General features: G+C 62.1%; 4 protein-coding genes across 7 annotated transcripts; 2 read left to right on the plus strand and 2 right to left on the minus strand.

Moving 5' to 3' along the window:
• The first annotated feature begins 9227 nt into the window (after window positions 1-9227).
• POGK (pogo transposable element derived with KRAB domain) lies at window positions 9228-19832 on the plus strand. Its single transcript, XM_045838687.1, has 6 exons — window positions 9228-9360; window positions 10743-10876; window positions 14773-14899; window positions 15550-15648; window positions 16647-18129; window positions 19694-19832. The coding sequence occupies exons 2-5, from the start codon at window positions 10745-10747 to the stop codon at window positions 18110-18112; spliced, it is 1824 nt and encodes a 607-aa protein (XP_045694643.1). The 5' UTR covers window positions 9228-9360; window positions 10743-10744; the 3' UTR covers window positions 18113-18129; window positions 19694-19832.
• Window positions 19833-22953: 3121 nt separating this feature from the next.
• Window positions 22954-33723, minus strand: TADA1 (transcriptional adaptor 1). 2 transcript variants are annotated; one of them, XM_045838814.1, is made up of 8 exons: window positions 33535-33723; window positions 32838-32929; window positions 32525-32590; window positions 28916-29013; window positions 27375-27584; window positions 26034-26185; window positions 24431-24593; window positions 22954-24081 (listed from the first exon to the last, which is right to left on the minus strand). In XM_045838814.1, the coding sequence occupies exons 1-8, from the start codon at window positions 33606-33608 to the stop codon at window positions 23929-23931; spliced, it is 1008 nt and encodes a 335-aa protein (XP_045694770.1). In that variant the 5' UTR covers window positions 33609-33723; the 3' UTR covers window positions 22954-23928. The 2 variants fall into 2 exon arrangements, with proteins under 2 accessions (XP_045694770.1, XP_045694771.1); XM_045838815.1 differs by having other exon boundaries at window positions 27375-27579; window positions 33535-33584.
• Window positions 33724-50385: 16662 nt separating this feature from the next.
• On the minus strand, window positions 50386-98599 carry ILDR2 (immunoglobulin like domain containing receptor 2). Of its 3 annotated transcripts, XM_045838835.1 has the most exons (10): window positions 98258-98599; window positions 85700-86032; window positions 84708-84827; window positions 68778-68834; window positions 66226-66372; window positions 64684-64860; window positions 56852-56965; window positions 53321-53537; window positions 51761-52352; window positions 50386-50520 (listed from the first exon to the last, which is right to left on the minus strand). In XM_045838835.1, the coding sequence occupies exons 1-10, from the start codon at window positions 98301-98303 to the stop codon at window positions 50485-50487; spliced, it is 1839 nt and encodes a 612-aa protein (XP_045694791.1). In that variant the 5' UTR covers window positions 98304-98599; the 3' UTR covers window positions 50386-50484. The 3 variants fall into 3 exon arrangements, with proteins under 3 accessions (XP_045694791.1, XP_045694792.1, XP_045694793.1); XM_045838836.1 differs by lacking the exon at window positions 68778-68834; XM_045838837.1 differs by lacking the exon at window positions 64684-64860.
• Window positions 98600-111996: 13397 nt separating this feature from the next.
• On the plus strand, window positions 111997-124971 carry MAEL (maelstrom spermatogenic transposon silencer). The gene is made up of 12 exons (XM_045838363.1): window positions 111997-112128; window positions 112356-112448; window positions 113620-113719; window positions 114679-114834; window positions 115964-116005; window positions 119305-119429; window positions 120163-120217; window positions 120315-120456; window positions 122718-122780; window positions 123473-123605; window positions 124191-124266; window positions 124799-124971. The coding sequence occupies exons 1-12, from the start codon at window positions 111997-111999 to the stop codon at window positions 124969-124971; spliced, it is 1290 nt and encodes a 429-aa protein (XP_045694319.1).
• Window positions 124972-134048: the final 9077 nt, after the last annotated feature.

The following is a 134048-nucleotide window of genomic DNA, read 5'->3' on the forward strand; positions in this document are numbered from 1 at the left end:
CTGCTCCGGTCACCACCCATCTGCCCCTCACCCCTCGCTCCGGCCGCTCAGCTGCCGTCAGAACTCGCGGGGCCGGTTCTGCGAGCTGGCTCCCTCCTCCCTGGAGCTCTGTGAAGTAGAAAATTAAAGTTTGGGGGGCAATTCACTGACCCCGGCTCAAGGTCTTGCTCTTTCTCATCGCAGAACCCAGGCTCCTCCCCTGTGGTGAGTCGGCGATGGGAAAAGGACCCCCCACCATGAGAAGCATGGGGGGGGGGCCCCCCGGCCCCTCAGGCACGGAGACCTGCCAGGGCGTCCCCTCCACGGCCGCCGGCCTTGAAGAGCCCCGAGCACCTCGGAGGGCGGAGGATGGTGGTGGTGGGAGTGGGAAACCCCGCCGTGACACCGCGGGGGAGCCCAGCCACAGCGCGGAGCAGATGTGCCTGCTAGGAACCCCCACTTCCCCTGGTGGGAGCCTCGGCCGCGGGGGGCCGTCCAGGCCGCGGGAGGGGCCGGGAAAGGAAGCAAAGCCCGGGTCCCGGGCCTCGACGCGCTTGAACTCCAGGGAGCAGAGAAGTGGGGACGAAGCGCCTCTCGCTCGCCCTGGCAAACACGTGCGAGCGAACCGCACCTCACCGAGCTCACGAGCTAAACCCGAGCCACACCGCAGGTGAGCGAGTCAGTCTGACCTCCCTGCTGCCGCCGTAGCCCCTGGATCCCGAAACAACTTCAAACGGCGACACAGACCAGGAGTCGGGGCCCACCTGGGGCCGGCAGGTTGTCGGGGCAGAAGTAAAGAACGGGAAAAAGGGGAGACTCGTGGTAAAGACCATAAATAACAGGATCCTGTTTCATTGGGAAGGATGCTGAGATGCGCCCACAGCGATGGAGGGAGGTGGGACACCTTCCGCTGCGGGCCCATTCCGGGGCTCACGGGAGCAGGTTCTCCAAGAAGCGCTCCGGCTGAACTCGCCCGCGCAGCCGGCTGAAACACGGCCCTGCACGACCGCCAAAGAAGTGCTACTGCTTGAACACGGTGTTGCAGGACTCCCATTCGGGCGATGTCCCTCACTCATTCATTCATTCATTCATTCATCGGGGCAACAAATGTCTCCTGAGCGGCAGGCCCCGCCCCGGGCAGCGGGGACCAGCAGGGAGCGAGCCAGCCACTCCCCGCCCCCGCGGAGCCACATCTCTGAGGGCAGGCGGATACTGAACAGATGGAAACACAATGCTGAGAAAGAAAGGGAGTAGAAAGTGGTGTTTATGGATATAAATACCCAAGAATTTTTTTCCTGCAAAAAAACGGGAACATCCCATGTCCATTCGGTTGTGAATTCCATCCTTTGTTTCGCTAATCCACCAGCTCGGTTTGCTTCCACGGACCGGGACTTACAAACATAACGGACCCAGAGTGGGTGACAGATAAGGCAGTAACGAAGGGAGCCTTAGGTGGCTGCAAAGCCCAAGGGGCCGGACGTGTCCACGGTTCCTCCCGCCAGTCACGCTGGCCGGATTTCTCCGAGACAATCACTGGGCTGCGCTCAGAACCCTCCCTCTCAGCGACAGGCGGTCCCCCACGACCTCCCCCCGCCCCTCCCGCACCTGCAGGCCCCGCCCTCACCTCCGCGATCTGTCCTGAGTGGGGGGAGGCCGCGAGCCAGTCCCACACGCAGGAACTCCTTCAAAGCTGTTCTCGGCCTCCGGAGCGCGAAAGGCCATCTGAGCAGGAAAACGACCGGCCTCCCTCCTTAAACAGGCAGACCCCTCGCTGACCACAACCCCCTCCTAACCCGGGCACTCCGCCGCCACGGGGGTCTACGCCGCGCGCCCCCGCACTCGCCGCGCTCCAGCCTTGCCGGCGAGAGACGGCGACCCAGACACGCGGCACGAGGGTAGGAATTCCCACGGGGAACGCAGCCCGCGGATCACTGAGACCGATGGGGGAGAATGAGCTGCAGAAAGACCCCCGGGGCCCGGCCGCGGCATCGCCCGCCAGGGGTTCCAGGCTCCTCAGAGCAGCGGGGCCCGCGGAGCCCGCCTCTGCACGCGCTCCCGGCCCCCGCGGCTCGGCCCCTGCCACACCGGTCCTGCGCCCTCACGCACAGCCCCGAGCCCAGCTGCGGCTCCCTCGGGTGCCCTCCGCTTCGAGCGACCTTCCCAACGCCCTCCGCGCCGGCCCCCAGAGCGGCCCGCGGGGCCGACCAGGCGCGGCCGCGGGACTGGGGCAGCACGCCAGGCCACGCGCACCTCCGCGAGGCCGTGTCCGCTACCATCCTCACTCCAGACAGATGGCTGCACCGACTTTAGACAAACACTAAATAAGTTATATACTGTCCGAAAAGAGCCTAATTTTTTCCAGCTATTTTTAGAATGAACAAACAGTAACTAATAATAAACCAGAACTGTAACCAGGGACTGTAGCAAGCGTGATGCGACCAGGTCTCTCTACCACCACCGGCAGGCCATGCTCCGAGATGACGCAAGGCGCAGGTGACGTCATGAAAGGAGGTGAGTGGCGTAAGCCTGGTGACGTCAGGCTTCTCTTGGACACACGCGGACCGCCAGCATCACCGCTCCAACGCTCTGGGGCCCCTGTGACGTGAGGCCGCGGTGACTGGAGCCTTAGTCCTGCGATGCTGCCACCGTCCAGCTGATGCCAGAGGCTCCTTAGTGACCACGCAGCGGGGCGTCGGGAGCCGCAGACGGACAGGGGAGGGTCACGTCCCGGCGGGAGCAGGACTCGCAAGATTCCGCCCCCCGCTCAGCACACGGGAACTCGGGTCAGTGGTTTATCGCTGGGACTCTGTGCGTTGTTTTCGGACTCTGACTGGCCAGCGTACCGGAAACCGCGGGGAGCACAGCCGCAGAAACGTCACCCAGAAAGGCCCCACGCAGGCCCCGCGCAGCAGGTGCTCTACAAACACTGTCCCGGTGGATGAAAAGTAATTCCAGGCCCAAAGGGCCGGTGTAATAGGAAGCGGGGCCGCCGTCCCTGGAGGAAGAAAACGCGAATCCCGCCGCGCGAGGGCCCCTGCGGGACCCGTGTTTTGGAGCGCTCTCTGAGCCACGCGTCGTCACCCGCTCCGGCGGCGCAATCGCTGAGACATAAAGCGGTGAACTGGGTGTTTCTGCAACGTGACGGGAAAACTTCCTTCCGCCGCTGGCGACCGTTTACAGTTTTCCTCCGTGAGATTAACCTGATCGCGCACTTTGTCATGGCCTCTCGCCTGCAGCGGGGAAACCCCGCCGACAGACGTCTGCACCCCGAGCCCCGGGAGCTTCCCAAAGACGGCCGGACGCTCGCTCGTGCAGAGAGCTCAGGGGGCAGCTGACAAGGAAGGAATTACAGGAAAGCAGATCGTGCGCGGGCCGAGAGAAGGCCTGCCCACCCCACCGGGGGCCGGCCACCGTGGCAGGGCTTAACTCTAACGAACGGGAGAGCGCGTTCGCTCCGGGGCCGGTCCCAGAAGGAGCTCCGCCCCCGTGCACCCGAGCTCCAGCGCGCCGAGCGGAACTAACGCCGGCGAAATCTCCGCAGCCCAGCTTCTGGGTGTTTGTCACTTTGGAGGCGCTGGCAGGAAAAGGTAATCAGAAAATGTTGCAGTGTGTTCGAAGTATTTAATTCTTTCTCTGCTGACGCCGGCGGGCCTGTCCCAGGCACAGTCCTCGGCCCCGCGGTGGAAGCGAGGCCGGGGCTGTGCTCTCGGAAGCTTACAACTTAGGGCAGACGCGCTTGTGACTCTATTTTTAGAATAACTACCCCAAGTTGTTACACATAAGAACGTCATAGACCTTGTCTGGAGGTTCGGCAGGGTTTGAAGAAGTGTGACCTGACCTTGACCCCCTGCTGTCCTGCGGCGCCCCCCGCCCCCCCCCCCCCCCCGCCAGATTCTACTTCAGCGGACAGTTCAGCGCTTCCCTGGGCCTTCTTTTCCAGCTTCCCGACCAGGGCCGGGGCCGTGTGGGCCCTAGTCTTTCTCCGCCCAGCCTCGTGGGGCTTCAGGGCCTCCCGCCAGTTGTTTTTTAAAGATTTTATTTATTTACTTTTAGAGAGGGAAGGGAGGGAGAAAGAGAGAGAGAGAGAGAGAAACATCAATGTGCGGTTGCTGGGGGCCGTGGCCTGCAACCCAGGCATGTGACCTGACTGGGAATCAAACCTGCGACACTTTGGTTCCCAGCCCGTGCTCAATCCACTGAGCTATGCCAGCCAGGTCCTGCCAGTTTTTTAATTTTCTTTCCAGAGCTGCCATTAAAGCTGCTTTCTATTCTATCGGGACCCTCCCCTGACTTCTTATGGGGAACGTTTACAAAAGCATTTTTGGAAAATGAGATTAACTACGCCCACCGATTCACGGGGAATCTGTGTCGCTGCCCGCAGAAACCCGAGAACGAGGAGGCTGTGGCGCCCGTCTGGGTGTGGGCTGCCCGACGTCTGCCTCACACGCACGCCGGTGTTTACGGCGTCGCGGGGCCGGGGAGGGAGCGAGACTCCCGACACCCAGAGTTACTACTCAGCAGCCAGCAAGGACGACAACCAAGGCGTGGGGACCGCGGGGACCGAGGCCTTTCCGGCGCCGGTTCGAGCCGCTGCGTTGACAAATCTGCAGCTTGAGCTCCTGAGTTTCGCACTTGGAACGGGAGCAGCCTGACCGGTCCGAGCCGGAGGCCACACCCTCCAGGACGCGCAGGGGCCGCCAGAGGTTGTTGAACTCCTTCTCAACGTCCTGCAGGGCCACAGTCGTGATCTGTGATTGCCCCTTGTGCACGCTCCCAGAACCCCGCCGGACGAGGATAGGGCCTTGTTTTGATACAAAAGGCATTCCTTCTTAGAATTTCCTCCTCGATAACCCTCGAAGGCCCAGTTTCTGCTCTTGGCCAATTCAGTAATGGATGTTCTGTGCCACTATGGCTCCCCCTCCCCTTTTTAAAAAAAATTTGGGAGCGTACTCTGTCTCCTTTCTGGTCTTGGTTTGTTTTGTTCTGTAGTTATTCGCTATAAATATTTAAACATACTCTTAACAGGCTATCGCTGATGAGTGATACCGTTTATGAACCACGTTACTCCCTAGCTGTTTACTGTGTACAGAAAGTGTGCATTGCGTGAATTATTCTGAACGATGTGGAAAATCGGAGCCTCAGCCCCCGTTCTGCCCTTCAAGATCACTGGAGACTCCAAAATTATTCTTCCTGTGAGTCACCCCCACTGATATCCACCCTGTGAGAAATGGGAACTGAGACACTTAAACATTTACTTGTTTGTTTATGAAGAACAGCAATAAACCCAGTGCCTGTTAATGGAACACGCTTTATGAAAAATAATGATCTTTTCCAGAACAAAGACATTTTGGTGAAGAGAGTGTCATTGTGTTTTGTTTTGTTTTGTTTTTCGTTTTGCCAATCTCTTCGGGGTCTGGCTTGACAGGAGGCAGCTGGGCTCGGGCACCGCCTTGAGGGGTCCCTCTGCTCCGATGGGCTGCTCTCTAGCCCGTGGGGACAGCGCCTACGCGGGGGAGAGGTAGGCTCGGGGAGGGGGCAGAGGGCAAAACAAGGTGGCACGTGTCACGTGTAGGTGCTTCCGAAAGCACGCAAGCAAGGACATCAGGTCTAAGGGCTATGGTAGCAGGAGTCACACCCCCCCACACCAGCTGGAGTCACACCCCCAACACCAGCTGGAGTCACCCCCCCCACACACACACCAGCTGGAGTCACACCCCCCCACACCAGCTGGCATGGGTGAGGCCAGGAAAAAGCCTCATTCCTGGGTGGGTCTTGTCCTGAGACTCACAGTGGCTGCCTTGGCAGATGCAAAGCTTTGAGGAGCGCCAGCAGGGTCTCCCCCCCACCCCCGCGCCCGTGCTTGTTTCGTGCATTAACCCAGTCACTCCAGTGGCCATGACAATGGGCCATGGCTGTGTGATGTCATCACTGAGCTATTTGCATTAGCTAACAATAGCGTCTCTAAGCTTTCACCAGGTTGTAACTGTCCTGATGTTTCCACGAATTACAAATGCAACTGTCCCACCAGGCGGCCTCTTTCTCCAGGCAGCTCCTGGCACATCCTTTTGGCTCCCCCTCCCTTGGGGTCCGGCAGCCTCGGATGCCCTCTGCAGATGGCCAGGCCCCCGACGGACGGGGGAGGTCGATTCACTGCCTTCCTCCAAGTTCCTGCCCAGCGCAGACACCGGCAGGACGCAGGGACTCAGGGGTTAAAGAACGGCTTGTGGCCTTTGATTGATTGTGTTGATTCACGTCCCAGGAATGGAAGCTGTTCCTCTTCGGCAGGAGGGCACCTGTTCTGCCCGCGGCTGTGGAACTGAGTAGGCCACTACTTTTAAGGGCAAGTTCACGCACGTTCGGTAGTTGATACATGTCTAAAAAGTAGCAAGAGTCCGGAACAGACCTACAGAGTAGGTAACAAAGTAACAATATTTTAAGTGGAATGTAGCTTTCCAGGGAGGTGGCCTACTGTTAGGTTTTTCCAGGCTCACTGGGCCTCTGCGTCCTCCCCACCCGCCTTTTTCACTTCTCCCAACGCCCGCTGGGGGGCGTCCTTGGCCCACCGCTCCCTCTCCGAGGAAGGAGAAAGTGAGGCTTGGAGAAGGGAGGGGTGGTGTCCCCAAGGTCGAAGGCCCGATGAGTGACTGGGTTGGGACTAGACTCGGGATGTGTCTCATCTCAAGGCCCAGGATCTCTGCGATGTGAATAACACATGTTTTTACAGATAGGATTCTGATGACCACATTTTTAGGGCTATAAGATGCACCTAGGTTTTAGAGGAGGAAAATAGGGGAAAAAATTTGAAGCAAAAAAAGTGGTAAAATATTTAATAACATAAATAACATAGGCCGCTCCCCCCCCCCCCACACACACACAGCGAGCCGGGTACGCTACATTCGGACTATAAGACGCACCCCCCTTTCCTCCCAAATTTGGGGGGGAAGTGTGTCTTACAGTCCAAAAAATATAGTACTTCTAATAGTCCCACCTGAACTTCCAAAATCGCCACAGTATTTCATTTTTTTCTGGTGCTGCTCCAAATCACAAGCACGGAGAAGGAGTTCTGCCAGAGCTTGCTTCCCAGTGGGTCGCTGGGATTTTTTCTCGGTATCCGTTTGCGGGGAGCAGTTCTGGGACGGAGACCCTTCCCTGGACGCCCTGCCTTTGTTCAGAGCCCCGGCCCTACCTGGAGTGGCCAGCAGAGGGCGCCCTCAGCCCGTCCTCCCTCCCTCCCTCCCTCCCTCCCTCCCTCCCTCCCTCTGCAAGGCTGGAGAGGCTAAGCACCTGGGCCTGTTTCTGTCAGCGCAGAGGACACAAGCTCCCAGGGGTGCAAGTGGGAAAGAGGTGAGACCTTTTATGACCTGTGCTGAGGGTTTACACGTGGTCACTTCTACTCATGTTCCACTGGCCAAAGCCCGTGTCACAGCGCCAGGCCAAGCGAGGGGTCGCGGAAGCGCACACACCCTGCACACCGAGACCCCAGCAGAGGGCGCTGCTCCGGGGCGCAGCGTTCTGCCCCCGGGGCGCAAAGGGCCGGGGCCAGCGAGTCAGTCCGCCACGGGCCCCGCGGAGCGCAGCGCTGGTGGCCAGGAGGAGCCCTGCCCAAGGTCAGAAACGTGCGCCCGCGGCGGGTCCCTGGGAGAATTTTGCGTGATGTGGCTTCTTCCCACCCCCGTGGCTGCGTTCGAGGAGGGAAGGAGGAGTCAGGCCGTCAGCTCCAACGAAGAACTAAGAGGTCGATTCCCCGCGTGTTCTCCTGTTTATGTACTAACCGCCCACCCGCCCACAGAAACGCGTCCCACCAGACGACCTCAAGGGCGGGCGCCAGTCACTCCCCTGTTCGGACAAAGATGAAGTCCGATCTTTCCGAGCTTGGAGTCTCCAAGGGACAGGGCAGAGGCCCAGCGTGGACATCGGACATCTGGCCCACTCGGCGGGTCAGGACGAGGAGGCCCAGGCGGAGACCAGGGACCCGACTTCGCGAAGCCACTTACACGGGGACATGCTCAGTGTCTAGTCCCCGCTCCAGCCCGCGGGCCCTGCTTGCTGGCAGTTACAGACTTGTACAAAGGGGGGGGGGGGTGCCCCGTGACCATGACTGAGCCCTTGGGGAGGAGGGTCCCCGCTGGTCGGGTCCCCGCTGGAGAGTTAGACCAATCTCTCTCCTTCACCACATTGCAGTCAGGCGCCTTCGGGCTCTTCTCCACCGGCCTCTACCTTGAGGTCCCCGGGCCCCGCCTCCCTCCCGTCCTTGACCGACCCAGCCCCGGATTTAGCAAGAGTCTCGCTGAGTCATCTCAGACACGCTCCCACGCGTGCTTATCAGTCTGATCGATCTAGACCGCCCTCCGCAAGAATCCTGGAGTTAAATCGGCTCAGCGGGAATCCCGCAACCCTCGCGCCTCCTGGCAAACTCGCAGCCGCTGACCCGTCGCTCCGTTGGGCTGTGACTCCTGGACGGACGTGTCTTCGCGGGGTTCTCCACTGAGCGGGTGGCTCTCCCCCGCTTGCGAGAGTCGGGCACCTGTCTCCACAATCCCCGGGAAGTCTTCCTTTCCGCTTTAACAAGTGTCAGAATCATTTTTTCCCCCCAAGGTGTCCCCAACAAAACCCAAGTCCAGAAGCTCGTTCTGGAAGGAGAAGGGCGTCCGGCTTCTCCGCTCACTCTAGTTGTGCGCTCCACGGGAGAAAAAAAAATTTTTTTTTAACTTCTCGGGAAGGATCCCTTTAGACACTTCCTCCGTCCACGAGATTCCACGTCTGGGGTTTAGCAGGCAACCACTGCACAAACCAGGAAGTCCCTCCCCCGTCTATTAACAAGTTCTTCGCACGTGCCTGCTCGGACACAGCGGGAGCGCCCCCAAACACCGCGCACAGGCGCCCCACGCGCCCCTGCGGCCCCCCGCCGGGTTGCTCTGCGCCGCGCATTTCTTGAGGCAGAAGAGGGTGCCCGGGTGCAGATCACGGGTGAGTGCCCAGGAGCACAGGGGCGTGTGCACGCGGTCACACTCGTTAAAACGCAGCCTCGGTCGGTTCCCGCCGCCTCCACCGGAGGTCGCGCGCAGCCCACAGGAGGCCGAGTGCACCCGGGCGCGCGGGGCCGGAGGGGCGCGCGGGGCGGCCGGAAGCCGCGGGACGAGGGTGGGAGCGGGCGCGTCCCCGGGCGCAGCGCCTGGTGACATCACGCGCTCCGCCCCTCGCCTCCCAACACCCTCAGCTCGCGGCCGGACCCTCCCTCTCCCACCACGTGTCCTCGCGCTCCCTCCCGAGGGGCCGCGCGCTCGGGCCGCCGGAGAGACGGCCGGGATGGCGCTGTGACAGCGGGCCGGAGCTTTCGGCGCCCCCCGCGTCCCGGCCCGCGCCCCGGAGGTCGGTCCGGAGGTGAGTGCGCGCGGCGGCGCCGAGCGCGCGCATGGGGCGGGGGCGGGGGCGGGGAGGCGGGGACGCTCCCCGGGCCGGGCGGCGGGGCGGGGGCCGGGGCTGCAGCTGCACGGCCACCGCCTTTGTTGCGGGCCGGCGGGAGGCGGGCGGCGCCGGCGCTCGGCAGGTGCGCGGGGCCGGACCCGGCCGGCGGCGCGGGGGCCGCGGAGAAGGGAACTGGGACAAGATGGCTGGAGGGACCCCAGCGGTCCCGGGCGCGGGAGGCGGCCGGCGGCCAGGCCGCGGGCACCCCGCCTCCCACCCCCGACCCGCTGCCCGGGAGCCGGCGGGGAGGCCGCAGTCAAGTTGGGGCCGCGGCTCTCGGGTCTGAAGCCTGTTCCGCGCGCCCCAGACCCCTCCCTGCCGCATTCGCGCGTCCTTTCCGGAAACACGGGAGAAGCCGACTTTGAACTCGGGAGCGCTGTTTTCTCCGGCCGCCGGGGAGGACGCCGCCCCCAAGACGCGCCCTCGCGGCGCACCTAGTGACTGCCGGCCCCCGGAGGGCGGGAGCGCGGCCTCCCAGCGCCGCAGAAGAGGGCGTTTGTTGTGCCCAGCGGCAGCGAGGCAGCCCCCCGGGGCCGGGCGCCCGCAGACGGGCGCACCCTGCCGGGTATCCCGGTGTCACCCCGCGCTGTGTGTCGCTGGCTCCAGAACGATCGTTTTCTGAGTGGCGGCCCTTCTGAGCCAAACCGCCCCCTGGTGCGGGAGCGGCCTGTAGGAGCGACCCGGCCCGGCAGGCGGCCTGTCTGCGCCCCGACACCTTCAGTGATCCGGAGCCAGCCTCCCTCTGGACCGCGGCCAGCTTGGGTGGCGCTGGCTCCGAGCATCCTGCCGTTCCCTGCGCTCTTCCGGGATGTTTACTCCTGCCGGTTGCGCCGGCCGATCTCTGCAGAACCAGCCCGGTCTCTCCCACAGAGTGCTTTTTAAATATTTCACGTATTGATTTTAGAGAGGGAGAGGAAGGGTGAGAGACAGAGTGAAACATCGGTTTGTGGTTCCAGCCATTTGCGCTCCATTGGCCGAGTCTCGACTGTGCCCGGACTGGGGATGGAACCTGCCACCTGGGTGTGCGGGGAGGACACTCGGACCAGCCGAGCTGCCTGGCCAGAGCCCCCGGAGAGCTTTTTAAATATTTGAAGGCTGCTACGTATGTTCTCTGCCTGCAGCCTTTCCTTGCACCGCGATTAAAGGTGCCCCCTCCAGCCTCCTGGCGCCTGCCGGCCTCCTCCCCGGCCCCACGGCTCCCCGCCTCGTCCCAGCCCCGCGGAGCCGGAGCCGAGAGGCTGTGTGGGCAGACCCCCGGTCCCAGGCTGATTTCCCCGAACGCACCCTGCCGCTTGCAGACATGGAATCCGCAGCCTTCCCTCTGCACCTGGCACTGAAGGTGGAGGAAGGGGAGGAAGAGGCTCAGAGCCCGGAGCTGGAGGATGGCCCCACGGACACGCAGAAGGTCCGCATCTGCTCCGAGAGCGCGTGGGTAAGTCCAGGTGTGGGGCGCCGAGCAGCAGGGCCCCGGGCGTGGTGGGAAGCCCCCCCCGCACCCACAGCCCAGGACGGACCCGGGGAGTAAAAATGGCCCAGCCCCGCGTGAGTGTCTGCGTGCCTGAGAAAACCGTGGTGCTGGGGCTTTAAGGGGCTCTGTGGAAACCGAGCCAGCCCGCCCGCCCGCCCAGGAGGCCAGGCCCAGCCCCTCCTGGACCCTGCGCTCCCTGCGCCCCACTCACGGCCAGCCACGTGGTCGACGCCATGGAGCGTGTGCTGACTTACGCTGAAGAAAAGGGTCTCTGACTGTTAGGTGGTGAGGCAGCTCTCTGCCCAGGACGGCGGAGAAAGGCGTCAGGGTGTCACAGCAGGGGACAGGGGTCCAGCTGCACCCGGAGCACAGTGGAGACCGGGGGGGGTCTTAGAGCCAGGAGGCAGCGTGGGGATCAGTGTAGGAAGAAGTGCCTGGGGTGGGGGCTTCTTGCTGAAGGCAGCCCAGGGCGCTCGGGTGTCCAGGGTTGGGTGGGCACCCCCTCGGCAGGATTCCCGCTGAAGCTGAGCGGGGCAGGTTGAGCACACACAGGAGGGGACCTCGCCGGGAAGAGGGCGGAGGCTGCACCTGTGCCTGCCTCTTCCGTGTCCGCTGCCCACCTGTGTGCGCTCCTCCTGGCCCTGGTCCCCTGCGGCTGGGGGCACCCGGGAGGACCCGCGGGGCTCGGAGCAAGACCTGGAGGCCGCGGGAGCCCTGGGCTCTGAGGCCAGATCAGCCTGCCCGGCACGTCTGGGCTTCGGAACGGCAGGCCTTGGAGACAGGAGCAGGAAAGGGGGCGCCCGAGGCTGTCAGGACAGCGAGAAGGGCACAGGGCGAAGGCTGCTCCCCGGGGAGAGGAGGGGGGAATGGCGCAGTGCTGGGTGCTGTTGACCCTACGGGACCTCGCGGGGGGGGGGGGGGCGGAGTCGCAGGTCTGGTGAGGGAGACAGGGACGCCAGCAGAGGGCGGCCTTCGGGGTGTCGCGCTCGCAGCCGGCTCCGGGGGCAGGGGTCGCACTCCGGCCGGGCAGCTCCGGGAGGCTTCCCGGAGGAGGCGAGCCTGGGCCTGGTCCAGATTCACTGGCAGCCCTGCCCCCAGCTGCCTCCGCTCCTGGGGACGTCTGGGGTGGTCATGCCTGGGGGAGGGGTGGTTGAGGAGTGGAAGAGCCCCTTGGCAGCATCTCCAGGGTAGAGGCCCGGGTGGTTGGGGGGCATCTTCAGTGCCCAGCACAGCCCCCAACAGGGAACCGTCTGGACAGGGGTGCCAGCTGTACCCAAGTGCAAAAGCCCTTGCTCCAGGGCATGAAAATAGGGGGCTCGAGGGCAGTGCTGGGGGCGGGCAGGCCTGCGAGCCAGAACCGGACTGGAACCTGAGGTCCAGGCGGGAAGAGGAGTGAGAAGTGGGCGGGGCCGTGCCGTGCCTCCCTCCTCTCTGCAGCGCCACCCCTGTGCGGCAGGCGGGCGGGCCAGTGTGCCTGGGCGCTGGAGGCGCTGGCCCTGCGGGTGAGCCCTGGGGTGCCGGCTGCTGGGCGGCGGGGCTACAGGAAGAGCGTCTGGCCGGCCTGCGCCCGAGCGGAGGGAGGGGCCCAGGCCGGGAAGGGCAGCCAAGGTGGACCGCGGGCTGGGCTGCCCGGCGTCTGAGTCCTGCCCGGGGCTGCCCTGTCTGCCTGCGTTGCGCTCAGCCAGATAAAAGGCCTCTGTGGAGGGAGGGGCCGGCGCAGCAGGGCCTGGCGGGAGCCGGGCTCGGTGACTGTCACCGAGGGCAGCTGTGCGGGGACTGTCAGAGCCGCGCTCTATGGGCCCCTGGGGCATAATGTGGGCCTGTGCGAAGCTGCTCTGCCGCTCGGCCGCCTCCTCACTGCGCAGGCGCCCGACGGACGGCTGTCCCCCGGCCCAGAGCGCCCTGCGCCCCCGAATGGACCACCCCTCTGAAACGGCAGGACAGCCAGCTCTGCGTCCCGTGTTATCAGCGAAGGGAAGGGACTATACATAGGTATGGTCCAGATCTGGAATTTTCTTGGGAGAGCGCAGGCCAGGGGGAGTGCTGGGAAAGGCTGGAAGGGGTGGGGACGTTGGGGGCGGGGCTTCGGGAAACTGCGGGCCGAGGTCCAGACGGATGAAGTCTCGGGACAGCCCCCGACCCAGCCGCGTGGCCCTCCGGGAACCTCACACGTAGGGGGTTTTGCCCACTCTTCTCCGAAGTCTAGGCGCGCCTCTGTGTCACATAAAGCGTCACCGTCATCTGAGACTAGTGCAGGCGGGGCCAGAGGAGGGAGATTGGGAGTATTTCCTAACAGCGTGTGGAGGTGAGGAGCCCAGGCCCCGCCCCCGGGGAGCTGGTGTCCTGGTGGGAGAGGTGGACACCAGGTGGCGTTCTCCCGGGCGGGTGAGAGGACGCTCAGTGTGCTAAGTGCCACCCGGAGGTGAGCCAGGGCGTGGCGGGGAACGGGACATCTGGGCCGAGTCCCGGACTCAGGGTGGGTGTTTGCTGGGCCCGGAACAGGGGAACCTCCCAGAATGGGAGACGTGGGGGCGGGCACCCAGGTCACAGGCCAGGTTGCTGGGGTGCAGCTGGGCTCGGAGGCAGGGGACAGCGGAGGCCTGGCCACCGAGGCGGCCGCTGGGCTCTGCAGGACTGGGGTCTGGGGGTCCGACAGTGCCCGGCCGGCCCCATGCCTGGGCTGTGTGTCCTTGGACGGAGAGAAGCCCTCTCTGAGCCTGTCTCCTCCCTGACCAATTAATGTGGTCAGAGGGACAGTGAGGGAGCTCCAGGGCACTCCTGGGGTGCTGCCCGTGTGGCGGGGCTGGGGGGGGTGGGGAGGGGATCCATGGACTTGGGGAGTGCGGAGGAAAGGCCCGTGCGTCTGAGGGACTGGTGACCGGGCGCCCGGGGCAGCCATTGGCTGTACACACAGCTGGTGAGACCGTCGTCACTGTCAGCACCTGGGCCCCAGATGCAGCCTGGGGCCAGTGTTGGAAGCAGCAATCAAGGGAGCCAGCCTGAAGGAAGGGGCCCAGTGGTTCCTCACCACTGAATGTGGTGACCTTTGGGGGATTTTTAGTGATCACAGGGAAAAAACGTCGTCACAAGAAAAGCAAATAGTTGAATAAACAAGAGGAGGTCGGTGTGGGTGGTGTGGCCGCCTTTAGCTGCCAAGTGTTCCTCCCCGCTGGGGGACCAGAGGGACAGTCCTCTGTCCTCAGGGCTTCTGTGCCCGGGTCCCATCTGATGAGTGTGCTCTGGAATGTTCTTACACACACAACTCTTTGTCCTCCTGCCCGTGCGCCTGGGACGGGCCAGTCGCCCCACGGTGGCTGGCTCCTCGCCGGCTGCTGTGGGTTCAGGGTCTAACACGAGGGCCGGTGGGAAATGCAGGCGAGTGCCCGGGAACCTCTGCAGCCCAGGCGGGGCAGGGACTTACTGAACTTGCACCAAACCCAGCCCCGGCCGAGGGCCAAGGGCCGAGGGTTGTGACCGAGGGGGCGAGTGGGGTCGGGATGTGGGGGTGTGGGGCCCGCTCTGGGGCAGGGGCGGGGCTGGGTGTGTCTGTGTCTGGCTCTGGAGGGAGGCAGGGTTACCAGTCTCTGGCATGTGTGTGTGTGTGGGGGCAGGGGGCCATCCCCGGCCTGGAGCTCGGTGACTGGGGGCTCCTCCTCCAGGTGCTACCGCCCCTGCCTGTGGCCAGTGGGGGCAGCGGGCCCACAGGGCACGGGGACCTGGGCTGGGCCCTCCTCTGCCTCCTGCGGCCTCACAGATGATCCCCCTCCCACGGAGGGGGCAGGGCCCCTCCCGCGGAGACCAAGGTGTGGGCCGCCCCACGCGTCCCTGGGAGCCCCTGAGCAAGGCCCGCTCCGTCCCAGGTGCCGGCCCTCTTCGACGAGGTGGCCATCTACTTCTCCGACGAGGAGTGGGAGGTGCTGACCGAGCCGCAGAAGGCGCTGTACCGGGAGGTCATGAGGATGAACTACGAGACCGTGCTGTCCCTGGGTGAGGCTTCCTGTCCCCTGTGTCCTGGAGGTTCTGGGCCCGGAGAACGGCCGCCGTGCCCCCGGAGCGGCGGAACCCACCTCCCTGCCTCCTGACCTTGGCCTCTATGCCCACGTAACTGCCCGTGTCGCACTCAGGCAGGGGTGGGACTCAGGCAGGGGTGGGAGTATTGTGTCCCTCTCCTCGGTGACCTGTGCTGCTGTCAGGACGGACAGTCCTCATGCAACCCCGGTGTCCCCATCAAAAAAAACCCAGACGTCACCTCAGAGATGTCGGCACCAGTCTGGGCCTCGTCGTCACTCCTGCCGCCAACCTCAGGAGCTTGGGGATACACCCCAGGGAGCCTTGCCCGCTCCCAGCCTGGATGGCCAGGATGTCACTGCAGGGGTCTCCCCGTGGGAAGGTTGGCTAGATCGCCGGCTGCTAAAGGCCACTATTTTTGTGGCCGCCAGGTCTGGCCCTCGTTAGTGGAGAGCCGTGAACTCCTTGGGGAGGCCTGTTTCCCATCAGACTTTTCCCCTAAGGGTCCCGAGCCCCTTTCCCCGTCTTCCGCAAATCTCCACAGTGAGAGGACCGGGGTGGTGGGGTGGGGGGGACCCTAAAGCACCGGCGTTGGCGGCGCCCGGAACCTGTGTCACTTCTCTGGACAGAATTCCCGTTCCCGAAGCCGGACATGATCTCCCGGCTGGACGGGGAGGCGGAGTCTCAGAGTCCGGACGCGTGGCAGCTCCAGGGAGGAAGCTTCGCAGGTACGGCCACGAAGCCGGTCCAGCGCCCGTCACGCGCGGGGCGGGGGGCTTCACGAGGCGGGGGTTTAAGTTTCCACGTTTGTTCTGGGGGGGCGTGTGAGAGGGAGGCAGGGCGGCAAGGCAGGAAGAAGCTGGGCTTTGGAATCTAAAAACCTCCTCGCCAGTGCTGTGTGGCCTCAGGCAACTGCCTTGACCTCTCGGAGCCTCCCTGTCTTCCTCAGTCCACTGCGGGTAAGACGTGTCAGTGTGAGCTCGAGGAAGCCGACGGAAGCTGGTGAGGCATCGGGCCCAGCCCACGCCCCCCTGGCTCCGCTCGCCTTCCCTCTGGGGGAAGGGCTGCAGGTGCCACGCGGCACTGATTCTCAGACACCCGTCCCCGCCACGTCCCTGGAGCTGAGAACGCCTCTTAAACTCAGGGCGCATCTCGCAGCTGGTGACGTCTTAGTTTGGGTGAGATGTGGTCGTTTCCCCGAGTTGTTGCCAGTCTCTGTGACCCCTCCCCACTGTAAACGCACAGCGAACCCCGGTTCTCGTGTGCACTGGTGTGCGAGAACCGCTCCTCTGCCTGGGGAGCTGCACCTGCCGGGCCAGGTCTCTGCTATGCCCTGGCTCCGAGGGACGTGGCCCAGCCCACGACACTACAGCCGCGTTCTGTACTCGGACGGCGGCGTGGGTTGTATTTCGCTGCTCGTCCACGTAAGAGTTCCTGTGACCCAGACGTGGCCCCCCGATTTCAACGTGACCTGAGCTCGTACCTGGGCTGGGTCCCCAGCTCTGCCTCCTTTTGGCTCAGCTCCCATGATGCCCTTCACTTCCATCGCCTCCTCCGCAGAGCGGGGGTGGTGACCCGCTAGGCGGTGGCATCCGTCAGGAAAGGGACGGCCCGGGGGACCTCCGATGAGGGCGTTCTTGGCAGTCCCACCGACAGAGTCCAGGAGCGGGCCGGACGTCACTGTGCTCACCGGCGCCGTCCCCGCCCCTCCCCGTCTGTCTCCCAGAACACGAGGAAGCGGACGTCAAGCCCCCGGACTGGGCCAGCCCCGTGCACACCGCGGCCCCGTTCCCGCCGCCGCCGCCGCAGCCCCTGGACGGCTTCGGCCTCCGCCTGCCCCGGGACATCGCCGACCTGCCCGAGTGGGGCGAGGGGTACCCCTTCTACATGGCCGTGGGCTTCCCGGGGTACGACCTCTCGGCCGACGACCTGGCCGCCAAGTTCCAGTTCGGCCGGGGCGTGCGCCGCAGCTACGACGCGGGCTTCAAGCTGATGGTGGTGGAGTTCGCCGAGAGCACCAACAACTGCCAGGCGGCCAAGCAGTTCGGCGTGCTGGAGAAGAACGTGCGCGACTGGCGCAAGGTGAAGCCGCAGCTGCAGAACGCGCACGCCATGCGGCGGGCCTTCCGGGGCCCCAAGAACGGCCGCTTCGCCCTGGTGGACCAGCGCGTGGCCGAGTACGTGCGCTACATGCAGGCCAAGGGGGACCCCATCACCAGGGAGGCCATGCAGCTGAAGGCCCTGGAGATCGCCCAGGAGATGAACATCCCGGAGAAGGGCTTCAAGGCCAGCCTGGGCTGGTGCCGCCGGATGATGCGGCGGTACGACCTGTCGCTGCGGCACAAGGTGCCGGTGCCCCAGCAGCTGCCCGAGGACCTGACCGAGAAGCTGGTCACCTACCAGCGCAGTGTGCTGGCGCTGCGCCGGGCGCACGACTACCAGGTGGCCCAGATGGGGAACGCGGACGAGACGCCCATCTGCCTGGAGGTGCCGTCCAGGGTCACCGTGGACAACCAGGGGGAGAAGCCCGTGCTGGTGAAGACGCCGGGCCGCGAGAAGCTGAAGATCACCGCCATGCTGGGCGTCCTGGCCGACGGCCGGAAGCTGCCGCCCTACATCATCCTGAGGGGCACGTACATCCCGCCGGGGAAGTTCCCCAGCGGCATGGAGATCCGCTGCCACCGCTACGGCTGGATGACGGAGGACCTCATGCAGGACTGGCTGGAGGTGGTGTGGCGGCGGCGGACGGGCGCCGTGCCCAAGCAGCGCGGCATGCTGATCCTGAACGGCTTCCGGGGCCACGCCACCGACTCGGTGAAGAGCTCCATGGAGAGCATGGACACCGACATGGTCATCATCCCCGGGGGCCTGACCTCGCAGCTGCAGGTGCTGGACGTGGTGGTGTACAAGCCGCTCAACGACAGCGTGCGCGCCCAGTACTCCAACTGGCTGCTGGCGGGCAACCTGGCGCTCAGCCCCACCGGCAACGCCAAGAAGCCGCCCCTCGGCCTCTTCCTGGAGTGGGTCATGGTGGCGTGGAACAGCATCTCCAGCGAGGCCATCGTCCAGGGCTTCCGGAAGTGCCACATCTCCAGCAAGCTGGAGGAGGAGGACGACGTCCTGTGGGAGATCGAGGGCGAGCTGCCGGGCGGCGGGGAGGTGCCGGCGGAGGGCAGAGCCGAGAGCCGCTGAGCGCCCGCGCGGCCGAGGTAAGCGTCGGGGGCGGGCGCCCTGTTGTGTTCCGCAGGTGCCTTTGGCCTTGTCGGCACTCCCCCGTCTGTGCCAGACCTCGGGAGCCCACGCGCTGTGCTGCAGGCGGCGGTGACAGGCGGTCGGCGACGGCTCCGCGGCCCGGCCCCGGGGCACCGGTGCACGTTCACGGGACGCCAGCAAGGGGTCCACGGCCAGAAGGCGCGTGGTCTGCCTGCTGGGCCGACGAGGCGTTGTCGGAAACGCCCACGTTTGTTCCCGTTGCGAGTCGGGGTGTCCTCCTGGAGCAGACGTGCTGCCAGACCCTGAGCTCAGGGCTCGCTCCTCCTGGGGGGCTCACTCCTCCTGGGGGGCTCACTTCTCCTGAGGGCGTCTCGCTGACGCTGGCTTTCCCCAGTGTGTAAACGTTTCGTGGTGCTCTCCATCATGACCTTCGTGGGGACTCAGCGGTGAGCATGATTGCTTGCAGCCCATGGCTGTCTGAAGGAAGGCATTTTTAAATTGCATCTTTGCGCCGGAGTAACAACAACAACAGAGGGTGCGCGTCTAGGGCTGGCGGGCAGAGGGCGGGGGTGGGGGCTGGCCTGCGGGGCCGGAGTCGAGTCAGGAAGGGAGACGGCTGACACGGAAGGGGGTTGGGGTTCTCCCGGGGAGGATAGCAAGCCCCCCCGTACCTTGAGTAAGAACGGCCCAGACAGCGGGAGACACAGCCAGAAAGAACAGGAGACTCATGTCCCCCTCTGGTCCTCGTCCCTCCAAAACGGCGTGTGTTTGGCAGGGAGGGGCCACTCCTCCGAGGACGGGGGGCCGAGGGCTGCCTTGAGTCGCCCTCCTGTTAAAGTGTGAGCAGGTGTCCCGTCTCCTGGCTTCTCCCTCCTAAGGACATGCTGAGCGAAGTCTTGCCTCCCCCCACACGCTGTCCAGGGGGGCTCCAGTCTCCTGATCTGCCCCCAAGTCATGTCGAGCTCATGTCGCTGGGCCCTGTGCCACTGGGGGTCCCTAGATGGGCAGAGGGCCAAGGTCTTCACCAGGACAGTAGAAATCAGCAAACTGCTTGTTTTTTGCTCCCTGCCCTTTGCTCCCTGGATTTGGCCTCCCCTCTCTCAGCATGCACTGCCGCCGTCGGGGGACAGACTGTGACTTCCAGTGACTGTGTTCCCTTTCTCACTTTAGCTTTTGTCTCCCCTTGTTAGATACCATTTTTGTGCATTTTTAATTTCCAAGCTCACTGCTGCCTGTCAAAGGACTGGGTCAGACACTGCTTAGTGGCGGGGCGGGGGGGGCAGAGAGATGTATAGCTGCCCCGGTGCACGGAGGCCCCGACGGATGTCGCCCGCCCACCTGCTCGTCAGGGCGCCCGGCGCTCTGGGCAGCTGACCCTCTCCGAGCCAAGGAGTCAGAGCCGTAGACAGGGCCTCCTGGCGACCCAGGAGACCGGTGGGCGTCGGACGGCCCCTTCTCATCACTGGAAATCGGACGGATGGGAAGACGACGCCTGTGGAAGGTCAGACACGGTCCGCAATCCCCGGGTTCATTCACACCTGGGTTCTCTCTGTCTTCCAGCACAAGCTGCTGTGTTTGCGACGGCGGGGGAGGAAAGCCCACGAGAAGACTGCACACGTGTGGGGGCACCGGCGGCAGCCGGTCTGGACGGCACCTCGCCCCCGCCCCGGGCGCCCCACCCCACCCCCTTGGGCTGCCGAGCGTCCGGGACCCTTCACTCCGTCAGAGACGTGCTTAGGGAAAGACACTGCTCCTGCCCCATTCCTCGTAGCGGCGACGCAAGCGTCCGCCGGGAGACACCTGTACATACGGTGAACGGAGGATATTTCCTGGAGAAGAGGCCGTTCGTTCCACAGCAACAAAGAGCTCGTCGTGTGGGCTCCACACCACGCCATGCCACGCCAGTGGCACGCTTTCCGGGGAGAAAACCCGAGGCCTCACCTCGTGGTTTTCTTCTGCCTTTAAAACCGCTTCCAGGGCCAGAGCCGGCCTGTCCCCAGTGGGGCAGGACTGCAGAGACGGCCACGCCGGGACGCGTCCTGTGTGCACGTCCCCCGCTCCCTTTTAGAGAAAGGAGGTGCCAGGGACCCCGGAATCCAGACGTCCCGGCCGGGCACCAGCCGGGGGCTTTTCTGCAGACGAGCTAGGTTCGTGGGGAAGACACAGGCGAATGGACACGGTGCCGTTGTATTTATCTTCCCGATCAGGTTGGCAGCTAGACTTTTTCCGGGCCTCGTTGAACGGCCCCGTTTTTTGTTACGATTCTGTTTGACGACCGGGCAGCCCCTGGCACGCGGGTGCCGCTGTTTCTCAGAGGTCAAGTGTGAGTGGTCCGCCGTCCACATGGCACCAGCCTCCTCGCCGCCTACGGTTTGTTTTCTTCGCTCCTTTACTGTTTTTATCACGAGGGCGGGGAGGGGGTTTGGGTCTTCAGCCACAGCTGTTTCGAGCCCCGAACCTGCCACCCTCAGGACGGGCGGGAGGCCTCTGAGCTTTCACACTGTAGCGGTCCGCCTTCCCCGTGGATCGGGGACCGAGCGTCATGAAAACATTCCTTCGAAGCTATCAGCGCTGCAGAAGGCAGGCCAGGACCCCCCGGACAAAGCCATCGCTAGGAACGCCACCCCAGTGCCAGCTCTGGGGACCGGCCTGCGTCGTCCTGCCCGCGCACCCTGCCGTGCGTGTGCCGCGCGGTTCTCAGCGTCTTGACACACCTATCTCTACTCAGGTACTCGTTTTCCTATCGGCAAAACACCTCTCCTTTTCTAACACCGGTTTCCTCCACACGGGGGAGTGTCACTCAGTGTCTGGGATCGGGGTGACTTCCAGTATTTGGACTGTTTCCCCAACTGGACTGCGTGCTTCATCGTCTCGAGCGGCATCGAAACCCAGCTGCTTGGCATTCCAGAAGTTTCCATTCCCTCCAGTTCCACTTAAGTTATCCTCCGTGTTCCTGGCTGCTGCCCCCTACTGCTGTCCTGTTTGACTTGCTTTGGGAGCGTGAAGGACTCTGGGAGACCGGATGCCGGGCGCCCGCCCTGGAGCCGCCGGGGTCTGGCAGAGACGAGCAGATGGTGGGTTCGGCTCCTGACACATTCCGCCAACACCTCGAGTCCCGGCGCCCGCCGGCAGGGGGCGCTGTGCGCGCTGCCCGGCGCCCGCTGCCACCGACTCCGTTCCGACCTCTTCCTGGCGGCTCCGCCCCGGCCGGCCGCTCTCCTCTGCGGGGCGGCGGTGACCCCAGACCGACACTAGCACATGTGGAGACGTAGCCGCACTCCCCAGTAGGTAGGCGTTGACCCCGACAATAAACTTGGATAAACGAGAGCGTGGGCTGTGGCACTTTTCTTAACACTTACCTGCTCGTATGGGGAAAAGTCACATGTCCAACCACCCTGGTCCCCTCACTGTCCGTGGTACCAGCAGGTGATGCCCTGGGGGCAGAAAGCATCTGCTGCGGGGGTGGGGGGGGGGTGGGGGACTGTGGGGGTGGGGGGAGAAAGGCTTGTCCCTCCCTCGGTCGTGGCTGGGCGGCCCGGATCGAAGGGCACCCGCAAAGGCGTGGTAGCACGCCGACAGACGGGAGACTTGGAAATCCACTCTGCACGTTTCTTCGGGAAGGAAAGCGTGACGTGCCGCCCTCTGTGTGCCCTCCCACGGCGCGTGTGCAGTGACACGGGCCCCTGACAGGCCGCCGTGCCCATAAGCAGTGGCCTGCGTTCAGAGCGGCCTCGACAAGATGTCCCCCTTCACGAGCCATCGGGACGACGTTCCAGTCCGACATGTGGGTCGCAGCACCTGCTCACCTCCCGGAGGCTGTCCGGTCAGGGGTCCCAACCGCGACGGGACAGGCCTTGGCCCCAGAGGACAGGGACCCCCACCGCAGGTCACCGTGAAGTCCCACCCCGGCCGCTGAGGCGGCGGGGAGCAGGTCAGGAGGACGGGGCCTGGTTGGCCGCAGCTGTGGGTGTCGGGGTGTCAGGAAGGTGCTGAGCCAGCACTTGGGGCGCCTGCGACACAGCAGATGGGCCTCTGCACACCTGGTTTTGCACAGCAAACCCGCAGCTCCGACGGTGCGGGCGGTTCCTGCCGGAAAAAATCAGCCTGATTCTGGCTGGGGCTACCTGGGGCCTCGCGGCATTGCTGCCGGTCGGAGTGTGTGCTACTCGGTGCTCGGTGCAGAGCCCTCGGCTGGCCCGGGGCCAGCGGTGGCGCCAGCACCAGCGCCAGCGCGGGCTGGAGTGGGTGCCTGAGCCTCTCAGGGGCTCTCCAGAAGCCGTCCCACGTGTCACACTCCCTACCTCCCTGCCCTCGGAGTGTGGCCCCAAAAGGGAGAAGAGAGTCTGCTGGGGTCCTGTGGACCCTCAGATGCAGGTCGGGTCCTGGAGAGGAACCTCCGTTAGCATGGGGGTGGGGCCCGCCCCGGTGACCCCCACAGCCTCTGCACCTGGGGCGTGAACTGTCCCACACACTTAGCCGCGAGGCCCGGGTGTGAGTCGTCCAAACAGAACCCCCGCGTCTGGTGCGATGCGGATTCAGCCCCCCCAAACCCTCACTGCCCGGGCATCACCACCTCGAGGTCTAAAGGGCCTTTCAGACTCGGGCCAGCCGCCAGCGGAAACGCGGCGGTCTGCTTTCGCTTCGCAGCCTGCCGTAGTTCACAGAGCGCAGGGGAGGTGGCCCGCCTCGGCTGGAGCCTACTTTTTCATCGTGCTTGTCTAGAACGTTCTTTTGAAGCGTCCTGCTGAAGCCCTGGTTGCACAGGGCTTTCCCCGTTTCTGTAGACGGCAGCACCCCTTATCTGCTTAGCAAACAAACAGTTTTCTCCCAAAAGGTTTATTTGTCACATTTAAGGTACAGAATCAAACACGCAGATCCAGACACGGACCCGTTTCGACCTATGTACACGTACACCCATAACCCACTCAGAGTCCCATTCTGACGCGGCTGACCCCTGACCAGCGCGGTGGGAACGGCGGCCGCGCGCGCGCGCGCGCTCCCGCGAGATGCCGCGGAGGCATGTGCACTCGGAACTGCGGACGACCGCAGCTGGGAGTCCAGATGCTTCCACGCTGTGTCACCTCGGGGGCTGGGGCACCCGCGGATGTGGGATCAGTGGGGGGTCCCGGACAGCTCAGTGCCGGGGAGTCACAAATTACAGGTGAATTTGTGGCTGCGTCGGGGGTCGCGCCCCTCACGCCTGCATTGTCCAGGGCCGACCCCACGTCCGGCAGCCCTCTTGAGTAAAAGGCCACGCATGCGTGGAAAACAGACTGGGTCCTCAGCGACACGGCCAAATGCGAGTTGTTTCCCTTTACCGTCTGAACGGGTAGAGACACATTTCATAGGAACGGGGGGACGACCGCGTGGGAATCAACACGTCCACGTGGGGCACGGGAAGCATTCTGCGGGAACAATGAACAGGCGGACCCGTCCATCACAGTCTTCGGGCACGTCGACCCCGGGAAGGAAACGCGAGTTAGGGGAAGACAGTTCACGGGGTCGTCCCGGGGCGTCGCCTGCCTGGCACCTCGGGCCCAGCGAGCGCCCCCTGCAGGCTCTGCCGGGGACTCGTGCGCGCAGATGTGGTCCCCGCGCAGGCAGACTCGTGGCGTCCGCTTCACGGCTGCAACGCAACGCGTACTTCACGCCGCGTCTCTGTACAAAAAGTCCTGTTCGCACGTCCCCGTCAGTCTCGGAGTGCGGACGGGCCCCGAGACCGCCCACTCTCGGTCACCAGTGCAGGTGGGGGCGCGCCTGCCGGTGGGCGGGGCACGCCCGTGGGTGGGCGGGGCTCAGCAGAGCAGCAGCCCCTCCTTGGCCGCCAGGCGCTGCCTGTGCACCCGGTCCTGCTGCAGCTCCTCGTGGTTCGGATGCCAGAGCTTCGTGATGACCCTCTCGATGTTGAGGGCGTACACGGTGTGCGTGGGGATGACCTCCCGGTGCACCTGGGGCAGACACGAGCACCCTCAGTCACACTTGAGAGCCACAGACCACGCCCACAGAAAACACACTAACCCCGTGACCTTGGAGCCAGCACCCAGCGAATCCCAACCCAGCTACTGAGAACCCAGGAAACACCCAGGTTCGGAAACGGGAATGAGGGGGCGAGGGTGCTTTTTTCCTTTTCCTTTTCTCCCTGGGAGGTGGGGGGCGCGGGGGGGGTGGTGGGGATTAGAAGGGACCCCTGGGCCCAGGGTTTGAGCGAGTCAGGACGAGCGGCTTGCATGGGACCAGTCCAAACCGGAAAACAAAAGGCCAGGAAGCGGGCCGGCTCCGGGAGGGGCCGAGAGTTACCTGCAAAGCTTCGAAAAGGTCGTACATGTTCACCGGAGGCAGGGACGCGGGGAGGGTGTCCCCCGAGCAGGCCAGCAGCAGCGCGGCCTGCTGCTCCGCGTCGTCGGGGTGCGGGTGGGAGGCTGGGTTCTGGCCGGCACAAGGAGCGGAGAAGGCTGGGGGGCTGAGCACAGAGCGTTTCAGAGACAGTCCCGCGAGCTCGGAGGAGACACCCCGGTAAAAGGACGGGGAGACGGGGACTCGCTCATAGACACGCCCTTCCCGGGAAGCAGGGACCGAGTCACTCTTTGGCTGGCGCGGAAAGGGAGGGCCTGGGGTTTTCATCTTTAAAGGCAGCCCGTCCGTCAGGCGTTAGAGGAAACGTAGAGGACTGCTGACCCCCCTCCCTCCGCCACGTGAAAGCATTTGCCACGCTCAGCACGTGGAGCCTGACCCGCCCCTGAACTGCTTCTGCCTGGAAAAACGCAACGGGCCTTAATTCAAGGCAACTGCAGACGGCGGCGAGGCGGAAGGTGGCGGGTCTGGCCAGCTCCCCAGACAAGCCCCGGACACACTGGGCAGGGAGGCGGCCCGGTTCCCGCGCCTTCACACGGGACAGACAGAACCTGCAGGACCGAGAGGGTCACGGCGCAGGTGCAACCACTCTGAGGAGGGGCGCACCTGGGTGCCCAGACTCGGCAGGTGGGGGACACTGCCCCCGGATTTCACCCCCACAGGGGGCCCCCTTTCTTGGTTCACTGTTCTCTGCAAGAACGACGTGCAAACGAGAACAAATGCTCCAGAGACAGGCCCGCAGGTGACGGAGAACGCAAGTCGTCACCTGTGTAACCTGCTCCGGGAGGCCAGGTCGGGGAGGGCCAATGGGCGTGGGCCCCGCCCCGCCTGCCCCGGGGCGTCAACACGTCCCTCCACCCACTGCTCAGCCTCCCAGGCCCCTGCCTGTCACTCCTCACCAGCAGCCCTCCCGCGCTGTCTCCGTGGACCCTGTCTCCCTGTCCCCGTAACCAGACGCACCAAGTCCGGCGCGTGGGGAAATGCAGTCACTTCGGCTACCGCGAGCAAACTCCCGTCACTTTTCTTTCCCAAAGGCTAAACTTTGGGCAAAGTATTCTGGGGAGCGGCAGGGTGGACGCAGGGATGCAGGTGTCCCGGGTCCTCTCAGACATCGGTGGTTCGGGGCGCCAGGGAGACCCGGGGGCCGGGACCTGCACTGCAGCTGCCAGGCGCCAGGTGGCGCCGCCCAGCTCAGGCCACTCCTCTGAGCTCCCGCCCACCGAGAAACCCCGCCCCCACTTCCCAGGGAGAGCAGGCCCCCTCCACCACCAGACGGGGGCTGCCCTGCCCCGCAGGAGCCTCAGAAAGTGGGGGGCCTTCGCTTAAACCCCACGCAGCAGCCAAACTCTGCAGCTTTACTTCCGACAGGAAGGGCGTCACAACCCACCAGCGACCACCCCAAGCAGCGGCGCAGGACAGCACAGCGCCCCTGGGGCCCGGGTCCCCCAAGCTCCCCGAATCCAAAGCCCGACCCTTCCCAGCGGCCCGTCACCCGGGGCAGTGCGGCCGCCCGGGGGGGGGGGCGGGCGCTGACCACAGCCCCTCGCACCTTTCTATCAGGCTGTTGTACACCACGACGCTGTTCTTCAGGTAGGGCTGCGGGCTCACGTTGCTGCCGAAGGCGTACTTGAAGTGGCCGTCCCGCAGCCGGTAGGCCTTCCTCCTCGACACAACGGAGGCCAGTATGTCTTTTAGGTGGTTCTGCAGAAACAGAAAGGAAACATGGCACGAAGTCCCGCTGAAAAGCAAACCCTAACCCTTCCACTAACCCACTCATGGCCCCCGGCATCTGGTGGCCGGAGATGGGGACGGGCTGGCGTCGCTGGGACCACGGGAAGGTCCCCGGGGAGCCCGAGCCAGACCCAGGAGCCGCTGCTGAGGGGGGCGAGGCCGCTGCTCCCATCTGCTCTGTTTAAGATGAGCCTGTTCTGCAGGACGTTTATTTTAAACCGTTTCACGTCTCTGAATTGGCTCCTCTCTCTCAAAAATGATGTTCAGATAGCTTGGAATGAAAGCATAAAAATAGGCGAGTAACTTTCTAAACAAGGGGCAGCCCACCTTGGAACTCGCTGTAACACGGGACAGAAAATGCAGGATCGGGGGTTCCCTGGCTGTGGTGCCCGACCCGCTGAGCCCTCCTGGGGGGGGTGGGGGGCGCTCTCAGAAGCCCGCGAACTGCGGACTTGCAGGACAGAAACCACACACCGGGCAGTCAGCAGCTGTCCTGCGTGGAGGCAGCCAAGCACGTCAAGGCGGGCTGGCGACGGGACGGCAGACTCAGGCCCAGCCGCTGTCGGCCCGGGACCCGGGAGGGCGCCCCCCACCCCAGGACGTCAGGGCACACTGCAGTGCGCGGCTTCCACACGCAGAAGCCACGTGAAGCTTATAACTTAGGATCGCTGAGGTGCAGCCGAGAGGAGGGGACCCCCACGGGCGTTCTGTCCAACGACTAAGTGGGAACGCCGAGCGGCGACCACGAGGGTGCCGGGCCGAGGGCCCACCACGCAGACGCCCAGTCTGCGGCTCTCCACGTGCCGGGTCTCGGCTGCACCCCGAGATGGTCATCATCCTTAGGGGCCTCGATCTCGGTTTCTGCCCTGGGTGACAAGGCCCACGTCGGACCGAACCTAGGTGACCCCCTAGGTGACGCCTAGGTGACGTCCTGCAGCCGGTAGGCCTTCCTCCTCCTAGAGGAAGCAGAAGGCGTCCTCTGCTTAAGCACTGGTTCGGAATGGGCTGCGTCTCCCCCTCCGAAGAACCGAGGGGAGGGATGTCCATTCGGAGGCCAGAAGGACTTCCGGGGTCTTTTCTCCCAGCAGCCACGTCCGGCCCCACCCACGCAAGCTCGCCACGCCCAACCCGCGCCAGCGCCCCGCCCCCGCGCCCTGACCTCCACGGCGTAGACCACGGCCGACACGGCCTCCTCGGTGACGTTGTCCAGGCCGTGCTCGTAGGCCGTGACGATCATCCGGCCCTCCAGCTGGCCCCGCGTGGGCAGCATCATGGTGTGGGAGCAGAGCTTCAGGTCGTCGTCATCTTGGGGGTCCTTCGCCACAAACTGCTGGGCCCCCGACAGGGGGTTCTGAGGCTGGAACCTGTGCTGAGAGAGGCGGGGTTTCAGGGTCACCCATCGCGGTGGGGGGGAGCGGGGCGCGCCGGGCTCGGTCGGCCCCGGGCTCGTGCTGCCGAGGCCATGCGGCGGGGGTTTGAAAAACAAGAAAGCGGTGACGTGCGCAGGGTCACCGAGTCACACGTGTCCCTGGGGCACAGTGGAGACCTGTTTCGGGCGGTGCTGGCCGTGTTCTGACATCCTAACCTTTGGCATCTCTGTGATCACAGAAGAGATGGTTCTGTGCTGAAAGTGACCACGAGAGCGGAGGAGAAGGTCGAAAACTGTTTCCAAACACGCCGGAGCATGTTGCACACCCTTCAGGGAGGCGGGTGGTTCTGAGCGTGTCATTAGCCCTTCCGTGCAGCCCCGAGACGGCCTGGCGCACCCGACGGCCCACGCGCCCGGCCCACGCCCGGCGGTGGCGGCTGAGCTGCCATTACCTTCTACCTGCAGCTCTCAGCAAAGGTCTCCTTCCGAGGCATCCGAGCACTGATTTATAAAACCCTTTTTCGCTATCTTTTCGTGCTCATGAAACCTCTGCCTCCCCCTGGGAGCCTCAGAGGGCCTGGTTCTGTCTCCCGCCGTCAGGGGGAGCCCCTCTCGCTGAGGCCCAGTCCTCCGCACTCTGCAGCGGGTATGTTTGAGGTCTGCGTTATTATAAAAGCAGCACCTGTGTGTTTTTCCGTTTTCCAGGTAAAAAACTGCATTTTTACAAAAAAACATGTCTGCTTGGACCAAGGAGGCCTCTCTGGGGGACCAGTGGCCACCAGATTGAATATTAATCATATAAAACACAGCAAAGGCAGAGATAAATGTTCGTTGCTGCTAATCCAGAAAGCGAGCCATGCCCAGTCAAAAGCTATAAAAGGGTATTTTGGGGAAACTTTGTTCCCTAGGTAGAAACTTTTACCTAGAAAAGTAAGCACGCCTGAAACGTGCACAGATTTTACAGCCACGTGCCCCTGAGGGTTCTCCGCTGAGCCCGAAGGCTCGGCCCACCGGGTGCGCAGGGGACGGCAGGCCCCCCGGCCCCGAGGACAGAAGTCACTCCAGAAAAATATTTCCGGGGAGAAAGAACAGAGGCACAGCCGTTGAATCATTGCAAAATCATTAGGTACTGATGATAACATTAATGTTTATGCAACAACAAAAAAAACAACAGCATCATAACAATTCAGGCACCTCGCCGGCTTCCCAGACAGTAACACCTTCCCCCCAGCAGGGCGCCCCCTTTTCTCCCCGACTCTATGACCAGTAACTTCACAGCCATTTAAACATGCAAAGCAGCCTTTACCGAGGTCTGCCGAAGGGCAACCTACATCAAATTTCTGGCGAACAGACGACAGCTTCTTCCTCCCCTTCGGCTTCCCGGGCTTGGCTGTGGGGGTGCCCGGCCAGGGCAGAGAGCCGGCCCCCTCTGGGGGACAGAAAACAGTAGGTGTGAGAGAACACACACAGGCCACCGGGCACCGTGTCGGCTGTTTGCCTTTGGGGCTATAAAGAGTATGGCACGCTCGAGTAGCGTAAATAAATACTAGACACTTAAATTCCGACCTCCCCTGCTTCTCCCGACCATGTCTATTCCCTCCCTCCACGGTGTCCCCCAGCTGTAAGCAAAGCGGCGCACTCGGGAACACAGGTCTGTGGCCCGTGCATCCCAGTTCGGGTCGGTGCGCCGGGCGCACTGCCCTCCCGTGCTCAGGGCCCTGCTGGAGATGACAGTGGGGAAAGTTGAGGGCTGCGCCCGGCAGCAGTGACGGGGACAGGGAGGGGTGGACTAGACGGCCCCACTGCGTATTTCCAGGATGGGCTGGACAGGGGCCGGCAGAGCAGACACGGGCCGGCCCCGACCCGGGCTGGAGAACCGAGAAATGGGTCTAGTGGTGGGCTGGCCCGGGAGGCGGAGGAGCCCACCCGCCCAGGGGAGACCCAGGGGAGACCCAGGGGGACATGGGTTCGGAGACGGTGAGAGTCGTGGGCACAGGGAGGGCTCTGTAAACACGCCCTTTCTCCCCCCAACCCCCCACCCAGGACGGGCTCAGCACAAAGCAGACGGGCAGGGCGGCCTGTTCAGCGGCCACCGACCCAGCGGGCCGCCGTCTGCGACCTCGGGCACCCCGCTGGCCCTGAGGCCAGGCCTGCTCGCTGCTGCCTGCGCGCGCGTGTGTGGACTGTGGCTCAAGGGACCACGAGCTGGGTCTCACTGAGGCGGCCGGGCTGCGGGCTGGCATCCGAGGAGCCCCAGTTTAACGGCCGTCCTCTCGCCACCCCCCAAGGAGAAGGTCACTCTTCATGGTGAACCCCCAGACTCCTGACAGGAACCCATAGCACCTTAAGAAAGACCAAGCTAAGCAAGCGAAGACAGAAAGACAGAGGTCCCAGAGATACAGAATCGGGGTACCGAGGGGACCCGAACTGTTCCTAGCTGCCGGCCTCGGCCGGCGGAGGAGGGGACCCTGTGGGAGCCACGGAAGCAGAGGGCGCCGGCTCAGGAAGGCGGGGCGGGGGAGCCGAGGAAGCCCCACGGAACACAGAGCGGCGCAACAGGGAAACCCGCCTAAAACCGCCGCACCGGGACGGTTACGCACGCAGGGCGGCAAACGCAGGCGGGCAGCTGCGAGTACGCAGCACCCACGAGCGCACCCTTGTATTATTATTGGCCGACGGCGTCAATTTCCCCGGGGACAATCGTCACCCGGTGTGGGAGGAGCCGGAGAGGACCCCAGAAGAACAGAACCACGGCAGGAGGTGTCTTTGAGAACAGGTGCAGGGTGGGGAGCTTTTCTCTGTAAGACCTTCTATGCTGTTCTTGTTAACCCTGAACACACAGTTTAGTGTTAACGGAGAAAAAGTCAAAGTAATACAAGCTCATTATAGTTCACCGGAAAAAAATACCCCCCAAAATATTTTTCAGAGAAAAAAACCCCACCCATCATCCTAGCAAAATATTGTTTCCATTTTGATGTTTTCAGAACAATGAGATTTTTTAAAAAACACTCCAAGTTCCCCAGCTTTCTCCGTGGGAAGTCAGGTCCTCCCGCCCACCACTGCAGGGGTCTCCGGCACCCAGGCCCCGGGGGGGAGGTCTGCCAGCCTTAGAGGGTTTCCCACAGAGACCTCCGCGGGAGGAATGGAGCTGGCCCTCAGGGGACGCTGCGGTCCTGTGGCCAGCCACGTGGGTGAGGACTAGGGGTGACGGCAGGTGGCCGAGGCTGGGCTCCGGCTGGGAGCCCGCCCTGGGGCCTGCTGGACAGACCGGCCTGGGGTGTTTATGTTCTTCCGCTTTTTCTTCTCTGCCGCCTGTTCCCTACTCCACAAAAGGAGGCCTGTCCCTCCCTGGAAAGGCGGGGTGAGGACCAGTGTGACATGCGTGAGGTGTCCAGTCGCTCAGTAAATATTATTATTAAAATCACCTTTCCTGCCCGGCTCAGAGAAAGAGAAGAAAAGCCACCCGCCACGGTTTGGAGTACAAAGGCCGGCATGTAGCCAGGCAACATTCAGGAATTCCATTTTGAGAAAATATACTCTGGGTGTTGATGGAGAAACAATGTCAGGTATCCAATGTTTCTTCATGTATTTAAAAATAACCCATAATGACATTCACCACTATCAAAGGCTTTATTTAAATAAAATCGGCCAGTTTAAAAAAAAAATAGCCCTGTAGGGTCGATAGTACTGTCTCTCTTTTATAAATCACAGCTAAGACCACCAATAATTCACTCCTTTCTCTAAGCTCCACCTGAACCCAGGTCTCTTGACGCCCGTCAACCGGGGCTTTTAGTTCCGGTCACACGCCTTTGGGCGTGTGGCGCTTCAGAGCACGCCTCCAGAGTCACATCTGCCCCTGACATGAGGCGCTGTGGCCTCTCTGACCCCTTCCAGGGGAACAGAACTCAAGGAACCTGACACCGGAGCCTGTGCCGTGAGGGTAGGTGCGGGTAGGTGCGGGCAGGTGCGGGCAAAGGGCCCACCCACAAGGACTTCTGGGAGTGGAGGAACTGGCCTGGGAGACCTTTTCTCAACGCTTTATTTCGCAACAGGGGACGGCAGAGGGGGAGGGCCCCAAATACCAGCCATTTCTAGATAAACGTGGGCTTTCAACAAATGATCATCGGAATCACCATAAACCCTTTTTTAAAAAAAAAATTCAACTTCATCTACAGCAGGAGGTACTGTGAATCCACTTTTTAACAAGAGCCCAGAATAAGTTTTATCATGGGGCAAGTTTTTAGTTTGTTTTTGACAAATGGTTGAAAGAGGTGGCTTGCACCATTTAAGCCCCCCAAAATCAGGGACCCTTGGGTGGGGGTCTGTCTGTCCACACCTATTTAGGTGGAAGACTGAACTTGGAACTCCCCCCCTTCTCCTACCAGGCTGCCTGCCACCCACAACCTTCTGCTGTCCCTCAATAATCTGCCAAACACACACACAGAAGTTCTCACCTCCCTCCCAAGTGCTAACATGCTAGCGTCTCACCGGAGAGCACACCTGGAAGCCCAGGATTCCATTCCCTCCACATACACCCCCCCACCCCCCCCCAATCCCACCGTTGCCCACCCTGCACTGGCCTCCGCGTCTTCCTCCCGGCACCCAGCCCCTCCCCGCCTCTCAGGGCTGCAGTGTCTAAAACCCAGCCGGGCGGGGAGTCCAGACCCAAAGTCAGTGTGGGTTTGGGGAGACGGCCCGCTTTAACCAGGTTCTACACAAGCACGTGCACGTACATTTTCTCCGAGCCCTTCAAAGAATGTTGCGTTTGCAAACACAAGTATGTTACTTCTATAAAAGAATGTGTATCCACGTAATACCATTTTCCCGGAGCCCTTCCAAGAACCCCGTGCTCACAACACCGGCGTGTCACAGGAAGCTGAAGCCCAGTGCCCGGGGCTCTGCCGCCCGAGGTCCGGCCCGCCTTGCCGCTGCCCCCTTACCTGGAGTGGACACCAGGATCTGACACCGAGTGAGGATCGCCAGGAGGAACTCGTTGTGAGAATGGACTGAAACACAAGAGCGCCTCGGGTCATACGCCACATATTACGTCCCAAGGGAAGCACCTATGCCAGCCCTGCTTTTCACATGTGGGATGTCCCGTTCGGCCATTTTTACACGTAATTTTAAATACCCACATTATCTACACTAGTAAAGCCAAACTCTTACTTATTTTTTAAGGGAAAAGGCTTTACTTTACTGCAAACCTGGGGAAACCCCAGAACAGCCCAATAGTTCCCCGGGCGCTCAGTTTACCATTGTCCTGCGTGAGGAGCCTGTGAGCCTCAAGGTCAAACTCTTCTTTGCTGATCTTCTGCTTGAACCACAGCTTTAAGTTGGCCCAGTATCTGCGGAGGCAGAGACAGTACTGGGAACCACAGGCTTTGCTTCCGTCCCCAGTTCACCTCACGTGCTCCAACTCCCAGGGAAGGACGTTTTACTCTCCCTGGTGCCCGTCCTCTCACCTATCAAAGGGGAACGACTGCACCTTGCGCGCATCTCCGCGGCGAGGAGTGATGAAACAGTGCATTGAGAGCGCTTAAAAGCTGTTCCGTAAGTGTCCTGCTGTTAGTCAACCGGAGGGTCTGCGTGCCTTCCGAAATTGCCGCCCATGCCCTCTCACCCACTGCACCTGTGCCCACCTGGGCTTTGCAAAGCCTCCTCCTCCAGGAAGCCCTCCCGGGGCGCCGCGCGCCTCGCACCGGGCCTGCTCCCGCTCAGTGGGGCCCAGGGATGAAACGCACTCTTCCTACCCCACCCAGGGAGGAGCCCCGGTCCCCAGGGAGGCAGGGAGGCCTCATCATCAGCACGACAGGCCCGGGGGCCCGCCTGGCACAGAGGCCCTGCCACCCGCGACGCCGGGCTGCCCAGGTCCAGGCGGCGGAGGCATCCTCGGACGGCCCAAGGCCGGAGCACCCCGCGCGGAGGCTCGGGCTGCGCCGCCGGCTCTTACTGTTTCACGTTGTCCCCCAGAGCCTCGCTCAGGTTCTTCTTGGCCGCCTCCAGCTCGCTCACAAAGGTCGCCATTGCTCCCAACTCTCGGCCCGACCGCAGACCGCTCCGCCAAGCGCCCGACAACCGAAAAACCAACGCGGCGGCAGCGGCCTGGCGCGGGAGGCCGCGCCCGAGGCCCTGCCCCCTCTTCCCCGCCCCGCTCCGCTCCGCCCCGTCCCGCCCCACGACGCTGGGAAGACGTCCGTTTGGTTGTCGGCTCCGCCCGCCTGTCTGAGGGGAAAGGGCGGAGCCAATTCCGCTGTCTGTTCGGCCCCGCCCCTGGATTGGGTCACGTGACTCCTCAGTGCCGCGGGGCTGCAGCGCCGCCTGCTGGGCCGGCGCGTCCCGCCCTTTCAGTTTGTCACCTGCTTGCAACTCCCTGTGCGGCCGGGGGTCCGCATCTCACCAGCTCACCCCCGGGGCCAAAAGCGCGGGCAGCATCGATTCTAGTCTCTTTCTCCGCTGTAGGTTTCGCGGAGCAGTAATCATTCGATAAGCCATTTACTGGCGTTATCTTGTTAATGTTGTGCCCCCTCCAACTATAAGTAAGTTCCGTGAGGCCAGGACCTGCTGCCAGGCCTGGCGCGGAACACCGCAGGCTGAGCGAGTGAAGTAATGATGAGAACTGGGGGGAAATGCACAGAGGATAAAAGGAGAGGAAAGAAAAAGTGTTTTACCACCTCCCAAACTCCTAACTGAGCTTTCTCCGCTACGCCCCATAATTTAGAATCATACCCTATCTTCAGTTGTGAATCTCGGTGGGTTTTTAAACTTAATGTAATAAAACGACTATTTTCCTTTGGTATTACATTGTCCTTTTAATCTTTTTTTTAATCCTCACCCGAGGACATTTTTTTTTCTTGCTTTGGGGGGAGGGGGGACCCAGCGCTGTGAGGGAAACATTATCAGGAATCAAACCTGCGACCTTCCGGCTTCCAGGTCAGGACGCCACCCAACCGAGACGCACCAGCCAGGACTTTGTCCCGATTTCAATGACAGCACAATTGAGATCACTTCTCTGTTGGGAGTGATACAGTCGCGAACTTGATGCAGAAAGCCTGTGTACACATAGTATGCAAAGGAAAGCCATCCCAAACATTTATTTTCATACAGCTATTTTACTTATATACCTTAAAATCTTGGCCCCGGCTTGATTAACTCTTCCCAGTTCTGCATTTAATGAGGTCCTGGTGCTTTGGGTGTTTGGGGCAGTGGGACTGGATGTTGGTGGAGTTGTGAGATGTCCCCCTGTGGAGATTGTTTTTACTATTAATCCTGTTATTTAGAAGTTTTATCGAAACACAGTTCTGTTCGTGGGCCCGGCTTAAACCCGCTGAAGCTGTGTAAGTGCTGCCGGCCCTTGAACAGCGTGGGTTTGCACCGCCGTCCACTCAGGCGCGGATTCTTGTCAGTAAACAGACACAGCTGGCCCGTCGTGCCCACGGGCTCGCGTCCGCACATGCGGCCCAGCACGGGCGGAAATCAGTATTGTCACGTTGCCAACCGCCGACTCCCCACCAGGGGTCAAAAGTGCTGTTCTCCGTCTGCAGCCGGCGGAATCCGGGTGTTCGGAGGATCGAGGGTAGACTCAGAGCTTAAACACGGATTTCGGAGGGCACGGGGGCGAGGGGCCCTGACCCCGTCTTGCTCCAGAGACAGCTGTGCCTGGTTTACTCGGGGTGCCACAGCGAAGCACCACAGGGCGCGGCTTGAACAACGGACACCTACTCGCCCGCGGTTCCGGGGGCTGGAAGTGCGAGATTCCGGGGGCAGCACGCGTGGTTTCTGGTGAGGCCTCCCCGTCTGGCGGGTGGATGCCGCGTCTCTCTGTCCTCACGAGGCCTTCCCTCCGGGCGGGCCGCTAATTAGCTCCTGAGGACGAGCAGAGGCAGCCACCTGGGGGCAGTGCCTGGTAGGCCCCCCCCACCCCGCCCCGGGTGTTTTGGTGCCCGGGGGGAACCCCAGCAGCTGCTCCTCACATTCTGCTGCGTCTTCTTCCTCCGGGGGCCTGCGGCGAGGCGCCCCTGGCTTCTGTGGCCGCAGTATGGACGCTGCAGTGTGTAAGCAGATGGCTCGCCGAGTTCCCGCGCAGGATGAAGTGGGCCCTGGGCATGAAAGTATCAGGGGGACGTATGGGGCCGTCCTGTACACTTTCCAAAACGCGAGCTGTTAAACTGCAGGCCTTGGAGAGGCCCCCTCCTGACCCCTGGAAGCAGGTGGCCAGGCAGCAAGTCGGAAAGCGGGGCAGAGGCCTTTGGCCCCTGCTCAGATGTGGGTGGGACTTCTCCACGGCGCCGGGAACCACTTCGTAGAGAGGTGGGGGTCAGGCACAGGAGGGATCTTGGGCACTTGGGATGGCAGCTGGCGATTCAAGACAGACACACCGTCACTGTGTTGCTGAGACTGTGCTGGATACAGACTCGGCTGCACGTTGCCCTCTGGAAGGAGGGACAGCCACAGGGGAAGTCCAGCCGTTACGCTGCAGTCACACCGACCCGTGCACCCGGCCTCTGCTGGAGCCCGCGGCCACCGTCCACCCTGGTCAGGTAGCGCGGCTGGGCTGGCAGCCAGGGCTTCCTCCAAGGTAAGGAGCCGTCGTGCATGTCTTCTGATTGCTTCAGGCCTCGTGTCTTCTTAAAGCGGTATTGCTGCCGTAAAGACGTCTTTCCCATGCGTTCCTTGTGCCCCTCTTCTGTCCTGTCATGGGCGGTGGTGTGGGTGCGCCGGAAGGACACGCAGACAGAAGAGCGTAGTGTGAACGGCAAGCACCTGCCCGTCGGCCTGGGGTCGGCATCCTGGCCTTTCCCGTCCTGGCTCTGGGACTCTGGGCAGGTGACGTGGTCACCCTGCCGAGTGCCCACGTCCGCAGGGTGGGGAGGGTGCAGTTCTTAGCTGCTGTCGTGAGAGTTACACTGTAACACGCCAGCGTGCACAGAGCCCTCGGCACCGTGCAGGCCCCTAGTAACCGTTTGTGACGGTTGTGATTGTTCTGATCGTGTGCACGGCGACGTTGCCGGTCCCCGTCTCCATGCAGATCTTCTTCGATGTTCTCTGCGGACAAGATGGTTTTTGTCCGGGGAAACATACTTTCTTTCCCATTCTTAGGCCTCATTTCATTTTCCGGGGTTTTCTCTATCGGCCAGACTAGCAGTGTCCGATCGAACAGTTCTGTGGCTGAGTGGTCGGGTCCGGTAGCCACAGGGGGCTGCTCAGCCCTCCAAATTCAGCTTCTGAGCCCCAGGAACTGAGTCCTGATGACACTTAAACTTGAACACCCGCCCGCAGCTAGTGGCAGCCGGGCTGAAGAGCTCAAGGCCAGGCCCTCTGTTCCAGGTGCATGGCCCTGGCCCAGACGCTTTCACCCCTACGTCTGGCTTTGGCCGTGAACTTGGGAAAATGCCCTTTACTCCTCGGGGGCTGAGCGCTTCCCGGGGAATCATCACGTGTGTCGGCGTGTTTCTGCATCTGTTCCAAGGGCCGCCTCATTTTTCTCGTTGACTTCTTCCATGTGTTGAATGACACAGATATTCTTCTGATGTTAGATCACTCCTGTATTTCTGGGATGATCCTCCTTGGTTGGGATGTGTTTTTTTTTAAGATTTTTAAATTTATTTTTAGAGAGGGAAGGGAGGGGGAGAGAGAGAGATAGAGAGAGAGAGAGAAACATCAAAGTACAGTTGCTGGGGGTCATGGCCTGCAACCCAGGCATGTGCCCTGACCAGGAATCGAACCTGTGACACTTTGGTTCTCAGCCCGCGCTCAATCCACTGACCTACGCCAGCCAGGGCTGGTTGGGATGTGTTTTTAAAACCCACTGCTGTATTCGATTTGACGAGACTGCGTTTACAGTTCTGGCGTCTGTGGTCATAAGGAATGTTGGTCCCAACTTTCGAGTCCTTTTCCTTGTCTGGGTGTAAACACTGAATGAGTTGCCACAGAACATTGGGTGTAAACAGAACTGGGTGTAAACATTGATGAGGTGGGGGGGGCAGTTTTCCTACTTTTCCTGTTCCCCGAAAGGATGCTTAAAAAAGGGAGGGGCGTCTTTGTTCTTTGAGATTGGGAGAAAATTCTCCATGAATCTGTGTGAGCGGGCTGTGGTGGAGAGCAGGGCAGGTTTTTACATTTTTTTTTCCAATTCAATTCCCTGGTTATTTGGTGTCTCTCTCTCTCTCTCTTCTTGAGTTATTGTTGTTCATCAGTGCATTTTTCTGTATATGGTTCCCTTCTCTTGAAGTTGTCTGTGTGCTCCTTTTTGGCCGGGAGGACGGGCCCCTGGGGGTGGGCCGCTCAGGACGATCGGCGCTGCCCTTCTCTGCGTATCGGTGGACCCCCGACGCAGTCCCAGTTTCCGGACACCTCGGAGGGTGGCCTTATTCTCGGCGACTGGATCCCAGAGGAAACGCAGGACGGTCTCGTGAAGAAGCGAGGCCTGGACTGCGGGTGCTCTCCTGCTGGGTCCCAGTTTTCCGGCCACTTCTTTCTGAAGAGGCGGTGTAGGTTCCTGAGTTGGAGCCAGTGTGGGTGCCCAGGCTCCTCCGCGCAGCGCGAGCTGTCGCCGGTCTGGAGTCGGGGTCCAGGCGCCGGAAAGAGTGCCCGCCGCGGGCTCCAGAGCAGCCCCAGTCGTCTCTGCGCAGAGACCGCCGACCCCCATCCCGGGCAGCCCCCGGGGACGGGAAGGCGGCGACCTCACGCGAGTGTTGGGAGTCCTCGCCGCCCGCGCGCTGGTTGGGTCCCCGCACCCCTGGCCCACGTGGAATCTCGCGCGGCGACCCGTGCGCCCTGGGCTCCCCCAAATGTACGAACCCAGCAGTTCTGGAGGTGCAGGCGGCCCAAGTCCCGTGGGGGGACCCACCTTGATGCCCGCGCCTGGCTCCCAGGGACAGCTTCGGGAAGATCTGGGCGCCTGCGCCTTGCGCCCCCAGGTTGCAAATGCTGCCGCCTGCAAAGAAACGGGGGCAGGCGGCTGGCTTTGCGGAAGGAATCTTTCTGCGGCTCGGAGCCGGCCGTGCGCAGGGTTAGAGCTGCTGCCTCAGAGAAACCACGCGAAGGCGCGGAGCGGGCCCCTGCCGCCACGCAGCGGTCCCCGCAGCACCTGGAGGAAGAGAGGCCGCCTGGGCGGGGCGTGCAGCAACGCCTCGCCGGCTGCCGTCTGCTCGGCCGCCACCAGGGGGCGATACGCCCCTGTCCTGCGTCCATGGCTCCGCGGTCTAGGGTGCGCGGGTGGCCACCTGACGGGTGCGCATCCCTCCTCTGGATTAGAAGGGGGCCCTGGGGTCCCCAGCCTTCCGACTCACACTCCAAGGCCATCCAATGGTGAGGGTTCTCTGACCCTCCAGGAATGTCAGAGGAGGGCGCCCACTCCAGTGGGCATTAGGCCACCCCAAGGTCCCCGGTGGCGGGGGCTCAAAATCATCGCCAGATTCCAGACGGGGCTGTGACGTGCGGGAAGAACATGACCGGCCGCTGCGTTTGGGCACACTCTGGGGGCTCAGGACCCAGCGGCCTGCGCGCGGGGAGTGCTGTGCTGAAGGCAGCGTCCCCAGCTCTGAGCTCGCAGCCCAGGAGAGAGAGCAGGACGCCCACTGTGAGGCCACTTCCCCACCAGGCCCTGGTCGGCAATCAGTGACGGCTGTCACCGCTCGCCCGCCCACCGGAGGGGCAGCCGGGGCTCCCACATTGCTGCCCTGAGGCTACAGGGTGACCCGGTGGGGCTGGAGCTCGGCCGGATCCCGCCCCAGCTGGCGGCTGTGGGGGCCCGGGGGCCTTTGGAAGATGGGGGGTGTCTGCTCTCCATTTCGGGAACCCGATGGGGCCGAACACGGCTGCACTGTCGCTCTGCCAGAGAACCATTTCTGTCTCCTTTGTCCCATTGCAACTTTGAGAACAGCAGTCCCTCATCTTTGGCGTGAGAGTGGCTGGGGGAAGTTGGGTCTCCACCCCCAGGCCACACCCCAGACTGGGTGAGTCCAAACGTCTGGGGAAGGGAACCCCGCTGCCGGCGCTGTCCACGGCCCTGCAGGTGACTCCAAGGTGCACTCATTCCTTGCGGTTCCACGGCACCCCAGCAGGCGCTTCTCGGTGTGAGGCCCCTGCGGCCCCCGCCCGGGCCGAGGCCCGTGGGCCGGCGAGCACCGGCGTCCCTGCAGAGGCCGCGTGCTCACCTGGCCGAGCTCAGGGAGGCAAGTTCCGCTGCCTCACACAGGGATTTCGCAAGCTCGCTTACTGAAAAGGAACACAAGCGTGTTGGGGCATTCCAGCCTGGAGGTCAGCTGGCCTCTGTCACACGGCGGAGGTCGAGCCTGGGCCTAGCAGCAGTCTGCGAGGGTGACCTGGCTCCTCTGGTGGCCAGTCCCTTTGGTTATCCTTGAGCGTTAAGAAAATTCACACCTGCCGGCCTGCAAACCAAAAGGTCGCCGGTTCAATCCCCGGTCAGGGCACACGCCTGGGTTGCAGGCCAGGACTCCAGTTGGGGGCGCTCAAGAGGCAATCGATCGATGCATCTCTAGCACATCGGCTTTCTCTCTCTTTCTCCCTCCCTTCCCTTCTCTGTGAATAAATACATAAAATCTTTAAAAAAAGAAAAAAATCACACCCAAAGTGTAAACTGCGTTTTCCTGTAGTGTGGGGCCCAGAAGAGAGTCTGAGGTGGCCAGGCGAACAGGGGCAGTGGCCGTGTTTAGGCGGATGTGGTGGCTGGGCGTGGCAGGCGGGGGCCAGCGTGGCACGGGCTGTGTGACCACAGGCAGGGCCAGGAAGGGGCAGAAAGACAGTGGTGACCCAGAGTGACTCAGAACCTCTGGACCCCAGTACCCCCAGAACTATCTGAGGCACCAGAGCCCGTGGAAGCGAGGCCGGAGGTTCTGTGTGAGAGGGCGGCCGGCAGGGCTGCCTGGACACGGTGCCCAGTTGGGCCTCCCCTGTGCTGAGGAGCAGGCGAGGCCTTCCCCGTACTGGCCGTGATCAAATACAGCAACTCCTCCCTTAACGCGGCCCCTAGGTGCTTGGAACCGCAGCGAAATGGTGTATAAGGAAACCAGCTTTACGGAGGCTAATGGATAGGAACCAGAGTTAAGTCTCAGCAAGGATGTGGGACGAACGTGAGGACCGCTGCAGCTCGAGCGTGTGCGGCTCAGGCCCCGGTCGCCTCCCCCTTCCCAGCAGAGCCCCGCCCCCACCCGTGTGTAAGCGTCTCCTTGGCCTCGGGTGTCGGTCGTGCAGAGGTCTCCGTGACTGCGGCAGGGCGGCCTCCCCCCACCCACCTCCGTGACCCAGCAGCCTGGGGCTCGGAGGCCCAGGACGCCAGGCGCATACCCCCTCGGGGAGCCGTCCATGAGCAGAAGGCTCTTCCCCGGCTGGCGCCTGCGCCAGAGCGCTGACCGACTGGAGCGCGCGCCCGTGTTAATCCGCGTTGTCTGCGGACCGTCCGTCCCGCCTGCAGCCTCCCGCCCGCACACGGAACCCCAGGAAGCAGCGAGGCCGCAACCCCGACCGGCGTCGCTGGGAAACACCCGAGACTCGGCTCTTCCCCTTCCTCAGAATCCGCCCCGGCCGGCCCACAGGGTCCCGGCAGTCACAGTTTCAAGCACTGGGTCACCATAGTGATGATGCGGGCTCCGGTTGCCACGGCGACCGTTCTGTGAGCTAAACAGTTCCTCCCCCCCTTGCTGCCATCATAGGAAGACACAATATATATGTCAAAAAACCAAGTATTGTTTTTTTGGTCAACAAATGTCCCGTCCAGCATTCATGGCTTAAGGTGGCATAGTGCTGTGCTCTGTGACCGAGGCCACATGCCTGTGCATATGAAGATCACAGGTCACGTGTGGGCTCTGAGGGACACGTGACGCCCAGATGCAGGGTTCCCGGGAGCCCAGCGAGAGGCTGCAGCTTGGCCTGGGGCCCGGAGGCGTGGGGACAGTGCCGCCGCCCGCCCGCACCCTCCCGGAGAGAAGGCAGCACCAAGGTGCCGGCCGCCCCCAGAGCGGGAACGACAGAGGCCGTGGGACCAGAAGGGACCGTGTGCGATGCATGGGCACTCACCTTTGCACCAGGAGGGGCGGCGGCGTGACCTTCGGGTGCTGGCGAGCCCAGTGAGTTCTCCTGTCTGCCTCGGACAGCAGAGGATGGACAGGTGGAGGGGGGGCCCCCAGGTCTGTGGGACTTGGACAAGAGGGCCCCTCACCCCACATCGAGCGTTCTTCTTGGCACTATCCAGAACTTGAGGCAGCGGAGTGGCCTTATTAGGGACAAGCCCGGGGGTGGGGGGAGAAGGGAGGGTGTCAGGTAGGAGACCCCAGGGCAGAGGTCACAGTCCTCACGAAGGCGGGCACGGAGACGGATTCCTGAGTTCAGAACGAGCGGGCGTAACCAGGGAGGCGCCCGGGTAGGCAGCCGGCTCTGGTGGGGTCTCCCCGGAACTGCCGTGAAAGCAGCCCCCCGGTATCCTGGGCTGGGGCGCCGTGTCTGAGGGTGGTGCGGGGTCCCTGGATCCTTGGGTAAGAGTCTCTTGGGGTGCGGGGCATGGCTGGTGTTGGGTTCTGTCTGCCCAGCCCCCCGGTTCCCGCTTCTGGAGATAACACCTCCCCTCTCCTTTGGGGACCCCTGCCAAGCCACGGTCCAGTCCAGCACAGGATCCCCCCCTCCTGGGCGGAGATGGGCTCGCCATCTCCCCACCACGATGACTGGCTCGCAGGTGGGCGCGCGACCAAGGCGGGCCACCCACCACCTTTCCGGGACAGCACCCACGGGGAAGGCCCTCCGTGGGCCTGGAAGACGGAGGCTCTTGGACTGTGAGTGGCAGAGGGGGTCCGCGCCCCCCCACACCCCGCCCTGGGGGAAATGTAAATGCGGGAAGACACGGAGGATCTGACTCCGTCGAGGCCCGAATCCCCATCCGTTCCCGCAGCTCTTCCTCCAGCCCCAAGCCGTCCCGGGATCTTTCCTTCCCCTCAGCGAGTCTGAGCCGCCTCTCCGTCCTTGGCAATCCAACGACTTTTACTAACACCACTGCCACGGGGCGGCCCCTCAGTGCGACCCCTCTGGCTGTCCCCCTGGCGTGACGGAATGAGAGGGAGCAGCTGCTTGGACCGCCGCACCCACACCGAGAGGCCGAGGGGGTGGGCGGGTGGCCGTGCCACCCCTTCCACACGAACCCCATTCGGCTGAACAAAGAAAAGAAAGGCCTCTTACAGGGACGGTGGCAGACGGAAGCTGGCACACACGTCTAATCTGCCCCCTCTGCTCTGGAAGGAACGACATGAGCTGGGAGACTGCACGGGTGCTGCCCAGACATGTGGACACAGGCGAGAAAACGTCCTCTGAAAGCAAGGATTGCTTTTTTAAAAAGTGTTTTAATATCAGACACTATGGGATCTTCTCTGCGTGTTTTCAAAGACGGTGAGGGTGAGAACGAGAGGGCGAGAGAGAGGTGGAGACTGGACTCATCCTTTCCCAGAAAGCCGGGGGCTGGACTGTTGGGTTGCCGAGTGCAAGGACACAAGTTGTGCTTGTCGGCGAGAGATTCGCTTGCATCAGGTGACCCTGCAGCATCGGGCTCCGGGCCCACCTCACAGAGAGCCTGTGACGCGAAGGCGCTAAAGGCACGTTCAGAAATAGCTCCCCCCCAAGGGAGGGGCGCGCCTCACTCCCGCCTGGAAGTCCCAGGCCAGAAACGTGAGATGTTTCCCCACGGGACACCCACAGAATGCCGCCCTGAAAACACAGCATGGCAAGGCCGAAAACTCCAAAACACACAGAGAAGCTCACCACTTCTAAATGAAGGACTCCTAACGCACCTCCTCGATGTGTCCAAAGCCGATTCATACAAGACCTTTCTGAGAATCCATCAACAATTCCATTCAACACCCGAGCCCCGGCAAGTTCGCACTGGAGCCGTGCTTTCGAGGGCTGCCACTAGGTGGCGCTGCAGGCTAACTCACTCCCCTTCTCTGAGCTCTGCTGGCTACCTGGCTACCTGGCCACCTGGCCACCTGGCCACCTGGACAGCTCCTGCCAGCGCAACAGAAAACATAATTTCACCTAAACAAAGGGGTGAGCATTATTAGGGTGTCTCTGCCAAGACTTTTTAGGACCCGAAATCAGCCTACTTGTTTATTTCTTGACTGTACATAAAAATGACCTTCACACTTAACAAAGGGGAATAAACAAGGTGTAGACATAAAGTAACTTGTTTTTCCCCGCAATTGTCTGCTCCTGATCCATCCCACAGGTCTAGCCCTTCCTTGCTTCACGAATGTATCTGGATTCATAGTTTCTTCTGTTTACTTTGAACTCTCCCCAAGTGTCTTATTTCTGAAATTAGGACAGCGATTCTTCCATAAGGATCCAACTCTGAGCCATATGGAAAGGCAGAGGGTCTTACTCTCCCCTCCCGGGGGCTCACTCTAGTCTGGAGGTTTGCATGAGGGAGAAACGCTTGTGCCGCCTAGATTCCCACCCCCCCTTCTCCTTTCCATGCCTTCTCCACTCAATAACTCATTCCTCTCGGGCCCCCGGGGTGGCTGTGTCCCTGTGGGGCCTAATGAAGAGAGAGGGGACAGCTAAGGAGCAAGAAAGGTCCTTCCCCACTGGCACCCACGTGAAGTGGCCTTCTACCAAACACGGGTCCCCAGCCCCACACGACAAACCACCTGAGGAGACGAGAAAGCCTGAGTGACAGATCAAGTGCCATTTCTAGCAGGCACACTCGTGTGTACCCGCTTTTTAAAAAAAAGTTTTTAAGTCCTTACCAAGGATACATTTCTTGGTTTTAGAGAGAAAGAGAGAAGCCCTGGTGTGAGAGAGAAACATCACCTCCTGCACGTGCCCTGACTGGGGATCGAACCTGCAACCCTCTGGTGCCCAGGAGGATGTTCCAACCAGCTGAGCCACCCAGCCAGGCCACACGTGCCCTTTCTGAGAACACGCCAGGGGCCACCACGTCGTCCAGCTTTCCTACGTGTCGCCTTCCCCTGAAGGTTCGGTGGTCTGTGCAGAGCAGCGCATGGAATTGATCCGGCGCGCAGCTCCTAGGACTCGGTGAAAAGCTGCCTGATGCTCCGTCAGCCCTGGGTTTACTTACCCCCCCACCCCCCCCCCACCCCAGGGCGTAAACCAACCTGGCAGGCCGGGCAGCGTGTGGCTTCTGTGTGTCTGCTGCGGCCACCGAACGTCAGATCACGATTGGACAGAGTTGTGTGAATGGCGGCTTCTCAACAAACAGCAAAGGGAGGTGGAAAGAGCTTCATTGAAGTTTAAAACCCAATTCACTGTGTACGTCGGACACCAAGAAAAAACTCCTGGGCAGGAGACACAGGCGTTTCAGGGCGGATGCCACAGGCAAGGCAGGAAGCCCAACGGCGGGTGACTCTCGGGGTGCACCTCCTCGCCGCCCCACCCCCCCGCCTGTGTCCTGTTTTCACCGTCCCACGTGGGAGGTCCTCTCGGGGTACGATGTCTAAGACCTTGGCCGAGGAGGTGGCTTTTTCAGAAAGCCACAGCGAGTGAGGAGGTTTGCTCCTTTCGGCCTTCCCGGGAGAAATCGGTGCAGCCCCACCAGCAGACTCGCCCGAGACGCTGCCGTGAGTGGCGTCACGGTCTCCCTCCGCACCGGCCGCTCCTGGTCCTAGCAGAACCCCCCGCCCCGCCCCGCCCCGCCCCGCCCAAGGCAGACGAGGTGCCAGGCGGTTCTCTCTGCCTGGAAGCAGGTCGCCTCCACGCCCCAGAACTCCCAGTCTACATGAACTTGGGTTTTGGCTCAGAGGTGCTTCCTCGGGAAGGGTTCTGACTTCTGAAGCACGTGTCCCCGGGCCCTCCCCCGACAGCGCGGGGGGCTGGGCGGAGTCCCGGTCACGTCCGCCCTCGAGGGGCGGGGCCTGGTAGGACGGAGCAGCGCGTCTGTGTTTGCAGCTTCGCACAGGTGGCCTGGCGTGACCATCGAGCTCACCTGCGTGTGGCCGCGCCGAGGGTCAGCCGGCCCCCCGGCCCTCGGGGGACTGGGGCGGAGCCTGCACAGTCAGGAGGCCTGGCTCCAGGGTTTGTTTGTTTTTTTTAAAGATTTTATTTATTTATCTTTAGAGCGGGAAGGGAGGGAGAAAGAGAGAGAAACATCAATGTGCAGTCACTAGGTGTTGTGGACTGCAACCCAGGCATGTGCCCTGACTGGGAATCGAACCTGCGATGCTTTGGTTCGCAGCCCGCGCTCAATCCACTGAGCTACACCAGCCAGGTGGCTCTAGGTTTGGAAAAGTCACCTGACCACAACAAGTCACTCCGCCTCTTGTAACCTCACAGATCCATGGGATAACACGCGTGGAAGTGGTGTGCGAACAGCAGCACACCGTGAAAACCACGCGAGTGTGAGTGGCAGCCTGCTTCCCACGCCCGGGGCAGAGCAGAAGCTTGGCCGCTGCCGGCGGCAGCTCACAGCCCCTCTCGCCGCCACCCCCGGACGTGCACAGCCCCGGTCGTGGGGCCTCGCTGCCCGGCTTCCCGGGAGGGAGGAGGCGGGGTCCCGGCAGGAAGAAGCTGGGCGCTGGGAGCACCCGGGCCCCTGCGTGGGTGAGAGTGGGTCTCTCTATCCCACCGTGCAGGGCCAGACGCCTGTGAGACTCTGGTGGCGCTGGCCCGGAGTCTGGAAGGGTCCGGAGTGCAGACTTTATTCTCCGCACCCGCCCCAAGGTGGCTCCTGAGGCGGGAGTGGGTGCAGGCCAGCAGCCTGACAGTGCGACTGCTTCGGAAAAGGATTCGTTTTTGCCGCTTCCCCAGCAGTCTCTGTGCTTCCTGGTCGCAATCGCTCAGACGACCAAGGAGGGAAATGAGGACGTTACCTGTAACCCTCGGCCCCAGGTCGGAGGGAGGCTGTCGCCACCCTGTGCTGGGGTGGGAGCGTCTGGGAGGGGCCTTGGGGTGCCCCCAGCTTTCCTTTCTCTGCTCCTTCTGCCGCTGGACCCCGGCGAGCCAGTCACCGCCGTCACCGCCAGGCCGCCGGCCCCAAGGGAGTGGGAGGGACTGCGCCAGGATGCTGGAGGAGAAGTTTCCGAGCCCGAGGAGGCCTCGGTCCCACCTGCCACTGGGGCCACACCAGGGCGGGATCCACTGTGGCAGTTCCCAGTGTGCCAGTGGGCAGGCTCCTGTCCCAGTGCAAGTCCCAGCCCCGCCCCTGCCCCTGCCCCTCCGAGGCGGGGCCCAGGGGGCCGTTGTCCACAGCGGTTGTGTCTCTTGCGTGGCGGTCAGCAGCACTGGGCAGCACCAGCCCAGTAGAAGGGCGTACAGGTTCGAGTCTAAAGACCCAGGAGGTCTGGGACGTCACCGATGGCAGCGACGGCTTCCCCAGCCCCAAGGAAAGGCTGGCTGCAGCCCTGTCCACACCCGAGCCTCTAGCCAAGGCTGTCCTCGGCGAGGTCCAGTCAGACGAGCTGTGTGAAGTCTTCGAGACCGTTCCGCGGTGTAGGCGGCGGGGGGGCTGGGTGTCTTCAGCATCACGTGCCTCGGGCCTGCGTGGCGGTCCCCTCCCCAGCCCCTGTGGGCCCGGGCCCATGCCGGGCACAGAGTGAGGCTCCTGGGGAGGGAGGTGAGGGCCCCTCATCTCTGGGACACTCTGTGTTGTGAGGGTGGCCGGCGGCGACCCTCGGGACTGCAGAACCGAGCCCGAGAGACAGAGGCCCTGGGAGCATGTCTGCCAGCTCCATGACGAATGTCCCCAGCTCCCTAATGAGCCTCCGCGTGGCGCAGCGAAGCCGTTCCTCCCCCAGGGGACCTGCCGCCTGCACCCACGCCCCCTCCTTCCGCTCGCGCTGACTCACCGTGACTCACGGGCACACACAGCGGCACCCCACTGGGCCCCCTCCCTCCCCCTCCTCCCCCCAGCCTCATTCACCTCTGTCTGTTCTGAATGTTGGCTTCTCAGATCACGGGGCACATCTCTAACGAAGAGGGAAGCACAAACTTGCACAGCGCTAAAATATCAAACTATACCCATTTAAGTTTTAAAAACACCTTTAATTCTCTAGGCTTGTTGTCGCCCGCCCACAGCCATTTTCCGTCTCCTGTGCGGGAAGCCTGCCGATTCTTTCTCGGGCGGGTTCTCCCTCCCGGCCCCACCGCAGGGCCCCGGGGACAGGCCCCGCCTCGCCTTACCCCACCGTGTTCGGCGCCCCGGGGGAACCTGGGGAGGAAGCACCGTCGCAGGCTCTGCCTCCGAGGGCACGAGCTCGGGAGAGAAGGGACAAGGGACGCACCCAGAAAAGCCGGGGTGCGGGCGGCCGCCTCCGCCTTCCCTCGCCCACTCAGCCTCTCTCCTGCGCGCATGCACCCCGAAAAGCCCGTCTTCTCCCTCGACTGAGGGCGCGTCAGTCCCAGAGACCCACGTCACTCTACGGGGGACGACCCGGTCCCCACCCCACCCCCTCCTGCAGGGGACGACTTCGTGAGCCCATTACCGACTTTGTATTTCCCTTGTCTGTAGTTCTGTCGCCCCTGGAATCATCGGTCTCCTGGGGAAACTGCTCTCTCCCCTGCTCCCCTCCCCCTGCACCCAGTGGCACGCATCCCCAGCCAGGAGACAGTTCCCGAGGTCTCTGCAGCTGGTGGGCGGGGCTCCTCGGTGGGGAGAAGCCCAACTTGGGGGGCTCCTGCAGCTCCCCGAGGCGTCCGAGCACGCTGCCCTCTGAGGCCAGGGACGGAGAAGCGGTGCTTCTGTCGGACCCGCAGCCCGAGCAGGCAGGCCCGACCAGGCCCTCCGAAGCCAGGGCCGCCTGGGATGCCAACGCTCAGCCCCAGGCGTGTGTGGCTTCCGTCTTCGGGCCTGGGAAGCGCCGGCCCTGGGCTGGGCAGTCCTCCTGGCTCCTCCGGGACGGGCCGGAGCCGCCATGCCGTCCGTCCTCGGCCGGGCCAGTTTTCCCCCAGGCTGTGACGGCCACCGACCCACCTGTCCCTCCTTAGTCTGACTGCACGCGGACGACTGACTTGGAAATGCCGTGGTGGGCACGGGTGGTCCTCCGAGAAGGGGGCGTGGCATCCGTCGGTGGTCCGGGGAAGGCCAAGGAGATGCTGGAGAAGACGCCGTGGTCAGAGGCTGCCCCCGGACCCAAAGGCAGAGAATGGACCAGCGTGGGAGGCGGGGACAGGGAGGCCAGCGTCCTCCGGCGGCCGGAGCCCACCGCAACCGCAACAGTGCGGGGCGAAAAGCGTGTCGGAGAAGGTGGAGCCTGGGAGACGCCGGCCGTCGGCTGGAGTCGGGGAGTCGGGGAGTCGGGGCTGACGGTGACACAAGAAGGGAAGGCTTTTCCTCGAAGACAGACGAGCGTGTAAAGCACACGCCAACTTCTCGGGCCTCGGGCAGGAGCCCGCCGTGCGGGCTGAGCCGAGCTGGGCGGCTCTCCTGCTGGGCTGGGGGCCCCGTGCGGGGGTACTCCGCAGCCGAGCGTGGGAGGGCTGTCAGGGTGGGTGGTGGGGGGTCGGGCCCCTTTCCGTCCTCACGCGGCAGGACGGGCTGGCTTGTTCACCGGCGGGTCACCGACTACGGGGTTCCCGACAGCCGCAGGAGGGGACCAGAGCCCCACGCACGAGGATTCTCCAGTCTCTGGTGGCGTCCCGTTTGTCTCTGGGCCGCCGGCCAGATCACATCACCTGGCCGACCCCAGGTTCAAGGGGCGGAGAAACAGACTGCGCTTCCAGGTGGGAAGGGAGGAGTGGCCATTTTTTTTGCCGTGTACACAAAATGCCGAATCCGGAGATGCAGCTTTGGGAGGCGAAACCTATCGTTCAGGCGAGAGTGGGCACGGGAAGTTCTCCTTCCCGAAAAGCGACACACCTGGTCTCCCAAAGCATCGGAGCGGCCGCCCGGCGAGGCCAGGGTGCCCGGCCACGTCTCCCGCGTGCAGGGACGGCGGAGCTCCGAGGGCGGGGACGGCGGCGCGTGGTGACCGCCCGGGAAGATCACGTGCAGTTGGTGGGGAAGACGGCCGCATTCCAGATGCGGTGAGAGCCTAGGTTCTCTTCTCCTCAAGTGCTCGCCGCTTCCTCTTCTTTCCCCCTCTTCCCTTCCACGTGTGTGCGCGGAGCACTTGTCACCAGGCACCCGACGACAGCCCGACCAGAGTGCGGAGGGGGGCGGGCTCCGTGTGTGGCCCCAACCCCTGAGACAGCCCCCGTGGGGGCGAGGGGGAGCCCTCAGCGTCCAGGACTCAGCCGAGTGCAGTGGAGAGAGAGAGAGAGAGAGAGCAGCTCCGTTCTCCGGACGGGAAAGGAAAACCACCGAGACGGCTTCCCCAGCGGGCATGCTCTCTTCCCTGGAGCTCCAGCCACTCGACACCTGTCGTTCAGAACAGCACACGGGGTCATTTCTGTGACCGTCCGGCAGGCCACGGTCACGGAGCTCAGGGAGGGCCTTCCGGTTCTAGTGAGACAGCAGCTGGCGACGCGTGAGAAGGAGGCGATGGGGGGGAGGGGCATGCTGAGCCGGGGGCGGTCTCCCATCCTCGGCAGGCGGCCCCCTGACGGCGGGGACGACCCTCGGTCTCTTGGGCTGGTGCTGGGAGGTGCGGGGAGGCGTCCTGCAGGCAGAGGCGTCTTCCAGAGTGCGCGCCCCGTGGGGCTCGGAGAGGCGTCCTGGCTCAGCTCAGCAGGCGGGGCGGCGGGGGCCCTGTGGCCGAGAAACTCCACGTCGGGGAACGTTCTGGCGCGTAGTCGTTTCCGTGACGAGTTTCTCCAGGGGGTGCGCCGGCGACCGAGGTTTGGAGCCAGCTCCCTCGTGCGGTCCCCCCGCCCCTAGCCAAGGCAAAGATCGGCAAACCTTCCGAGGTGGCGGCCGGAGAAGGTCCCGGGCCGGCTGGCTCCTGGGTGTGTGTCCGGCCCCCGTCACCCACGTCTGGTTTCTAGTCGTCCAGAGAGACGTCTGGGACACGCATCAGACCACCAGCGACATCCTGGTCGGAAAGTCGTTCTGGGGAAGAGCAGACAGGCCCCAGCGTGAGACCACAGGCCGGCGAGGGGAGCCCAGCCCAGCCCAGCCCAGCCCGGCGCAGCGGGCGGGTCTGCGGGCCGAGTCCCCGGCCTGTGCACGCCCGGCCGGCCCGACACGGCATTTCCCTCAGCTGGCAGCTGCCGTCCCCACGTCTGGCTTGGTGACAGCAAACGTCTGGCAGAGCCGAGTTCCGGGGACACGGAATAACCAGAGCTTACGGCGTCACATCCCCTCTGGGGACGGGGCGCCGAGGGCCCGGTGTCCCCGGAAAGCGCCCTCCCTGCTCCCAGGACATGGGTCACTACGTCCTTCTCCTGGGAGGGCCATGGAAGACCCTTATTTAGGATGGATCAGTCATCCCATCAGAACCTCTCTCTGTGCTCGGGCTCTCCCCGGGAGAAAACATCTGGACTGGAACCGGGGAAGCAGGGTGGTCGGAGACGCAGGGGACTGAGCAGGGGCCTGGAGAGTGGGCGCGGAGGCCCCTGGCAGCCCGCTGTCGACATCTGTGGGTGTCCCCAAGGCTGCTCTGAGGTCCAGAGCTGGTATCTGGGGCCTGGGGGAGGCACCCCCCCTCCCCCGCCCTTCAGAGAGAAGGCGGCAGGGTCTGTGTAAGGCCCCTCCCACTGGAGACAGGGAGCTGGGCCGGGATCAGGCCGGCTTCCCCAAGACGTGCGCCGGCCGTCTCCACTCAGCAAAACGTCAGAGGGGAAAGAAACTGTGAGTGGTCCTTCTCCACGAGCCGCAGCCGCTCACCCTCCCTGGGACGGGGACTCCTTCCGGAGCTGGATGCGCGTCACACACCCTCACCCCAGGGTGGAAACGGGGGTGGGGGGTACACATATGGGCATGCGCAGCACCTTCCGCCGGCCGGCCTCCGAAGCCCACCTAAGGCCCGCGGGGGTGGCGCACCTGGAGTCCCTGATGCTAAACGCCTCTTACAGCTGGTCGCTCAGGATCCAGCTCCCCAGCTGCACCCCTGCGACGCCCGCCTTTTCCCGCTCTCCAGGCCGGGCGGCGCCCTGCTCGCTTCGCGCGTGCCCGGTAGAGGGCGCTGGGGAGCCAGCCTGACCCCCGCGTCGCCCGAAGCGGGCCGCTGGGCTCCGCCCCTTGGCCCCCCCCCCCCGGGCGTCTGGGGGCCACCCGCCCCGCTCCCCGCCTCTGGCCACCCAGCCCCTGGACGTGGCCCTGGTCCGGCGGCGCGCGCGCGCGACCCCACCTGCTTCTTGGCGGGCTCCTTCTTCCGCCTCTTCTCCGAGGTGCTGTGGCCGGACAGGTCGCGGCCGCGGTGGGACGGCGCCCGGCTCAGCTCGTGCTCGCTGTAGGGCGGCAGCGCGTCGTCGGGGGCGTCCTCGTCCTCGTCGTCGTCGCTGTGCGGGGCGCGCGCCCGGTAGGTGGCCGGCGGCGACCAGGCGTAGTAGGGGGCGCCGCGCCGGGCGGGCGTCTCCAGGCTGCCCCCGCGGCTCGGGTGCTCGCAGGCGGCCGGCAGGCTCACCAGCCGCGGCAGCGCGGCGTCCTCGGGGGTCCAGGCGCGCTCGGCGTCGGCGGGGGCCTCGCGGCTGTGGCTCCGCACCCCGAAGTACCGCTCGGGCGAGTAGTCCTCGGGCGGGCCGTCCCCGAAGAGACCCCCGCGCGCCCGCGTCTCTGCGCTCTCGAAGCGGCTCCCCGGCCGGGCGTCGAGGCTGCCGTCCGCTCGGCGGGCCCGTGCGGCGTAGGAGTCGGCGAAGGCGGCCAGCTCGTCCATGGACACGGCCGGCACGCCCGTGGCGAAGCTCTTCCGCGACAGCATCTCGGACTTGGAGCGCTGCTGGCTGCGGAGCCGGGACACGGGTCAGGCGGCGCGCAAGGCGAGGGGCAAGCACCTGCCTGGGCCGAGCCCTGGTCCCAGCCCACCCCCACCTCTCACCGCACAGGGTCTCCCACAGTGTTAGGCATGGGGTGGAGGGGACACATTTTGTGGTCCCTACGGGGCAGCCACCTGACTGTTATCTGTGACCCCTGGTGGGGAGCCCCGGGGTCACTGCTCACACCCTCAAGCCCCCACAGGAGGTGTGGCTTGCAGGTCACACGGCTGTGGCCAAGGAGCCCCTGGGCCACTTAGTGATGCCCGGACAGGCCTTTTCCTCCCTCCGAGCCGACCGCCAGGCCACCTCATGGGCGCAGGCCAGAGGACCCCCCACATGGGAGGGTCTGGGACAGAGGTCTTGGAGTGTCTGCCGTCCTCCAAGGCAGAGGCCAGGGGAGTGAGCAGGTGCTGCCTGGTGGGAAGCGGCCATGCGGAAGGGGCGCCACGACTGGGTCTCCCACATCTGCTGGCCCCGTGGCCCTGGGTGAGCTCCTTGGCCTCCCTGTACGCTTCGGTGTTCCCAGCTTAAAATGGGGACACTTACAGCGCCTGCCTTGTGGAGTTACAACCACCAAATGCAACCGTGTGATGTGTTTGACCTTTAACCTTTCCCGTGTAAATGATCAAACAGGATGGTGATGCTGGGGGGGACTTTTAGAGGCCACGGGATGCAATATACAGCCAGGACAGGGCGGGGTCAACAGGGTTCATTTAAGGGATCCAGAGTGCCCACCTCCAAGGGCCTGGAACGGTGACTTCTACACACAGCGGCCCCCTTGCTTATTAAACATGGGAAGGGGGTGTTGTCATAGGAAGGGGAGGTGGCGGCGGGGTAGCAGAGGTGCCACCGGGCAAGAACAGCCCTGGGTCCACCCTGCCTCCCGCGCCTGCCCCTCGCGCCCAGCCCGAGATGCCCCCCGCCGCCGCCCGCACCTGTGCCTGAAGCTGTCGCGGTCCTCTCTGCTGTACTCCACGGCCGAGGGCCCCCGGGCGGCCCCGCCGCCGCCCCCCACGACACTCGACCAGTAGTCCGAGTTGCTCTCCAGGTCGCCTGACGCTGGGAACCGCTTGCCCCGCGTCTGGTGGTAGGACTGGCGGAAGCTGCCGTCCTCCTCGTGCAGCGAGCTGAGCTCCGAGAGGGCGTTGTTATCTGTGGGGGCGACACCGGGCGGGACAGGGCTCTCCACATGCCCGTGGTGGCAGCGGAGGCCAGGAGCCCCGGGGCCCTGCCGCCGCGGGGCCCCAGTCCGGTCCCGCCCGGGGCGGGTGTGAACCTGAACCGGTGGTGTTTGTGTCGTCAGCTCGGCAGGCGCTGGCCCCAGCCCCGGGCTCCCTCGCTGACCGAGTGGGAGGCTTCTCCGTCCCTGCCCTCGGGAAACAGCCGTCACTGCCCCACCCCGGGCGGGCTTCCCGGGGCCCGGGCTCCCCGCAGCTGCAGCCGCAGCCTCCTGGGGCACCGTCACCCTCGTTCAGACGTCTGCCTTCTCCGTGCACGACTCTGTACCAGCCGCGGTGACCCGAGGCACGCTAAGCCACGGGGTGGGAGCGGGCAGAAGCCCCAGATCACAGCGCCCCTCCCTACTGTCGGCCCCGTCCCGAGACGGGGCCTCCAGGGCCGGTGCTGCCCTGGCTGTGGGGGCGCCCCCACCAGCCTCCTGCAGCCGTGGCCCTGCCCAGAGAGCAAGGGGGTCCACGGGGCCAGGGGATGGGCACGCCTCAAGTACGACCGGCCACCCCTGTGCAAAGCTCCTCCGGGAGCCTGGAACGGCCTCTCTGAATGGCCCCAGGTCCATTTCCAGGGCTGAGGGAACCTCCTGCCCCCCCGGGGGGCTGTTCCCAGGTGTCTGTGGCCACAGCGGCTGGGACAGCTGTTGGCAGGTGTGGGGAGGAGGGCGGGGGCTGCACCCTGGCCTCCGGCCTCCAGGTGTGGTCTGGCCCCAGCCCCAAGTGCAAGGGGGGTGGGCTGCTCCCAGCTTCCTCAGGTCCTAAGGGGGCCCGGGGGGCCTTGTGCAGAAGCACACGGGGGAAAAGGACCAGAATGGGGATCTGGAAAGAAAGGGGAAAGAACCTATTTATTTATAGAACTTCAAGATGGATTGAGTTTCATTTTCCTGAAAAAATAAATCCAGTGACTCTATTTGTCATGTAATTCAAGCCATGTGTTTTCCAAAACCCCTCGGTCAGAACTTCCAAATGTTGTCGGAATCAGCACCGAGCACACACGAGGTCTGGCTGCGGAGCGAGAGGGAGGCGGGCTCGTGGTGGGAGGCGCGAAGGCGAGTGGGCCGGAGCCTCCCTCCCGCCCCCCGCTGCCGCTCTCCCTCCGTGTCCCCGGCGGCCCGTGGAGGAGTGGAGGAGGGGTTTCGCTGCCTCCCGCCCCCGCAGGGGAGGGCGGCCCTGCCCACGGAGGAGACACGGCTCCTCTCGGGTCCCTGCGGCACGCGGGGCCGGTCAGGAACGCCCCATGGTGTGGTTATCCGTGGTTTTATCACCTGACTTTAAACCTTTCTTTCTTCCCAGCAACTCCCGGTTAGTAAAACCTAGAACCTCCCTTTTCCCGTGGTCCCGGCGAGGCCCAGCCCCTGGGAATCGCACAGAGAGAACTCGGAGATGACCGAGTGAGCGTGAGCACGGTCTGGCCCCGTGTGGCTACTGCAGATTCGCACGACTGGCTCAGGGCTCTCCCGAAACTTCAGGGGATCGTGGAGACTGTTCTGTGCCCCAGACAGCGAGGGCTCTCTGCCTCCCCGCTCCGCGGGTGGGCCGTCCAGGCTGCATGCTCCGGGATCCCTGCCCCACGGAACGTGACCACCGACCTCCGCCTGACCCTGGGCGTCTCGGGCGGGACAGGCACACGCCCTCCGCCAGGGGCCACACGGCCCGTATTTCAGGATCTGCCGGCAGCACTGTCACGACCGTTCCGCTCTGCCCCTGTCGCCTGGACGGAGTCACAGAGAACACACTCGTGTATGTGGATTGGCTTGGCTGTGCGCCAGTAAAATTTACGTACTGGAACGGCAGGCGGGATGTGGGTGCGCTGGGACCCCAGACTAAACTCATCCCAAGAGCAACCCCTAATCACAGGGGGTGAGGCATTGGGGGTCTCACGGACCAGCGAGCCCGTCGGCCTGACCCTGGAACCCGCACTTCTTACAGAATGGGTCCCTCTCTCATTGCAGCCTGACCCCAGGAGGTCCACTCTGGGATGAGGTCCACTCTGGGATGAGGTCCTCGTGACTGTCCCACTTCTGTGCCCACCCCCCCGGGGCTGCTCTGCTCTTCAGAAATAGGCCCTCTCCAAGTCCGGGGAGCTCTGCCCTGCCTCATCTCTGTGCCGTTGTCGTCATGACAACTAGCCGGTTCCAGGAGACGGGGCTGCAGTCCTGGCGTGGGCGCCCAGTCCCGGCACTGGCGACGCCCCTGCACCTCCCTCCGCTCCGTCCTCCGTGCAACGAGGGAGGGAGACTCAGGCGCGTGTCTCTGCCGGCTCCAGCGCCCTGCAGCCCCGGGAGCTGGCGGGCTGTGCTCTCGGAGCACAGCACCACGGAGCCGCCGGGCCGCCCAGCGGGTCTGGGACAGGGGCCGGGAGAGCTGGGTTCTGGTCTCGTTCCCTTGGGCATCTGTGTCTTCATCTTCGGTCCAGGCCACCGCCAAGGTCCCCCCGGACACAGAGATTCCCTGGCCGTAGGGCCCACTGGGCCATCTCCATCCACTCAGACAGGAGACGCCTCCTAGTTTAACTTCTTCTCTGCGCCGTGAGAGCCACCGCTGCCCCCACGGGCCCGTTCTCCCCGATCGCCATCGCCGGCCAGCTCCCTGTCCCCCTGCAGGGCTCCATGACAACACGGCTACCGCCAGCTTGTCAAGTGCGGTGACATCTGCATTCCTGACATTCCAATCTGGAGCCGGTTTTTTATAGCCCGCGAGGTGGGAGGAGGCACGGTGCACCCGGCTCCCACAGGATGGATTTAGAACCGCAAGCCGGGCGGGCGGAACCTGCCGTCCTTCGTCTGAGCGAGGCTGCTCGGGGCTGTGGCTCACGGCTTCCCCCAGAACCCCATCTCGTCCCTCGTGGGTTCCACAGGGACAGGCACGGCGACCTCACGGCCGCGCCTGGCCAGGGGCGGGCCAGTCCGCGTCCGACCCGGCCTGGGCTGCGTTTCAATGGGACACTTCCTCCCCCGGGAGTGCTGAGCCTGCCCTGGCCACTCGGAGACCCAGTGGGAACCTCGGGGGCGGGGGGGCACCATGGCCCCGTGCTTCCCGCCAGAGTCCCTTTGTCCCTCCCTCCTGCACACCGGAAGCCACTGACCCTCTTCAGGGAGGCCTCAGGGTTCTGACCCTGGGCGCCTAAAGCGGCCCGCCTTCAGTGAGTCAGTGCCGCCCCCCCCCCCGGCCCCGCGCCCCCTTTAGCTGCGAGTCCCCGCACAGCAGGCCCCCAGACCCCGCGGACACGGTGCTCACAGCGGCCGCGCAGCCTCCGGGCGGGGTCGAACTGCGCCAGCTCCTTCTCCACGTAGTACAGCACCTTCATGGAGTCCCGCTCCTTGTCGGCCTGGATCCGGTAGCCTTTGCGGACTGTCGGGGGAAGGACAAGGCGGTGAGCCGGCCATGCCGGGGGTCGGGGGCCCTGGGGTACGGCACAAGCGGAGAACACGGTTCCCACGCGGACGGCCGCCCAGGAGCCGGGACCGCGCTCCCACCCGGGGGTGCCCTCTGCCCCGCGGTGGAACGGAGGCCCGGCGGGTCACCGACCGAGTCCCATCGTGGGGCGTTTTTAGTCGACCCTTGACCCCTGCTTCCCGTCTTCCTCCCCCCCCAAGCAGCCCCACTTCAAGAGCGTCCCCTCGGACCCCAGGATGCTCCGCTGACGTACACACACCAGAAAAACGGTGCCCTCCGGGCCGAGGACCCGGGTCGCCGTCTTACCGAGCGCCCCTCGGGGGCACCTGCATCTACGACACGGACCCCTCAGCCTCGGGGGCCTCGACCGAGGGGGCCCGGACACCTCCAGTGGCCCGGGGGGCGGGTGCGGGCTCCGTGAGCGGGGGTGCGTGGGAGCTAGCGGGGCAGGATCAGGCCACGGGCTGTGTAAGCGTCGGCGGGGAGCCCAGCAGGGTCACCCAGGGGGGCTTCCTTCTCTCCTTCCCTCCTGTTAGGGGAGGGAGCGCCGCCACCGCGATTTAGGCGCGAGCGATCCGGCCGGCCGCTACGGGGTCGCGGGCAGGAGTTATTTTCAGGGCTCACTAAACAGCAACATGAAAGCCCCCCAGAGAATCCCCGCCCCCCCCCCCCGTCCCTCAGACCGTCAGGGACCCGGGCTGTCGGGGCCCCGCGGCGGCACGTAAGCATCGGTCGGGTCCCCGCACCGGCCCCCGCGGCAGGAGACAGGGGAGGAGGGGGGGACGAGGGAGGACGGGGGATGGGCGCAGGACAACAATGGTGACAGATGACATCTGGGGCACTGACCATGTGCTGGGTGCTCTCTGGGTGCGGCAAGTGGACCCGACTGGACGGCTGGCCTGTCCCGGGCCTCGGGTCACCGTGGGGAGGACAGACGCAGAGGAAGGGGCCTGCGGCGGGTGGCGAGGGCGCTGCAGCCTGGGGTGTGGTCCTGTCTCCCTGTCATCTCCCATCGGGACTGCACCAAGAGCCGGGGGCAGCTGACCCGACTCCAACACCCCTGTCCCCACCGCGAGGCGGACGCGCAGAGCAACCACAGGGCTGCCCGGCCCCGGCTCTCTGGCCGCGCCGCCCCGGCCGTGGACAAAGCCTCCCGCATGCACCACGGACGTGGAAGATTACGAGAGAACATTCCGCAGCCCTGGCACAGAGGACGGAGGGACGCCCCCACGCGCCTGGTTCCTACGTGGGAGCACGCCGGGCAGTCCACGCTCCTCTCGAACCGCGGCGTTACTTATAAAAAAGAACGAATCTCAGCACATGCCCTTAAGCACCTCCCCCCACCACCCCCAGGTGACGTCCGAAATCCTTTCCAGAGGCGACCATTAGCAGAAACGACTTTATTCACCGAGCCACGCGGCCTCCCGCCTCTGCACGGGCAGTTCGACGGATGCGCCGTTACCCCCACGGGGCTGCGGTCCGCGCCGCCGCCGCAGCTCCGCGTGACGGTGGGACACAGGGCTGGGGCGCGGGGCCGGGCCCATCCCCCGGGCAGGCCACTGGGTGACCCAAGTCAGTGGCGACCCCTCGAGGACTCTGTCGTCGGGCCTGCAAAGGGCTTCTATCACTCCCCACCCTTGGAACAACCTCTCGAAGGAGAGAAGACGACCAAGTCCGACTCGGCGGCACCGTCTGAGTTCTTTGTCACTGTTGGCGGCGGCAGCGCCAATGCCAGCTCCTCTGAAGGGCTTCGCTGTCCGTCGCCGGAGACGTTCTGTCTCCGCTCCGCCTCTCTCCTGACTCACAAATCACTCCGTGTGGGCTTCTGTCACGGCCCTTGACGTATTCTGGCTCAAGTTGTTTGTGCAAGTGCGTAATCTTCCCGCAGGCTCTTGAAGGACAGGAATCATCATTCTGGGGGGCGGGGGACCCAGACACCCTGGGCCCTTGCTTGACACACACACAGCAGGGCGTGGTGTCTGTGGAGCGGAACCGCAGCCTGGGGCGGAGGGGGGCCACTGCGCTCTCCAGAAAGAGCATTTTCCGATGAGTTTCCTTCTCTAGACGGTGGACGCCCGGGAACGGGGGCCAGTTCTGTGTTGACCGCTGCGCCCCCAGCGCCCAGCACGGCACCTGACACGTGGCCGACATTCGAAACAGGCGTGTTTGTGGGAGAGAGGGAGGGAGGGAGGCAGGGGAGCAGGGAGGGACGAACGCATGGAAAGGAAACCAGGAGCAGGAACTGCATCACAAGCGATTACACAGCGAGGCAGGGCAGGCCGTGCAGGTGGCGGCCGGTCTGACCAGGAAGGAGAGGGCTTGGTGGGGAGCCTGAGGGAGCACAAGGGTTCGGGATGTTGTGCATTATTATTATTATTATTATTACTATTATTATTATTATTACTACGATGATGATTTCCTATGCAGAGCATGCTTGTAGCCTCCCGGGAGGGGGCCAAACTCCCTGTAGCCGCGGCTTTATCCCCAGGTGTTCCTAATACGTGAAGCGCCGTTGCGACAAACCGTCCGTAATAACTACCGAGATGGGGTGGGTGGCAGGTCACCCTGAGGGACAGGTTGATGCACCGACTGCCCCCTGGTGGTCAGAGGTGGCCGCCACCCTGAGCAACAGCTGCAAACCTCTCGGTCAGCAGCAGCTTGGACGGGAGCTCAGACGGTTCTGCGCCATTGTAACGAATCCCCCCCCTCGCCACGCGACAGACTGGACGATGTAGGCGCAGGCCCTCCGGTCCCCGAAAAGTCACAGGCACCGTCTGCAGCCTCAGACGGCGGTTTGTCCCGCCGGCCCTGGCTGCGCAGGGGACTCCCTGAGGGGCCTTCCACTTCGACGGCTCGGCCGCACAGGCCCATGACTTCAGACACCCGAGTCCCCGCCACTTGTCAGAGAAGGACAGAGGCAAGGGGCTGATCTCGAGGCCTCGGAGGCGGCACCCCCTGGGTCCCGGAGCTGGAAGGCCCGGCGACGCCCCCCTGAAACGTGTTGGGTTTTATAATCCTCAGCTCTCGGCCCCACTGCGCGGCGCCCCCCCACCCCCTGCAAGGAGTTCTGTCAGACTGGCCGGGTCCCCGACGTGCTGGGGAGCAAACGGAACACCAGCAGGCCCCTCTCGCCCCTCGGGGCAGAGGAACCTTCCTTCCTCTGCGCCGACACCGGAGCACGGCTCGGTCAAACGCCGCTCTGCAGTCTTGACTTGCGTTACCCTCACGTACGCGCCCCCGGCACCCCCGCCGCTGGACCGTAGGTTCCTGCCGGGGAATGTACAGGCCTTCGTCACTTTTCTCTTGGTTTGAAAAACAGACAGAGTGGTGCCTGGTTGACTTCTATCGGTAATTCGTCTGAGGATCAGAGAACTCTGGTGTGCGGCAATATTTCAGTAACAAATGTCCTAGACCGTTGGCCAACGTCCAGACTTTAAAATTCCTGGCGCTGTTTCAGTTTAGGGTGGATGGGTGGTTTAGCCTCTTCTCAAGTGCGGCCTGGCCCGGGACCCCTGGGGGGCGCGGCTTCCTGTGCCAGCCTCTCCTAATCTATCCGCCTTGCCAACTTCGGTTTTCCCGGTGAGGGAAGACAGGGGTGTTTGTTTGTGTGCCACAGTGTAATTTTCTAAAACTTCTTATTGTTCAAGGGCTTTTGAGCTCGTCCTTTTGGCCCCATGAAGGCTCCTCTGTTTCTCAGGGAGTTTCTCCAGCGCAGACAAAGGGGACTTGTAAAACTCGCCAAGGACACCCCTAAGGCAGGTGCCCGCGGATACGGCCCTGTGCCCTGTGCCCCGTGCCCCCGCGGGCCGGGCCGAGCGCGGCCGTCTGCGGGCGACTCGACAGCTGCCGGCTCTCCGCCCTGCCCCCCTACACCCGCCCCCCCCTGCCGCCAGCAGCACCGCCGGACATCTGCACGTTCTCCGGGTGCGCACAGTAGGCGTCTAGGGAGAGGCATGCCCTTGTCAGTTTGGAAAGTGGCATCTCAAAACCCACCCTGCCTACTCCATTTTTTTTCTTTTTTCTTTTTTCTGTGAGACGGATGGTGGGTGTGGTCACAAAGCAAAGGAGAGCGAAGGGGGGTAGACGCGGAAGACGGGGCAGGAGGGGACACCTTTCATCCGAGGGGAGCTGGGGCGGCGGGACGAGGACGGTGGCCGCGGAGATGGAGGACAGCCAGCGGCTCCGAGGGTATCTGGAGCTGGGCTCCAGACGACCAGTTAGATGAGGGGAGAGGGGGAGGGGACGAGAGGAGGACCGAGTCCCGGCTTCTGCTTTGGGCTGGTGGGTGGGCGGTGGCGCCAGCCACTGCCTGGGGACACGGGCCAGCTGGTGTCTGCAGCGGCAGGTGGATTCGGTTCCCCAGGGGTCGGGTCTGAAACGCCGGTGGGACAGCCGGGCGGCGATGCCCGGAGCGCGGCTGGACAGTGGGACGGAGGGTGGGAGGAGAGGTTGGAGTCACCGGCATACAGACGGTGGCGACAGCCTGGGCGCCGGCACAGTGTCCCAGGGAGGGGACGGTGGACCGCACAGGGCCGCCCGCCTCCGGGCGGTGTGCGGAGGAGGAGGAGGACGTGTTGGGGAGTGCAGCCTGCAGGAGCAGGCCGCGGGCGGTGGGGGGGGGGGGGGCAGAGGGTGCCGAGAAGTCCCGGAGGCAAGGGTTGAGCAGGGCCCGTTGGACCTAGCAAGGAGGTTCCTGGGTGGGGACGGTGGCAGCCAGAGGGCAGTCGGCTGGGGCGTGGGCGGGAGCGGGGGGTGGGGGGGGGTGGGCGGAGACCCCACACATTTGCAGCTCCTTCAAGGAGTGTGGCAGTGAGCAGGTGAAAGGGGACATCAGAGGACTACAGGGTCTTTGCAAATTGTTGTGTTTTAGTGGGAGGGGTTTGGGCACTTTCTTTCAGGATTGTACTTACTTGTTTTTAGAGAGAGGGGAAAGGGGGAAGGAAAGAAACATGGATGTGAGAGAGAAACACTGAACAACGGTCGCCTCTAACGCCCTCAACCGGGAGCCTGGCCCACACCCCAGGCATGCGCCCCGACTGGGAATCGAACCGGTGACCTTTTGGTTTGCCAGATGACGCCCGACCCACTGAGCCACACGGGTCAGGGCTGAGCAGGTGCTGAATGCTCACAGGAAGGAGCCGCGAGACACGGAAGGCTGGGCACGTGAGGTGGGAACTGGGTGCAGTGTGCACACTCAGCACGGACAGAGCCGTGGCAGGGCGAGGGCACGGGCCCGGAGCCGGGCAGGAGCAGGCGGTCGCCTGTCATGGGAAGAGGGGTCTCCGCCAGCCTCGAGGAAGGGCAGAGGAAGGAGCCGGGGCCCCTCGCCCCGCCCCTGCCCATCAACCGACCGGCTGCCCTGCACTCAGCTCGCTGAAGACGCCTGTCGAGCTACACGGTGTTCAGACGGGACCAGAGAACTCACCGTTGCCAGGTGACCACCCCAACCCCGAGGGAGCGCGTCACTGCCACGTGGGCCAAAGTCACAGCTTTGTGAGTCACGTGTCTGACCACCTCCCAGGTGCGTCAGAGAATAACCTCCACAGAACGCTGGCGTCGTCAGTGATGGTGGCGGTGGGACCACAGGGACAGGACGCGCCCGGGGGGGACCGTAAGGAACACTCTGTCCTGGCCCTCGAGCCGGAGAGGGGCGACGCGGCCGGGCTGGCCGCGGCGGACTGGCTTGTGTGTCACCCTCTCTCCCTCACCCGCAGGGCGAGCCCCGAGTCTTGTCCATGTCCAAGGCCAATGGGCGTTTCTGCCCAAGAGACGAGTCATGGTCAGTCCCAGCCAGCCTGGTTCAGGAAGGGGCACGGCTCTCGGTTCTGGCCAGTGAGACCGCAAGGAGTCAGCGGGAAGGAAGCTTCTGGAAGCGTCCCCTCATGGTTGAGAAAAGCAGCAGGAGGAAGATGTGCGTCTGTCCGCTGTCTCTGAGCGCGAGCTCTCCCCAGAGGGCGGCGGCGGCCCCGGGGTCACGGGAACCCCCGGGAGGACGGAGCGGGATGGGAGGAAGGAGGCCCTTCGGCGAGGCCGCCTGAGCTGTGCTGCTGGCCGGCCCCAGGGCCGCCTGCCCTGGGCTTTCTCGCTCCCTGAACTAACAGGTTTTCCTGGCTTCGAGGCCACTCCTCACTGCAGCTGGTCGGTGCGGCCGGGTGGGCCCGAGGACGGCCTGCAGCGAGCGGGTGCTGGGAGAGGCGGGGGCCAGCAGTGGGGAGGGTCCGCCGCCCCTGGTGGGGGAGGAACCATGTTGTGACGAGGCCCCCTGACTAAAGAGGACGGGGGTCCTGGGGGAAGGAGGACACAGCCTGGGGAGAAGGGAGGCAGAGGACAGGGCAGAGCCGGTCCCGCCAGCGTCCCTCCAGCTCCTCCCGTCCTCGGGGGATGCGGGCTTGTGGTCCAGTCTCTGCAGCTCCGTGGTTCAGCTCTCACTCCTCGGTCTGGGGCCCCCTCCCGGCCTCGGGGGCGGGGGGATATTCTACGCCAGCTCCAGGGAGAGAAACCGCACAGGTGCCACCCGCTCCCCGAGGACGCACACCCCCGCCACGGGTGGCACCGAGGGTTCAGAGAACCGGCCGGGCCGGGTACCCCCAGGGCAGAAACATCCATTCTCCGCACCCCGGTGGCCCATCCACATCTCGGGACGTGAAGGTCACCTAACTCCGCTACTCCCCACGGTTCCAACCCGACGACCCTGTGACCCTGTCTGGGCACCTCCAGGAAGGTGACGCTTGAATGCCCCGCCGCCCCGACCAGCAACCCCAATTGCCTGCGTCCTGAAGGGGGCGCCTTCCCAGTGAGTTCGCCTCTGGGTATCTCACACACCGCGGGACACCTTGGCGCGTCTCGAAGTCCCCTCCCCTCCGTCCCCCAAAGTTGTCCCCTCTCTCCAAGTGTCCGTCTGTCTGGCTGCCCACTGGTTTCAGCGCCCAGTGTCTCCCTCCGTTCAGAGGCTCCCATGTCCCCCCAAACAACTTCAGTCACATCTCAGCCAGGGGTCCCCCTCCACTCTGTCCCACGGACCACCTGCCTCGTCAGCCTGTCACCTCCCCACTCAGGACGCTGCCTGCCGTGACTGTCACATGCCGTGACTGTCACATGCCGTGACTGTCACCTGCCACTGTGCCAAGCCCCAGCTCTTCTTGGGGAGGGGGATTTGAGGCTCCGCCGTACAGCAGAGCCAGACACACGAGCCAGACACCGTCCGACCCACACGGCGTGCTCCCCCAGCTCTGGCTCCCGCCCCGCTGCCTCCAGGGGGGGGGTGCTCCGTGCCCCCGCTCAGCTCAGCTCGGCCAATCCTCCCATTCCTCCAGGCCCAGCTGGGGCCCCACCTCTTCCCTGAAGACGGAGGGACCACTGGAGCTTGCTCTCCCAGACTCCCCCAGTCCCGTGCTCGTTAGCAGCTAGTTGTCCTAACAAAGGTCCATCCTCTGCCCCTGCCTGGACCGCTCTGCCAGGACGCAGGACGCAGGCCACGTCCCATGCTTCCGAGTGCTCCTCTCGGTGCCCGTCAGCCCCGAGCCTTGGGCAGGGATGAGGACACGGTTTACTGACTTCTAGAGAGGAGACAACCGTCCCCAAAGGGGCGTCCCTGAGCTCATGGCTGTCTTCAGCTAGGGACCAGCGTGTGAGCTGGGGAGGGCGGGGGCAGGGCGGTCCGGGGCCACATTTACCACTGCGGCTTCCTCCAGTGGGGCCACTTGGAGCCAGGGGAGGTGGGTGCGGCTTGTCCATCAGCATGCCCGGTGAGGGGGCTCCTCCCAGGGGGACGGGGGGGATGGAGTAGGGGCCGGGGATGCGGGAGACTGAGGGAGGGTACCCGGCCTTGGCTGCTTTCCCTGCTGCGTACACTGTGGAGGGAGAGGAAGAGCGAGAGAGATTACACGGCCCCGCCCTCACGACCCGCACGCCACGCACCCCTGAGGGTGCGCTTCAGGGAGCTCCTGGGCGTGTGTGTGCCTGTGTGTGTGCCTGTGCTCGTGTGTGTGGGCGCTCACACATGTCTGTGTGCGCACACGCACCCATGTGCATGCTTCTGTGTGCATTTGTGTGCGCTGTGTGCTTATGTGTGGGTACACACGTGTGTCTGCATGTAGCATGTACCCATGTGTGAGTGTGTGCCGTGCCTGCACTTTGTGCGGGGGCACATGTGTGTGTGCCTGTTTCATGTGCATGCACACATGGGTATGTATGCCTGTGCTGGTGCGCGCACACGTGGGCACGTGTGCACATGTGCCTGTGTTGTGTGTGTGCACGTGTGGGTGTGTTTGTACGTGCGCTTGTGTGTACATGTGTGGGCGCGTGTGAACGTGTGCGTGTGTGGGCTTGTGTTTGCGTGTGTGCGCCCTGTGCATGTGACGTGTCCGCCCGTGGGTGTGTTCTCCCAGGACTGAATCACCTCGCAGACGCATTCTCCCCCGCTCCCTGGGACTCCTCCAGCTCCGTCGCCTTCTCGGGAGGCGACAACATCAGAATTACGGTGTTCAGTGCCTGGCAACCGCGTCAGCAACATCAGGCGGCACTGGGAGCTGTGACGGCGGCCCACTCCCAGCCGCACCGCCTGTAGGCGGCCTCTGCCGGGGCTGCCCCGGCTGCCTGCAGGGGAGCGGGGCCTCTTCCAGAGAGGCGGGGCGAGCAGGGGGCGCCTCGCGCAGGCCCCGCCGTGAGCTCGAGAGCAGAGCAGAGCCCCGACTCCTCCGGAAAGCGCTTTACCCCTGGGGGCGCTAAACATGCACGCTCTGGCTCTCCTACAGGGGCTGGCCGGGCTCCTAGCTCCATGCCCACCTGGGCGTGGCCGGTCACGTGAGCTCGGGACTCCCCGAAGGAGGACTGGTCCCTCCGCGCACGCACCGTTTTGGCGTGGGAGCGAATGAACCCCATCCGCGGCCGGGTGGTGCCCACCGCGGCGGCCTGCACGCTCTGCCTGGGGGGCATGACCGGAGGCGGCTCCCTCGGGTTTGAACGCCCCGGGGAGAGGGCAAAGGCCTCACCCGCAACCTCGCCATCCTGAACCTGCCCTTCCTGTCGTCGTCAGTGTCAACGAGCACTCCGAAAGCCGGTGACAGGCGTGGACAAGAAGCATGGAGAGGTGAATGGTGGCGAATGGGAAATGAAGACGGTCAGCTCTGGGAGGCGGGGCTCCCGGCGGGGGGCGGGGTCTGGAGTGAGTGACACTGGGGCGGGAGGGAAGGGGGCGCAGGAGGCCCGGTACTCACAGGCCTGCGGGCAGCAGCAGGAGTCGGGGCAGCACGGGCAGCGCACGTAGCAGCAGCAGCTGTGCGGGCAGCACTGGCACCAGCAGATGCCCACCAGGACGAAGAAGAGGAAGACTCCCAGGATCACCAGGCCCACGAACACCCACTCTGGAAGGACGCACAGGGAAAGCCGTGTCAGGACGGACGGGCATGCGCGCTGGCGTCTCCCCGCGAACAGGCAGGAGCGGCGGGGGCGGGGGGGCCTGGGGAGGAAGGCGCCTCGTCAGCCAGCACTGAGCCCCCAAATGCCGGGGACCCTCGGGGACCGAGATGTGTACTTCCGCCAAGAAGAGGGACGTCACCTGGCCTCGGTCCTACGGAGAACGCGCAGTGACCAGCCCAGGCCCACAGGGAGGGGTTTCAGGGACCCCTCCAGGGGAAAGGATTTACCGTGTTGACCACAGTGTCGGCACAAGCATGGGACAAGGGTGGAAAGACTCGTGCCCGGGAGGGAGGGGACTTTGTTTGCTGAGCTATGAGGTGGTGGGTTCTGCGGCCGCATATTTTGGGGAGTCTCGTTAATCTTGTCCCTAGAAGTGTGTAAGTCCTGAGGAGAACGTCTCCATGTCCACCTGGCCTAAATCAGAACACATCTAGGTGGTCGGGGTCCTTAGGTGTCGTCTGTTTCCCTGCCCACGGCCCCTGCAGTGTCTGCCCTGACCTCAGCGTCAGGGCGTGTCCTTGCCCTGCAAACGGCGCTGAGAGACGAGGAGAGACGGGGGTTTTCAACAGAGAAGATGCTGTCCCCACCCCTCGCTGTAGGGCCCCCCCACTCCCTCGGGGGGGGGGGGGGCGGCTGGGAGACCACAGGGACCTCCGATCTCCCTTAACAGCTACAAGATTAGAGCCATTCATTCTGATGGAAAATCACCCACCAAAAAGCCCTCTGCAATGGACTTTAAGTACCGGCTGTTTTTCCTAAGTTGGGTTATTCAATTTTCCTTCCGTGGAAAGGACATTCGGTGACATTTTTGTTATATAAAGGGTTTTGTGATGAGGGTGAAGTTAGGGGCCTTCGCCGAGAACGTAATTTCCTCAGAGAAAATAGCTCCTGTTTCCCGAATGTGCCTCCTCGGGCAGCCGCCTGAAATGCGCTCACCCTGACCCGGTCTCGCGCTCTGCGGAGAGGGGCTGAGAAGAACTCGTGCCCGCGAGGGTGGCCGGGGAGCGTCGTGCCGAGGACAATGGATGGCGGAGGGCTCTGGCCTGGCTCTTAGAAGCAACACAGTCACAGCGTGTACCCCGAGACACAGGGAGCCCTGCGCACGGGGTGAGCTGTGGGCCTGGCGGTCAAGGAGAAAACAGTGGCTGGTGACCTCGCACGAACATTGTAACCCATGAAAGGGTTCTCCAGTCACAGGGAGGGGATTCCCGGCAGCCGGGGCCAGATTCAAAAAATACAGTAACTCCTTCTTGGGACTGGGGTATGTGACGTCTAATTTAAAGAAGCAATGCAAGGTAACATTGTTTCTTTCATTTGGGGGGGCCGAGTGGTACAAAGTGGCCCAATTCTGGAGCCGGGGGCTCACAGAGAGACAGCTCTTTGTGTCCCTGGGCTCAGCGTGAATAAGAGTGTCTGTGTTTGGGCTGGTCAGCGAAGGGGACAGAGCCAAAAGAATTCTTGGAAACATAATGAGTGAAGCTCAACCAGGAAGACTCTGGATGTTTCTTAAACCTTGAATCGAGTCAAAAGCAATGGCCGGGAATGTTTTCTATCTCTCTGTAGCTCTTAAGTACCAGTCAGCTCTTAAACCTTGGGCCAAAACCCTCCACAGAAAGACGGAACCCATTCCCACTCCCCGAGATTGGCTCTGCCTTCCCCCGTGGTTCCTTCTGACCTCTCTCTGAGCTTCCTCCCATCACGGACTACTGGGCCACGCCAAACTCACGCTGGCTTGTCTAGGCTGGTGCGTTCCACTCAAGCTACATAAAGTTTCAGAGGTGTGCATTCGGGACAAGTGTACTTGACCTATGGTCCACAGACACTCTGCAAGGACTGAGGGGCCCCAGAAGGCCCTGAAATCGTACACAGAGCACACCAGGTGTGCAGACGCGTGCCTCCAAGGAGGGAGGGGCGCATGGCTGAAGTTACAGACGGCGGTTCAGAGTAACGCGGCTGCAGGCTAAATGAATGGGCAGACGTATAACTGGGGGCATAAGGAATGCAGACAAGTAATGACTCGGTTAACAGTGCTTAGAACTCTGCGTGCGGCCGAGACGCCGAGGTGGGCGGGGAGGGGGGCTGAAGGACCCGAGGGCCCGGCACGGAGGACCTGGGTCCCCGTCTCAGCCCATTTCGAATTCCTATTATGCTTTTAGGGTCTGATAACGGAAGATGCACAACTCAAAGCCTCTCCCAGCGGGCTTGGCTATTCATCCTGGAAAAGACCACAGACAGGTGGAGACACTTGCGTGAACAAATTAAAGGGAGCAATCAGTGACGCGTGCAGCAGCCAGACAGACGGAGGGACAGCGCGGCGGGCAAGCAGAAGGAGGGTTCGGTGACTGAGTACCTGGCATAAGCTCCACGGCAAAGCTGGGCAAGAGGTCAGCGCGCAGCCCTGTCCTGCCTGGAGGAGGTGGAAGGGAAAGAGAAGGAAAGAGGTTACTGGCAAGGAAAGCACAGCCGGAAGCCTGGCCGCGGAGGGCGCCGTCCCCACGCCGGGCACTGGCCCGCGCTCTCCGTGGCACGTGGGGCCCATCGCAGCAGCAGCTGGGCTCGGCCCGGAGAATGACCTTCCCGGCCGGTCGCTGGCAGCCTTGTGAGTGAGCCCGGCACCCCGCATCAGGGTGGGAGCAGTCACAGAGCTTCCGCTCCAACCGTTTCCAGGAGGAGGACATCTCCGCCTTAAGGACGAAAAACCCGCCGGCGCAGACGACACGCAGCGTCTCCACTCACTTCACTTCCTTCTCTGCACGCTGTTTTGGAGAGTCCAACCCGCATGCATCCAGACAGCCAGCCTACGTTTCCAAACATCCCCAGACACCCCTGAGTCCGCGTAAAAACAAAGCACATGGTAGACTTTAACGCGGAGTTTGCTCACTGCGTGATTCTGTTTACGGCCTAGAGATCGTTCGACGGTTAAAATTTCCAGAGGCAAGGACAGTAAACTAGGTCGTCCACGGTCACCCGCTCCTCTGCCCTCCTTCAGGCTTCCACGGTTCCCTGTGCACCCATCTGCGGCAGGGCTTGCCCACAGGGCGCCCACAGGGGGCGCTGTGTGGCCCCAGGTGACCCGTGCCTGGCGTGGCAGAGAAGCTCCAGGGCCTGGCGTCAGCACGGGTGGCCCGAGGCTCCCGCTGGCAAGGAGCCCTGCGGGAAACGGGTCCCTGGAAGACCCAGGAGAAGGAGGCTGGTCCTCCCAAAAGTAGCCTGGCCTATAGAGACTGCCCTTGGCCCGTTCTCCCATCACGGGGAGTGTCAGGGCCCTGGCGGGGGGGGAGGCGGGGCGGTGCGCGTGCGCCTGCGCCAGACACCTCCGCCACACTGCGGTCTTGGGGACAAACCAGGCGCCGTGGGAGAGGGCGAGCCAGCTGCCACCTTCCGGCCTTGGGCTGGCCGAAGGGTCCCTGTGGCCCCCGAATGCTGCGTCATCTGTGTGCGTGACATGCTTCCAGAACAGTAGGGCGACGGGCAGTCTTAGTTTTCTAGTAACCGCATCGAAAGAGGAAAAAGCATGAGATGAATGATATTTCTTACTTATACCAATATAGCCCAGACACTGACACTTCACAGGCTCAGTCTATCAGCTCGGTGCTGCTGGGGGCTGGTTCACACGTGTGGGGGCGGGGGCTCATTCCACTCCCGGTGAAATCTGGGGATGGGGCGTAAAGGAAAGGTCACTCGCGTGTGTGGTTTATACTTTGGGCCGGAAGGTCGTGGTTGGGCACTGTCCTCTCCTCTCTCAAGCTCCCCCTGTGCCCCCCGCCGAAAAGCAGCTCTGGAGTGGGTCGTAGAAAGGGGAGCAGGCCCAGGCCATCATTGTGTGGGGGGGGTGATGCTGGACCAGGGCAAGGTGCTAGGGACTCGGGGAAAGGGGTTTTTGCTCCCTCTGCTTTTTCTCGGTTCTCCCCGACTCTCCAAGGCCAGTGAAGTAAATGCGTCCCGGCCACGTCTCCTGCAGGGGTGACGGTCCCGCATTTGAAAGTTTGTCAGGACCAGAGTTCGTTCCAAGGGCCAGGAAGCACGCCGTGGGGGACTCGGGCCAGCGCTGGTGCGGTTTGGGGCAAGAAGAGCTCCCCTCTGTCTCCAGTCTGTCGGGTGCGGTCGATGTGCTCAGAACGGTCCGCCGCCCGCAAGGTCTGGGCAGGGGGCGGGGGGGGCATGAGAGCCACGGGAGGCGCTGGGAAAGGCATCCCCAGGGTGGGCCTCAGCCTGAGACTTCACGAGAGGCTCAGCGGAGCTCACAGGCGTCTGGTCCAGTTTTCCAGGATGGGAGGCCAGACTGGGGTTTGGGGCTGAAGTCAGGGCAGCGACGGAGAGCATCCATTGGCCTCACCTGGGGCGTTCTCTGCACAAACGTCTCTTGGAAAGTCAGCAAAGCAATCGACGGCTGGCTAAGGATTTGGGAACTTGGGATCCTGGGCCTCTCTTAAAGGCATAATTAATACTAATCTCCAGCCAAGAGCCCATGATCAGGAAATCAATACACAGTGTTTTTAGCAAGCCAGTCATCCCACACTTAAAGAAAAAACAAAAACCCTGGACAATCAGCACTTCTAAGGATATCTCTTACTGTACCTAGTAAAGAAGAAGTTTCTCTTGCTTCTACTCTCTGGTTCTCAAGCCTGCCAGCGCTGAAGCCTCTGTGGACGTGAGACGGCCCAGCTCATTAATTACACTCACAACGGAGACAGTATCGACGGTGCACGCTGCCGGTCCGTGCGTTCCCGCAGGAAACTGGCCGTGAGAGTTATTAACTGGAAGAACCCAGACAGTCAAGGGGGAACAGCGCTCAGACGCGGCCTACGGAGCGTGGCGTATTGGAGAGAGCGGCGGGCGGGGCTCGGGGGCTGGGCGCGGCGCTGCCCGGCATTTCCACGGTGATTACTCCAGGCAAACCGCGTCCCCTTCCCAGGCCTCAGCGCTCTCCCGGGCCAAAGAAGTGGGCTGTACGCGGGGAGACCATTCGGCTGGGTTTGTCGGGGACAGTCCTGGCTTACGACGCTGCTCGTCCTGGGGTGATTATTCCCAGCGCCCCTTTTTACTCTCAGTGTGGGGGACCCTGCCGAGGACACTTTTGGTTCTCAAATCTGATACGCAGCGACTGGAGTCGCAAAGGCAGCTCTCCGTCTGTAGGGACCAGCAGGGCATGCAAACGTAAGGGACACGTAAGGGAGGCACGCAGCCTGGGGGCGTGGCAAACGGCAGATTACGCGTCTGGAGCGGCTGCCACTACCCACGTCTGGCCAGCTGTGGTCCCAGACGAATGTGCCTTCAGGGTTGACCAGACCCCAGACTTTTTATGTGAAACATCCTGATGTCTGAATGTTCGCGACTGATTCAAGGCTTTTAAAGAACGCCAGGCGAGCCATACAAACTGGGTCTGGGGCCACCTGCAGCCCCAAGATCACGCACCGCCAAGCACGCATAAAACATGAAAGCCGGATTCCTCCGCAGGCTCTTTGGTGACCGCCACGGTCTTCTGATCCTGCTTCTGCACCCGGCACATCAGCCCCGGACACCGGGGTCCCGGCCTGACAGCATCACCCCCCACCCTGCTGGCTGCTCCTACTCCAGGGAGCCGGAAGGGGCACGGGAAAAGCATGCCAAAGGGGCTTTCATGTTTTAGATTTTTTTTTTACATCTGTAATTGAAAAGACTAAAATAAGGAAAGGCAGTGTCAGGAATGCAGACAGGGGACTCACAAAGCTTGTCACTCCAACAGAAAGGTGGACGTCAAACTTCTCACTCTCCCGGAAGCCGCAGCCAACAGCCGTTTCAGAAGACGCCCCGGTTTCCCACGGTGCACTGGTGTGGCTGGCCCCCACTGGCCACGGGATACACTCTCACAGTCCAGAGGGGAAGGGCAAAGGTCTTTGGAGTCCAGACCAGTCAGAGTTTGGGGAGAGTGGACAGGGCCGCCCCATCAGGCCCACGGTGGACAGAGTGCAAGTCTCCGGCTTTGACACTGTGACTCACATTCCCCTGGACTAAAGGCACCTTAAAGCGTGGGTTTCCGCTTGGACCCCGCGTTTCGGAAAAGCATTCTGCTTCCGTCTCGTTGCCTGGCGATTCCGGAGAAACGCCATGGCCGGTGGAAATGCTCGCTCCTTCCTTCCTGTCCTGACCGGTCACGCCCACGGAAGCCCCGCCCGGGGAGCACCCCAACCTTCAGAGCAGACACCCGCCCGCTTTCAGCAGCGCTCGGCCAGCCCCGGGACTCACGCCCGTCCCTCCGGCGCCCGCGCCAGAGCGGCGGTCCCGCATCACTGGAATGTCTGAGAAAGGGCTGAAGACAGGCCGCGCCAGCAGACGGCCCCGCTTCCTCTCTTCGTAGTTCGGACTGTTAGTAACAAACGCAGTGTTCCTGCGGCACTCAGTCTTCCCGGCCCTGGCGGGACCCAGCACTGCTGAGAAACTTCCCCGTGAATCAGCTGGACGACGCAGGCGTACCAGCCGTTAGTGCGAGCTCATGGGGGTGCCCGTTTCACACCGAAGTGTCACACGCGTCGCAGCCCAGAGTGTCCGCAGGCCTTGGCTTGGACGGTCAGGGCAGCAGCACGCACTGCGGACGGGACAACTTACACGCCGTCCCTCCACCGCCCCCTACGGCAGGGGCCCCCTTGAAGTTCTCCCCCCTGCCTATCGTGTTCGTACTCCTCGGAACCGCTGCTTCTGGGGTGTCTCCAGTTCATTCGCTCATCCTTCCTTCGTTCATTCGACCAACAAAGACGTGTGTGTTGCGCCAGGCACAGGCCAGGGGCGGGGGACAGGACGGGACCCCCACACTCGAGAGGCCCCGGGCTAGCCCGGGCCCGTGTCCGGCCGTGTGAGTGCAAGAACTCACTGTCAGCCGTTCGCGTTTTGTCCCCAGACCTAACTGAGGCCCCGCACGTTCCTCCTGCCCAAAGCAGTGCTCGCTCTCACCGGCCTTTCCCGCATGGGTGACCTCGGGTGCCTCTGGTCCCGGGCCTTCCCCCGCAAAGACCCAGTGTTGGCGCTGCCCCGAGCCCAGCAAACCCCGTCCGGGCGACATTTCCCCGAGGTTCTAGGACTCCCTTCGTGGTGGGCCAGGCCCCCCAAGGCAGGACTGACTCCCCTTCTTCCCTGAAAGCACGGCGCACCCTCGCCCGACTGTCCTGCCTTGTTCAGATCTACACCACACACAGCCTCCGAGACTCTGGCCTGGGCCGGTGGCTGCCCGGGGAAAGAGTGTCCGCCCCGCTCAGAGGGCCACCAGACACGCCCGCAGGGTGCACCTTCACGCAGGGACGGGGACCCTCCGGGACAGGACCTGCGTTCGCAGCCTGGTGTCCTCGGCAGCCCCGGAGGTGGGACCCCCTCCACCGCTCCGGCCCTTGCAGTGTTTCCTGCAGTGAACACCCGCCCCCCCACCCCGTGGGCTGTGCTGGCTTCCGGCCGGCATCTGGCCGGCCGCGCGCCTCCACCGCGCTACACCAGCCAGGGCACAATTGTGTCTTTTCTAGGTGTCCGAGGAGAGTGGGTGCCTTTCTCCGGCCTTGCAAGCGTGAACTTGCTTCTACGGCTATTTGGAATTTCAAATAGATTAGAAACTTCCCCAGGGCACACCGGTCCCTGTTTTTGTTCTGTATTCCCCTGGCAACCATACGGTCCATCAGAGGGTCTGACTCCCCATCACCAAGGGGGCGCCAGCACCCCCCCTTCTGGGTACATATTGATAAACTGTGTCTGAGCCTTTCCTGCATGTCTTCCTGCTCTTTGTGTCCTTCGCGTTTCAGTTCGCTTTAAACCACGTGAGTAGTTCCGACGCCGGGTTCTCTCCGTCAGAGGACGGAGCACTCTGAGCCCGTCTGCAGTTAAGCGCTAATAGACACTCTTCGGGCTTTGGGGCAGCGATTGTGAGGCTGGCTCAAACCGCTGACTTCTATTGGCACAGAATTCTGGAGTCAGGTTTGGTCTGCTTTCAGGAGCCCGAGGCTCGGAGAGGTTACGAATCTGACCCAGGTCCTCCCAGCTGACTCGCCACCAAACGGAGAACAGAACCTGGATCTGCTCACCCCATTCCTGCATCCCCTCCCCCCCAGTACCTCGCTCCCCGTCAAGCCCGGGTCGTCCTTCACTGAGGCACGTGCAGCAGCTGCTTCCTCATCTCCGGGTCTCTGCAGCGAGCGCCCCTCCAATGCGCCTGCGGCATCCTCGCCCCACAAACTGATACACAGTGACGAAAACCGAGCGCAGAGTCTCTGCCTTTGCAAAGTGCGGCGGCGACCCCGCCCCCTGCCCTTGGCGAGTGGAGGTGTAAAATGTTATCAGTAATGTAACAGCTCCTGGTGGCCGGGGATGAAACGCAGAGGACAGCCTGATCTGCCCCCGAGCTGAGGAGGAACAGGGTGGGGCTCAGGGAGGAACAGGGAGGAGGAAGCTGAGATGCTGGCTGCGGTTCTGCAGGGTGGGGGGGGGTATTTCCTGGGCTCCCCAGGCTGGGTTCCAACCTCAGGCTGGTGCGGGCACCTTAGATACAAAGATGCCAAGAATGGCTACTTCCTCAGCCAACAAAGCCCCTGCGGTCACTGGGGGAAGACAGGGAGAACACACCCCTAGTGCCGGGGGCTGTCCGGCCTCCAGGGCCAGTCCCCTCTCTCCGTGAGAACGCAAACCTGCACCCTGAATAGCGGCAGCTGGCTTGGGAGAAAAAAGGGGTGGCTGTCCCCTGAGCGGCTTCCAAGGGCCGCCATTCTTTCTGTGCAGGGCTGAGCCGATTTCTCGGTGACACCCCCTCTCCCATGCGCACACACAGGCCTCCAGCGTCTGCCCCCCGGGTCCACCGACCACAATGAGGCTGGCGGCTGACCCAGCGGCTCCAGCGGGCTCGTCACCACGGTAACCAAGGCTGCCGGAATGCGCGCTAATTGAAGGCCAGTTTCCTCCCACCTCGGTGAGCAACAAGTGAGGCGGCTGAGGCAGCGCCGCAGCGCGGGGGAGGCGGAACGCTCCGCCGCGCGCCTGGGGGCTGGGCACGCGGGCCGGGGAGACAGGCCGCCGCCGCAAGACCCCATCCGTTCTCGTAACAACCCGGGCGCGGAGGAGCCCACACGGACGTCCCCTGTCCTGCAGAAATCTCAGCGCCCCTTTCTCAGCGAGCAGCCAGGCCAGCCACGGCGTGCCGGCCGGCCCCTGGCTCGGAGACAGGCACAGGGCAGGTTCTCCTGAATAAAAAATGAAAGGTCGGAGACAGCGAGGGCTCCTCGGGGGCAGCCGAGCGACCCCAAGGCGCCCCCAGCTCCTCTGGAACGTCAGTGCTTGTCAATCAAAGGGGGAGCCTTCCCCGTGGCCGTCTCTAAAGATGGGGTGACCGCCACACCGCGCGGCCTAGACGTCTCCGTTGACGCCCGTGGTCCTGACACCAATTAGCGTCTCCCGGTTCGGACACAAACGACGAAGTAGCCCTATCGCGTCTGTCCAGGACCACGCTGACCCCAAACCAAGTCTCAGGGGCTCCCCGACGCCCCCCGGACTTCTTCCAGTGGCCCATGCGGGCGGACTCAGCCCTTGCCTCCAGGCGGCAAACTCCCCGCAGTTAACTGCGGCTTCCCGCGGCAGCCCCAACAGAGCCACCGAAGCACAGCATGCTGGAATGGAGGGCAGGGAGACTCCCAGAGGCGGAGGAGGGTCCCACCGGCAGGGCACCGCACAGCCGTCGCCGGGGAATCGGGGCTCTGTTAGTCATGGCATTGCCAGCTCTCCGCTGGCTCCGGGAGGCCGGTCTGTGGCCGGAAGGCTGGAGGGAAGCCGGCTCTCCGGCAGGGGCCCTCGCCGCAGACATCCCCGGGGGGGCTCCCTTGCATTGGGGGCGGCACGCTGGCATGGAGAAGCAGGGGGATGGGAGGGTGGGGGAGGGGGACAACGCACCCCTACTGTGTGCCGCTCTGACTGTGTACCACTCCGTCGTCCTCAGAGCAGGTCTCCCACGTCACTTTTGTTAACCACTCCTGCCCCGAGGCTACGGACATGGAGACCGGGCTCCACGCCGACCCGTCCACGGCGGTGTCGTGCACAGAGCCCTGGGGCATCGCACCCCAAAGCCTGCTCTTCGAGGGGCACCTCGTGCCGCACCCAGACCGACCTGCGCTTGGACAGGTCAGGGCTTCGCGACCCTGGCACCGGGGACAGTCCGGGCCCGACACTTCTTTGCGGGTGGAGGCTGGCGGTCCCGTGCACTGCGTGTGGGGTGCTGAACAGTGAGTGCCCCCCCGGGGGGCAGCCAGCGGCGCCCCCAGACATCCGCCAACATCCCCCCGGGGGCCAAGCAGCCCCCTCCTGAGACGCGAAGGCCAGGATACGGAGTATCGAGTGCGGTTTCCACCTCTTCTTGTGCGCTCTCGTTGCTTCAGAAACAGAATTTTTCCCTTTCCCCGAGGGCAGTGGTTTTCAGAGGGACAAGACAGTGTCATTTGTTGACTTCGAACCCTCCCTATGCCGGGCATTTAGCGGGCAGAAGTCGGGGTTGAATTTACGGAAAGGAGCCAGGTAGCCGGGGGGCAGTGGGCAGCAGTGGGGGGCAGCGGGGAGGGCCCCAGGGCCCGGCGGCCTCCTGCAGGGAGGGAGCGCCTCGGCCGGGCCCCAGCCCCAGTCCCGGGAGGCCCTGCGGCCGCACTCCGCCCCGACCCCCGACCGCGGTCCAGGCCCCTCGCCGACAGCCACTGATGGAATCGGGTTTAGCTGACACCTGGCCAACTTTTCCAGGGCTTCCCTCTCCTCCACCCCTTCAACCCCTTCTCCGGGTGCTTCTCGAAACCAAGACGGACAGTGGCAGCCGGGTCAGCTCGCGGCCGAGGCTCCAGAGCGCAGGCAGGGCGGGCCGGCGGGGGGCTGACGGTCTCTCTCGCTCCCGTCCCCACGGCCTCCGCTCCCGTAGGAATCTGAGGGCCCAGGTGTCCACGGAGGACAGAGGGGTCTCCCTCCCTCCTCCGAGAACCAACCCCACTTTAGGTCTCTTGTAGGGGGCCGTCGTCTGAAGTGCTGTCACGTCTACGAAGGGGAACGTGGCCTCGGCCAGCTGGGCAGGTGCTCCCCGGAAGGCACCCCGATTCTCGGCCAGAGGTGCCTCCGTAATCGCCGCTCCTTCTGCCCCGAGAGGACTCTCTCTCTGCCCTGCCATTTCCAACCCCCTTTCTCTGTTTGTAAATCTCCCAGCTCCAGCAGCCGCTGCTCTCAGAGATCAAAGTTTGAGCAGGCGACAAAGACCTCCGAGGAGGCTGTTGCCATGGGAACTCTGGGAGCCCTTTTAATTGGCAAAGCTCCTTGGTTAGCAGTACGGGGCCGGGCTGGCAGAGCGGATCAGGGGGAGGGGAGCCTTGGCAACAAGTAGCCCTTTCCAAACAGCCAGAACAAACGTGTGGGGGGGGGGGGCGGGTGGATCCCAACGGAGGCGCTGACACGGGGTGAGCGCGGGCGCATTTCTGCCTGGCCTGGGAAACACGTTCCCGCCTCGGTCCCCGGAGCACGGCCAGCGACGCCGCAGTCGCTGCGGAAGGACACGTGGTGTTCGGGGGGTCCTGGCCCATCGGGGCGATCGCGCCGTGCATTGTGTAAGTGACTGATCGCTGTGTCCGGCACCTGAACCCGGTACCGCAGTGTATGACAGCGGTCGTGAGGAAACAAACTTTGAATCCCTAACGCTGGCTCTGAGAGGTCCCCTCCAAGAATTCCCTGATTTCTTACCAGGTTTCTAATGTGCACGGGCGGAAAGGTTCGTCTTAGACCAGAGTGACGACCCCAGGGGCAGGAAGGTGAGCAGACTCACTTGAATCCACGCACGCCCGTCCCCAGGTGCCGCGTGCTGTGCTCCCCGGGGAGTCGCAGGAGGAGACGGGAGGAAAAGGGGACGCGTGCTGGGGAAACTGAGGCAGTCCCAGGGCATGACCTTCACAGGGAGGAGTCAGGGAGGTGGAAGGTGCGGAAGGCCGTGGAGCCCGGGTCTGCCGCAGAGACCGTGTCTGGGAACGTGGCAGACACAGAGGGGACAGAGGGTGGCACGCGCCAGGCTTGAAGCCGGGAGGACCCCGGCACCTCTCCGTTCCCTGAGCCCAAAAGCCCCGCCCCTGACCCGGGCCTGCCCCTTGCAACCGAGTTCTGGAGAACGCAGCACTCTGCTGCGGGTGGCGAGATTTTAGGAGCTGTTTCCCCCCTTTGTACTTCTCTGTCCTGTCTGGAATGTTTACAAGGAGCATGCATCCTTTTCTCCCGAGACAGAACAAGACAGCGGCATCTGCGGCACACCTAGCCCTGTAGGGAGAACGAACTCCGCAACCTGTGGACTTCTAAATAAAGCCGAAAGCCCGGGCGGGACTCCGAGGCCTTCACACCCTGTTCCTGGTCGAAATCCCGCTGGAGAGGGAGCGCCTGTGAATTCCCCCAACCGACCACAATTTCCAAAACCTGCCGCGTACTTAGCCTTAGCAGAGTCTTCCTTAGCTAGCTTTGATCTAAACACGCCCCGGTTCACGGCCCCTGAGTCTGTTCCTCGGCCAGAGGCCAGAAAGTGCATCCGGCCGTGTTTCCGCCGGCACCTCGCCCTCCTTTTTCTGCTTTGTAAAGGCTCTTTAAAAAAAAACAAACAAGGGACCACCCGCGACCCCGGGCGGGAGAGAGCAGCCCCTCACCCTGTGCACAGGAAGAAGGGAGCGCAAGGTGAGCTGCTTTTAGATTCTGAAACCACCACCTCCCCGCTCGCGCCTGCCAGGGCGGGGCAGCCTCTCCCCGACGGGCCCAGCCGGGGCTGCCCGCGGGGACGCTGTTCCCCTCAAACGGTGGCGGGGTTCCCAGTTGTATGCACGCAGCCTGTCCTGGGCCCGCGTCTAATCTCGGGGCGGCGGGTTCCTGGACACTCCCACCTCCTGCGACTGAGCTGCCTGGGCCCTCCAGTCCCACACGTCTGTCCGAAGATCTCCAAGGTCTGTGCCGGAGTCACATCCACGCGCCCGCGACACCACGTGCGTGCCCGGCTTCGGGACAGCTGCACCGTCCGCATCACCGCAACGCCGTGGAGAGGCTGCAGTGCGGCTGCGGTGCTGGCTGCGGTGCTGGCTGCGGTGGGTCGGCAGCAGCCCTCCGTCTCCCCGACGTGCTGGTCTTCGGGTCCTCCTGAACCCACCAAGAGCAGCACCTGCAGCAGTCCGTGCACGGTTCAGGTGTTGGGGGAGGGGAGGCCCCTGCTCGGTGGAGAGGGAGCCGTCCAGGCAGGGACAACTGTGCCCTGGGAGTGAGGCCCGGGCAACGGCTACTGGCGGTTCCACCGAGAACCACAGCGAAGTCCCAGAGCCGAACTGGGACCAGTTCACGTCTCCCCTGTGACTCTGAGCGGCGACCGACCCACAGCTTCTTCACGGGGACGGGTCGGGGGCCCTGGAGGAGGGGGTGAGGCCAGGAACCCACACACCGGGGTTTGGTCGTCGACCCCGCTTCTCCCCTGGGAGAGGAGTTACAAAACCTGCACGTTAAATTCTTCTCCTGGAGAACGAGGAAAATAGTCCCTGCTCCCCCGCCTCACAAAGCAGGAACACTCTGGGAACCACCAATGGTCGGCAGTGTGCGTGCACGTGAGCAGCAGACACAGCGATGGCCGTGTGATAATCCGGGACACCTCGCCTTCCGTCCCCCTTTTCTGTAGCAGCAGCGCCCCGTTTACTTCGGGACATCCATGCTCCTCCACAGCCTGAGAGACCCCCCTCCGAGAGCCCTTGACCTTCCAAACTGGGCCAACCGGACGCTCTCTCCCGAGACTGCTTCTTAAGTGGGAAAATGCAAGGTCAGGGAAAATAAAAGGTTGAATGGACTCACTGCCCATCCATTCTCGCCGCACGGACCCTGGAGCACCTCGGGCAGGACAGGGACCAGGCCGTGACCATCAGAACATTCTCTCTGGGCGCAGGCAAAATAGCGAGAAGCGCCCCGTGTCTGTGCCAGCCCCGGCCTCTAAGAAGTCCCTGTCCTCCCTCTCTGCGCAGCAGGGAGCGAAAGTGTCACCCCAGCAGAGCTGAACCACGCGGACGCCCGGGGCCCTGGACCAACCCCCGGGAGGGAGCGACGGGCGGGGGGGGGGCAGGGAGCTCCCACCCACATCTCGGACCAGATGCAGTAACCAGCTTCCACGGAGCTGAGGTTTGGGGGGCTGCCTCTACGGAAGTTAACACGTGTCCCCTAACACACTGCCACCCTTTTCAGAGACTGTCTTTCCGGTCTTCCTCGCAATGTTGATTTCCTTCCGATGAGCCCCCTTCCGCTCCGGTTAACCAGCATCTAACCCTGTTGCTTCCATAGTCCCGGATGGAGTCTGCCACCAGTAACAATCTAAATGCCCGGAGAGAGAAGGCGGACCAATGAGACTGACCCACGTGAGCTCATCTGCAACTACAGACGTTTGTGACACTTCATCAGCGAACACACACAGGCTCAGGCTTGACGAGCATTTGAGAGGCACGAAGTGAGTGTCAGTTACACCTTCTGCCCGCTTGTCATTTAAAGCACACGCCCTCCAGCTTCTGCGCGGTGGACACCCGGCCGGGCAGGGCCGACGGGAAGACCCACGCGAGTGGGCCCTCGCCTTGAAGGGCCCGCGGGCCAGCGCTGCGGGGAAGCTTCCACGGTTTCGAGACAAGTCCACGGGCGGTGCCACGGTTCCGCTCTCACGGAGCGAAACCAGAACGTGGGGCCGACGGGGGCTGCCCTTGGCCCTCCTCACTTTGTAGAGCCTCCTGGGTGACTCACCTGGCCTTTCACGGTCCCCACTGTCACCCGTGGTTCGCACGCCATGGCCGCTCGTCCTCGTTTCTCCGCTGAGTCACACGCTTCTAACTGGGACTGCACCTGGTGCCGCTCACGCCGCTCACCGCCAGCACGTCGGGAGCCAGCTCCCCCTCCCGCCCCCCAGCCCCCGCCTGCGCTGTCTCTGAGTGGGTGAGCAGGTGGCTGCCCAGCGGGCCAGGAGGCACGGTGACCTCCTGACGCATCTCGCTGCCCCCACCGCCTGTCAGTTCCTTTCACACCTTAGTCTCCGAGACCCAGCCCTGCCTTCTCAGGAACGTTCCTGTCAGACGTTGTCTCCTGTCCACCCACCCCTCTGGTTCAGGATCTCACGGCCTCTCATCCGTGTGACCCGGCAGCTGCCCCTCTAAGGGACCCCTCTCTCCCAGCACCCCGTCTCCAGGGGGTTCTGTCTGCCCGGCCGCCAGTCATCGCTCCAGCCCTGAGGTCTGGCTCCTCCTCCTGCTCATGTTTCCCCACCGGCCCCCAGAGTCCTCGGGACAGAGTCCCGAGTCCTCAGACCCACCCACGAGGCACTTAACCCGGCTCCGTCCCCTTGTCCATCCTCACCTCTGTGTGTCGTGAGAAAACGAAATCCCTCCTAGGTGGGCCTCTGATTCGACCCTCCGACCCCGCTTTCCGTAGTAACCGGCCAGCGGACTTTCCCGCCAGCTTCTGCTCCGTGTTTTGTGGTCGCCCCCAAGAAGAGCTGCAGCTTCAGTGACCAGCAGCAGCAGGGTCACTCCGGCTAGCCCAGACCTAGCCCGGACCTCCGTGTGAAAGGCCACCGTGGGTTCCCCGGCTCCCGGGCCGTGAGCGGCAGCCAGTGGGAGCCCTCCACGCAGCACCGCGCACCCCTGGGGGGCCCAGTCCTCGTTCATCCAGGGGAGTCACGTCACTCACGCCCTCCTCCTTTCCAACGTGAGAATTTCCGACTTGAAACGAAGCTCCAGGGTCACTCGGCTAAGGACCTCCCTGCGCACAGACGCCGGCTCTCACTCACCCACCGGGGAGTCGCCAGCCTCCCTGGGACAGAGGCGTCACCGCCCCCCAGAAGACGGTCTGTCTTCGGGTGTCCGTCCCCACTCGTTCCCAGCCCCCGCTGCGCACCGGAACGGACGCCCACCCTGGCCACGTGTACCCCCCTGTTCTCACGTCACCTGGCCACCCCGTGGGCTCCCAGTCCCTCTTCCACACGATTTCTCTTTGGGAGACACTGTCCCCCCCCACCCCACCCCCCCGTGTCCAGCCCTCTTCCACTAGAGCGGACCCTCTGGGCGTGCCCCACGCAACTTTCGACGGCTGAGCCCGGGGCCCCGGAGGCTGAAGCCAGCACACCCGGCCCAGGCATCCCTCCCGCCCCCACCGAGGTCTCCATCTGTGAGGCCCACCTCCGACATCAGCTTCCCTGGGGCTCACCCGGAAAGAACACCTAACACGGCCCTCCGGACAAAACCACCCCGTACTTGGAACTTCTAAAACGCTGACAGTATTTTGAAACATTCTGTCAAGGGAGTCAAGACGGCGGAGACGCAGAATCTTGCATTCGGGAAGTAAACCGGGTCCTTGGCGCAGGCCGAAGGTCCTCACAGATCGCAAACTAACCCCTTTAGGTAGCTCACACAGCTGGCGCTGCCCGGAAAAGTTGACCCGGCTGCTCTGGAGCTCTGAGCGTCTCTGAAGCTCGCAGGGCGGGGCGTGAGTCCCCTCCCCCCAGCCCGGGTGCCGCCCCTGTTTATCTCGCTGCTTCTGCTGCCTCCCCCCGCCCTCCCGCTGGCTTTAAGTGGCACTGATTTCCGTTCTTGGCTGTGCTGCTTCTCGCCGGCGACCACGTTCATCGGAGCCTCCCTTTCTCCACGTCTGTGTCCCAGGACGGCGTCTCTGCCCGCATTACTCTGCGTGTCTGATCCAGGGAACGCCCTTCCCGCCCTCTGGGCCTCCTCCCAGGGCAGAGCTCACGCCCTTCATCCCCTCGGGATCGCCGAGCCAGGGCCGAATAATCGACGGGGGTTTTACCTGTGGCCTCTCCCCCATCCCGCGATTACCTCCCGCGGACACCTGCGCGGGCTCAGTAACCGTCCGCGGTGAGCGGACTCAGGCCCAGCGCAGTCCGGTGTCGCAGGCCTGGCCATCAGCGACGGGTGATCGGGCAGAATTGACCTTTTGATCCCTTCTGAGTCACCAAGTCACCGCTGATCCCCAATCTGAGTTCCCTGGGCGTTTTCACAGCGTCGGTGGAAGGCTGTTTTGCGTCTCTGACTCCTTGTCAGTATCTGCCACCTTTCCCCTTCCCTTGCAGATCACGGGGGGGCTTACTCCACGCTGGAGAATACAAGGTGTGCATGTATTTGAGCTACGTCAAGGCCCTAATACGGGTGGGTGATTACTATTAAAGATTTAATGATTAATAAATAATTATTACCTTACTCCGTTTTGTGAGCTATAAAATGAAAGCAGTGGAACTGTCCATCTACCAAAATCACACCGTCCTGGTGGAGTAAACCGAAAACTCCAAAGTAGCAAATTCTACTTTCCCCGGGTGCCAAGTTTCCCAGGGAAGTGAAAATTAACTTTGAACTTCATCTGCCTTTAAAACAAAGCACCTTAAATCTCCCCCCAAACCGTCATCACGTGGGCTCTTGGCAGCCACAAACCGCTGTAACTTCTTTTAAAAGGTGGCTTGAAGTGTTTGCCTTTTCTCCTACGAATCACGTGGTTTCTCGTTTCATTCCCACGTTTTATTCTAATTTCCTTGTTCAGCCAGCATCTACAGGGCACGAAACACGTGCCCAAGTTCCAGTGCGGGGGAGCAGTCATCTCCCACGGACATCCCTCCCATGCACGGGAGAGGAACGTGCCCAGAAGGAATGAGTTTTCATGGGGGGCGGGGGGGGGAAATGAATATGACTAAGGATTAGACAGATATTCGGCTCTGAGCAGAACTCAGACACTTCAGGGTTTCAGGAAATTCGCCTTCAGCTGAGACACCGCCGTACCCTCGGTAGCTCTTTCCATCAGCGCCGTTGAATATCACACACACTCGTCAGTTCACGACCATCCTTGCCGTCATTGTCCCACGCGGCGCCAACAAACGTGGAAAGGTCCCCGAGGTCTCTCGTGGAGGTCCTGACTGGCCAGTGGGTCCCTAGCTCTCCCTGGTCTCTACCCTGCTTCAAAGGCTTCTGGCATTTTCTTCAGCGACCGGCAAATGAAAGGATAAGTACAGCGGAGAGCAGAGAGCAGCCAGGGGGCCGGGGTGAACCGTGCAAATGGAGGGAAGGAAAAGAGAACACAACTCAGGGAGCAGAGAAACCATCCAGGGCAATGCTGGAAAGAGGGCCGCAGCTTTCGAGGAACAAGGCAGAAGAAACACAGCCCCCGCCCCGAAGGCACACTGTGCGGCCCGCTGGCACACGCGTGTGCACGGGGACCGGGGAGGAGAAGAGGCCGCCGCGGGCCGGCCGACACCGGAGCCTGGCTGACCGTCTCCACTCACCCAGCACCAGCAGCTCCACCGAGTCCTCGTTCTTGCCCTCCAGGTCGTCGGGGGTGGTGACGATGCAGTAATACAGTCCGCTGTCGCCCCACATGAGTTTCCCGATTTGCAGATCGGCGTCTGTTGGCGGGAAAAGAAGAACCCCGTCCTGAAGCAGGCCCCCCCAGGGGACCGCTGGACCCCGAGGGGTGGGAGGGGGCCCTTGAGGCGCGCCTGCAGCTGCCTGCTTCTTTCCCTGGACGGTGGCCGACAAGATGTTTGCGTTACCGAAAACAAACGGGGGAAGGAACAAAACCTGGCGTCCCCAAGGCGAGAGACTCGGAGCCCCCGCAGAATCCGGTCCTGCTCCCCGCCCGGTCCAAGCGGGCCGGCACGGGACCCCGAGACACGCACACTCGAGAATTACTCCGGACTCCTGCAAAGGAGCAGGCTTTGCAGGACGTCTTCGAACCTCAGACAATCCCCCAGGTCCCGTCCGACTCTCGGGACCTCGTCTTGGCCAGGGCATTGGGGACAAAGGGCGGAACTGAGACGGGACCTCCTGGGGTGTGGGCGCAGCAGCGGCCTGGCTCCGGAACTCCCTGGCGGGCATCCCCACCCCCAGGGCGGGCATCTGCCTCCTGAGCTCAGAGGGGAGCCCTCCAGACCGACGCCAAGGTGCACGGCAGCTGCGCGGGGGAGTTCTCTCCCTAGAACCTGTTCCCTCGCAGTTCCGGCAATGGGGTCCTCAGACTGCAGGGCGGGCTCAGGAAGGGCTGTTTCCAGAGCGCCTCTCCGGACACCTCCCGCCCCACCCTCCCTCCCCTCGCCCTCCCACGAGAGCAGTGTGCGAGGCTCCGTGACACTCCCGTGCCCCACAAAACCCACGTCTTGAGGGGCCGGAGGGCTGAGAGGCTGGCCGGCACCCCCATGTCTGGGAAGAACAGCTCGAAGGCCCCTCCCACCGCCCCTCCCGCCGCCCGGCCCCCGCGCGGAGGCGGCGGCGGCATTACCGTGCACGATGGTGATCTCTCGGCCCCTGTAGAAGTCGCCCAGGGTGACGGTGGAGCCCTGTTTGGAAGCGACCACGCGGACGGTCCTCCGGCTGTCCAGGCAGTCCAGGTAGGGGTCCCATTCCAGGTTCCTTTTGCTGAGAGACTGGGCCCGGGGAGAGGACAGCGCCAGGGACTCCCCCATGCGGTCCTGGCAGTAGGACTTGAACTTCCACAGCACGACCGCGGGCTGGTGGGAGGACGTGGAGAAGCGGCAGCGGAGCAGCGTGGGCTGGAACAGCATGGCCACCTTCTTCCTGTCGGGCACCGTCACCTGGAGGCCTTCCGCCAGGGCTGCAACACAGAGTGAGCGGGTGCGGTCAGCTCCTGCATCCCAGGCGGCGCCTCGCGCCACGGGGTCAGGCTGTCCTGCCTCCCCGCTCACCGGCCCCTCCCCGTTTTCTCTGTCACTGCGGACGGCCCCAGTACCCACCTGGCCGCCCTTTCCAGAAACCCGCCATCGCCCCAGTGTCCAATCAGTCACTAGGTCACGTCCACAACGTGCTCCCTCAACGTTGAAAACGTGTCTGCCTCCTCGTCTCTTCCAACCCTGCAGGACCGCTTGTCCGGCCTCTGGCCTGCCGCTGCCGCGGGCAGCACCTTGTCTCGCGTCCAGGCGGTCTTTCTAACCCGGCTGTTAGGGTTCTCCTTAAACCCTTCACCCCTGCCCCGGCCGGTGCGGCTCCGTGGGTTGGGCATCGTCCCGTAAACCGAAAGGTCGCTGGTTTGATTCCTGGATGGAGCACACGCCAGGTTCTATGTTCGGTCCCCGGTCGGGGTGCATGCAAGCAAGGGGTGGACGATCAAGGTATCTCTCCCTCTCTCCCTCCCTTCCCCTCTCTCTAAAATCAATAAGCATGTCCTCAAGTGAGGGTTAAAACAAACAAACAAACAAACACCTTCACTGCTCCTCCATCGCCTTCCACACTTTCTGCGAGACCTTTACGGCTCCCCTCACCTCCTCACCTCACTTCCCGCAGCGCCCTGAGCCCCGGCCTCCGAACACCAGCTCCCCCGGGGCTGCCTCGCACCCCTGCCTCTGGGCCTGCGATGCTCCCCAGCTCTGGGACGCTTCGCCTCATTTCCTGGGAAACATCTTCCCCTTCCTAAAACCTCCCTGCGCTGTCGGGGTTCCCAGCGTCCCCTTCAGACACGCACCATAATGACCCGGCGAGGATCGGGCCCCGCGCCCGGCACGCCCGGCGCACCTGTCTGGTGAGGGATGCGTCTCGTCTTGTTGCCCTGGCTCTTGTGGAGCCCACAGGCACTCCACGCGTGTTTGATCCATACCGACGGTGAAGCCAGGGAGCGTGACTTCAGGGGGAAGTGACTTCCCTGGCAGCCGGCGACCAGGCAAAGGGGACGGAGATGAAGGGCGAAGGAAGGCTTTGAGGGACGCGCAGCATTTCCCGTCAGAAGCCGCAGGCTAAGTTCAAAAGCGCGGAAGGGCCAGCCGGGCGGCGGGGGAGGCTGCGAAGAGCCGGAGACGTTGAAGTGGACACCCGAGGCTGGCTGCCCACGACCGAGAGGGACACTTCAGCGAACGAAAGGCCGGGGGAGTGCTGGAGAGGCTGAGGACCTCCGTGAGCTCAAGGGCAAGAGCTAGAAATCCCAGGCGAAGAGGACACAACGCCCTCGGGGGAGTGGGAGGAGAGTTGAGAGTTTCTGGCTTGGTCTGAGGTTAGCAGCAGAGACACAACTATGATGAGAAGCAGAAAAGAGGAACACGAATGCACAGGGGTTGGGGAGTGAATCCAGGAGCCCCCTCGAGTGTGCCTCAGGCCGCCTGGGGCAGAGGCACCTGGGGAACTCAGGTGGACTTGAGCCCACGCAGGAGGGGACTGGTCTCATGCGTGGGTGTCAACATTCACCCGACACCCCCTGCAAAGGAGTCACAGTCACAGCTCTAGCACACACTTAGGGAGGGATGTCTTCATAGAAGCAGCTTTGACGTGGGCAAGGCACCCTATCTGGACCCGCGTCCTCCGGTCTCCAGGCCAGGGCCTGTCCTCCTCGAGAGTGCTCTGAGGAACTAGGTTCGAACGCCTGGGGGCTGGGGGGGAGGCTTTCTGCCCCCTGCCAGCCTGGGAAGGGAACACGACAGGGTACTTGTGGTTTAGCGACTCCCCAAGGGGTCTGAGCCTGCCAAGCACTCAGCGACCACCTGTGGGGTCCCTGGAGGAACGGATCAGCAGCCCAGGGACTCATCACGTGGGAATTTCTAGGGTTCTGCTGAGGAAACCAGTCCAGTGCGTCGTGAATGGCATGGCGTATGTAGCCAAATAGCACTGGTGCCAAAAGACAGGGCCCTGGCTGGGGCGGCTCAGTGGATTGAGCGCCGGCCTGCAAACCAAAGGGTCACGGGTTTGATTCCCAGTCAGGGCACATGCCTGGGTTGTGGGCCATGTCCCCAGGAGGGGGCACTTGAGAGGCAACCACACATTGATCTTTCTCTGCCTTTCTTTCTCCCTCCCTTCCCCTCTCTCTAAAAATAAATAAAATCTAAGAAAAAAAAGAGGCAGGGCCTGGGATCTTATCTGGCCGCACAGCATGCCCGGCAAGGCCTCTCCATCTCTGAAACGAGCCTCATAATTCTTGCTCGTTGGGTTGCTAACCAACGTTACCTCGTCAGTCACCTGCCGAGAGTAGCCCTCTAACTGTGAGCTGCAGCGGGCAGTTCTCAGACACTACTCTGTCCCCTGCCCGCAGTTCTGAGCGTCCCGCCTCTCGATGACCACCCACCACGGGCCAGTCTGACTATGGCCAGACTGTGCAGCCCAGCCCAGCCAGGGGTTCCCTAGGGGACCCCCATCCCCGGGCTCCCCTGCTGCGCCCCCCAAGTGGGGGTGCGGCTAATGCATTCTCCCCGACTCTTCATGGTTCCCCTCAAATTCCAGCGCATGAGGTCTTTTTAACCTTGTCCTTCTTCTTCCAATCCCATTCAACTCCCAATTTCCCGGGCATCAGCCATGGGGCAGAGCGGGGAAGTGACTCCCATTAGCAGGGGCTGAAGTCGGGTGACCGGCGACAGGCACTGTTCCCAGCACACTGCTGTGCACTTGACCCCGCCACCTGTCGGCTCTGCCACCTGCTCAGGCACACTCGGGAACTCGCGTGTGCTATTCTTTCTAGAACAAAGAAAACCAGCTAAGGGGGCAGGTGGCGCGTGGAGGTGTTGGAGGGTTGTTTTCCCGGCGAGCGAAGTGTGGCGTTTCGTCCATTAGACGATTAGCAAGGACAACCCCCTTCCCAGCCCCGCGCTCCGCTAACGAGGGGACAGCCGCTGACCCGGCCGCTGGACTCCTTCACTTATTAACAGGGGTTACTCGGTGCTCAGCGTCTTCGGCCACATGAACGTGAACTCCTGCCCCCGAGAAAAGGGAACACGCTCTCAGAAGCATCTGCCCCCTCACAGCCTGACAGCCAGAGGCAGGGATCTTGAAGCCGGGCCTAAATTAGAATCCGAGCGCTACCCGCTCCTCCTTTCAAGACCCCCAGCGCATGACGCACGGCGGAGGAGCTTCGGGTCCCTCTGCAGCAGCAGAGCAAGAGACTGCCCCCTGGAGCTGTCAGGGGATGAAATGCCGTCTCAGCCTGAGCACTCAGGGTCACAGGGTACAGAGCAGGCGCTCAGTGACTGCTGTGCCGCTGGCTGCCAGGGTCAGCCTTGACCTCTGAGCGGCCGTGAACCTGCAGCCGGAGGCGCGCAGCCAGCAGGGCGTGCGCGACGCTGAGCCCGCGCGCGCGGGCAGAACCGCCCCGGAAAGCCGGACTGGGAAGCCTGGCGCTCCACAGCGACTGTCCTGCGCGTGCTCGTCCCGGCACCGCCGCACGGGCGCCCCCGGAAGTCAGCGGCGGAGGGCGACCCCGCGCGAGTCTGTGCACATGCGCAGTCTAACGGGACCCCGGGGACTCTAAGCTGCGGACTGATCTGGACAGCTGGAGGGGGCGGGACTAGGAATTGGGAGGAAATGTCCGTTTACTGGGTCTGGGAGGGAGAGGAGTGAAGGGTTACAGAGGAAGCTGAAAACACTGAGACCTGCTTGAGCTCCGTGAGCGTCACGCCGTAGGACGGAAGCCACCGATTCCCACGCCTGCCTGGCCAAGTCTGTTAGGGACCCATTCCCACTGGGGAGGCGCTTCACCTGGACCCCAGGTGACGGCTTGGGCCCCCTACACCCTCTGGGCAGCCTGCTTTCCCTCCACCTGTGTGTATCTTAGACTCACTGTGTTTGCACCTGGTTTACAACCGTTTGTGCCACTGGGATCCAAGCCTCGCTCGGAGCTCCCGCCGGCTGGGCTCGCCTGGGCCCTGATGCCAGCCCCTGTCCTGGGGCTCGGGTATTGTTTCCTCTGCTCCTCAGGCGGGACTGATCCTAACCTGACCCCGTGCTGCTGCTGCCCTCATCTTGCGTGCAGCCTAAGAAACCGACCTCTGTCCCGTGGTTCCACCCACCAGCTCTGTCCCAGGCCTGGGACTCCCGTGCGCCGTATCTGCGTGTTTAACAGCTACTCTGAATTAAGTGTGTCTGTGCCTCGTTCACCATCTCCTTCCTTCCTGCCTCCTGCTTATGAGCTGGTTCATCCTCTCTCCCGGCTCTCCACTGGGCTGCCCCCAACCTGCTGCCTCGGAGGGAAATCGTAACTTGGGGAATTCCCTCTCCGGCCCTGCCCACCCCGGCTGGTCACTAAGGCTACACTGCTCTCGCATCTGCCCCTTCTCGGCCATCCCTTACGTCAGATGGCCGTCCCCACTGCTCGGGAATAGTCACGGAAGGCTTCCCACATGTCAGAAATTGCGTGCAGCACTATCCATGTAGTATCTCAAAGGATTCTCTCAAAAAAGCCTATCAAGTGGGTGTTATTATTATACTCCAATTAGAGGTGAAGAAACTGATTCTTAGAGAACAGCGGTCTCTTCCCAGCATCTCCAAGTTAGCGAGTGATAGTCGGCTGGGACACCGGCTGACTGACCCCGCAGCTCCGGGCCACGACCTACACCGGTCCCCATTGCCCACCTCTGTAACAGCCTCATCCGGGGACCCTGCGCCCGGCCCAGCACTCGCTCCGCTTGTTTTCTATCAAGAGCCCTTTTAAAGACACATCGCATCACATCTGTCCACTGCTGCAAGGCTGGCGTTCATTCCCATTGGTTCCGAGATGAAACCCGATGCCTCGACGCGCCGCCTGAGGCCTTCTCCGTGATTTGTCTCCGAGCACGCTCGGACATGGGAAAATATGGTTCGCCCTGTAACTATAACCACGTTACTCCCTGCACCGGGGGGAGGCGTCGGGGCCAGCAAGGCTGCACGTCCTGTGAGCGCACGCGGAAAGGCCCCGAGCATGGGGGCGGGGTGCGCGCACAGAGCAGCGTGGGCGCAGCGTGAGGGTGGGGCTCTGGGTCTAGGCACCCGCGGCACCGTCAGGACTAATGCTTTCCCGTCTTACAAAGAAAGTGACAGCGGGTGCGGAAAGAATCTGTTTCCCACAAGCTAAATCGTGTGCCCTGGGAAGCCGGAGCCAGACGGCGGACAGGAAACCAATCGCAGTGAGGGCGGGGACAAGACCGCCCTGGGCCCGACAGGCAAGGTAGGACCCTGAGCGCGGCGGCGGGAGAGGGCGCGCTGCAGGTTACGGGCGGCGCTCTGCTTTCACAGGGGAGGGCGCCGCCGAACTCTGACCCCCAGACCGTCCCCTCTGTTTGCATTGTGCTCCTCACCCACGGCAAACCTGCCCTAATTCAGATTCCACTGGAGACGTGTTTCCTTCTGTCCTCACCTGAGGGTATGTTTTTTAATCATTGATATTTTTTTTAAAGAGAGAGAGGGAGGGAGAGAAACATACATCTATGTGAAAGAGAAACATCGATTGGCTGCCTCCCGTACACACCCCGACCGGGGATCCAACCCACAACCTCTTGGTGTACGTGCAGACAACGCTCCTACTGAGCCACCGGGCCAGGGCCAGAAACATACTTTTAAAACCCTGTGTTAAGTCCTGGAAAGACAGGTATAAAAGACGAGTCCTCGATCCTGAGAACTTCCATATAAACTCAGTTTCTAACTCGAAGGCCCCTGAGGCCAGGGACCCGGATGTGGCGGAAGCTCACACACGTGGAAATGCATCAGGGAGTGGATGACCCGATGCCGGGGTGCGTCCCCAGCGCAGAGAACGGGTTCTGGCCAGTGTCCAGGACAGCTGCCTAAAGGAGAGGGCGAGTGACGGCTCAGAGGGGCCGCCCCATCTCCGCTCAGCGCCCCAGGTGCCTCATCCCCAGGCTCAGGGAGCTCAGCTGCAGGTGCAGAGAGCGCCGCCCCCCCCCCTCGCCCCCCGGACGGCCAGAGCGGGCCCCGGCCCAGTTCCCGTGTGCGGAGGAGGATCCTGTCCGTGAAAGCTGTGTTCTTGGGAGGTGGCGAACAAAAGCGGTGTCTGAGGCAATGCTGTGCTTATTTTAGCACTTTCGTTTTTTCAAAGCAAGTTCCTTTTCCCTGCAAGTAGTAAGCTGTTCGTGCCAGCTTCTTTGGGAGGCAGAGCTGAGAGCCCAGCCCCGCTGCGGGGTGCCGGAGACCGCTGCGAAAGGTCACGGGGAATCGGCCCTGCCAGAGGCAGGCGTTTTTAGAAGTCGTGTGTACAGCTCACCCCTCCCTGCACCCTGGAAGTCCCAGAAGGGGGATCTGACCTTAGAACTGCCCATTTCCCAAGCCCTGCCTGAGTAGCTCGGTTGGTTAGAGTGTCGTCCCAATATGCCAAAGTCGTGAGTTCGATCCCCAGTCAGGGCACATACTAGAATCAACCAATGAGTGCATAAATGAGTGGAACAACACGTCAGTGTTCCCCTCCCCCACCCCTCTCTCTCTCAAAATCAATGAAAAAGAGAAGTTCCCGTTCCCTAGTGTGCCTTCACCCTCAGACGTCTGAGGTTTTCCCCCGATTCACTCAGACAATACAAATCTCTGCCTTCACATGTTTAATATGTGCCCATTTCCTGGACATTGTTCGAGGGGACACTGCTGGGCAGGTTCCTGAGCGCACGATGGAACAGGCGTGTCCAAGCATCTCCTCCACATCTAGCCCTCAGTCCAGACAAGCAGAGAACGCCTGTCCACCGAGGTGGACGCCCGGGCTCCAGATTTAAACGCAAAAAAGTGCAGCTCAAACCCCCCCGCCCCCAAATAGCAACCATTCATCTTCCTGAAATACATGGGTGAAAAAATAAAATAAAGGGTTGGCAAAGAATACTAGGCGTTCCCTTGGTGTTTGCCTAATAATCTAAGCCTGATTCTGCGGCCTCCCCATCGATTCTGTAAGTTAATCAATTTCTTCCCAATAAATTCCCTTCCTGCTTACGCTGGCCAGAATCGGTTTCTCGTTTGCCGCCCTGGCACCTGACTGATCACTTGATCACTTTAGGGTTAGGGCGACTAGATGTACCACGAGGAGATCTAAGAAGCGACGGCAGCAGCATTCTCACACACCTTCTCCCCGAGAGACCCTGACACGTGGCATCTCTCCCCTTCTCCGAGGGGCCGTGGTACATGCCAGCGCTGGCCTTGCCTACGCCACCTTCGCTCACGGCCTACTTGCAGTTTGCAGCCGGCACGCCGGTGCTCTGCACACAGAGGGTGCCGCTCATTAAGCACATGCTCCGCGTGTCCGGGGGAGCCGCGCTGGCCTGCTCTCGGCCGCCGCCGTGCAGATGAAAGCCGGGGAGGGGCACACACCCTCCCCGCCTGCGCCGCCTCATCTCCCAGAGATCTGAGGTGCGCTGCTGTTGGCTGGCTCACCTGCTGTTCCGGCGGGACCAAAGCCGTCCTAAAGAGGTCAGTCTCTACCCCGCGGGACAGAACCACTTTGGACACTGTCTTATCTAGTTCATGGGGGTGGGTCGCCTTGCTAGGGCGGCCAGCCATTTGCACGGGGAGAACGTCCAGAAGAAAGCTCTCGTCAACCTTTGCTAACTCTTTAAAAAAAAAAAAGATTTTATTTATTCACTTTTAGAGAGAGGAGAAGGGAGGGAGAAAGAGAGGTCCTTCGTTAACTTATCCCTGTTTCCAGTCTAGCTCTCTGACCTGAGCTCCGGTTTATGCCCCACCTGGACGTTACACTAGCCCTTCAGACTCATCAGTCTGCAGACGGAGATGCCAACGGTCCCCTTCTGTCACTAACGGACCTTCCAGGGCTTCATCGGGCCCGCCAAGTACTCTCCTCTCTTGCAGCTAATTGCGGCCTTAAGACTAAGCTTCTGGGTCCTGTCTCTTAAGATGAGCTTCATTTCGTTTTTTTCCATAAAAGACACATTTTTCATTTTTACCAATAACCTGATTGACTTGGATATTGAGAGTATGTCGGCCACCTCCCATGGGGTAGAACATTGATCGTTCACAATCAATGTCTCGATTTGATCGCTGTCCGCTTCGGCGGGTCTACCTGACTGTGGAGCGTCGTCCAGCAAGACATGTCCAGCACGAAACTTTGCAAACCGAGTCTGACACATTTGCTCAGTCACAGCACCTTCTCCATACACGGCACTAATCTTTATTCTGTGTTTCAGTTGCATTTTTACCTTTATTCTTGAAATCATAAAGCATGCTAGGCCAAAAATGTTGTATATTTCCTTCCATCCTCAGTATTAAAATGGTGACACAAAACCTCACCAATTTTAAAGGTTTTTTTTTAGAATGCACTCTGATAGGATGGCTGTCACAATGCAATCTAACAGAGTTGTTTCGAATTAAGTTACAACTAAGTGCTACTAGAGCCGTCCCATGGAAAAGAACAAAGGAACTTCGTGGCCGGCCCAGTACCAGCACGGCACTGCCGTAAGACTGCGGCGGCGGCCTCGTCCCAGGTCTGGTACCCGGGCCAGTCGGCAGGATTGGGCGAGTCCAGAGCCTGAGGGGTGATGGGGACACAGAACGAAGCCCCTGACCTGCTCCAGAGAGAAGCATCCGGCTGGAGGGGCTGGGGAGCGGGGAGAGCTGTGAGACGCCACGGAAGGAAGATGTTCGGGGCTGGACCAGGTCCCTGCCTTGGGCGGGGGGTGGGGGGGTGGGGCGGGGCGAAGAACAGGACGGGGAGGAGTGGCAGGGCACGCAGGACAGGAGAGGAGACGGCGGGAACGGGGTGCTAGCCATCTCGGAAATCGCCTCTTCCTTCTCCGGGGCTCACAGCACTTTGTCTCTCCACGCCCACGCCTGTCCTCACCCAGTCACCGGGCATCTATCTACCCGAAAGCTGGCCAGACCCTGTAACAGCCGAATGCCTCTCTGCCCGCTGCAGGCAGGGTCAGCAGCCCTGCGGAGCACCCCCCCCCCAACCACCCCCACCCGCAGCGCGCCCACAGGTCCCCGTTACTGCTTCTGCACACGCTGTCACAGGGTCGTCACCGGTGTGTCCGCCACCGGGCTGCGAGCTCCCTGAAGGCAGGGACCGCGTCTGCTCCGTCTGTCCGCCCCACACGGTGCCTGGACGCGGCAGGAGCTCAGCCGCTGACCGTGCGTGAATCAACGTCTCAGCCGGGCCATCGCCTCTCCTGGGTCCCCCTCAGAGCCATGCGCCGCCCCCAGGTGTGGACTGGACACGCGTCCCTCGCCCCCTGTGGCTCCCTGGCTCCTGTCACAGGACCTTCCCTCACCGCGCAGGCTGACACTCTCTGAGGACGAGGGCCGTCTCTTCCCTCTTGATTCTCGGCACCTGCCCCATCCTTGGAAACCCCAGGGTCTCCATACACGCTGGTAGGAGGCATGAGTGAATGCATGAATGGATGGATGAAACCAAGAGGGACCCAGGAGAAATGCAAGCAAGCCGTCTTCATCAGACCCGAAAAGAGTCGCCAGGAAAACACGTCGCCTGCCCCCCTGAGCGTGCTCCCCCCAGGGTCACAGCCCGCGCCGTCCGCATCTGGGGACAAAGACAGAGCGGGGCCTCCTGCCCGTCTTCCTGCGCAGCCGCACCTGTTGCTACGCTAGCAGCTGGCCGGCATCTCGTTCTGTCGGGAGCGACAAGGACGGCAGCGACAGAACACAGTCCCCGACAGGAAGCGGCGTCCCTACGACAACGAGGGAGCACCAGGCTGAGTGTGCGGCAGAGGGAGGGAGGAGGGCCGGCGTTTTAGCGTTTTAGCGATGAAAGACCAGGAAGGAGCCACGCGAGCGGGAGCGGGAGCCGCGGAAAACACTGGAGTGCTGATTAGACATTGCTCAGCCTGCGCGAAAGCAGAGAAGTGGGGAGGGGGAGGGGAGGGGAGGCGGGGGAGGAGACGGAGGGACAGGGAGAGTGCGTGGTTTCTTGTTGTGTTTTTTTTCCCCTGGCTCTCTGACTCATTTTTAATCTGTCCTTTCCTCCCTCCCTTCCACCACCCCCACAGGAGAGAATTCATTGATTGGGCTGGACCGAACTGTCTCACCTTCCCTCCCCCGGTCTCCGGGGGAGGATGAGTCGGAATCCATTCCCCCGCTCTGTCCTCCCCCGCCTCTCCCCCTCCCCCACCACCACTGTCGGTGCCTCCCCTCTGCTCAGGGGCTTCTGCCAGACCCATCAGGGGATGGGGCGGGTGCCCGGTGCGTCCGGGGGAGCCGGACTCACCTGCAGAGCACAGGAGCCCGGGCGTCTGACAGCGGGTGGCCCTGCTCACTAACCTGTTGCCAGCCTCCAGGCGGGGGCCGCCACTCCAGGTGCCAGAGGAAGAGGGCACAGAGAAAGCGGCCCACCCCTCTCAACACAAACGAAACAAACCCCGGTCCACGAGAACCTCAGAGAGGCAGCTCTGGAGACAGCCAACCCCACCGGCCGGGGGGCTGAGGGGACCGGGTCAGGCTGCAGCCCCGCGGGCGTTTGCTCCAGCGTGTCCTCTGCGGGCCTCCACTTCTATGAAGCCACAGGGCTGGACTGGGCGGCCCGGGCGCCGGCCAGCCATGTGCCTGCATTTCAACAGGAGCCGTGAGCCATCTCTCCAGGCTCTTGCCCTTCTGTCCCCACTCCCTGCGGAGCTGGGGACCCCCTGACTCAGGGCCCCCTCCCCAGGTGCCTGGCTGACTTCAGGGAGGGTGTGATACAGGCTCAAAGCCAAGGCCGCCCTGGAATCTGATAACGGAGAAGAGGAGGCAAGTTGAGGACACTGGGAATCCGTGAGGGGGAGTGGCAGGTCCCGGGAGGCCGGGGGGCGGGGGGCGTGGATCAACCCAACCCTGAAATTAGAGATGATTCACATCTGAATAATGTGGGAGGGAGACAGCCAGCTCAGGGCACCCCCCCAGCTGGACCCAGCGGGGGGCCAGGGCCGGCCAGGGCCCTCCGTGTGGAACCGGAAGACCGGAGGCAGTCGGAACCCCGCCTCTGGAGCCCGGGGAAACGGGGTTCGCCTTTCTCAAGTGCATCTCACCCTCTTTCGCCGACTTGCCTAAGATGTTTTGAACGTGTCCCCCCTTTCCCACTGACTGGCTTCTCCCAAGTCTTCTGGTACGCGCCCCCAGAAGGGACAGGACTTCAATTTTTTTTGGGGGGTGCTATTTTGCCTTTTCACTCCCGCCCTCCTTCACTGCCCTCACCCCGACCTCACAGCCTGTCTGGTCCCCGGCCCCTCCCTCCATCCCTCGGTCTCCATGGTCACTGTCTCCGGCCCTGCAGGCTGCCCCAGCCCTCCAACACCCTGGCCCAGGCAGGGCCGCTCTGAGACTCGGGGCTGGCCCCCTGCCCGGCCCCCTGCCCGGCCCCCGCCCCTCAAACGTGCAGAACCATCCAGTGGGGACAACTTGTTCGGAGCAAGAGCCTTTGCAGAGCCCAGAAGGGTGGGAGAGAGTTCATGAGCAGGAGGGACCCCCCCCCCACACACACAACACTGGCCCCGGCTGGGGGATGCGACAGGCTGGGGGAGCCCTACCTCCTCGAGTGTCTCTGCAGATTATGTTTACTGGGGGGATGGAAACCGGTTTGCTGGGGGGAGGGAGGGTCCTCTCTAACTGTGGGGCCACTCACTCCCCAGGCGGCCCAAGCAAGAGACAGCAGGGCCCTCAACTCTAAACCCATGGGGCCTCCACCCCCTCCTTCCCCCCACCCCCACCCCGCCCTGAGACTGCCCCTGGTTCCCCGCTTCTCCAGGGAAGGAATTAGGAGACACTCCTCCACCCCCACCCCCAGAAAACCAGTTTCCTTAATTAATCAGTCTCCTCCGAGCTTCCGTTTTGTCCAGCCAGGCTTCCCCGGCGCTGCAAACTCAGGAAGCGCCGCTGTCTGGACGGGGAAAGGCGCGCTCGGGAGGAAGGACAGTTCCCCGTTTGCAGCGGGTCAGACACCTGCGTCTCCGGCGTCTCCCCTGTGTCCGCGCTCCCCGCTTCCTCGCGCTCGCCCCCCCCCCCATCGTGCTAACACACGCAGCCCTCCCCCACTGGCCGCCCGCCCGCCCGCCCGCCCGCCTGCTCGGCGGCCTGCAGCACAAGCGCGGGCCGTGGGGGTGGCGGGGGCTGGGACCCCCCTGCGCGAGTGCCGGTAAAGTTCCCGGGGTCGGCGGGGAAGGCCGCTTACCCGTCAGCCAGAGGAGAGCGATCCACGCCAGCGAGACCCTGTCCATCTCCTCTAACTTCCCATCCAGACGAGCGAGGGCGCGAAGTGGGGAGCGGCAGCGGCGCCGGGATCTGTCTGTGCGGCCGGGAGGCAGAGGCGGCGGCGGCGGGCGGGCGGGCGCGAGCGGCTGTCCGCGTCCCTGGGCGCCGCCCCGGGCGGACCGCGCGGACGGGCCCGGGCGCGCTGCCGTTCCGGCTCCCGCACCGGCTCGGGCTCCGGATCCCGCTCTCGCTCGGGCTCCGGCTCGGGCTCGGGCTCCCGCTCCCGCACGCCAGGAACCCGGCAGCGATTCCCCGCCCCGCAGCGCCGCCCGCCGCCCGCCCCGCGGCCTCCAAAGTTTCTGGGTCACGTGCCGGCCCCGCGGCCAGCGCGAGTCGCCCAGTGCACCGGGGGCACCGGGGGAGGGCGCGCGGGCTGCGCAGAGCGCGGGCCAGAACCCCGCTGGGGACGCGAACGGGGGCGGCGGGGCGTGCACGGGGCTCGGGCCAACGAGGGCTGCGAGAGGGCACAGGTCGGGGACCGCTGGGACTCGGGGGGACTTATCAGCGAGGCCCCTCGGCTCGGGGGTGGTGTGCTTGGGCTGGACCCCCGCCCCTCCGTCTGGTCTGTCCTGGTCTGGTCTGGTCTGGGTCCCCTTCTGACCCGCAGTAAGGCAAGGTGCCCCGCAGAGCTGGAAAAAGTGGCCGGGAATCCCGCGTCCTGACGGCCTCCTGTTAAAAACACGACTAAGGGCAGGGCTCGCGGCTCGTTAGACAGCAAATACGGAAAACTAGAAGGGAATCAACAATGTGTCGGCTCCCATGGGCCCGCCGTGTGCGGCTTCTCGGCCTTTTGGCCAAGATCAAGGGCGTTTGCCCGACACGTTACAGGTTGCAGGGCACGTTCCCACAGCTTATGTACATGTCAGTGGACCTGTGCCCAGTGTGTGTCTGTGTGTGTGACACGGAGAGAAAGCAGGCTTTGCGTGTGGAGAAATGCACGTTCACGCCGTGTAGCGTCCCCTAGGTGCGAACAGCCCGGACCACAGGGAGGAGGGAGACGGACCTCCCGCCGTGCGGGGTCCTGGAACCGCGGAACTCACGGTGGTAAAACCGGCAGGTGCGCTCCTGGAGACACAGAGAAGGCGCCCGAGGAGCTTAACCACGCCTGTCTGATGGGAACGGGGAGGGACAGCGACCCTCGGGAGTGACGAGAATCCACTCTGCACCATGGTCTTCTATGGTATGGCTGCTTGACCTCTGCAACGCCGGCATTTCTGAGGAGCACCGACCGTGGAAGCCCAAACCTCTGCACCCATTCCCGGACCACCACCACCGGGTACAGGCCCGGTCCCGTGTGGCCAGGGACCCCCCTCTCTCTCTGAGTTTTTGAATCCTGGAGCAAGTGGATGAGCAGAGAGACGGCAGAGGATGGTTTTGCCGCTGCGGCGGAGGGGCAGTGGCACCGAGGACTCGGGTCAGCGGTGCGGCGGGCAGGCCGCCAGACTGCTCCAGGCGTGATTTCGCCACGGCCTTGGCTATGAGCCCCCCGGGTGCCAGCCCGCTTCCCGCACCTGGCTCTTCAGCCCCCTGGCAGCCCCGCAGAGCCCCGGATGCGCTCTCATACCGCCCCCCACGGCTTGCTTCGGCCAGAGATGATTTCTGAGGCTTGCAAGCTGAGAACACCAGCTAATGCCCTGGCTTGTGTGGCTCAGTGGATTGAGTGCCAGACTGTGAACCAAAGGGTTACCAGTTCGATTCCCAGTCAGGGCACGTGCCTGGGTTATGAGCCAGGTCCCCAGTAGGGGGGCGTGAGAGGCAACCACACATTGATGTTTCTCTCCCTCTCTTTCTCCCTCCCTTCCCTTCTTTCTATAAATAAAATCTTTTAAAAGAACACCGGCTCTTCTTCTCATACATAAAATAAAATAGAAAATAAAACTGAAACAGGTTCCTAGGTTTCCCATTGGGTCCTAGGCCTAGGTGTGTTACCAGCGTTCTCATTTCATCCTCACAGGGAAACTCAGGCCCCGAGAATTTAATTAACTTCCCTTAGATCAGGTAGCTAGGAAGGGGCGGAGGTGTGATTTGAACTGAGGTCTTTCGACTCCAAAGCATGTGCCCCTCGCATCCTGAAAGGCACATCTAGACTGGAGGGTTGGCATGATGATGGATGGGTATTGTGCTCCGCCACTTCCCGTGTGTGTGTGTGTGTGTGTGTGTGTGTACACATGCCTGGGCACGTGTGCACAGCGCACAGCAGAGCTTGAATAGCCTTAAGGACCTAAGCGTACATAACAATGGCATTTTATGCGAAACTTGGACATAACGGCTGAGGAAACGGAGCGGGACAAAGGACGCTGGCTGTGTGGGGGAGCGGACAGTCACCGTGTGCTCACAGTGTGTGCCTGCGTGTGTGTCCCCATGGAGTCGGAGTGAGTCACAGAACGCAGGGCCTTGTCCACCCCACCCCCACCCCACCCCTACCCCACCCCTGGGGTTTTGGTTTCTGAGGAGCACCCACCCTGAGTGTCTCCCTTCCAGCCGGGAGGTCTTGCTGGTCTAGCCTGCCACCTCCCCAGTGGACCGGGCCCTGGCCCATCCTCGGGGGGGATGTCGGCGCAGGACTGGGTCTCAGTGAGTGCCCCTCTGTCACACATGTGCTTTTGGCAAGGTGGCACAGGGTGTGGAGGAACTTCAAGGTCACGTCTAGTGGGTCTGAACGTGAACCCAAGGGATGGAGACAAGAGGAGGGGGGACAGGGGACTGTTTTGCTGCATTGGTGGAGATGGCAGGGTGACACCAGGATTGGGGTGCTCTCCCAAGGGTGGTTTTGGGACGCTGAGGATCGGGATCACAGCAGTGGGTGTCCCGAGTGCAGATTCCCAGGCTCTGCTCAAAGCTGTGAGACCAGAAACTCTGGGGGTGCCCTGTGAATCTGCATTTTAACTGCCTTCCTCCAGCGCTTCCGAAACACAGGTGTTTGGGGAGCACAACCTCGTCCCCTAGTCGCGTGGGCGCCTGGGAAGCTGTGGGGTTGTTTGTGGATGAGCCTCAGAGTCCAATCCAGTTGTCCATGGGTCCTAAGACACAGGCCCGGGCGCGGAGGTGCAGACACATTTCAGGGTGGAGGGAGGCTCTGGGTCCCCAACCCTTCAGACTCAGACAGGTGAGAATGTAGTCCCTCCCACGTGGGACCCCCGCGGGGCCCAGGAAGCCCCTCCTGCAGGCGGGCGGGCGCGTGGACTCGCAGGCCTCTCCGCCAACGCGGGGTTTCGGAACAGAATGAGGACACGAAGGAAAGAGGAGTGAACCGGCGCGAGGAGACCTGCTGGTAGCCGGTAGCAACCACACGGTTATAAATATAACGCAGCTGAAGCCTCGCCAACACGTGACTTCCCTGCCGGCGCCGGGCATGCACGCACACGCATCCTGCTTACCGTAGGCCTTTGCGGGGCTGGCAGGTAGCATCGCGACGCCTGTGCCCGCGCTGATCTGACTTCCAGCGGCAATCGGGTGTGTGACTTCCAAACCGATTCCAGGGGGCCCTCCCCCCTCCTTCTGTGCCATAAAAAAAGGTTTATTGAGACGTAATTCCCATATCATGCCGTTTGCCCATTTAAAGTGTACCATCCAACAGTTTTAAATACAGTCAGAGTTCCTATGCCGTGGCATCTATTCATGTTGTTTTTTCAGTTTCTCGTCTAAGTTTTGTTCACCTTTCCTTCCCTGGTGCTACCTCGCTGGGTTTATCTTCCCCATCCCCCCATCTTCACAACCACCTGCAGGGAGTTAGAAATTTTTGAAAAAAATCTAAATTACAGCAAGAAATTAACCAACGACAATAACAAAAATACCAGAGGCCGTGGGCACCTGTACTGACAACCCGCAAGCATTTCAACCTGGAAGCCTTTTCCTTCTGAGGAATAAGTGGTTTCATTAAGAAAATGCGTCCCAGAAAGGAAATGCAAATGGGAAGGACCGGGTGCCAAAAGAATGCCGAAAGCCGTCCTGCCAAGAGCATATAATAAGTAAAAGGCTGGGAGAAGGAGCTGAAAATTCCACAGTCTCCAAGCAGACTCACGGCAAGCGCCTGCTGCCTCGGGCTTCCGATCGAACTGAACTGCGGTGACGGTGCCGGCGCCGAATTAGGTGGCATCCAGTCGCCCCGCCCCGAGGCCAGACCCCAGTGGTGCGTGGCCACCACCGCCCGACCGAGCCGTCCCCCCAGAGGTCCAGCCGAGGGCGGACGTGCAGACGGGAGAGCCTGCAGTCACGGAAGGACATGCAGTTCTTTCTGTCCCGGGCGCGTCTCGAGTGCGGGGAGTGCCTCTGACGGCGGCAGTGGAAGCAGCGTCAGAGGGCGATGGTTATCGCTGGTCAGGGATGTTGACCGTCTCTAGTTTCTCCTCTACGGTTGTCTCTGCGCTCTGGTGTTTCCACGACGTGGGGGAAGTCGCTGGGTGAGAGCTGTGCCACCGTCCACTCAGCCTGCGGGACACCCCTAGAGGGAGAAGACGGGGCGACCGGCCCCCAGACAGGCACCTGCTCTCCTTCCGTCCTGGTCGCCGACGGTTAGTCACCTTCCCCAGGAGCTGGGCGGCGGGGCGGCCTGCCCTTTCCCTGGGAGTTGCAGAGCCAGGGAGGGAGCGGGGCTGCCTCCGTCTGGGAGCCCTGTCTCCAGCTTTCACTTTGTGTCATTGTTACCATCCTTTGGGGCCCGGAGCAGTGCTGACCGCCCTGAGCCAGAGAGCAGATTCCAGGGGTCTGGCGGCATCCTTCAGCCCGGGGGTGGGGGGGGGAAGGTGAGAGGCGGCCTGTCTCCCCGAGTCTCACCCAGGCCGTGGGCGCTGCTGGGTGAGTGGTTCAGCCGGAAGACGGCGTCTCAGCCCCAAGCATTCTCCCAGAGGCCTGCTGCCCGGCACAGGTCAAAGACGGACGGAAGGGAGGGAAACGGGCCAGAGCAAATACCTCATCCGATGACCTCACCCCCCGAAAAAACAAGCCAGAGAGGAAGCAGCTCGGACAAGAGAAGGGTCTCTGGGCTCTCCGAGCTGGAGTTACGGAGTGGCAGCCCTGACCTTGGCACTGGGGTCATGGGCGTGGCGCTCTCACGAAAGCGTTAACTCTGTCCGCCTCCCCCGGTGCTGAGTGGGCGCCTTCCGCGCGGAGATGATCCGCGTGGATTTGTCTAATTACAGACTGTTCCAGGGTGTTGTTCTTCCTCTTGCTGTTTCCTCCTCATCTCTCCTCCTCTCTTCCCTGAATTCGTTATTCTATCCACGTTTCGTGAGCACCTGCTATATTCCAGAATCTATGCTGTCTAGAAATCCAAGATGAATAGGAACTTAAAGATGCGTTAGTCACAGTCCCTCTTGTCGCAGAGGGTCCCACTGAGTGGTAGCTGTGTGTGTGTTGGGGGGAAGGAGAGGCAGCGTGTGGTCTTTAAATGTGACGGTGTCGCAGGGCCTGTGTTAGGGCAGACACCGGGAACGTTGGGGGAACTCAGGGGGAGGGGCCTGTTACCCATCAGCAGTGCTGCTCAGAGAGGCCTTCATGAAGGGCGACCCCTGAACTAGGTCTCATTTTTTTAAATCCCCACCCAAGGCTACGGGCACTGATTTGAGAGAGGGAGGGAGAGAGCAACATCGATCGGTTGCCTCCCATACACACCCCGACCGGGGATCGAACCTGCAACCTGTTGGTGTAGGGCACAATAGTCCAACCCACTGAACGGTCCGGCTAGGGCCTTGAGCTAAGTCGCAAACGTGGTCGGGCAGAACTTCTGAAGCAGACGTGGATGCGGAGGTAGCGCAGACGCCCAGGTAGCGGCAGAGGGGACAGCGGGGTCTCCGCAGGAGCCCGGCCTCGGGAAGGGCAGAGTCAGCATCCCGGCGGGAAAGGCAGGCGGACGGCAGGCCGTGGGCAGCCAGGCCACCACGCCTGGACCTAGCCCCCGCCGCGGGCAGCGGCCCGCCCCCACGGACACTTCCGTGGAAGAACAGGAGCAGACTGGGTTTCGGCCAAACGATGCTGCCCGTGGGGCGGAGGATGGATTGGTGGGGCGGGAGGCAGGTAGAGGCCTTTCCCAGGTGGGGCTCGTGACAGGAACCCCGGAAGGGACGAACGCGCAGGCCGGCGAGACTGCAGGGCAGCGGGAGGGGACGGCGACAGCGAGTGAGAGAGACACCGCAGGGAGACGCAGGGGCAGAATCCGCAGCCCCGCCCGGAGACTGCAGGTGCGCAGGCCAGCGCCGGAGGGCCAGCCAGCCTCCGGGCGGAGCCACGCGGGAAGGAGGCTGGGCGTCCAGGCCCTCTCTACAGACGGTGGGGGGCTTGGAGACGCCCCTTGCGGCTTGGGCGAAGCGCCACGTGCTGACCACGCCGGAGCACTTCTAACGACCAGCCTGGACCGCGAGCGGTACTGTAGCGCCGGTCTCAGAGCGGTGGGAGCACTCGCGGGCCAGGTGGCCGGGGAAGCCGCTTTCCCCGCTAATCCTCAGTGTTCCAGTCTGCAAAGTGGGGGCGTCGCAAGCCTATTGGGCAGGTGGTTGTGGGGAGATGAGGTAACGCTGCTGGCGCAGCGTTTAGCGGGGCGTCTGACACAGCAGCGTTCAAGGCTGTTGGCTGTTACTGCTGCTATAATTAGCACAGGTGAGAGGGCGCCTTCTGCGCAGCGTCGGGGCCTTCACTTCAACCAGCGTCAGGGAGAAAACGTGTTCCTAAAGCACTGGGTCTTCTTGGGTGGTTTTCACAACTCTCACTCAGCTGAAAATCACACCTCACACAGACTCCTCGGAGAGGGAGCAGGCTGGCAGCTCTGGGGGCGGGGCTGGGGGCGGGGATTGAGGAAAAAGAGAGAATTCACGGACACAGACAATAGTTGGTAATTGCAGGGGGCGGGGTGGGTGGAGGTGGAGAAGGGTGTGGAGGGAATAAATGGCGATGGAGAAAATTAAAAATTTTTAAAGATTTTATTTATTTTTAGAGAGGAAAGGGAGGGAGAAAGAGAGAGAGAAACATCAATGTGCGGTTGCTGGGGGCCGTGGCCTGCAACCCAGGCATGTGCCCTGACTGGGAATCGAACCTGCGACACTTTGGTTTGCAGCCTGCGCTCAATCCACTGAGCTACACCAGCCAGGGCTAAAAATTAAATTTTTTTAAAAAGTAGAAGCCACCCCAATCTCCAGTGGCATTTCACCCATTTAGATTCAAGTTCGAAGTCCTTAGCCATGGGCCCGGAAGCCCCCCATGACCGGGCTCTGGCCCCTCTCCGACTCCCTCTCCCCCTGCCCCTGCCCTCGCTTCACCCACAGACGAGCTTTGCCGCCGCTCCCAAAGCGCGCCTGCACGTGCCCACCACGGCCTTGCACTTGCACTTGCACTTGCTCTTCCTTCCTCCCGGCGTGCTCCGTGCCGACATCTTCCTGGTTCACTTCCTCACTCCCTTCCGGGTTTGCTTCCATTCCATTCCTCAAGCGGGGCCTTTCCTGCCCTCCCTGAAACTGCACCTTCCCTCCGTCCCTATTCCCTGAACTTGCATCGTTTGTCCTCACCGGACACTGTCCAACAGGGTACTCAGACATTGTATATATACACGCACACACGCACACACATGCATGTATGATTGTTTACATCTTTATGGGCTCTCTTGCTCACTATGTGATAGGCTCTGCTCTAGTCCACTTATTGCCGTGCCTACAAGACAGTCTGAGACTCCGCAGGCTCCTCCCGGAACACGGTCCTCTATCGTTTTCCTGCCCTCCTCCCTGCTTCCTCAGACCTCCTCCTTGGTCGCCTCACTGGGCTTCCCTCCCGTCCCTGCCTTCTCAGCCCCCCATCCTGGATTCTGTTCCCCACCCCCCTCCACTCCCGCCCTAAACGGTCTCACCCAATTCCGTGACTCCCCCCTCTTTGCGAAGCTCACTTCCGAACCCCGTCTAGCCTGGAGCTCCAGACCAGGCCAACTGCCTGCTTGGCGTCCCTGTTGGCACGGGCCCCAGGCATTTCAAAACTACCGTGGCCCTCACTGAATTCTTGATCCCCCGCCCCCTGCCCATCAGGCGCCCGAACCCAAACCCGCGACCCTCCAGAATTCCTGAGTAGGAAGATCGATCTGGTTAGAAAGAAGGGAAAGCTGTTTGATGCGTGTAACCCTTTCTTTAAGTGAGACTGAAAAAGACCCAGGGTTACCAACAGAGGGGAGCGAGTCACAGGTGTGACCGGGAACGTCGGACCCTTTGTCACGGCACTGTCCTCCCTCCCCCCGGCCTCGTGATTTTGGAAGAGGCGCCACTGGCTGTTGGGTTACTCAGACCAAAACCCTAGGGGTTGCACTTTCTCTCACGCCCGCATCCCCTCCACTAGCTAGTTGTGTTTTCCACAAGGTGATCGGATGGCGTCCTCTTCCCTCCGTATGTGCTGCTCCTTCTGTGTCTAGGTCCCCCTCTCCTCTCGTCGGCCGCACGCGTGAAGCCTTGAACCTCTTCTCCAGGCAGCGTCCACACCGACCTCCTTAAACTGCAAACCGTATCGTGTTCTTTGCAAACTCTTAAATGAGCACCCACACACTCAGAGTGACAGGTAAGCCCTGGCTGACACTGGCCGCGCCCGCAGCCCGCTCACGCCATCTGTGGCAGGTACGGCCCTGCCCCCGACTGGCTACGCCGCGGCCACACCACCCGTGCCCCGTCCGTTCGTTCTCAGGGTGCGCCAGGCTCTTCACTGCCTGGGGCCTCTGCATGTGGCGTCCGTCTGTCTGGAATGCGCTTCCTCCAGTTCCTCGCACGACCAGCTCCGTGCTGAGTGCATTTCCCAGCAGCCTGAGACGACCGAGCAGCTGCTCAAAGTACACGAAACGGTGTTTTCCGTGCGCTGGATCTGAGGGACCAGAGGTGAGCCATCCCTGAAGGAACGGAAACCAGCAAAGGTGAGCCCCGTGACTGCCCAGGCTGCTGCCTGGGAAGAGTATCCAGAAGGCGGCACCAAGAGGGGGGACGCGGATGGAACCCCAAGGTCTTCCCGGGATGAGGGAGTGACGTCGGCTGCCTAGGCAGGCCACAGGCGCCGGCATTCGCAGGGCGGAGTGCCAGAGGAGGGGAGCAGCACCCAGAGAGCGTGCTGGCCACCAGGGGAGGAGCGCCCTCAAACCCCCAGCTGAACGCTGGTCTGCACCTGTGCGGGGGGAGGCCTCACCCCGCCAGGGAAAGACCGACCCCAGGGGGTTAGAGGCACAGTCCTCGAAATTCACACAGGGCTAGACACAGTTTGTCCCCGTCAGCCAAATGCAGGGGCTGTCGGGCAGAGTCCTCAGAGGGCGTTGGGTCAGGAGAGGACAGCATTAGCCCTGAAGGCTGCTCTGGTTCCGAAGAACGGAGCAGAAAATCTAGCTGCGAGAGAGGGAGAAACTAGACTCAAACTGTTTCCAAGCAACTCTGTTCCAGAGTGTGGAGGGATACTGGCCTGCAGAATCCATCTCGGCTGCGGATGCTCGTCAACACATGCTAAAAACATACACAGAGACAACCAGGTCCTGTGGGGGAATACGAACAGCAGGGCCACTCCTCATGTGGGGAGTGTGCCCCGTTCCCCCTCTGGAGAGGCCTTTTATTGGTTTCATTTGAAATAAGAATTCAGGTAAAAGCTCATTACTCATTGCTAGGACGTAAGGATCAAACAATAGATAACAAGGAAGTCTGAGGGTCTATTTTGAGTCAGGGTCAAAGAGCTGTAAGAAACTTTAAGGAACAAACTTACTTCTTCCTTGGACCCTTATCATTCAACTGAGAGCATTCTAAACAAAGCAGGTTTCACAGGATCTTACATATTCTTTCTTAGGCCTGATCACCCCAGGAACCTGCCCTTTTCAGCACAGGGCTACACCACCCTGTCATTGTTTCAGGCTTAGGTGGAGCAAGGGAACTAAGGCAACCAAGAGATAAGGAGATTTTCTCACAGACGATGAGGACTCAGGCTTTGTCAAAGCCGAGGAGCTAGGGTCCATCACCCCCTTTTGCTATAGCCCCTAAAGTCCTTTCTTGGGGTCCTCCCACGTGATTGTTCCTGTCTTAGGTCATTCCCCCTTGGGGAATCTTACCTGACATTGGCTAACTGACCAAGCATTGGGGTTCAGTTATGAATGAAGCAGCAGAAGCAGCACTCCTGCCAGGGAGATAAGCTTTGTCTCCTTGCTGGCTTATGGTGCAAGGCCACTCTCTCAGCCTTAGCCTTGGCGGGGGTTACAGCTTCTGATACCAGGCAGGGCGGTTCCCAACACCAGAGCAAAGCACAAGAATATTTAGGAGACTACAAACATATGAAGCACTCGACATGGTGAAATTTACTTTGCTCATCCAATAAAATATCACCGAGCTTGTAAAGAAGTAGGACAACACAACCCATAATAAGCAGAAAAATCAATCAGTAGAATCAGATCCAGAAATGACACAGGTGGTAGGATGAGTGGACAGAGACGTTAAATAATCGTAACTGTACTCCGTATTATAACTATGTTACATAACATACTAATCATGTTCAAGCAGAGGAAACACAGACCATGCTAAGTAGAAATCTGGGAGATACAAAAAAGGCTCCAGTGAAATTCTAGAGAAGAAAATTAAATGATCTAATATAAAAATACACGGAATGGGATTAATAGAAGGTTAGATATGGCAGAATAAAGATGATTACACATGAAATAGAAACAGAAGCTGCAAAATGAAACAGAATAAAGAGACCAGAGGAGAAAAATGAACAAAGCCTTAGTGAAGGTGGGCGACTTCAAGCCGCCTAAGGGGGTGGTGAGGAAACTTTGGGGGGCAGATATATTCGTCACTTTGATGGCGGTGGATGGTTTCACGGTTACGCACTTATGTTAAACCTTACCAACTTGTATGCTTTAGGTATATTCGATTTATTGGATTTCAATTATGTCTCAACACAGTTGTAAGAAGAGTAAGGGGGAACTACAATCCCAGACGTGATCAAGCCGGGAGATGGGAGTGAGGTGGGGGGTGCCTGGGTTCGTTTGCAGTGGGAAATCGCCCCCAGGTGTCAGACCTCTGTGGGGACAGACTGGGCCCTGGTGCAGCGGTCTCAGTCCTCGAGTTCTGGACAAGACAGAATTCGGAGGCAAGACTTAGAAAGTCATGGACCTGGAAGACACGGGCTTAGGAAACGAGTTATAGAGGCAAAGACAGGCCCTTGCAGCTTAGGGAGGAAGAGAGAGGCAAGGAAAACACACCTGGGGGAAGGGGATGGGGGGAGACACGGGTGCGCTCCACAAAGAGAGCCACACTGGGCCCCGGTACTGAGCTCTTTCTCTGGAGGCCTCGGGGGAGAATCCTAATAGAGCATCCTGAGCTTTTCAGGTGTGCCCCCGCTCGTGGTCTCTACTGATTGGTGGACACGGCAGGTCAGTGTAGCTGGTCCTGATGGCAGAATGGCACTGCTCCATCTGATTTTGGGGTCTTTGTGGACCTGGAGCTGAAACACCACTGAGGTCTAGATGTCACCTCCGGGGGGTAATGCTTAAAGGCATGGTCCTGCAAGGGCTTGTAGTTTTGCCTGTTGCTAAGCACCCAGGGTTTTGCACCCTGGTGACTGCTGCGCCTGCCTATCATGCCCACTCTGCTGACGCCTGTCTCACTGCCTGCTACGGGTTGGGAGACCAAGTGGAGAGAAGCAATAATTTTCTAAGCTGTTTATCTATTAATGTTCAGGAAGAGAGGGTAAGAATGCCTATTTACTGTATGGCTTGTTGTGAAAATGTATTAAAACAAGTATGGGCAGCCACTGACTGAAGCAAAGCTGAATGTGCTTGAAACCAGAGGAAGGGAAAGTACAGAGTTCGGCAGGGTGGCTAAGTACGAAACTCACACTAAAATCAGTACCTCCTCTCCACACCAGCAGTAGCCAATCAGAAAACAGAGCGGAAACAAGAAAGTTTTCACAGCAGTGCCAGATATGCTCTAGGAACAAAACTCGCAAACAATGAACCAGAACTTCAAGACTAAATCTACAATATTCAAAGACATTATTTTAGAGTTCCTAGACTTTTTACAATCCTCACCAAGGATATGTTTAGTGATTTGAGAGAGAGAAACATCAATATGAGAAATATGCATCAGTTGCCTGCAGGACACGTCCTGACCAGGGATTGAACCTGCAACCAAGATCAAACCTGCTGTTGGGAACCGCCCTGCCTGGTATCAGAAGCTGTAACCCCCGCCAAGGCTAAGGCTGAGGGAGTGGCCTTGCACCATAAGCCAGCAAGGAGACAAAAGCTTATCTCCCTGGCAGGAGTGCTGCTTCTGCTGCTTCATTCATAACTGAACCCCAAAGCTTGGCCGGTTAGCCAATGACGGGTAAGATTCCCCAAGGGGGGAACGACTTAAGACAGGCACGATCACGTGAGAGGACCCCAGGAAAGGACTTTAGGGGCTACAGCAAAAGGGGGTGATGGACCCTAGCTCCTCGGCTTTGACAAAGCCTGAGTCCTCATCGTCTGTGAGAAAATCTCCTTATCTCTTGGTTGCCTTAGTTCCCTTGCTCCACCTAAGCCTGAAACAATGACAGGGTGGTGTAGCCCTGTGCTGAAAAGGGCAGGTTCCTGGGGTGATCAGGCCTAAGAAAGAATATGTAAGATCCTGTGAAACCTGCTTTGTTTAGAATGCTCTCAGTTGAATGATAAGGGTCCAAGGAAGAAGTAAGTTTGTTCCTCAAAGTTTTACAGCTGTTTGACCCTGACTCAAAATAGACCCTCAGACTTGTTATCTATTGTTTGATCCTTACTTCCTAGCAATGAGTAATGTGCTTTTACCTGAATTCTTATTTCAAAGGAAACCAATAAAAAGCCTCTCTAGAGGGGGATGGGGCACGCCCCCCACGTGAGGAGTGGCCCTTCTGTTCCTGTTCCCCCACAGGACCTGGTTGTCTCTGTGTATGTTTTTAGCATGTGTTGACGAGCATCCGCAGCCAAGATGGATACTGCTGGCCGGAATCCTCCACACCTGCAACCTTTTGGGGTATGGGGTGAGGCTCCAACCAGCTGAACCACCTGGCCAGGGCTCCAAGGACATTAGTTTAAATCTCGGCCTCTTACTGTTTCCTCCCTAACACTAAAAACTACATTAAAAAAAAAAAAAAGCACTTTTGCAACAATGATGTTACTTAAGAAGGGGAAAAACACAACAATATTGGTTAAGTCACTTGTTTTTGTATTTCTTGTAAGTTTCCTTTTTTTTGTAAGTTTCTTGAGGGAAAAGATCTCATTTGCACTATTCTTCACTCCGCCCCCAGGATACCACTCACAGTGCTAGGCACACCTGGCCCTTTCCAATCAGTCGCAAACCAGTAAAGACCAAAGCACTCGCCAGCCCCCTTTCCTCTCCCTGCTTGCGCCCAGGTTACGCAATAATACCCACAAGTTGCCCCGGGCCCTCCACGTGACAACGCTCCTGCCCACGACTCATCGCAGCCAATCAGAACGCTTCACAACTGCGTCCCACGCTCCAACCCCACCGCCGCACGCGGAGGGATCTTTCCTGCCACACTTGTTTTTTCACCCAGTGCGGCCAATGCAGCTGCGCGCCGGGCCCTGATTGGCTGAGAGCTGCGGGGCTGCGCGCGCAGGCGCCGCCTCGGTTACTTAGGGCTGGAGCCCAGCGAGGGCGCCGGGGAGCCGTGTCGTCCTGGGTCGGTGGAAGCCTGGCCACGCTCGCCATGCCAAACCGCAAGGCCAGCAGGAATGCCTACTACTTCTTCGTGCAGGAGAAGATCCCCGAGTTGCGGCGGCGGGGCCTGCCTGTGGCTCGGGTGGCGGACGCCGTCCCCTACTGCTCTGCCGACTGGGCAGTAAGTCTGGCGTCAGCGAGCTGGGCAGTTGGGAACTGGGAGGGCGAGGTGGGAGGGACAGCGACCCCGTGGCCCCTGCCGGGGTGGTGGGGGAGCCCCCCCATGCCCAGTCCAGGGCAAACGGATGCCTGAACCCCAGCCCGCGATGTCCAGGCGTCCCCCTGCGGGCCAGGGCGCCGGGGCCTCACCGCTCCTTCTCTCCCTGTCCCCCCTGCCGTGTCCCCAAGCTCCTGGGCCAGGATGAAAAGGAGAAATACGCAGACATGGCTCGAGCGTGGAGGGCCGCCCAGGGAAAGGAGTCTGGGCCTCTGGAAGAGCAGGTAAAGGTCTCCGGGGAGGAGCAGCCACCTGCCTGGCGTCCGGGCACGTTCAGCAGGTGCTGGGTGAGCGAGTGGGGCATGTCAGGGCGGCCCGGGTTGGTTAGTGCAAAGCCGGTTTTCGTGTTTCCTCCTGGTATCGGGAGGCCTGCCTGTTAGTAACCCAGCGGGCGCCCGCTGGTATCATTTGGCAGCGAAGGCCGGGACATGCCCTTGGGGGACCCGCGCCCCGTGAGTGAACGCTGATCGGCAGCGGGCGTGGTGGCGTTCAGGGCCTGTGCTGGAGGACCTTGAAGCATCCCTTTCAACTCTTTGTGATGCGAGAACCTTTTTTCCCGGGTGTTTAATAGTAGTTCCGACCAGTCTGTCTTTTTAAACGACACCCGGAACCAGGCCCCTGCTTTGTTTAAAATACTGACATAAGGAGACTTGCCGGTGTTGGCAAATACGTGCCTTACGGGTGAGCATTGAATAAAGTGCATTTGGGGGGATATTTGCGTAGGTAGGACATAAAAATACTAAATAACATTGGCCTTCTTGATTTGTGTCGAGTAAGTGCAGGGTAATTGCATTTCCCTCCTCCTGGGTTCTCTCCGTTCTTACATAGTGAAATTCCATTTTTCCTTCCAACTGCCCACGTGGATTGACATTCTAGAGAGGTTCGCTTGTTTTGAGAGTTTTACTGTGAGCCTTTGTTAGAGTAGAAGCTCTAATCGGTTCAATTTGTACATTTTTATACTTGTGAACCTAGATATTTTTCCTTTTTCTTACAATTTGTTCTGAGAAGTTTCCCTTTGAAAAGTAGGTGGGGTTGGCCCTGTACCTCTCTGGCGCGCGAAGTCAGCTCGACCTGGTTTTCACTTCCAGTGAAAAGCAGACTGTTAAGAGACTTCGCAGATGGCGCTCTTTTGGCCACTGAGCTGGCACGTGCCATTGACTTAGTAGAATTCGGCAATGGGCACATTTGTTACTTACCACTCCCCTGTGGTTCCAGGTATCGATAGATTTTGCATTACCTGCCTTTCCCATCGCTGTTGTCCACAAGTGTGCACGTGATTACTCAGTGGGTTCATTGGCCAGGAGATGTTACCAAAATAGCCTGTGTGCTGCTTTGCTCAGACTAAGAGTGTGGGGCAAAGAGCGAGAGCTCGGGGTTCATTCTCTTCCCCTCCAGAAACCTGTGAGCACCCCGCTCCAGAAGCCGGGCCCCCTCGCACCAGCGCCGAGCGTCTCGCCCCCGGATGTGTCCCGCTTGTCTCTGAAGAGCGATCAAGGTAGAGTCACCCTGACGCGTTCGCTCGGGTGCACCGGGGGCTCGGGACACTGTGGTGTGTTGAGCAGCGAGTGTGTGCTCTGTGTGTGCTGACCCTGCGCTTCAAGGTAAGTGACGACAAGTGTTGAAGTCTAGCGCCAGAGTCGTGACGGGTCAGCTCATTCGCTTTTGTTGGAGTAGCCCTGGAGAGCTGTTGTGTTTTTGTTGTTTTGTTTTTTTTTAAGAAAAATATTCTGTTGGTTTTTACCACTTTGTGTGTTATTAAGCATGCTTTATGGGTCTAAGTGTTTATAACTAGGCACTTAACACATAGAGACCTAAGCACGTTTAAGTTGCGAAGGTAAAGATGCATTTTCGGCTCCAGCGCAGAAAAGAGCAGAGCTGGTAGGAGCCCACGCTCTTCCCTCGGGCTGTCTCTATTAATTGCGGTCTGACTTTATTGAAGATTAATAACCCCTTAATAGTCTTAAATGTAGCCAGTCCTGGTAAGCAAGGCCCTTCTCACACTTTTCCCCTTAAGATAATTCACACATGGTCTCGGGTGTGCTGGTGAAAAGTAAAGGGTGAACTACGTTGTCCGTGGTTTCTGTCAGATTTTCTGCACGATCTACTTGACTCTGTCTCCAAGACCCTTGTCCTTGTCGGCCCTGGGTCTCAGCCCTGCTGGCCGCGCCCCCGAGGTTCAGGGCGCACGTTCTGCTGGCTGACCTGGAGTGGGCTTCGAGTCTGCGCGATCTTGTTGCTTCGTGCAAAGAGCAGTTACCGCTGTAACCCTTGGTGGGGGTAACTGGGAAACTCGGGATTTCTTCGCTGCCTGCAGCTGATGGGTCCTCTCCTTTCCAGCTCCTTGCAGAACGCAGGGACACGAGGAAAGTGGTTCTAAAGGGTTTGCTTTTGCGGGAGGGACAGACGGGAGACAACTCACCAGCTCATGTTGTGTTGTGATTTTTTTTTTTTTAGTTCTCCTTAGAGGTGTCTTTTATTTCCTGAACATTTTCAGCCACGGCGAGCTGCCCCCACACTGCGCACAGCGCTTCCTGCCCTGCGAGGTCGGCTGCGTGAAGTACTCCCTGCAGGAGGGCATCATGGCCGAATTCCACAGCTTCATCCACCCTGGTGAGGGCCCGAGGGCGGGGCTGGGCACAGAGAGCATGGGCGTTGCCGTGGCCTCCTTGGCTGTGCCGTGTGTGTTCTCGGAGCGGACGCTCAGCCCAGTTCTGGAGGCGTCTCGGTGCTTGCATGAACACTGCAGAGCTGGGCGCCACCGCAGGGCTCTGGGTCTGGCTCCTGACCCCTAGGGAGCATGTGCTCTAGGTGGGGGGCGCGCCGAGACCCAGCAGCCCGCTGTGTGCCTGCCCACGGGTGGCCCCGTTGGAGTTTTCTAGAAGCTGCCTCTGCTCGGCTCTGCTCAGCGGTGTCCTCACCCTGTTCCCCCCTCGGCCGTCCTGCGTTTTTAGCGGGCGTTGCTCTGGAAGCCCAAGCAGAACGCTGAACCCTCCGACCTGCTAGCTCCTCTGCAAAGTGAGGGGAGCGCTCCGTAGCTGCAGGCTGTCGGGCTCGGGTGTCCCCAGCATCTCGTGACAAAGACCCGGGGTCGGTCGGGTCCCGTGGGGACAGACAGGAGTGAGGGGAGCACGGGACCCTCGATGTACTCGGGGACCCATCTATGTTTGGAGGGAGTAAGGGACAAGAGGCTGGGGACAGAAGAGCTACGCTGGTTCTGTCCACTGCTCCACGGCCCAGGGGGACGGCCCAGCGTGCTCCCCAGGTTCCGGGTGACGGAGAGCCAGCCCCGCTCCCACCGGGACGGCCGCGGCGCAGGGCAGGCCAAGGAGCCGCCCGTTCTGCGTGGCTGTGAGGGTTGGGAAGACGGAGTCCAGAGGCTTTTCCCTCTGAGAGAGACTGCTACTGCAGACTGTGCTCCGTGGGGACCGCGACCCCCGGGGCCCACTCCCGGACCCCGAGCGGGGACCCCCTTAGCACAGAGGTTCTTCGCTCAGCATCTCTTTCCCGCATCAGCACCCTGCCTTTGCCGTAGCTCAGACAGCACGCTGAGGCTCTCTGGTGGTCACCGCACCCCCGGTTGGGACGCGCTGTGAAACAGGCAGAGGGCGGGCATGTTCACGTGGCAGTGACAACGACCGGCCTGTCCCAATGCGGTTGTCCCGGGGCTGCTGTTGCCGAGGGGCGACCCGGGGGCCGCCAGGGCGCTGCCTCTCTCAACAAGACGTGTTTTGTGTTGCAGGGGAAATTCCACGAGGGTTTCGGTTTCATTGTCAGGCTGCAAGTAAGTATACCGTGGCGGGCGTTGAGTGTGCGTGTGTGTGACCGGCCAGGGCGCTGTTGTACCCAGGCGCACGGAGTGTCTGCTGAGAACCAGCCCTGAGCCATTGCTGGAGGCTGTGCGTGGAGGTGGGGGGTGGTGTGCGGGGTCCCTAAAACCTTCCACGTTATACAGCCTGGGGGGCGGCGCCCCGTTTCGTCCGCGGGGGTGGCGGTGGCACTTTCTGGATGCGTCCGTTGGCTGTGGGATCGGCGCTTCCGCCGGCCAGGTGCGCGAGTCTGTCCTCTGGGGGGTGTCAGGTTATCGACTCAATTCAGGGCAGTTCACAGGGGTTTCCTTTCAGAGTTAAGGAAAAAAGACGATGCTTCAAAAATGACAGTTTAAACATTTAAAGAAGCTCTGAATTCATTTTTTAGGTGAGGAAGACGGGCTTTTATTTTCAGTGTTTTGGAGCCAAAGGACATGACTATGTATAACTAAGCTCTTGAACTAAAGTCTTTTATAGAAACTGGATCTTAACCAGCTTCCTGTTCGACTGGAATGAAAATCATGGTAACAGGTGCATTTTCAAAGTTATATTTGGAAGTGTCAGTGTGGACTAAAAGTACTTTCACCTAACCAGGGCGACACCTGCGTGGTGCAAGTGTCTGAGGTTGGGAGTACGTTTTTCAGGTCTGCCATGGCCGACTGCTCTGGAACGCTCAAGTGCCGTCCTGGGTCACTTGGGTCGTGCCTTTGGGGGTTCCCCGCGCGGTGCGATGCGGACACCAAACAGCCAGCAGGCGGCAGCGTGGAGCGTGTGCACGTGTGCGGTGCGGGCGGGGCCCCCCGGGAGAGGGAGGCTGAGACGACTCCGTGTACAAGTCTGTTCCGGGTGCAAGGAGAGTTTGGTTATTGAAAAATAAAACTCCAGAAGAAAATGAAGACTGTCTTCGTGACCGCATCCCCGTTAAAGACTGAGATTAGTTAACTTTGCTTAGCTTTGTCGTTAAGGGTACTTTGTTGTCCTGAGGAACGTGTTTTCAATCTTTGGAGTCCCACTTGGTCCTTTTGTAATAGTTCTACTGAAATTATTTGCTTATTTCCCTGAGCAGAATAGCCCTCGGTATCTGGGTGTCTTCCGTTCGATAGCCCTGGTGGAGGGTTCTCTCGGGGTCCGTTGTTGCGGACTGCTGGGCGTCTCGGTGCGCAGGCCCGTTTCCGGGCATCGCCGTGGGTCCGGCTGGTTTCAGCGCTAGGCAGCGTGCGTGAGGACGTGCCCTCCTCCCCAGGGAAGACGCCACTCTGGTGCACTGCGCTGCCGGGCTCGCCCGCCGGGTCGCTCGGTCCGATTTTAGGCTAAAACCGGGCGCAGGCCTGATGGAAGTCAGTCTGCTGCTAGTTGAGCTTACGTGTAACGGGGGGAAGCTGGACAGACGACCGTCAAAATATGAGTAGGATTTCTAATCGACTTCACAGTGTAGACAGGGGGAGCCAGAAGACAATTGAACATTTTTATCACAAATATTTTAGGTACACAATAACACTGGAGTATTGTCTCTAATTCTCACTGGCTCTTAAATCTCCTCCTCCAGACCTGGTGAGTGCCCTGAGCCTCGCTGACCCCGGACACCGGGTCCAGCCCAGGGTCTCTTCCTCCCCGAGACCCCGGCTGTCTCCTCGCTGCACCCTTCTCCGCTCTGCGGTGCTCGCACGTGCGGGCGCAGGGCCGGTGCAGCTTCTCCCTCGGCAGGTCCACCCGCCGCCGTCCTGGCCGAGCCCGTCCTGCTCACTTCCGCTTCTCGTAGTTGGCGGTCTGACCCTGGAATTCGTCCTGGGACCGTCTTCCGTGCAGATGCGGTGGATCAGAGTCTGCCCAGTACCTTCGCCATCTGGAGTGTTGTTTCTGGGTCTGTTTCTGTCCGCCCTGGCTTTCATTCTGGTTTTGCTATGTGCTTGCTTATTCCCATGGAGTGTTGGAAAGAATCGTTTTAAAGCAACTTGAGGCTTATACTGGTGTTTCCTTTTCACTGGTTGGTGCTTGCACGTGTCCTGGCCGGGGATTGCACGGGGCTCTCGCGAGACCAGCTGCCCAGCCAGGACACCCGGCCCCCTCTTCTCACCGAGGGTTTCCCGTTGCTGCCAGGCCCCCAGCGCCAGTAAAGGCACGCCTCTCGCCCAGTCACCTTCCTCTCCCGGAGCTGGCACGCGACCCCGGGGAGCAGCTGCCCCCACGCCAGGCCTTGCTCTCTGGATTCCACATTCACTCCGTTTTCAGCTAATGACTCCTGGCTGCATGGTGTTCTCCCGATAACCCCCAGGCATTTCACATTTTTGTGGTGAGGTCGGTCTGAATTACCTGGTCCATTTTTTGCTGGAAGTGGAAATCGTACCACCTTTAAAAGCTGTCATTGTTGCTGAGTCCTCGGCCTTACTAACAAAACAGACCTGTGAAAGGCAGCGACAGGCTCGGTCACGTGAGCCTGGGTTTCAGTCCCGACCGCCCTGTTCGCCAGCTGCTGACTTCCGACAGCCACGCCCCTCATCCACAGGAGCACGTTCCGAGCCCCCGTGGGTGCGGGGACCGTGGGTGGTGCCGACTCCTGCGTGTCCTGGGCGTTTTCCAGCCCGGACGGACCTGTGCTGGAGTACGATGTGTCAGGCAGGCACACGGGAGAGAAATGGCGGTGACGGTGAGGTAGGACCGTCACCGCGGTGCGCTTCTCCTGTCGCGGTGCGACCGGGGCTCCTCTCAGACCTGCTCTCGTACTGGGCTTCCCGGGCTTCGAGGTTTTCCTTTCTCTGCAATTTTATGGGTGGAGGGTACATGCAGTTTTTTCTCGCTGAGTCGGGGACTCCCGCCTTCTCACTTGAAGGCCGCTCCCCCTGGCTTCTCGGGGGTGGGTCTGAGTCGCCAGCATCGTTCCTCTCGCATGTGGGGCGGTGGGTGGGTACAACAAGGGTGACTTGCACGCCGGCACTGTGGCACTGGGACGCTGGGGTCTGGCGACTCAAACTACCAGTGACCCCGGGGCACTTCACGCGCACAATGGGGTGCGCCGGGCAAGGGGTGTGTCGGTCCTGGCGGGACGCTGAGATGTCGTCACGCGACTCGGGGTGCTGCTGCACCTCAGACTCCCAGACCTACTTTGGGGGGGCCCTCTCAGTACCATCAGACTGCAGCTGAAGCAGGTAACAAGACGCGGCGGGACCGCAGGTAGGGACTGCTGAGGCTGCAGGGGACCTTGTCCTGGGTCCCCACCCCCGTCCCCGACGCTGGGCACGGTCCAATTTCGAATCCAGCCTTGTCTTCGTTCCTTGAGGTGACTCCAGTCACAAGATCCCCATTTCGAACTTCGAGCACGGGTGTGACCAGGCGACGGTGCTGCAGAACCTGTACACGTTCATCCACCCGCAGCCGGGGAGCTGGCCGCCCGTCTACTGCAAGGTGAGCACGCCTGGGTTTCCATCCGGGTGTCCATGCGGGTGTCAGCAGACCCGCCACAGGCGCCCGAGAGCGAGCGCGCCGGCGTGTTAGCTGTGCGTGCTGGTGTGAGGCCGTCACCGGGAGCCGTTTCCACGGTGACTAGCTCCTGAAGGCCCCGGGGGTCGGTGCGGGTTTCTGCGCTGGGAGACCTCGGCTTTTAGTGCCCCCTCCGGGGACACCCTCAGGGTCCCTCCCCCCTGGAAATGGGGCGCTCTCCGCCCCTGCCCCCCTCGGCAGGACCGCCCTCCGCTCAGCGCCGTCCCGCCACCGCCCCTCGCGGGGCTCTCTCCCTCTCTCCAGTCTGCAGAGTGTCATCCTTTGCATTCGACCAGACCTGGGCCGGGAGCGCGAGAACCGGGCTCAGCGTCACTGTTGTTGGCGCGACGGGGAGCAGGTTCTCCTCCTCCTCCTGGACAGCGGCTTCTTTATTCCTCTGCCTGAGCCTCAGTGGCCGCCTGGCTCAGGCGGCGTGCTCACGCGGCCCATGGACGTGCCTGTGGTTCACGGCTGCGGTCCTCTCGGGCACACGTTGCTCTCCCCGTCACCGCAGCCCTCATCGGGTTGTCACGGCCTCCGCGGTCTCGCCCTTCCCAGCACCCGCCCCCACCCGCCCGGCCGCAGCCCGAGGGTCCGCGGCAGGCAGTGCCTCGGGGCGGGAGAAGGCACAGACAGGTGTGCGTCTCTCCCCCTGCAGTCCGACGACCGGGCCCGCGTCAACTGGTGTCTGAGGCACATGGGGAGGGGCTCAGGTGAGTGGGCGGCCCCGCCCGTGATCCCCCACGGACGGCCACAGTCTGCGCGGGCGCAGCACTGACCGTGTCTGTGTCCCTGTGTTGCCGACGAAAGAAACCAGGCAGGACCTGGAGCTCCTCACCGTCGAGGACCTCGTGGTGGACATCTACCAGCAGAAGTTCTACAAGGAGCCGTCCAAGACCTGGGTGCGCAGCATGCTGGACGTGGCCATGTGGGACTACTCGAGCAACACCAGGTACCCGCGCGGGGCGGGGCGGGGCTGGCCGCCGGCCCCGGGGGGGGGGGTCTCTGCCCTCCAGGCCTGACTTTCCCGAGAGGCCCTGGAGTCCCTGCGTCCCCCTGAGCGGAGGACCCCGCTGACTCTGGCAGGTGGACACGTGGCTGCTCTGTCTCCCAGTAGAGACCGAGACGAGCCACCGGTGAGACTGCCACGGCGCGCCGTCCCCCCGAGCGTCCCTGCTGGTGCAAGAATGCACTTGCGTGGGTGTTGCATTCCCGGAGTCCTTGTATTCATAGGCGGGGCACGTGGAAGTGGGACACATCGGCAGGAGTGTTTTTTGTGTTGAAACAGCGTCGGGCCCGAAGTTGCGGGGGCAGTGCAGAGAGGTGCCGTTCGCTGGACGCGCTGGGCCGGTGGCCGGCAGGCCTCCTGTGTGACCCTCCCCTGGCGGCTGACACTCAGTGTTTTGTCAGGAAACTCCTGTCGTTGCGGCTTTCTTTACCCCGGGAGTGAACGTGATGCAAGGCTCGTAACTCCCCACAGGCCTCTCCGGGTTTGTTGGTGAACTCGGGCACTTGTGCCCTGTGATCGGAGTGTCGCCCTCGACGGGGGGGACCGGGCAAGTCGGGGGGGGGGCGCGGGGGGACGCTGGGAGCGGACAGGCCCCGGCACAGAGCGGCCCGTCCCCAGTGTCGGGTCGGGGAGGGTCGGGGAGACGGGCAGAGACTCGGGCTGGTGGCGGCCGGGATGTGGGTGCGCCGGGTCCCCTGGGTCCTCCGTCAGACTTCCGGGCTGTGGGCGTGGCCCTCCTGGGCGAGCCTGGCCGCCTTCGGGCTTTCCCGGGGTCGGTGCAGGTGCGGGGGAGGCAGGGAGGCTGCAGAGCCGAGGGGCGCCCCCTGTCGCTCAGTGGGGCTGGCGGCCGTGTGGGGACAGAGAACCAGGGAGCGCGAGCACAAGCAGATGGGAACAGGGTCCTTTTGCACGGTGCGGGCGGCCGTGGACAGCACAGGGTGGCGCTGCCGTGTGGCCCGTGTGGACCCGACCCTTCCCAGTGGACGCGTGGGCTGTGCTGATGCTCATCCACCTGCACAGCGTGGTGCAGGGCCTGGGGCGCCCACGGGCCTCAGCAGCACCCGACGTGCGGGTAGCCCCCCAGCCACACGCAGGTTCCGGCCCTGTCTGGTTCAGGGCGGCTGTGTCCCCCCAGGTTTGCAGGGGTTTTCCTGGGGATCGGGTTTTCGTGGGGGTTGGTTCTGTCGTTCATTATTCAGGTCCTGGAGCCCGCCGCAAGTATCTGCTTTGGTTTCATGTGCGGTGCGGTGCGCAGGGACCTGCGTAGATGCGGGCGGTGCCCAGGGGCTCCAGCTCCGACCGGGGGAGCGGGGCCACCGACTGAAGTCTGGGGTCGCCTGGGTCCGTGTGGGCGCGGGAGGGCGCGGGGTTGGCTTCAGCCCACGGCTTCGCTTCGGAGCTTTATGAATCGTATTTGTGAAATCCCCTTCTGGAGGGGCCGTGGGAAATCCTTCCCTTTGTTCTCCAACGGCTTCCGCTAGAGCAGGGAGCTGGCATTCCGCGCTGGACAGGCCGGCCTGCCGAGACACGGCGCGGAGCTCCTGCCTGATGCCGACTGCGCCTGAGCAGCCGGGGGGTGGGGGGGTGGCAGGCACACACGGCCGAGGCTGCGTCGTGCGCCCCGCCCTGTCCCCCACGAGCTCCTCGGCCGTGCCCCTCCTGCCGCCTGAGCGGACGGCCCGCCTCTCTGCGCTTCCCAACGGTGTCCCTTTCTCCGAGTTCTCGCCTTGGGACCGACCTGCCGGGAGCTTCCTGTCTCTTAGGCCTGCGCGTCCCTGGTTCGCTACACGGTTTCGTGTGGGCGGAAGGTTTTGCGCTTCACTCAGTACTGTGACCCCGGGACAGTGCCCGGTGCCCGACGCTGTGCCCCCAATGCCCGGTGACCGGGGCACCCGCGGCCGGTGATGGTGGAGGGAGGGCCTGTGGACCCCGGTCCCCAGCGCGTGTCTCAGACACTCGTTCTAGTTCAAGGTGAGGCTGACTGTGACTTGGTTTTGTGGGGCTTGCACAACATCGTGAAATCGCACCTGAGGAGGTAACGTAAAAATCTGTATTTCACGCGTTCAGTTAGAAATTTTGTGTTTACGTAATCGTGTCGGTTTTCCTTAAACAGCCCCAGGAGGTGAAGCGGAAGTCGGGCGCGCGGAGGCCCGTGGGTGGCGCCCCCAACGCGGGCGGACGGTCACGCCCTGTCCCCTCCGCAGGTGCAGGTGGCACGAGGAGAACGACACGCTGCTCTGCGCGCTGGCCGTGTGCAAGAAGACTGCGTGAGTCGCGGCAGGCGGCGCCCCCGTCCTGGCCCGCGTGGGTGGTCGGGGCGGCTCCCTGCTCACCTGGGTCCCCACAGTTCTCTTGCAGGACAGGGCGGGTTTCCTTCCGCTTTCCCTCGTCGCCCCGCCACGTCCCTCCGGGCTGGCAGGGTCGCCGCCTGAGCGGCTCGGTTCCCTCCACGCTGCACGGGCGTGACCTGCTGCTGTCCCCGAGGCCGGCCCTTCCTTCCCCGGAAGGTGCTGGAAGCACACGGCCTCTTTCCCTCGCTCTGTGGCAGAGGCGCCCGGACCCTGCTCTCCGGGTGCTCGGGGGTCCCTCTCGCTGCCATCGTGGGACCTGAGGGCACACCTGTGTCCTGAACTGTGGCCTTGCGACCACCTCCCCCCCCCGCCCTGGACCCTGGAGAGTCCTGTCACCTCTGCCCTCACTTGCGTTCCCTTCTGACGAGGCCGACGCTCTGTCTGGTGGTCAGAGTGTCGGGTAACAGTGTGTGTGTGTGGTGGTGCTGACTGCACCCTCCCAGCGGCGGCCAGCCCCCCGCACCGCTGGCGTCTCCGCGCTCCCCAGAACCTCGGCAGGCCTGGTTTCCCGGTGTGGCCGGTGTCTCCCCCAGCCTTGGACGCTGGGAGCCGGCAGGGGCCGAGCCCGTGACTGCCCGTCCCCACCGGACCCCGCCTGCCCGCCGCAGGTACAGCATCAGCAACTCGCTGGCCACGCTTTTCGGCTTCCGGCTCACCGAGGCCCACGTGCCGCTGCAGGACTACGAGGCCCCCAGCAGGGTGACGCCCAAGATGGTCATCCTCGACGCCGGGCGCTACCAGGTGAGGGGGGCCCACGGCAGCGGCGGGGCCGCTCGGGCCTCCGGCTGGCCCTCCTCCCTCCCGTGCACGGGTTTCCGGAGCGCGAGGAGCGCCCGGCGGGTCCCCCCGGGGTGGGTCCCGCACGAAGCCCTTTTCCTTCCTGCCGTAGTTTCCTACCCCAAGTGCTAAGAAAATGAAAGTTGGTGGTGTGTTTGTACAAAACATGTCCCAATGTTTAGTCCAAGAATTAAATATGTAAACGTAGACAATACAGCTTTAAAATGTGTACAGAGGTGTGTGTCGCTGGATTCAGGGAGTGATGGAAAGTGCTCTCGTCTTTCTGCCGCCTCCCTGCCCCGCCCCGCCCCGCCAGCTGGCCGCTGTGCCGGGAGCACCCCTGCCCCACCCCCTGCCAGTCGGGAGCGCAGGCGGGGCTCCCGGGTGTCCCTCGGGGCCCGGCTCCGTCCAGGCCAGGGTCGCCTCCCTAGTCCCGCTCGTCACAAGCTGGTCAGGTGCTGAGACAGAGCGGTCTGAAGTTGGAGTCCATGGTCCAGTGATGAGAACTAAGCATTTCTCCCCCTGGTGTTTTTTTTCCTGTTTTTGTAGAAGCTAAGGTGGGAAAGTCCAGGATTCTCTCATTTCAACCCTTCTTATCAGGAGCTGATAATACACTCGGCCACCGGTGAGCGGCCCGTCCTGTGCAGATGTGTGTCCGGGGGTCCGGGCTCCCCCCCCAGCGAGGCCCCGGGCGCCGCTGGTGCCCGAGGGGAGGCTCAGCATCAGCCTCGGGAGCGGGGGTCTGGCTGGATTGGGAGGTCCACTTGCCATCAGTGCCTGCAACAGCGGGCACGTTTTTGTGCCACTCGGATACGGCTGGACTCGCTCTGCAGACGTGATCGGGGCCGTGAGCAGGAGGCCGTCACTCCTGTGCGGCCGGTTCCGTAGCTCTGGTCCGGCGGTGCCTGGGCAGGTGGGCGCTTGAGAGCTGGGCACGTGAAACCCGGCGGTGCCCGAAGGACCCCAGCTGTGGTTTCCAGGGCCAAAAACACGCCGAGGTGCCCCGTCAGCCTCTGCCGTGGCGCCACGGTCCTGTCTCGGGCATGGGGCCCGGGGCGGGCCGGGGTGGGGGAGCAGCACACACGCCCAGGAGGGGGCGCTGGGTGATGGGGCTGTGAAGGGGTGACTTTTCTTTCCCCACGTTCCCCGTGTCCCAGGTGACAGCCCCGCGGGGGCGAAGATGGAGGGCCCAGCCGGCCATGCGCGGGGCAGAGGCATCACGCGCCTGCTCGAGAGCATCTCCGGCCCCTCCGGCCAGGCGCACCCCCGGTCCTCCGGCTGCGAGGCCCCGAAGGAGGGGGGCGGCCCTTTCCCGCCCCCGTCCCAGTGACGGCACTTGCTCGGTCTCTGGGAGAAGGGCAGGCCCGGCCGCCCCCCCCCCCCCGACCGCGGTCTGCTGGCCAGCGGGTCGGGCGGGTGGCCGGTGCCGCCGCTCTGAACACGGCTCCCCCCGCGAGGAGATCGGCTTCCCGCACGAGACGTGGCCGGGGCTGCGGGAGGCTGGGGCGGGTTTGCTTCCCCCAGGGCGGGCGTGTCCCCTTCTCGACCGCGTCACGCAGGAGGTGCCTTCGCAGGCGGGAGTCCCGTGAGAACAAACCCGGCCTTTTCAGAGTGTGCCCCCGGGAATGTTGTGTTTCTGCCCGCCTTCCTCACAGTAAAGGTATCGAGTGTCTGTTACGAAAGGTCTTAAGTGGTGTTGATGGCTCTTCTCCCGTCACGGCGTGCAGAGCCTTGCTCTCCGGACCTGCCGGCTGTTTTCACTGCAAATATCTAAGAAATGTAGCCTTTAACAAAAACAGAGGTTTGTTTCTTAAAGTCTTTGAAAGGTGCTGACTTTGACAGAAGGAGCCGTTGGGAAGATGAGAAGCAGAGCGGGCTTAGGGGACGCCCCCGTCTCGTGGCCAGGTGGGGACCCGGTGCTCGTGGCTGTCACTGGCCCGTGTCCTCTGCCCGGGCTGGTCTGTGACCCCGAAGGAGGAAAAGGGACAAGGGAACCCTCTAACTTGGACCCCGGCAAGGACCACGCGTGGCTGTGGCAGTGGCTGTGGCAGTGGCAGTGGCAGTGGCTGTGGCTGTGGCTGTGGCAGTGGCAGTGGCAGTGGCAGACTGCACTCAGGTCCAGGTCTGCTGGGCCCCGACTCCTGACTGCAGGGAGTCACGCGGGGTCTGCCGTGGGACGTGGGCCCCTCTGCCCACCACCTTCCCTGCTACTGGCCCCAGGTCCCTAGTTGTGCACGGATGTGTCATCCTGTGAAGTCCCCGTCACCCCTCCGTTACACGCGCGCACACACACACACGACTCGGGGAGTCGGGCCACAGAGCATCCTCGTGGGGCTGTGAGCCCGGCCCGACTCCGGAGACTGTGCTCGCTCAGATACCACATGCTCTTCTGCCTCCCCCTCCTGTATTTCTGACGTCTGCTCTTTGAATGAGAAAGTTTATATATTGCATTCTTGTTAGCAGATTTTGTGAAACTCTCATATCCAAGCTTCCGAGTCCGCACGAGGGTAACCGGGCTGGTGGGGAGGTGGGAGGGAGGAAACCTGAGGTCAGAATGCCCAGCCGAGGCTCCAGGGCCCGCGAGGGCGCCGTCCGAACTGACTCCCGTGCCCGAGGCCCGCCTGCCGTTCCCAGAGCTGCACGGGCTGCGTGGTGCGTCTGAGGCTGGTGTGGGCCGGCCACGGTAATCTGGGAGCGGTCGGGGAGAATTTGGCTAGACTTTTGCATGGTTCCCGGGTAAGCCAGTGATTTTTCTCTTCTGCACACCTTGTAACAGTGTCAGACGGTGTGGAGTAAGGAGCAGTGGGGCCCCGGGAGACGCGGGCGGGTCTGCCGTGGAGGCGGGAGCTCCAATGCGAGGGCGTCGCCAGGGAGCCCGGCGTCCTCGGCGCGGGGAGGGCGCAGGACACAGGGGAGTCCCGCCGACACGCTCGAACCGGCAAGGGGTTCGCTGTGTTCCTTCAGACACATGTGGGATGTCTTATTAAATGGTAATCTCAGTGAATTGCAGGGTGTGGACAAGTCATGTTTTTTCTCTATTCAAAAATAATTTCAAAGACCTCATGTATGTGGAAGTCACAGTGGATTCAAAAACCGACCTGTAACTGAATGATAGTGAAAGTTCTGCAGAGCCACTGAAGGGGGGCGTCTACGTGGCCCACCAGGGTTTCGGGGAGGGACAGGACAGCTGTGAGTAGTTACAGCGGACAAAAAGAAGGGCCCAAGATTGAGCAGCAGACAAACACTTTAGAAAGTGAGAAAAAACACTGGAAACGAATAAACATGGCCGACTATAGTAAATCTTTAGTCAGAACAAGGACACTACACCGTGAAAAACGGGTGGGAGGGCAGGGTTCCGTCCCCGGTTGGGGCGAATGCCGGGAGGGGGGGGCGGGGAGGGTCAGCGTCTCCATCTCCCCCCCTCTGGAAACGTCTCTGCAAAAATGGGGAAGCAGTGGGATGGGGAGGAGGCACCAGAGAAACAGAACAAACGTGGCAGCCGGCAAAGCCCACGGGCTCTTCGAAAACCCGTGAAATAGGAACTGCAGCGCAGTGAGCTAAGCAAGCAAGAAAGCAGGCGCAGACCGTGCTGGGAATTAAAGGGGGCCCGGGCCAGACCAGCGGAGGGTGGGGAGGAAGTGAAATAACACTGTGGATGTTCCTACCAACGAATCTGAGAACTCAGATGAACTGGAAACACTGTCCGAGGGGTGTACCTTCCCAGAGGTGCCTGGAGAAGAAACAGCCACACCCTCTGTGACAGAAATGGGAGCATTAAACGTCCCCAGGACGGGTGGCCCAGCGGGTGGGTTCTACTCAGCTTCCGGGGAATGTATCGTTCCAGTGTACACAAGTACGCAAACGGGGCGTCCACACTGGGCTGACCGAGGAGAGCGAGGGTGGTTTAGCCTTAGAAAATCGACGAGTGTCACGTGTCACAACAGACTCGCGGGGGGACAGCGCGTTACCACTGGGACGGGCAGAGAAAGAAGCACCTGGCAAAACTGAGCACCGTCCGTGACACAAGTTCCAAGCACGGCAGAAACAGAATCAGTGCTTCCTGGGCCTGATGAAAGCATCTGGAAAATTCTACAGCCAGCAGTAGTCTCCACGGGGGAACGGGGAAGGCACTGGCTTCACGATCAGGAACGAGACCCCACATGCCGCGACTGTTCTTGCTCAGCGTCGCGCCGGCTGGCGCTGCAGCAAGGGCAGCAGGAGGGGGCGCACAGTGAAAGCCAAGATGCGGGGAGGGGTCGCTGACACGGTCACCATGCGCAGAGGTGGTTGTCTACGCAAAAGCTAAAGAAAAACCCAGAGAGTCTGATCAATCTAAAATAAAATGCATTTCCATGCGTTGACAGTTCATGGTTTAGAAAACAAGTTGTAAAAGAAAAATAACCCAGCATCTACAGTAGCAAAAGGTACCTAGGAATAAAACTTACAAAAAAACTTACAAGATCTATATGCAGAACGTTATAAAACAGTGAAAAACAATGAAGACCTAAAGAAATAGGGATTCCTGTAACATTGTAAAGATTTATTAGAGGTTTCAGTTCTCCCTGGGCTGATCTGTAGATTGAAGGCAATTTCCGATAAAACCCGAGGGTGTTGCCCTGACGACCGAGGTGGCTCGGCTGGGAGTCACCCTGCAAAGAGAGAGGTCGCCGGTTCCGTTCCCAGTCAGGGCACATTCCTAGGTTGCAGGTTCGGGGAGTGTACAAGAGGCAACGAATCAACATTTCTCTCCCTCTCTTTCTCCTCCCTCCCCCTCTCTCTAAAAATAAATAAAATCTTGTAAAAATCCGAGTTTCTGTGGGACTTCACCAGCTATTCTGGGAAGAATTAAGGCATAGAAAAGCCAGCACACGCCCCCAGGAGAAGAGTGTGATGGGAGGTGGGGTGGGACTTGCCCCCCCCCTGGAGATCTGCAGTGTATTTTAAAGCCTACAATGGTAGTTAAGATTGCAAGATTCTGAAGTAAGGACAGACAGATTAACAGTGGGACTATCAATTTACAGAACTGCGGTGGATGACAGGTGACATTTCAGACCAATGGGGCTGTTCAGAGAATCGTGCAGGAACTTACAAATGCATGAAGGGTGGGGGGGAAGTTGGCATTGGGCCCCCTCCCCGCCTCATTCGCCAAGACCCTCCACTGGGCTTAAGGACGTAAACGTGAAAAGGAAGCTCTTTCAAGTTTTTAGGAGAAAATGTGTCTCTCTCTGAGTTCATAAGGATTTCGTCAACACTTAGCATGGGAAGAGCTCACTGTCACACTCTGGCCCCGTGTGACCACATTAATGTCGGAACCCGTGTTCGCTCAAAAGAGAGAAAAGTGCAGAGAATGTGAAAAAAGGAGACTCAGACGGGAAACCGGAAGCCCGGAACCAGGAGGCGGGCGCCTCTGGGAAACGGGAGGAAGGAAAGAGGAATCTCGGGGTCCGATATGACCGTTATGGGAACGCAGCAAGCAAATGTTGATCGGGGCTTTTTGGGAAACCAGGCGATCAGCAGTGAAATAAAGTTCCTTGAGCTCAAATTCTCCCGTCACCTTTCTTGAAGTTCCTACCAGCTGCCTTGGGAAGGGCCGGCGCTGAGGGATCCCCGAGACGCTCCCGTCCTTCAGAAAAAGGCAGGGGCGATCGGAGAGCCGGCGAGCGAATTAGGCGTCGCAGCCGCTGCTGAGCCGGCCCCTCCCGTCGTCCCTCCGCTTCAAGGGGAAACACAAAACCCTCAGGCCAGCCGCAGCTGGGTGCCACCCCGGGGGTTTGTTCGCGGGCCTCATCACAGCTGGAGGAATCTAGAAAGCCCAGTTCTTGCTCGGCGCTCACAGGCACAGAGGGCGATGGGAATGAACGTGGCTTTGCAGGAGCCGAGAGGCAGGCCTGCCCGCAGGGCCCAGGGAGCGGCCACCGTTTGTTCTGGAATCGGCTAAAAATGACGGCTGCGTCCGGCCTCCTGCCGCTCTCAGCGGGCGCTCAGCGCGTCACTGGGCAGAAGCAGGTCACAGCGGTGGGGGGCGGGGGGTGGGGGATGAGCACCTAAGAAGCCTTTGACTAGTAGCGGGAGGCCCTGACTTGGACCACATCCTATCCGTGCCCTTGGGAAACGCTTTCATTTCCAGGCACCTGCTTTTTAACCAGAAAAAGGGAGTTTGTTAGAGGCTGGCGTGCCGCCACTGAACACGACCCGAACTCAGAGATTTGCGCACGGCTTCCAGCCCCTGCGGCGAGTTTTCACCACGTGTGTTTTTGCGGCAAAAGAACACTTCGTTTGTAGCCCAGCATCAGCTTTTCCCCCCACATCAGACGTGTTCATCCTTTTCATCTGCTTGTGCACTCAGTCCACGGGTTCCTTCCTCCATCACTCCAGCACGCAGGAAACACCCGGATGCCGGGCCGGGTTCCAGGCGCGGGGGGCGGGGGGGGAAGGACGGACGCAGCCCGCCCAGGGCAGTGGGCACCCGGCGGCACCCAGTCGATGCCGGGGGGAGTGTCAGATACCTGCAGCTCACAGTCAAGAGCAGGGGCCCTGGGGCAGGGCCTCTCCATCAGCCCTGGGCTCCACCACCTACTGGCCGCGTGGCCTCGGGAAGATGATTTAACCTGACAGCCCTTCATCTGAGAGGTGATCGTGACACCCTGCAGTCCCTGTGAGGATGAGGAGATGCATGTGCTTAGACTATTCTGGGCTCCAGGAAAATAAACTCTAGGGAGACGCGCTGGCCCTGACCCCCAGCCCCTGGGGGGAGACCTCCAAACGCTGGGGCGAGATGGCCTCTCCCTGCCACCTCACCCCAGTGGTGGAGGGTCACTGGGGCCAGGACACCGCAGCACCCGGCACCACCGCCTGCTGCCCACACAGGTTTCCACGCTCCCCCGCCCTGAACATGGGCTCAGGGTCTCCGGCCCCATCGCCAGCCCTCCCCGCCCTGTGCCACCCGACCTCCAGGCTGGCAGGTGCCCTGGGGCAGGGTGGCGAGTGGCCTGTGCACACCACCTCCATGCCCTGCGTCCTCGCCGCACTGGCTGCCCCCCTCCATACCCCCGGCCCCGCAGGTGAGGCAGGCACCCCGGCTCCTGGGTGCCCTTAGAACACCATCGGCCCCCTCCCCCCTGAAAGCCTCAGGTGTGGGGAGACCGTGCCACCCACTGCCCTCCCAGAGGACACCCACTCTGTCCTTGGTGACTTTAGCTCTGGCCTCGCGGTCACTCTCGCCCATGCCACGTCTGCCACGGCTCTTGGCGACTCCGGTCTCCATGGCGATGGTCCTTTCAAACGCTGGTGTCTCAGTTCTTGGGCTTCCTCGCCGTAGTGAGCTGTCCTTCATCCCCCGTGGCAGCCCACTGTCCCGGGTGTACCCCAGTTCTTGTTACAACCACGAGCACCCCCCCACGCCTTCCATTCAGGCTCCCACGCTCCACTCCCCCCTCGGGGTTTAGACCTCTGCACCCCAAGTTCAGTCATTCCATTTCATCGGGACCCACGACCCACTGATTCCAGCCCCGCTTCCGTCTCCTGCGGCGCTGTCTTCACTCTGCTCCTTACCAGGCCCCAAGTCCACGACCAAGGGCTGCCCTCACTCCCCCGCCGACATTCTGGCCTCCTGTGCTCATTTCCCGTCTTTGTTCGGACAACCGGGTTCTTGCCGGTCCGCGTCAGCACCACCGCCCTCTGGCCCCGTGGTCTCAGCGGGGCCCGGGCAGCACCGGGAGCTGCCATTGTTCCCGCCAGCTGCTGCGCCGCCCCACCGAGCGCCCCTGGGTCTCGGAGCTGGTTCAGGGGGACGGCAGGATGTTTTCACGTTCGTGGGGGAGACAAGGAGAGAGGGGCGGGGGCAGGAGACGAAAGGACTCCTGGGATGGGGGGGAGGCTGCCCGGGCTGATAGCCCGTGTTGCTGTTCCCGAGGGGCCGGACTAAGGCCCGCGGAGTGTGGGCTGCGGCCATCACTGTTTATTTGGGGGTTCTGTCTCTCTCTCTCTCTCTCAAAGAAGTTCCCACGTGAAGCCCAGGCCGGAAGCAGTGAGTCCTGACTGGGCTTCCGCCGTCACTTAACCAGCGGCCTGAGGCCTGCACCAGGCCCTTCCACCTCCGACCACGGTTTCTTCGCCTACACGCTGGGGCTGCTGCGGCCCGGCGGCTGGTGGCCGGGCTGCGAGGACTAAATGGACGGCGTCTGCACGGCTTCATCAAGCTCGGCACTGCGGATCCCGAGCCCCCGGGGGGGGGGGACCTGGACCTCCAGCGCGTGGGTGCAGACCACAGGCTGCTCGGACGGGAGGCCCCGTGGGCTGTGACTCACCGGGGCTGCCTCATCTGGGAAGTTACTCCCTTCGGGTTTGATCAGGTTCTTCGAAGCCTCTTCCTGGCCGCGGGACGGGAGGAGGCCTGGGGTCCAGCTCCGGAGCCCCCGCTCGGAGGCAGCGGCGAGTGGCCTGGGCCCTTTCTGCAGGGGAATGAAATAATCGCCATCAGCACAGCGAGATCATCTCCTCCCGGTGGCACCAAGGAATTCTCAGAAGCATCTCCGTCCCCACTGCCTGGGGGGCGGGGGAGGGAGGGACAGGGGCCGCCACTGGAGCCCAGGTGTCTCTCTGCAGGAAATCACTTTGGCCTCCGAGAGGCAGACGCCACTTCCTGCCGCCCGCGCCTCCTGAGCTCTGGCTTCCAACACCTGGAGGTCCCATGCATCCTGCCGGCTCCCAGCCGGAGAGTCCTGGGGGGCTCCCCGACCTGGCAGGAGGGCGGGGGGAACAGGTGTCTGTCAAGGCCACTGGCAATGGAGGGCGTGACCTTCAGGTGCAAGCAGACAGGCCTGTCTCTCTTCATCCAGGGGAGACAACTGAGGTCGGGACAGGCTCGCTGAGCCTAGCGCCCCTGTTAAGACTTCTGACTGTGGAACCTGCGTGTTGCCCTGACGAGGTGGCCGCGCCTCGTGGTGGTTTGTTGGGTGTCCGGCCTGCGGCCGCGTGCAGACCAGGAGGGCTGTGAACTCGGGCCAACACAAAATCGTCAGTTCACTGAAAGCACCATCAGATGTTTTTGTGGTGACTGTCGCAATGTGTTTAATGTGTGGCCCAGAGACGCCATAAGGCTGGACTCCACTGGTGGAGGGAAGGCGGGGCTCTGGTGCCCTGTGCCCCTCTCCTAGCCGCCCCCCCCCCCCCGCCTGCGCCTGGCTCCTCTCACCACAGCCCCGCGTCCTTGCTCCCCTGGGGCTCCCGCTCCGTGCCCTGTGACTTGACCCCCCTGGACCCGCTGGGTCTCCCCAATTCTGCACCTGTTGCTACGATTCTTAATCAGCGCTAATCAACTCAATCTTGTTTTCAAAAGGGTTGAGGTGGGTTCCAAAAACACATAAAAGACAAACACTGAACATAGCGGCCCCGCTCCACTTCCTGTGGTCTGTCACCCACGGCCACTGACGTCCAGAAATAATAAAGGGGCGGTCTGGACAAGTGGGGAGGTCTGGTGTGGCGAGTGGCAGGTGAAATCTCGCGAGTCCTACATCTGCCCCAGACGAGACTCCTCCCCCATCCGGCTCCAGCTGCGGACGCCCCGCCCTGCGGTCACCGGAGTGCCTCTGGCACCAGCTAGACAGTGGCCACGCTGCATGGCTCGGGCTCCAGTCACCGGAGCCTCACGTCACAGGGGCTGCAAAGTCCCGGAGCAGTGATGCTGGTGGTCCCCATGAGCCCAGGAGAGGCCTGACGTCAACAGGCCTACGTCACTCGCCCCCTTCATGACGTCACCGGGGCCTTGCGTCATCTCGGAGCGTCGCCAGGAGGCGGTGAGTGCAGCAGTCACGTGTTAGAGAGGCCCTGCCCCCTCACGTTTGTCCCAGTCGGTGGTTACAGTTCTGTTTTATTACTAGGTGTCGCTGGTCTCTCACAGCGCCTCATGGACCAATTAAACCTTATCACAAGTGTTTGAGTGGGAACCAATGAGTATGCGTGGGGTTCGGTACTTCCCGCGGCTTCAGGCATCCGCGGGGGTCTTGGCTTGTATACCCACCCCGTGGATAAGGGGTGGGGGGTCAACGGACGGCACTTGCCCTGCCCTGCCCTGCCCTGCCCTGGAAGGGTCAGCTGCTCCTTGGGAAAACAGCCGATTCCAAGGCTGGAGTAGAGAACGTGCCAAAAGGAGCCTGGATGCCAGGAAGGGAGGAACTGTATCCAGAATTGTAGGGACCCGCCAAAGGTCAACAGAGCCACCTAGAAGGGGGCTCCCTCGGCCAAGTCTGACACGATATAAGCGTCCAGATAAATAATGACAACCATGGATTATCACCCAGGGCGGACGACAGAGACGGGTGAGTCCGTAGAGGTTTAATAAATTCATGCATAAATTAACAGCTGGGTGTGGTCCTTCCTGACCGGCGGGAAAAGTCTCTTTGTTAACAT

This window comes from Phyllostomus hastatus, unplaced genomic scaffold (genome assembly GCF_019186645.2).
Source record: "Phyllostomus hastatus isolate PE091 unplaced genomic scaffold, TTU_PhHast_1.1 phas_contig_283, whole genome shotgun sequence".
Lineage (NCBI taxonomy): Eukaryota > Metazoa > Chordata > Mammalia > Chiroptera > Phyllostomidae > Phyllostomus > Phyllostomus hastatus.

Excerpts from the sequence above, each read along its gene's own strand:
- TADA1 (XM_045838814.1), bottom strand. The coding sequence starts at position 33,608 with ATGGCGACCTTTGTGAGCGAGCTGGAGGCGGCCAAGAAGAACCTGAGC. Across the intron at positions 26,186-27,374 it reads CCGTGGTCTACGCCGTGGAG|AACCACCTAAAAGACATACT; the intron begins GTCAGGGCGCGG and ends CTGTTTCTGCAG. Across the intron at positions 24,082-24,430 it reads ACCTTTTCGAAGCTTTGCAG|GTGCACCGGGAGGTCATCCC; the intron begins GTAACTCTCGGC and ends TGTCTGCCCCAG.
- ILDR2 (XM_045838835.1), bottom strand. The coding sequence starts at position 98,303 with ATGGACAGGGTCTCGCTGGCGTGGATCGCTCTCCTCTGGCTGACGG. Across the intron at positions 53,538-56,851 it reads CCGGAGGCTGCGCGGCCGCT|ATAACAACGCCCTCTCGGAG; the intron begins GTGAGCACCGTG and ends TCGCCCCCACAG. Across the intron at positions 52,353-53,320 it reads CGCGACAGCTTCAGGCACAG|CCAGCAGCGCTCCAAGTCCG; the intron begins GTGCGGGCGGCG and ends CCGGCTCCGCAG.
- POGK (XM_045838687.1), top strand. The coding sequence starts at position 10,745 with ATGGAATCCGCAGCCTTCCCTCTGCACCTGGCACTGAAGGTGGAGGAA. Across the intron at positions 14,900-15,549 it reads CGAGACCGTGCTGTCCCTGG|AATTCCCGTTCCCGAAGCCG; the intron begins GTGAGGCTTCCT and ends TTCTCTGGACAG. Across the intron at positions 15,649-16,646 it reads CCAGGGAGGAAGCTTCGCAG|AACACGAGGAAGCGGACGTC; the intron begins GTACGGCCACGA and ends TCTGTCTCCCAG.
- MAEL (XM_045838363.1), top strand. The coding sequence starts at position 111,997 with ATGCCAAACCGCAAGGCCAGCAGGAATGCCTACTACTTCTTCGTGCAG. Across the intron at positions 113,720-114,678 it reads GTCTCTGAAGAGCGATCAAG|TTCTCCTTAGAGGTGTCTTT; the intron begins GTAGAGTCACCC and ends TTTTTTTTTTAG. Across the intron at positions 119,430-120,162 it reads GGCCGCCCGTCTACTGCAAG|TCCGACGACCGGGCCCGCGT; the intron begins GTGAGCACGCCT and ends CTCCCCCTGCAG.